Source organism: Melospiza melodia, chromosome 16 (genome assembly GCF_035770615.1).
Source record: "Melospiza melodia melodia isolate bMelMel2 chromosome 16, bMelMel2.pri, whole genome shotgun sequence".
Classification (NCBI taxonomy): Eukaryota; Metazoa; Chordata; class Aves; order Passeriformes; family Passerellidae; genus Melospiza; species Melospiza melodia.
In genome coordinates, this window is record NC_086209.1 from 2757127 (window position 1) to 2870823 (window position 113697).

A 113697-nucleotide genomic window follows, 5' to 3' on the forward strand; every position below is an offset into this window, starting at 1 on the left:
TTCCTTAGAGTACCTGCAGGTCAGGAATTCTGATTTGTACACACACCAGAGCCAACACTTCATAGGAGCTACGCTAATACTAAGAAGGACCAACCCCCCTCATAATATCATTTTTCACTCTTCTATTGCAATTAGAAACACCAATAGTTTTTGGATTATTTTCCATTTGAAGTAGGTGAGTAATTAAGTGTTTATTACCTCAATAATAGCTTACACCTGTGTGCTGATAGGGGCATTCCCCTGAAGTATTCTAAGAGATTTTTTTTCCCCAAGTTCTGCTGTTCCTATGTGGATTTTCTTCTCTCTCACCACCCCATTACTGTGCACATAACTCACTTTCCAAACCTACCAACAAACCCCAAAACTCCGGGAAAACTCCACAACCCCCGCCCTCCCTCATCTTCACCTCAGGCGTCCCGGGGAGCGACACAGCGGGCAAAAACAGGAGGGGAAGAGCGGAAAGCGCTACCTGGCTGTTTTTATTAAAACCGTCACAGAAACACACCTGGAAAAGAGGTTAAAATAAAGGAGGATCAGCAGCTGCCCCCGCCTTCCCTCAGGAGCCGCCCCTCACGCACCTGAGGGGCGGGAAAGGGCGCGAGCGCACCTGAGGGAGGCGCGCGAACGAGTTATAAATGCAGTAATAACAGTACAGATATTCAGGCACCTTGTACGCCGAAGTTCAGGGGTGATTTGAGGGTATTTTGTGGGGTTTTTCGGGGAAAAAATGAAAATCCAGTGAGGTTTTTTCCCGGCTTCCGCATAAGCAGCAAATTAAAACTCCCCTGAGGAGCCGCTCGCGCACCTGAGGGGCGGGAAGGGACGCGCGCGCACCTGAGGCGGGGGCAGCAGGAAGGGAAGGGAGGTCGGGGCAGTTATAAACTCTACTAACGATAGTAGAGGTATTCCGCTTCCGTGTGCGCGAAAGGCTTAGAGCGAGTCTATGAACACAAGTTAAGAGTTCAACGAGGTTATTCCGCCTTCGCTGTAACCACCAACGCTAACTCCTCTCAGCAGCTCCCCGTGCCGGCTCGTTACCCGCCGCCCCGGAGCGGCGAGGGGCGCGCACCTGAGCGGCCACCAACACCGGCCGCAGGCTGCTCCCCACCGCCTCCGGGGAGCCTGGCCCCGACCGCGGCACCGTGCGGCCCGGCACGGTACGCGGCACGCTCCCCTCAGCGCTCCCGCGGGGCCGCGCTGCGCCTGCGCGCCGCCCTCCCGCCGCCGTGGCCGAGCGCGGCCCCGCCCCCCGCGCGCGCTGCGCAGGCGCGGCGGGAGGGCCGGCGATGAGCGTCCTGCTGCCCAATATGGCGGACTTCGACACGATCTACGAGCTGGAGGAGGAGGACGAGGAGGAGCAGGATGAGCCCGAGCCCGTGGTGCGGAGCCAGGAGCTGCCCCGGCCCCGCGACGCGCCCGATCCCGTAGCGGTACGGGGCGCCGGGCACATCACCGTGTAAGGAAGGAGCGGGGGCAGCGTGAGGGGCCGGTGTGGCGGGGCGGTGGAGCCGGGCGGGAGCGCCGGGAGGGGTGAGGGCAGCGGCAGCTCCGTGCCCCGGCCCTGTCGGCCCCAGGCTCCCGCCCTGCGGGGCCGAGAGCCGCAGCCCTGCGCCCCTGTCCCCTGTCTGTGAGGGGAACTTGGTGAACGTGGGCATTTTCCGGTAGCTCGAGGGAACCCCCAGGCAGCCGTGAATGAACAGCCGGAGTTGGCTGTCGGTGCAGAGGCTGCAGCGCAGCCCTGGCAGCCCTCCCTGCTTGCTCCTCTTTATCCAAACAATTTGTTAGATAAAAAGCAAAGTCCAGGCGATGCGAGGACGAACAGCCTGTTCAAACCATCTCACTGTGACCCTTGTGTGCCACAGCTGAGCCAGGGAGCCCCCACACTGCACTGCAGAGGAGGCTCCTGCCCGTGCTCTACTTTATCTGCCCCGAACTTAGTTGAGAGTTTGGTTTAGATTGAGTGTTTTTATCACTGGAACACAGCGTGAGCCAGAATGTTTGCTGCTCATTTAAACAGTTGAACAGAAGACGAGCAAGCTGTGTTTCCTTATATGTAATGTTTACTCGTAGGGATTTTCTTAGTATTCCTGCTCCAGCAAGCTGAAGAATTAAATAGAAGCAAGCGCATCCTTAACAAGTTGTTGGTTGTCATGTTAATTTTCACGGCAGGGAGGGAGGTATTGAAATTTCTGTATTGTGCAGAGACCCACCGAGCTTGTGTTTGGACTGCATAAAATTGCCATTTCTCTCTGTAAGTAGGTGCAGTGTGCCGTAAGGCCCTGCAGCAGAAGCTGTGGCTGGGAAAGGCTCTGCCATGCTGGGGAAGTGGGGCTGGCTCTGTGTCCTCAGGGTTGCCTTGAGCTGGTGCCAGTGGGGAGTTGCTCTGCTGCACCGCAGTGCATTTGCTCGTGCAGATGGAATTTCTTTGTGTCCTCACCCCAAAGAGCTGCTGGCCTGACTGAAGGAGAGGTGGAACACAGGCAAAGATGCTCAGAATACCAAGTACCCATCTTAGGAGCTACCTGATTTGAAGTGCTGAACTGGAAAAAAGCATTACACACTCATCTGCTTTGCTTTCTGTGATGCTTTTTGTGTGTTAGTGATGTTACTTACAGGTCCTGCTTGGCTCCAGCATCTTTTTGGGATGGGCAGGAGCATCTCCAAGAACTAGGGATGTCTACATCACAAAAAGCACTCTTGTCAGTGAAGTGGAAATCCTTAGCTATGTGCCCTTGTTCCCATCCAACTTATTTTCCCTTTCTCCCACCCCTCTCAGTTTTCTTCCTGTAACAGGACCTACCTGCATGGTAGGAGGCAGCTTTTATCAGCTCATGCTGTATTTTAAAATCTCCTTATACTGATAAAAACAGTTCTTGGATGTTACCAATACAATGCAAGTAAACCCTGGGCACTGGAGTTCATAATCCCAACCTCCTGTTAAATGGGAACTGGTTTGCTTCCCAAGGAGTTTGTGTGTTGGAACTCTGTCACTTTTTGATCACACAGAGGCTGCTGCTTTTGAAATCAGCCTGCTCCAGTTACTGAAGGGAGAGACATCATCCAGGAAAACCTGGGGTTGTTTGCTAATGAAAATATCTGTCCTGGCAGGTCAGACTTTATTAAAAAAAAGAAAACCAGTTATATTTATAAAGCCATTGTTTGCCTTGGATTTTTGTTTCAGATGTCTCCTGTTCCTCAGCTGACACTGGCCTTCTTGGATACTTTTGGTGTATAGAGAAGGGATAGTTCTCAAATTCCAGGGTCATCTGCTGCAGCTTTTCATGTCCAGTTCTCTTACAAAACTCCCAAGTTGGTAGATTCAAATACTCAGTTTCCTGCAAGAGACTTTTTATTCTTATGACCTTGTCAGTGAGCTGCTTGCTCTGACAGAGTAACTATTCTGCAGTATCCAACAGTACTAAATATAAATTTCAGGAGTTTCCTGAGGGTATTTGGCAGGATCTTGCTTTTCCCACTTTACTTTTGCTAGCCATTCTACCCCTGTGTGTGGTAAGAATGACCATGTAATGTGTGTTTGTTTTATTTTAGTTAGAGAGGATGTGTGTAAAAATGGTTGGCAAAAATCAATGTTCATCTTGTCCAGGATTCTTTGAAAAAATTCTGTCATATTTATTGTTTTTGAAAGCTTTTGAATTTTAGCACAGATAAATTACTAGGTCCTTTTCTTCTGCAATTCCCTTTTGATGAGTTTTGAACCCCTTGTCTGCTGTTTCTGCCACAGTCAGTGTGGCTGCTTGGTGTATCCAGGGATCTGCACAGACATTTGTAGTGAGGACTGACTCATGCCTAGCAAAGCAAAGGCAATAACTTCCAAAAACAGAGCAGTAAGCAAACTGTAACTTGCCTTTAGGGTTCTATTTATCTGCTATATTTTTTCCATATCATTAAGTCCATTTGGATGGATGGTAATGAGGTAATGAAATAGCAATTAAACATATTTTTGCCATTAGTATCCAGCTTGCTGCTGAAGTCTGCAAACCTCCTAGTCTGGGTGGAAGTTAACTTTTGGTGTTGTATCCTGTTTTCTGTAGGAGTGCCCCAGGGACCCACAGGTGCTGATGAAAAGTTTATTTTCATCAGCTGGGGAAGAGAGGGAAGAGCCAGTTGAGATAACATTTGAGTATTATCTGGTATTGTTCCACCTTCCATGTATTTAAAACAGCAAATGACCTCAGCCTTCCATTCATTACCAAAAAATTCATTTTCCAAAACATCATCCATGGGTAAGGATTCTTGGGTAGTTCTGTTGGCTCCACAGGAGAATGTTCTGAACTGGGGAATGTTAAATGTCCAAGGAGATTTCAGCTCAGGGCTCTTGAGGAATGTCATCTTTACCCTCTAAGGTTGGCCAAGGCTCAGCTGAGACCTCACAAAGAGCAGTGTGTGAGCTCCACTCTGCAGAGAGGTTAAACATGACCTGGATGAGGTGTGGGGAAGGGAGCTCTGCTCACAGGGGGTTGGAGAGCTTCACTGAACAGGTTTAACTTGTGCAGTCTAGTAAGGCTGATTGCTATCTATAAATACAGGAGTGGGAGAGCTGGGAATGAGGTGAGGTTTAAGTCAAATAAAATAAAAAGGCAAAGCACCTTGAAATATTTCTCTTGTAAATGTAAGAAAGTATTTCCAAACTCTTCCTCTTTCAGTTCTGGGGACAGAAAGCCTGAGCTCCTGCTTTGTAAACTGATAAACATTATCTTGTCTACCTGTTGCAGGTGGGGTTTGCAACTGGTGGTTCAAGATGTTCATTTCAGCCTTTACTGAGGGATTGATGCATTTCTCTTATTATAGCTCCCTGGGACAAGTTGTGTTCTCACCTCTCTGCAGATGGGGGAAATGAGGTGATGGGATTTGCCTGGTGCCATCCATGAAAACAGGGAAGGAGGGCCACAAGTGGCAAGTGAGGTCATCCTGGTTCTGCCTCCAGGAAACAGTGCCTGGCTCTGGGAGGTGCTTGTCATGCAGTGAGGAAAGTGCAACAGAGAACGTGGGTGACTGATCTGAATTGCTAAATGTTACACTTTGGGCAGCTTGCACTGAGGAGTCACAGAACTGGCCCAGAAATAAATCACCACCAGCTGCTGCTCTGAATGACTTAAGGGACAGCTACTGGAATTCATTATTGTCATTTTTAAATATACTGAATTTTAGAAGATTTCATAGATTTCAAAGATTTCATTTCCTGCTCATGCTAGAAAACCAGTCTGTTGTAGGAAGTCTAATTAAGTTAACTACCTCTTGATCAATACTTTAGATTTTAACTTCTTTACATGGAAGGTTCTAATAACACTTCAGTACTTTCACAAAGTTGCCTTTCACAACAGTTATACAGTTATACACTTCAGTACTTTCACAACAGTTATACAGGTGTAAAGCTGTATAACTGTATAACATCCTGCTTCAATCTTTTTATTTTATTTGGTTGTTGGGTCACCCCCTTGCTCCATCTAAGAGGAGTTTAATGTTTCTAAGCCCTGTAGTAAATAATCACAGAATAGTCTGTAAAACTTCCAGAGATCTTTCAGTAAAACTGTGCTGAAGGCCATCAGTGATTCTGACTAAATAAAGTGTTTAAAGTATAATTAAAACATAAAGTTATATTCTTTAGGCACTCACAGGTGTCAGTGGGAGTGATGCCATTCTGTAACTCAGGTTTCCTGGATGTGCTGCAGCTGAAGGGAGTGTTTTGGCAACTAATAAAAAATGAGTTATTTGGGGGTTTTAATATATGTGTCCCAACATCAGCTTTGAAATTTAACCCAAAGCACATTGTGATCTTGCATTCCTAATCAGATTAATCAGAAAGCACTAATTTAACTTGTTCTTTATGGAAATTGGGGTGCAATGGGAATTTTCATGAGTATATTTGATCAGTGAGATAAAAGCCACAACCTATGGCTTAGGAAGTGTTTGAACTCTGGATTGTTGAAGGTCAGAGGAGGGTTCTGAGGAGCAGCTGGGACATCTTTGCTCTTTTTTTTTTCATTTCTTTTGCTGTATCCTAAACTCCTCCTGGCCACTGTAAGAATCAGTGTTGAGGACAAGATGGACCCTTGGCTGATTTAGTGGAATTGGTCTGTTAGATGGGTAGAGTAAATAATTCTTCAATTTTCCAGTAGTTCTTTTATTGTGTTGTCTGATTGCTCCTGCTTTGTGGTCATTCCAGGTTGTTCCATTGCTGATGCACAGAAAAGTCTGGGTTCCTCAAAGCAAGCTTGGGAATGTGCTTTATAATTTTAGTCTTTTTTTTTTTTTAAGACTGGGAAGACTACTTCATTGCTCTCCAAGCTTCCTTAAAACTAAATATATAACATTACAAAACCTGGAAGATTTCAGCTTGAAAAGGTACAAAATGTGGAGGCTGACTTACCAAAGTAGAGAGAATGGAAATGTGCTATGTTAGTAACCTTTGTGCTTGCCTAAAATCTTACTGGCTTTACTGTTTGGGGATTTTTGTAACGTTTTGCACAAATATTGCTCTTTGCAAGAGGCTCTAATTTAAATTATTCATCAAAGGACTGGATTGAACTCCACCAGTGTTGTTGGCAAACATTTCAGTTACTGGGTTTCTAGAGCCAGCACAAGTTCTTCTGCTCTGCCTCTCTCTTCATTAGGGTTGATTTGATTTTTTGTTACCTGGGAGCAATTTCAGTTCTCAGTTTTGTGTATCTGGGGTATTACAGAGTGCACAGGAGTGTGTGTGAGATCTGGTGATGGGCACTGATGTCCAGGGAGGTTTGGGACCTTTAAGGTCCTTCCAACCCAAACCATCCCACAAGTCTGTGATATTTCAGCAATTCTGGTATTGTTTGGGACCAGTTTGGAGTATGGCAGGTGTCAGTTTGACTCAAAGCAAAGTTTGTTTCTTCAATAACTCCAAAGTATTTGTGCTCTTCTTTTTGGCAGTGATTCTTTCAGGTATTTTGGTTTTTTTCAACACATATACTCAGGAGATAGTTTAGCAGAGCTGATTTGATGTACAATATATTTAACTTTCATCAGACATGCAGGTTGTAGCTGAGGGCCAGCTATTTTGTTAAATTACTGAATTTTAAAGGTTCAGGAGTTTTGAATAAGTGGTAACAGGTTTACAAGCCAAATCCAGCTCCCTGGAGCTTTCACTGGTTATAAGGAAAACCTTTTGCTCAAACCCCAAAACACTTCAATGAAAAGTAGTCACAGTGGTACCCAAAACTTAATTTTCTTGAATTTCACAGTTGTTGTAAAAGTCTCCTTTGTGTAGGCTCTTATGAGGTACCTTAACTCAGCCCAAAGGAAGTTTTTAAAACCACATAGTTATAAATTTCTAAGATGATGATGAATGGGTTCCTTAAAACAAACTTCATCTGTTGCATGTGGAACAACTGCATGTGTAAGAAAGTAAAAGGGTTGTTGAACCTGGGATCTCATAGCTGGAGGGTTTTTTCTTACAGAAATCAAAGATTGAAACTTGCTGCCATCCAATTGGAACAGGAGTTTTGCATTCTGGAGGTACTGAAGTAAGGAGAGCTGTGTTTGTGTCTGAAATGGCTGAATGCACAGAGACCTTTGTTAACAGAGATCAAAGCCCGTGAAATAATGCAAATGTAAGGGCAAAAAACATTAACAGTGGCTTCTTTTTAAAGTAAAAACTCTTATTACATTTTTTTTATTAAGGGAAACAAAGTAAGTTAGGTGGAATATATTTTGTTTGTCTCTTTTGTTTTCAAGGTTTGGCTTGAGCAACAAGTTTGATACAGAATTTCCTTCTGTTCTGACAGGGAAGGTAAGTGTGAGATTCAACTGTTCTTTTCAATGGGAGGAGCCAGTGCATCCAGTGGTTTCTGTGTTGGATCCCTGAGCATGAACTCAAAACTGTTCCCTGTGGCCTGTGTGACCCAGCTGCTCACTGCCCACCCTCAGTGCAGCTGGAAACAAGAAGGATTTGCAGTGATTGTTATCATTATTGACATTCCAAACACAGCAAAGCTCACCATGGATCCCACTGTTTTCCATGCAGACATGAAAGCAGCACTCACTTCACCTTGCTTTTGAAATACCTGGAGTTTGTGCTCCCTCCTGGCTGAATTAAATCTCTACAAACACTAGACCTCTCTTTTGAATATGCCTGACAAGCCTTGAGTTTGTTTAGACAAAGCTCTGGAAGTGAATCTGTTTTAGCTGAAGCTGTACAGAACAAAACATAGTGTTAAATCTACAACTTAAGGAGGTTTTTAGTACATTTTCACAATTACCATTTAGTTCTGAAAATTAGTGGTGACAAGTCTCTTGCTTTCTCTGGAGTCCTGTCATCTTACTTAATGCAAGTGTGAGAAACAGTAATTTGTAGCTATTAATTCAATCTTAGCTAAATTCTTAGTTAATTTTAAATTATTTTTGTAATTATATTTTTTAATCTTTTAATTGCTTAATTCTTTTTCTCTTGAATTTTTTCCTTCCTGCTGTTTCACTCTCTAGTGCTTTGTTTTTGCTTTGATTTACATCCCCCTCATGTATCTTTTCCAGAATCTGGGAAGAAAAAACTTTATTTGGCTCTTTCTACTTTGTCTCATGTCATCCCATAGAGCTGCACTCCCTCTGCAGCCCCTTGCAGAGGTTGAGTCATCCCAACAATCACCAAATGCAGCTGAGTGGCTGCTCCTGCTCCTGCCAGATCCAGCTGGGCTTTCTCCTCCTGCATTTTCACCCCAGAGCCCAGGGAATCAAACCCTTGTGCTGAGGCTGCCCAGCTGCTCTGCCAGCAGCACCCCTGAACAGCAGCTTCTGCTTGGAGTTTTGGGTGCTGAAAATCAGCCTGGGACTTGTAGGATCTCACTGAGCTCAGAAAGACAAATCCTGCTGATTCCAGTGAGGGCTGCTGACAGCACTTACATTTCACCACCTTGTCTGAGGCTCACTCTTTTCTGATCACTGAACAGCCACAATACATTTTGGAAAAAAACAATTTTGATGTTCTTTTGCTCAAGTTGTAGTTTATTATAAATAAGCCTGTGGAAAATGCCAGGCAAGAAACATTAAAACTAAATTTAATGATATAATTTCATCTCTTTCTGTCTCTCTAAAATATATTGTCTACACTTTTTAATACCAGCATCAGTGGCTGTCACATTTTCCACTTGACTGTCCTCCTGTTAAACAGACAGTGAACAAAAGCTTAATTTAAAGTTCACTTGAGTGCTTGGACTTAATTTAGCAAAGCCAGAAAAGAGGAAATTCTTCTGTTGGCATTTACCCTTCTTGTCCTGGGTGTAATCAGTGCTGCAGGAGTGGCATGGGCAGGGATTTGCTGTATGTGGGGATGCTCCTCTGCTGACAATCTGGATATTCTGTTGTCTTGTGGATTTGAGGGGCTTTCTGAGCAAGGAAATGAATTCCCTTTTGTCAGGGGAGAGCACCAATCTAACAAGATAGTAAACACATTTTTCTTCCTGCCTGCCACCACTGCCATGAAAGACATTAAAAACCACAGTTGTGGGTCTTTCAGTTTGTAATATTGCAAGAAATAAAGAATCTGCTTCTTCCTCTGCTTGAGGCAGTCAATCATCTTAATCTCTATTGGAAATGAAAATTCAGTCATTTTTTCAGTAAGTTTTTCTTCAAATACCCTGTTAAATAATTACAATAATGACAATCAGTGTCATACTGAACTGAGACCCTACATTAACATTCTTTGTGGTTAAATGTAATTTTTTTGCTTTTTATGAAATCAAAATTTATGAATAACAGTGACTGTTAATATTTACAAATTGGGATTAAAATGTTTACTCTGAACTTGCATTGGTCCTCAGCTCCTCTAAGACAATGCTATAGTTTATTCATATTGCCTGTGTAACATTAGATTGAATGGCTTTGTGAATTGATATTAATAATAAATCCCATCTGCTAATGGAGTGTAAGAGATGAAGCCTTTAGATGGGCTTGATGGAGTTCTCAGTGGTGCTGGTTTTCTTTGGAATAAATACAGATGTAAAAGATGAAGGTTGGTAAAGCAGGATGAAAATCCTAATTAGAGAAAACTGCAGCTACACCTTTCTCCCAGAAGCACAAACTTTTGGGGTTTATGCCACATTCTTGTGTCAGTAATTTCCCTAAGCTTCCTGCCCTCAGCCCCTCCACATCATGAAGGCAGCAAACCTTCTGATTTTCTTTTTCTGCAATCTGGAATCCCCTCATTCCCCCATTTTCCCATCTCCCAGTTTTTCCAGAGCCTGCATAGCTGCTGTAGGTTAGCCTGGAGCTACATGCCTGTAATTACATCTTCAGTGTTTAATTGAGACTTCATTTGTTGCTTTCCTTGGTGGATGTGTACATTTGAGGGTAAAGCACAGACAATAAAATAATAAAGGAAAGAAAAATCCCAGGTGCATCAGGTGTTTGGTGTGGCTCATTCAGCTGGATTAATATTTGTCTTGCAGGATGAGACACAAACTCACCTGGTTTGTAAATCCCAAGCCAGGCTGCTTTTCAGAGGAGCATTATAAGAAAAGATTTGACTACATTTAATACAGAGGCAATATTTAACTTCTAATAATGTAATTGGACCTTGGCCTAAATTGGAATGCTGGTTAAATTTAAATTCTGTGTGCTGCGGGTTTGCAGGATTATTAATTCTCTTAAAAAGCTTTTAACAAAATATTCTCTGTGAAATGGAGCACAATAGCACCCACTGCTCCAGGTGACCAGAAAGTGATGGAGGCAGTGATCCTGAAGGGGAAAAGTGGAATTTCCTGCTCTGATTTTGAAACAAAAGGGTCCTGCCCAGAGAGGAGTGTGCAGTGCAGGGCAGGGGGAGCCATAAACTGAGGGCTGGGCATTGTGCTGTGTGATTGATAGGGCTGCTGATGATGATGATTGAAGGAGGAAGATCAGGCCTGCTGGGCCTTGCTGCCTCCCTTCCTGTGTTTGGAGATTCTCTGCATCCTGTTGTAAAATATTATGACACCCCCTCCTTTCCTTTTATGTTTTTTTTTTTGTTTTTTCCCTCCTCAAAGGAGCTGATGTCCCTTCCCAAGGTGTACAGCACAGCCAGGAGCAAAGTGCTTATCTCATTCTTTCAAGAGCCAGACACAAACTCTCCAAGAGATTTCCAGAATTCCTCAAAACTGAGCTTTCTTAGGGAGCTCTTTGTGCAGGAGGAGCTGTTAATTCTGTTTGTTTGAAATACATCAGCCCCTTCACAGACACCTTTCAAAAGCTGTACCTGCAAGAAGGCAGGAGTTCAAATTGTGTCAGAAAATCAACAGTTCTGTGCTGACTTTCATTTGGATTCCATTTCATTATTAGATTAGAACAGTTATTTACAGGTATTTTCTTCTTAATCACTGTGTAACAATGCTTAACTGTCACTGAGCTGTAAACTGAGCAACAGAAATGTGATTTCTTCTGTTTTATCACAACATGAGGCTTATCTTGCTGTCCAGTTCCTTTAGTTTCAGATGTGACATTAGTGACAGAAATATTTGTTGTGATTCCATTTCCTAAAGGCAGAAACAATCCAATAGTTGGGGTTAGTCAAAGGCATCTTAAATAATTTCATTTTATATTGTAGCCAAGTGATTCAGCTTTACATGAAAACATTTGGTGAGTTAGCAGGTAGTGCTGCTTTCATAATGCTATATTAAGGTAAAATCAGACCAAAACTCCTGAAATGGGAATTTTCTGGTGCTTAGTGGCATCCAAAGTTGGTTTCTAGTTTAGCCATTTGCTCTGCAGGAATGAGAGTACTTCAACTTTCATCTGAAAATGTGAACAGTGAGTCCCTAAAAATTATCACAGGAATAGGGAATCTCCCTGGGCTTTCTTCTTAGGTCCCAAATTTTTCTGCCATCTGTGATCTGAGAATCTGGTTGAGTTCTCTTCATGTTGGATGTCATCACTGATAAGGGTTGTTCTTGTTAAACTAAATTCTGGGCTGTGCCATTCCATTGTCTTGGGCAAGTTTGTTCAGCTGCCTTTGGAGGCTGGGCTGTGTTGTTGTCAAAGTCCAGTAAACTTTGTGTCTGAAGGAAAAGGAAACATTCTCTTTCGTTAGGAAGTCTCATTACAAAAGTATGAATGGGTTCAATGGGTTCTAGGAAAAAAAACCTGCTTATTTTTATATTTCACATCAACAGAACATAAAATTCTAAAAGATCTACCAAAGGAAGTGCCATTTGTAGATACCTAAATATGAGGCCCATGGAAACTTCCTTAGGAATAGAGAATGCCAATTAATGGAGGAATCTCAGTTCACTTTGAGGCAGTGACTGCAGCAGCTGCCTGAGGTTACTGAAAACCACCAGCCCAGATGTTCTTTCCCACAAAACACTCTCCCACTATGAAGATGAAATGGTTTTGCTCATGTGCATCTGGTATTTGTTATATCCCAGTACAAGATCTGGCACTGGCAAAGAAATCCATAAAACTTTGTTCCAGAGACATGCAAGTACCAGGATAGTTTGCCACATTACAATGGGATTTTTTTCATTGCAGATGTCTCAGTACAAAGGATCTCAGGGGGTTTCTTTGACCATTTTCTTTTATTTTTTTTCCCCTAAACTGCCTCTTGTAAAACAGACATTTTTTTTAAGTTGCTCCATTTGTAGATGTAAAACAAAACAGTCTATTTAATGTGGGAGGGGGACAAAATAATTACTTTCTATGTATTTATTAATTCCTGCTGTAAAATAATCACAAATGAAGTTCTCATGTTTTTAACTGTAGGCCTGGCTGGTGTGCAAGGCCAGCTGCCCCCTGACTCTGTAGTGCCTGGTGACCTGAATGGCCAGGAAACAGATGTTGTATTTATTTACTCCCTTCCCTGCAATGCTTTAAAGAATTCAGCTCAAAAGGCAGAGCAGCAGCATCAGGTCCTCTCCATTTCCTGCCCCGTGGCTTTGCCCCTGCTGAAAAGGATCTTTGTCATTAAATGAACTTTTGTTGGTGTTGCTGCCCTTGTTTGCAGAGCCAGATGAGCAGAGCTGGGCTGCCCTGGCTGGGGGTTGTGGGGCACAGCTTTGTGTGCAGGCTCACACTGGGGATTTGCATGCACATGGCAGGGAGGTAGGAAAAATGGGGTTTTAATTGTTCTGAGTTGTGCCTGCCTGGTCAGGTCTCATTGGTCCTGGGTTATTCTGCTTTGTGTATTTGATGCTGGACAGCATTAGAGTCAAGGGTGTCATCTTGGAGTCACTGCCTCAAATCCATGTTTGGCTTGTCAGATGGAGTGACTTGGGTTCTGTAGGGAGGTGAGGGATTTGGGGTGAGAAATGTGAGTTATTGGAGAAAAGAGTAGGTGAGAAATGCAGTTATTGGAGAAAAGAGCTTCTTTCTGATACAAAATGTGTGATTCCACTGTGACTCTGCAGTGGCAATACAGGTGTAAAATACTTATTCCTGAATTTCAAAAACTTTTTGAAATTCAGGAATTAGAATTTTATACCTGTATTGGTATAAAATTAGTATTTTATACCTAGTATTAGGTATAAGTGTACCTAGTATTAGGTATTAGTATTTTATACCTAGTTTTCAGTAAGCAGGTTTTATTCCTCACCCTGTACAAGGTGCATTGCTCTGCCAGTACAATCCAGTGGATTCCTTCCCAGGCTTCCCTATTTTAGGAAGCAGCCATGAGGGAAGTTGTGGCTTCATTATGGGCCCCTTCAGGAAGTGATTTGTGGACAGAGCCTTCAGCCAGGCCCAATGTAGGCTTAGGTTGGTGTGACACTAATTTGGACAATCTTCTCCCTTTCTGTGGTACCTGGTTTTGCTCCAATGCTCCCACACTCCCTTGGAAAGCAGACATCTGTCATTGTTCCATGGTTTTGCTCAGTGCAGCCAGTGCATGTACTGCCCAGCTGTGTCCCACTTCTGATTTTGTCTGGGCCCATTGTGTTTTCAGGCCCATTTTTAAATTGCTGGTGCAATAAATACAGATGAGCTGCTCATCTAAAAGATGTTTGGCTTTTGAACTCAGGTCTGTGCAGTGCACACACCAGAAATGAACTTGTGGCAGGAAAATGACTTTTCATGCTCACTGGGTGACCAGTGCTTTAGAAGATTGTGTCATTTCCTTTTCATTTGAACCTGTAGAGGCAATTTGTGAGAAAATTCACCTGTGCTGCTCTCCCTGAAGCTGAGCCCTCTGTTGCAGGTGGCCCCTGAGGAATTCAAGACCAGCATCAGCCGAGTGAACGCCTGCCTGAGGAAGAACCTCCCTGTCAATGTGAAGTGGCTGCTCTGTGGCTGCCTGTGCTGCTGCTGCACCCTGGGCTGCAGCCTCTGGCCTGTGGTCTGTCTTAACAAAAGAGTGAGTCCATCTTTCATCACATCCTATGGATTTTTAAATTATTGGTAGGGTTAAGTAACTTTTCATAATGTCTTCCCCATTTTAAAACCCTGGTTTGATTTCACATTCAAAAGGTTATTCTGGTTTCCATCTTAGAAAATAGAAAAAAAAATTGAAATTACACCAAATTACCAGTTTTAAGAATAGCTGATCTCCTCTCAGTTCAAACAGAATGAAATATGTGATACTCTAAATTTCCAGGATTTTTCAAGGTCTGAGAATTGAGTGTAGAACTGAACTTTCATGACCTTCAAAGAGTGGCAGAATGAGACTGAAAAATCACTTCTCCTCTTCACACCCCCATCCCCACTCCCTCCACCTCCCAAATAAATATTTTTCAAATTTAAAAATCACTTTTTTGTATGCAATAGGCACCATAGCATTTCAGAGTGGTGCTTTATTTGCTGTATTTTACTGTGCTGTTTCTGTTAGGAACAAGAACAAATTTATTTTCTAGACTTCCCCCCTAACAGAGTTGACCACTCCTGTAATCAGTCCTAAAGTAACAATTTTGGAAAGCACTTTAGTCAATTGCCTCTGTGGTTTATGTTTAGAATTGATTTATCACAGCAGTAAATATTGGAAATGCATTAATGTGGTAACTTACTGAAGTGCTCATCACTGAAGCTGCATCACTAAAAAGTTACAGGACTTGTTTCAGTTCATTTTAACTAAATTATTGCAGAGGTTTATGCCTGAGAGATACAAAAGGAGTATTTGCAGTTTTAAAGCCATTTTTAATATCCCTGTACCAGTGAAAATCTAAATAAATGCCCATTAATTATATGAAATTCTCAAGGCTGCAGAGAATATGCACCAGGTAGGGGAAATGATGGCACTTGCATAGGGGTGTGAGGGTGATAACAACCATGCAGTGATTAAAATTAAATGTATACCATGCAGGATCATCCCAGCTGTCTCTGTGTGACCTTCAAAATCACTGGAACTTGAGAAATTATCTCCTCTCCACACTCGTGGAAAGAGCAGGACATGAAGGACACATTTGGTAGCCAAGAGTTGAAAATAATTTGTTGTGAGCTGGAGTTTTGTGGTGAGAGTTTCTTCCAAGATCCAGATCACAATTCCCTTAGCAAAATCTGGAAATCAAATGTATGGAAATGTGTGTTTTCAGCAGAACACCTGCAGTGAGTGCAGGATTTGGCCAGGAGACTTTGTTCTGTTGCCTGTGGGAGGTAAAAACACCAAATTCAAAAGGATTCTTACTAACTAAATGAACTCTGGAAAAGCCACAGGCCTAAGTTGCACTTGATCTTAGGAATTTTTCCAGTGATTCCAAGTTAACAAAAAACCCATGAGTGTTTTCCTTTTTTGAAAAAAGGGGAGTGAAGTGATAAGACTTACATGTATTTCTTCTTTGGCTTGTTCTACTTTTACAAAACTTAACTTACTATAAATTCACCTTAGCCAGAAATGCAGCAGTGAGATCCTGCTGGATGAGAGCAGCTGCTGAACCATTTCTGATCCACTTCTGACTTCCTTTCTAGACTAGAAGATCAATTCAGAAGTTATTAGAATGGGAAAATAACAGACTATATCATAAGGTAAGAAAAGAGTGCTTGGTTTTTTCAGCTTTAAGAGTATGGGCAATGAAGGATGTTACAATCTTGTCCTAATTCCTTACTTTATACTGTAAATATATAAATCCTAATAAATAATAAATAGATAGATAATAGATGCTAATAATTCAGTATTGCTAATGCTTGTTGCATTACCCATCCAAACAAGGCTGTGCTAATCCTTTGTTAATTATTTCCTTAGCTTGGTTTGCACTGGAAGCTGAGTAAAAGGAAATGTGAAACTAGCAATATGATGGAATATGTGAGTATTGCTTGTTATTTATTGCTATTCAACAGAACTATGATTTAATAGAGAAAACCCTTCACTTAGTGGTGACCCTGTGCAAAAAGCTCTCCCAGCCAAATGTGCAGTTTGTCTGTAATTTGGAATGAGGGAGACCCACTGGGACTTTCTGCATTGGGGTGATTCCCACACCAGCACCAGTCCATAGCTCCTTAACACCTATCCTTCTTTTCCAGTGCTGTTCATATCCCCTTTAATTCAAATAATTTTGCAGAAATATTACATCTTTACAGCAATGTGGTTTTTTTGGTTGGACCTTTTCTTTTGTGTTTTTGTTTTTGGTTTGTTTTGGTGGGGTTTTTTTCTGCCAGCTTTAAATTTCACATGGTTTTAAACAAGACAGACCTTGTAGGAAAGCAGAATTTCAAATATTTCTGTGGTTCTACCACTCCCCTATCCCCTTTAACATTGAAGATTGTGTAAGCTTTAGGGAAAGGGATCCACCCCAAAAAAAGCCAAGCACCAGAATCCCTCTATTTCAGAATGACTGCAATCTCTGCTTTGTTACCCTGGGGAACATTCCCTCCTCACTGACTATCTCAGATATATTTAGTCTTATGAATTAGCAAATGTTCATGCAAATTGTGCTGAAGCTTTGAACTTTTTGGTTACTGTCTTCTGTTCTTGTCTTTTTCCCTTCTTCAACAGGTAATATTAATAGAGTTCTTACCAAAATACCCCATATTTCGACCTGACTGAGGAACAACATTGGTCTTTCATGTTACCTGTCATTTTCTACCCTTAGTGCCTTGTAGATGATTTTGGAAAGAAGATGGTCTACTTTGCTGTGACTTAAAAATGTTCTTCAGTAGAAATCTTCCTTGCTGTTACTTTCTTTTGTTAAGAAGAGAACAATTTGCACATTTTTTTATGTTAAACGAGGCTTCTATGTTGCACTCTGAATTTTTAACATTACCAATAACTGATAGAGTTGCCACTAGGGATCTTAACATCAGTGCTGCTTAAACTTGTTCTGAGCATGCTGCCTTATTAATTTCTCTCTTTGCTGTCCTCCAATGTGCATCCTAAAGCTGTGTCATCCTATATTTCATCCTAAGTGTTGCAATCCTAGAAACCCTCAGTAGGAATGTCCAGGTAAACTCCAGTAGTAATGATTTTAGTAGAACCTGCTTGCATAGGACTTGCAATCAACAGCACTGGTTTTGTCCTGCACTTTGCAAAATCATCATTTACATTTAGGGGGTTCTTTAGTTTACCCACTATGGATTTGTAAATATTGACTCTTTGCATAATGTAAAGTGTGGTATGCCAAGGTTTACAGAATGTATTATAGCTCTTATTCTATTGCCAACATCCCCAGCATCTGTTCCATGTGCTCGTTCCCCTGGGATTGTACAGCCCCACCCACACTGGTTTTATGGGAAAGCCATAGTTTGTACATATGTCAGATGTGTAGGGCTCAGTTGCACTTTGTTTAGTAAATGGATGAAAAATGCATAGCATTTCTGTCTTTATTTTGAAAAGTATTTCAGCTGGTGTTTGCAGCACCTGAAATACAAAGCTGAAATCTTCACCTCTGCAGAAGCTGCATTTGTGGGGTAGATGGCAGCTGTTGTTAACAAAATACCCTAAAGTCTCTTTTGAAGTGAGGAATATATGGATGTTAAGTTCTATTTTGTTTTGAAGTCAGGAGAAATTAGCCTCAAATCGGAGATCTTCGTTCCAGAAGAGAAAAATCAGAAACAGCCAAATCCAAGCTGAAGCAGCACCTTTGTTACTGGGGTGGTTGCACTTCAGCATTTTCACAGTTTAGTGACATGAAGTCCCTTCCAGTGGAAAGAGGTTTTATCTCAGTCAAAGTGGAGATTCCAAACATGCCGAGGGGAGCAAGTGCAGCAGTTGAAAGGGCTCCTGAATATGTTTGGGCAGTCAGGCACTGTCTGGGGAGCCAGGAGAGCCTTGTGGAATTCAGTATTATTGTGGATTCTTCCCTGTTTGCCTGATCTCAGGAAGGGAAGTCACTGTAGAAAAACTTCCTCTAATGGCTGATCTAAGCAAGAGCACTTGATAAAAGAAAGCAAATGGAAATTGTTGCAAGTCCCTTGCCTTTCCTAACTAGAAATAACAAAGCCCAGCAGATAACTGAGCATCTGCAAGTTGTGGTGGATTTCATTACCAGTGTCCAGGCATTTCTTTGCAGCATCCTGACTCCCTGCAACATCATCCCAAGTTGCTTTTTAGTTTCAGGGTGACTTGGGGTTTCCTCTGAATGTATTTGCATCTCTCCAGTTTGCAATATGCTATTAAAATACAGTATTTGTCAGACCATTGCATCCTAATACCTGTAGTAGGTCAGATTCCTTGTACACAGTGTTTACAGAAGGCCAGTTTTATGCAAGTTGTTACTCAAAGGGAAGTTTGTGCTGTTTCCTGTCCCAGACTGATGGTTCAGTTTGAAATCTGCACATTTCATGCAGAAACTTTGTTTGACTGGTAGATTGGTGACAACGAAATGTGCAATTGCATTTGTAACATGAATAAAAACCTCCTGTGTTGTTTGAATTATCATTAGCTACACCTTGCAACTGAGATTTCCATTGCAGAACCAAGCAAAGCGTTGTCTCCAATTTATTTCTGTTTTTTGGGGATGAGTGTTAACTGGAAGCAGAGAAAATAATGGCAGAAAAGGCAGAGTAAACCAAAACTGAAATGGCACACTCAGTTCTTTCTTCGGGTTTTACTGACAAATGAGTTTCTGGAGTAATTAACAGAACAATGGAAAGTTCTGTCAGAACTTTGTTGTGCAAAATACTCAAGAAATCTCAGCAGGTTCTGATTTTCTTCTTCATGCAACTCTGTTTTCTCCCTGTACTTGCCCAAAGGGGAGAACAGGCACTTCCCATGGAACCACAGAATGGGTTGGGTGGAAGGGACCCCAAAGCTCCTCTCATTCCACCCCTCCTTCCACCAGCCCAGGTTGCTCAGACCTCCATCCAAACTGGCCTTGAACACTTAAGCACATGATATTAATTTGTAAAGTTTACATTTTAATTACATAAATCCTATACATTTTAATTTGTCCTTAATTATTACTTGTGCAGTCTTCAAACCATGAATGGGTCTTGTCTTTGTGTTTTAATTGACATTTAATTATGTGGCCATAACATAAAGAACCAGAGCCAAACCTGTCATTTACAGTAAGCTCCATGTTTTAATGAGTAGATAAATTTGCATTAAAATGCAAAACCAGCAGCAGTATTATATTTGCATGTGAAAGACACAGGATTCACAGCTCACTGGAAGGTGAGGGCAGCTGGCAGTACTGCTGTGAACTCTACCCAGGTTCTTTTTGCTTGGCCTGGCCTGTAGTACCAAAACATCACAGGTAATTCTGTCTCCCAGGACTGGAAATCTCATTTTTGACAGTAAATGATCAGCATGAGTTGGTGAAGTGTTCATGGAGGGTATCTGTCAGAATTTGTAGCCATGTAACAGATTAAAGTCAGCAGAGCGAGTGGAAGTGGTAAAGAAAGTGCCTTGGCTGGTTCCAACACCATTGTGCAGAGAAGGAGAAAAGGGAATTCACTGGTCCCTCTCAGGAGTGGGAGTTTGCAGTAGATTTCTAAAAGCAGCTACTGTCTACCAAATCAGTGTTTATTTCTTCACATCAACATGTTGACACTAATTTTGTTTCTAGATTTTATCCAGGAAATCTTTGGGTTTGTATCTAGAAAGTTTAGTATCTGGAGAGTACTGAAGGAGTGCAGAACTCTGGCAGAGCATCAAAGCTCCTCCTCAGTGATTCCCCACCTGCCCAAAGGTGTTTTCCCAGAGGTGGAACACACAAGTGTTCAAACATGCACACCCAACTTTAGGGAGTGTGGGTTCAGTTGTAAATGGGTGACTTTTAAACAAAGAAAAAAATTTATTAAATCTGGTGTGGTTTTGATAAATACAAAAAAAAAAGTTCCTATGCTTTTCTTGATAGGTACAAAACTCCATATGCAAAACCATAAATTGATGTTTATTATTGTCCCACTGACAGTTTACTACATTTTCTTGTCAACACACTACCATTGGAGCAATAAAAATGTCCAGCTATTACCATTCACCATCAATTATTTATCACTTTAGTAAGCAATGTTATGTGATTCTTCTGCCATTCTTTTGTTTTCTGCTTTTGGTGTTCTTACAGTGTTGTAACATACTTGTATTGCTTCTGAAAAGTGGTTTTGTTTAAGCTGTATGAAACTGTGTTCTTAACACTTTTATTCTGTTTACAAGTGAACAGCCACTTTTTTAACAGGACCTCACGTCTGGAGAGTTTTCTCTCTATTTTTTATTTTAAATGAAAATAAAATTCTAACTGAGCTTGCTTTCTATAATTTACTGCACTGGCTTGTGCCATTGAAAGAAGCTGGAAGTCAGACATGCTTCATCACTTTGAGACATTTTTCTTTAATTAAATTCAAAGATGAAAACCTTGAGTAGTGCAATGTGTTTATGAAAAAAAAAATCTGAAATTCTCTGTCTTTCTCTGTAGAGGTGTTTTAGTGGGATGGCAGCAGTGCTGGGGTGTGTCTAAATGAGACACACCTGACACAGCCAGGCCAGGACCTTGGCTCATTCAAACAAGGCTTGGAAAGCACAGGAGGGATTTCCAAAGATGAGAAGTGAAGCATGATCATCAATCTGATTTTCCTGGTGCTCCACCTTCCTGCCAGGTCAGTGGTGGAGTTCCCATCCCTGGAAGTGTTGGAAAATGTGGATGTGGCCCTGGAGGACGTGGTTTAGTGGTGATCAGGGTGTTGCACTTGGTGATCTCCAAAGTCTTTGCCAGCTTTAACAATTCCATTATTTTCTGCTGGGCTCACAGACCCTCCCTGGTAAGGGAGGAAGGAATCTCTCCCTGCAGCATTCCCCTCCAAAAGCAGAAAGGTTTTCTCCCACCTGCCAGGGAGCCAGCCTGAGCAGGGACAGGGAGTGAGGGTGAACAGATCCTGGCTCCCAGAGGGGTTTGTGCCCAGCACAGCAGCCCTTTGTGTGTGTGAGCAGCCTGCCTTTGGAGCTGTGACAGCAGGACTGCAAACCAAAGCCTTTGGCTCATCCCTGAGGGGAAAGCACACATTCCTGAAAGGGGCACGTGCAGTGTTTGTGTTGGAAGTGGTTCTGGGCAAAGCCAGGGCTGCTGGAGCATGGAGCTGATCCTGGATGTTGGCTGAGAAAGCAGGGAATGTTTCTGGGGTGTTCAGCCAAAAGGAGGATGAGGGGCTGAGTCAGGAGTTACTCCCCTGGGGGCTTTAGGAGATGGAATTGCCCAGACTGAGCAGCAAAGGCCTGTGCTGAGGATATTTGGGATTTGGCCCTGGCTCTGTGGAAGGCAGTTCTCAGACCTGTTGGTGGAGCAGCTTGCTGTGCTGTCTGTGCCAGTGTATTTATAATGCTGTGTCTGTCATCACTTGAACTGTTCTAGCTGAGTTTATTTTTTTTAGTGAAGCTTGGAGAGACTTCAACCCTTCATTTCTTAGACCAAATTAAATGTTAGCCTCCTCTCAAAAGCAGAGTTCTGTTTCTGTTCATCCTGTTTGCATTTATTTGAATTAATTTTCCTTAAATAGGAGTGACCAGGAACAATATTCCAGTAAGTGGCTCATGGCCAAGAAGGCACCAGGTATTTATTTCAGTGTTGATAGTTCCCTCTCTTGTGTGAAAAGAATGTGATCCATTAAATTTAAAGGGTCACATTTGTCTCCTTAGTGGCTGTATTGCATTTCTGATCCATGGCTGTTCTGTGATAAATCTGGGGCTATTTCTCTTCAGCCACTTGTAGTTTATACAAGTTCCCTGCAGACACTCATCAGTCCAGACTCAGCATCTGACACTTTGTACTGGTGAATCTCTCAATATTTCCATTACTGTGTCCTCCCAGTCCTCCAATTCTCCTTGTATTTGTGCTCCCAGTCTTCCTGTGAGAAGTGTTTGTCACAGGCTGATTCAGTCTGCAAAATTAACACAAATGAATTTACTAAATAGATTAGTTCCCAGATAGATGCCTGAATTTTGCTTATGATTTTCTAAATGCCCTTTTACTTACTTAGTCCCTGACCTGCTTTAAATATTTCTGTTGTTTCTACATCTGACTGAATCAGTAATTTCCTTGTTGTGGTTTATCTGGGAGATGGAATCTACCTGGACTTGGTTGATTTACATCTGGTTATTTTATAAACATGCAAACAGCAGATTTGGGTTTGGGCTAACCTGCTGAATTCTACATTTTCCCTAATCACTGAATGTGTTTAGATAATGATCCTTCCAATATATTCACATTTTATTTCACAGTCTTTATGTAAACCTTATTATCTATAGTAGCCTTTCTTGAGCAGTAAATTAAAATTTCTGCAGGAACTAGGTTTGTATTTTTGTATTCAGTGATAAACATAACCTGAGATTTTGGCTAGAAAAGAAACACTTCTTCAAAACAGCGCTGGTCCCATGGGATAGGTAATAAAATTGGAAAGAGGAATTTCAGTAGCTGTCAGACTAATAAGAATTTAAAATTAAAAGGCAAATATTAATCAAAAGGTGATGACTGATGTGTATTTACTGTAAATTATATGGTGTGCAAGCCTGGAGGGGTAACTGAAAACTACTGGTTCTCCAGAGAGTTTCTACAATGATCTCCTTGGACATTTTTGACCATGAAGTGCCTGAACAGAGCAGCAAAAGGAATTTTGGGTTTTGCTGTAAATGGAAAAGAGTGGAAAATGGAAAGGCACTGCTGAGGCCTGGTGGTGAGCAGCACTTTCCCACCTCTGCAGAGTTAACGTGGCTCCATCGGTATAACCAGGGATCTCACCAGTGTAACCAGAGATCTCACTGGTATAACCAGGGGTTATCATCACTATAACCAGGGGTCTCATCAACCCACGGTGATTTTTGGATGTCCAGTTCCCACGGTGAGTATTCATTCAGCATTCCCACTGTAGGGTCCAGCAGGGCACAAGGAGCAGGAATGCACCTCAGCCCCACCGGAACTGCAGGGGAGCACTTCAATCCGGAATTTCTCTGGAGCTGCTTAGTGCATGGAAAAGGTAACTTGCTTCAGGATTCTCTATGGTTTTTGTGAGAATTACTGCTGAAAATCAGCTTGCTCTAAGTTTCCCTGTGATGCTGATGGAGGTAAGGACTCCGGGAGAGGGGAGGGGGATGCTCAGACAGGAGCTCCCCGGTGGAGCTGCAGAAGGAGCCTCAGGCGCTGCATCTCCAGGCCCTGAAGTTCAGCATTCACCGAGGAGCTGCACAGCCGGACCTGGAAGGTGCAAACCGCACCCAGACAGACCCGAATGTGTCCGCAGCCGCTTGGGAGCAGCGCGGCGCTGACAGCCGTGACACGGGGCGACGTTCTGTGCTTCCCGGCGCCTCCTCGGCAATCCTGCGGGACTCCTCACGGCCTTCCCGGGCAGCTCCGAGCGAGAGGGGCCACAGCGGCCGTTCGGGCTCCGCGTTCCTTTCCGCGCCGCCTCAGCGCGGCGCGACCCGCGGCGAGGGCCGAGAGCCCCCAATCCCCTCAGCGGAGCGTTCCCCGGGCAGGGCCGCGCTCTCCCACCGCGCATGCGCGCGCAGGGTTGGCGGAGCGGGCTTGGCGGGCGAGCGGCGCCGGGGCCCGGCGGGGCTCTGAGGGCGGCGGTAGGGCCCGGCGGGGCCGGCAGCGCGGCTCCGTGCGGCCGGCGGCACTAGGGCCCTGCGGGGCGCTCGGGCGGCTCTAGGGCCCGGCGGAACACCGCGGGCGACTCTAGGGCCCGGCAGCGCGGGGCGGGCGGCTCAGGGGCCCTGCGCGCCCACGCCGGGGGTCTCTTCCCCCCTCCCGCCATAGAAGGAGCAATGGCGGCGCCGTAGCGCGGCCGCCGAACCCCCGCCCGAGCGCCGCGCCCGGGCCCGGCGGGAGCCGAGCGGGGCCGCCGCTCCTCCTCCTCCTCCTCCCGCCGCCGCTCCCCGCAGCCCCGCGGCCGCCATGGCCACCGAGCTGGAGCCGCCGGCCGCCAGCGCCGTGTCGGGCGCGGCGCCGCTGGAGGCGGAGGAGGACGAGGAGCACTGGCTGTACGGGGGTAGGTACCGCGGGCAGCGCGGGGCCCGGCCGGCAGCGGGCCCGGCCCCGCCTCAGGGCCGCCCCCGGCTGCGGGGCCGTGCGGGACCGGGGGCGGCCCCGCGGAGGGAGGGAAGGAGGGAGGGACGGGCATCTCTCCCTGGGCCCCCTCAGACGGACCGGCCTCTGCCCCCGGGCCCGGAGAGGGACCCGCGTCCGCCCCCGGCCTCCCCTCAGGAGCGCTTGAGCGGCTCTTGTGGGCGGGTGGCGGTGTGTTATTGTCCTTTTATCAATAACACTGGTGCAGGGAGGTTAACGAGATGCTTTGTTAAGAGTTTGAGTTTGCTAATCACCCAAACCTTGTGAAACCCGTGGCTAACGGGGCTGGGATGTGGCCGGTATAAACCACAGGACTTTATTGAAACGTCTTTGTCCTCCCCATAGGCTTTGCACATGAATGCTTTTATGTTTCTTGTTCCCTTAACGTTAAAATTCTATATAAAGACCTTGATAGGTGACTTCAGTTCCTCTCTGGTAGTTGTCTCTGTTCTCTGAGAATTAGGATACACATTTTGAATTTGGTTTGGTGTGAGACATCACCTCTGCAGATGGATGGTGTTTGTTGGGTTGGGTTGATTTTTAGTTGTTCCATTTCTGGTTAAACTTTGTTGAAAAGAGAGTGTTGGGGTTACAGTGCCTTGGCACTGCTGGGTATTTCTGTACCTGTGATGCCTTTTGTGCCTGAATTTAGCTTTTTTCCTTTCACTTGAATAATTCCTTTGTTCTTACTGTTGTTTTTGCAGATGACACCACTGGTAAGCAAGAAGATGGACCAATTTCTGGGTGAGTCCTGAGGCTGTTTATTCACTATAACAATACATGGTGTAAAGATTGAGCCTTGTTGAGCAGAGCTTGGTGAGGGCTTTGGAGCAGTGCTGTTGCCAGGATCAACAGCCTGTCCTTTCCCCATCCCATGGGATCATCCCCAGCTGCCCCCATGGGGGTGGCAGGCATTTATTGATGTGGAAGCTGAACTGGATGAGGGGACTGGTTTGATTTAGAACTAACTTTTAGCCCTTTTTTTCTCTCAGCAATTTGTTTCAAACCAGATCTCTTTTCCAGTTCAATTCCCTGGGAAGAATGATGCCCTGAGGACTGGCTTTGTGCTAGGCTGGCCTTGGTAAAACTGGCCTGTTCTTTAGTCTGGGAATGGTCAAAACCTTGAGCTGGGGTTAAAATCTTGAGCTGCTCAAACCAGCACATTCTGTGAGATCTGTCAAGTGGTGTGGGTTGGAGATAAAACCAAGCATCAGTTTGGCTTTCTGTGTCTGTCCTGGGTTGTATTCTCTCTCCATTTGTAGCTGTGTGTTTTGCACCAGCAGAGCTTGGTCTCAGCACAGTTTTACCTGTTTGCCATTTTTAATGTAACATTTTTCAGAAGGTTTGGTTTTCACTGGGTTTGTCTGTGTTCAGCCCCTTCCAAAGTTCAGTTTGGGGTTTGTTGTCATTGTAGGTTGTGTTTGGAGTGCTGAGGTTGTTACAGGTACTGTCCTACTTCTGTGCTTAAGGAATCTGAAAGCTTGTTCAAATAAGCAAGTGGTGAAAGACATGGTAAATTGTTACCTAAAAACATCAAATGAGTTTTGTGAGGAGGAACAACTTTTAGACAGAAATGTACAGCTGCTTTACATAAATCAGCTGTTCCTTGTCACATTCATCTGAATGTAATTTTATTTTACAAGCAGGACTAAAAATCTGAATTTCTAGCAACTGTCCCCAGTAACTGCAAAATGTAGGGAGAAGGAATATTAGTGGCCGTGCTGGCTGTCCTTTTTTCCCCCTCTTTTTACTTTTTTCCCCCATATTTCTTCATTGCACAATGAGAATCTACCTAAAAGAAGAGCTGTGGGGTGTTTTAAGAAAAATGACTCTTTGTTAGCCCTGCTGTCAGCAGCTGCAGCTCCAGGGATGCTCTGCTGATTGTCTGGAGTATTTGTCCCAGCCAGGGAGCAGAAATCTGCAGAGTTTGGGATGCAGCATCACTGACACTCCTCAGCCTAAGGGATGTGGCAGAGGCCAGCAGGATGCTGTGCTGCCAGCAGTGCCCAGCATTCTGTTGGCATTCTGGGCAGGTGAAATCTCTGCCACGTTTTTCTGTGCCCAGCCAATGCTGGGGACCTGTCAGCTGCTTCATTCCTGGGAAGGAGAGAGGTTAGGAAAGGCTCCTGGTTCCCAGGTGTCTCTCTGAACTCCAGTTCATACATTTTAATGCACACCCACAGATGCTTCTTGTGACTTGAAGCTGAAGGTAACACCTGTCACTCCTCCTGAACACAGAATCTCAGAGTTTTAAGGAGATTCAGGCTGGAGGTCAATGCTGAGTTCCTTGGATTGGGCAAAAAGTTTTTGAATCCATCAGAGAGACTTTCTCCAGTCCCTGCTTTGGTCCTCATGTCCCAGCCTGTGTCTGCAGCATGGAAATACCTGGGGGCTGATTTTCCCTCTGACATCCTGGCTGCCCTTCATACCTGCCAGTGTGTGCAGGTGTCACATCAGGAACTTGGCACCCCTGGCACCTGTGCTTGGTCAGCTGCCCAACCTTCAGCCCTCTTTTTGATACCTGATGAATTTCTTTTGTGTGGGACTTCCCCAAAATGGGGCTTCAGTTGTGCTCAGAGTGTTTGTTCTTTGTTTTACACTCAGTAACAGCTGAGTTGTGTCACTTTGCCTTTCTTGTGTGGTGTCTCATGTCACTGAAGTGGCTTTAATGTGACCAGTGTTTGGATTCTGTGAGATGTTGCCTGTTCATTTTTGAAAACAATCCTGTGGATGTTTGTTGTCCAGTGTGGGATTTTAAATTAATAGCAGCTCCACAAAGCACTGGTGGAGAATTGGGTTTCTTTGGCTTGGGCTGATCTGATTGTCTCTCTTGAAAAAAACTCAAAAATTATTTTGAAGTTCTGCTGAGCTCTACCTGTGACATTAGAGACAGATGAGCTCTCTGTATTTCAGTTCTGTAACACCTGGCACACTCTTTTCTAATATGTGTACATCAATTCCACTTTCTTGCTTGGCCAGTGCAATAAACAATGTTTAAACAATTTGTACAAACTCCTAAACTGGAGTTAAATCCAAGCCTGACCATTGTTTCATCAAGTGTAATTTGTAATGAGTGAGAAGAACAGGTGCATAATTTTTCCCATAACTTTTCCTTTTGGAATTTTAACTACTTACTGTAAACTATTTGTAGAAACATTAAAATCACTCTTTCTTTAATTTCTTTGGGACAGATGCCTTTGCTGCTGACTAAATGCATGTGTAATTATTAGCATCCTTAAGGAGGAGGTGAAATTTTGCTTATTATGGTCTTATTCTTACCAGTTGTGGTTGTGCCAAATCCAAACTGAGCCAGCTGCCACTGAGCTGTTGAGTGCTGTCAGGTGCTCTCTGGATGTGTGACACTGATTCTTCCCAGCAAAAGCCAAGCCAAGCCAGGAGGATGCTTTTTTTTTTTTTTTTTTTTTTGTCAGGTAGTTGAGCCAATGCCAGCAGAACAAGCACACAAGGAGAATAAAGCACTGTGTGAAAGTCACCTGGGCAAAGACTTTAGAACTCATTGTAGTGACTCTCTAGGCTGTGCTTGTTCACTTTCTCTGGTGTGTCATGGTCACTTTGTTTCCTCTGTCCCCTCTGCAGGCACCCAGAGTCTGCTCACCCTCTGCAGGACGCTCCCCAGGAGAGCCGGCCCGTCAACAGCGAGGACAGAGACATGGCCCAGCACGTAGGTGTCCCCCTGTGCCTGGGGATGTCTGTGCTTCTCAGCACTCCTGGGGACAAGCAGGGAGTGCAGAGATCCCTGGTGTCTGCACTGCTGGGGTGTGCTGCCAGCCGTGCCCAAAGCCAGCTCCAGAAGCAGCCTTGTCTTGTCATCCTGCCTCCAGTGGTGGGGAGGGAACCCTGGTGCAGGCTCTGCTCAAACCCTCTCAGGAGGCAGATCAGGCTCTCTGATGCTGCAGTCTGGTAGGAAAAGCAGAACACGATGTGTTCCAGCTCTGTATTCAGTGTGACTTCTCAAGGACCTGTAAAATATGGGAAACACTGGGATAGAAAGCCCAAGGTGCCTGGGAATCAGTTTTGGTTCAGGCTCAGACCTCTGACAGCACAATCTGGTGGCTCAGTGCTGAAAGAGGAGGAGGAGGGTTGCTTCTCCCCACCCTCCTCTCCTGGACTCTTTGATGGGTTTGTTTTCTGCCAGAGGGTTCATGCAGGGTTCTGACAGACCCACATGCTGTGGAAAAGGAGGGAGGGTGAGGGATGCCTTCCTCATGTGGGGTGAGGTGCTAATTCACCTTGTGCTTCTCACAAAACTGCACTTGCTGGATATCTGGAAGATTTCTTTTTCTATTCCTTTACTTTTTGCCCAGCACTGGGGTTGCACCGGGGTCAAATCTCTAAAGTGAAGTGTCTTGGGGTCTGATTGTGCTAAATCAGCCAAACCAAACTCCTCAGCAGCTCCCTACCACAGAAGTTGTGGTGAGAGAATATTTGCCTTGAGGTTCTTAGGTGAAACCTGGTGAATGTATTTTGGTGGTTTTCATTTGTGGTGGTGTACTTTGACCATGGCCCTTGTGAAGGAGGTGTGTCAGAAAAGCCCCAACTCTCAAAAAGAACTGAGGGACGTGGTGAAATTCTTAGAACTGAGCTAAACTTTCCTTGGCTTCACAGATATCACCCCAAATTTCATGTAGGGCCAAATCTTCAAAGGACAGGGGAGTTTCTCTGTGGGAGTTGCCCATTGTTGGAGGCTGTTCAGGAAGCTTCCTGAGATTTGGCTGTGCTGGAGAATTCTCAAGTTGTGTGTATTGATGAGCTGCTGTGTGGCTGTGCTGTTGCAGGCCCTCCCCAGTGGTGAGGATGATGAGGATGACAGTGACAGTGACAGCGATGACGATGATGTGAAGGTCACAATCGGCAACATCAAAACGGGAGCGCCGTCCTACATGTGGGTACTGCTGGGGATGGGCTTTGGGGCTGAGGGACCCAGCATGGGGCATGGAAAGGGATGGGCTGAGAGCCACAACACCACAGTGGGCTCAGCAGCTGAGGGACAGCTCTGCCCTGCAATTGCTTGTTGGAGAATCCATCTGTAAAAAGGGAATGATAATCCATGGGGCTGCTGCTGGGAAATTAACTTACTAATTCCTGGGCTCCCTGGGGCAAAATCAAAGGTGGGAAGTTCTGTTTAACTCATCTGTGAAAACTTCCAGAACCAAATCTCTACTGCTAAAAATTTGCATAAACTGTGAATTTACTAATTTCCAGCTGTCTGATTTTTTATGGCTCAGAAATGGCAAGGCTGGATTTGAGAAGCAGGAAATTATACTTTCTACAACTCTGCCTAATGTGCATTGAATAAAAATAATGAGAGCATTTTGCTTGCTGCTAGCAGCCTTCCTCTTACACAAATGACTTACCTGTGCTTTGCTGCATATTCTAATTTTTCCACTTTATGGATAATTTCCTTCTCTTGTTGTAGAGGTGGTTTCACTCTGATGGATGACTCTGAATAGCAAACCCAGGTGAACTCAAGCATCTCCTGAAGGGTGTCAGGGCTTGAATATATTTTGCATGAGAATCTTTAGCCAAGTAATTTGTTCAAATGCCAATGTAGTGATTCTTTTCCAATAGGGGAACTCCTATGAATCTAAACTTAAAAACGGGTAGAGGCTATGGAGCATCAGCTTCAGGTACTGCTGTTATTTTTATCCTTCACTTTTCCAGTATTTCACTTACCTGGCACTGACAGCTGCAGCAGCTGCAAATTTTGCTCTGTTTAAAAGAATATAGAATTAGTGCAAACCAGCAATAGGAAGTGCATTTCCTAAATATCAGTGCCTCTAGCATAGTGTGAGGGGACAGGAGGCAATGGAGTGATTTAATTACCCATCACTGAGCAAGGTGATTATAATTCTATTTAAATTAGGGAAAAATGTATTGATTGATAGTTTTATAGTAAAACCCCAGAGTATTTCTAAAATATATTGTTGCACTGGGGCTGAGCATTGCAGCTGTGGAGAAGGACTGGAACTCAGTGTCTTGAGTCACTTGCAGTGTGAGATGCTAAAAGAAACAAACTCTGACCTTGAGTAACAGCTGTGCTTATTTGGCTGCTGAAATTTTCCACACCAGTTTAGTTCAGTTTCCACAACCAATTCAGTTTATTTTCTCCTGTAAATTGAGTCTGGGATTCTGTCCTTCCACATATGTGAGACTGTCCTTTTATGGGCTTCATCTATCCCTTGGACTAATTGCTTTATCCAAATGAATTCTCTTCTGATTGAGAAAATAAGAACAAATTCCCTTTGTAGGTTCTGTACCTGAAAGATTTTTGCAAACTCCTGTTAGTCTGCTAAAGAGTAATCCTGAAAAAGTCTCTTGTTATGAGAAAATGTGTCTGTCTTGGGAGGGGAAAATAGGTACTTTGCCTGGGGAGAAAAAGAATTTCATTTTATTTTCATTTGGGGTAAATTTCATGCATGTCCTAATGATTTACTCTGTCTGTAGTACCAATCTGGGTTGAATTTGCTTCTCTGCTGTTCAGCTGCAGGTGCTGCACACCCTGTTTGTTTATGGAGTGACTGGAGTCCTTTTTATTAAAAAGCTGATTGTGGTTACCTGCGTGCTGTAAACCCGGTGATTAATTCACTGCAGTGCTTTGTTTTTGCTGCAATAATTTGCTGAGCAAATGAGTGGATTAAAGGCATTGCAATAAAAGTTGTAACAGTCCCTCTCTCCCCAAAGCCAAGTTGCAGCCCAAAGGTATTGACTTGGATGCCGCAGGGAATATAAATGGATTGCCTGTGATAGAAGTGGATTTGGATTCATTTGAAGACAAACCGTGGAGGAAACCAGGTGAGACCTCACAGTTCCTTGTGGTAAATATTTTCTGCAGTTCTGGTTGTGTCTCTTGATTTCCACATGTAATTTCTGTCCATTTGTTGTTGCCAGGGAACAGGGAAGCTGGAACAATGTGTGTTGCTCAGTCTCTGCTGCCTGGCTAGACAGTCAATGGCATTTACTAATTGAACAAGCCATGGCTATGTTAAATTGGGCTGCATTTATTCTAGTAATTGAACTTCCCTAAAGGGAACAGCTATTTTTTTTAATGGTCTATTTTATTAATTCCGTGCTTCCTGAGAACATTGCACTGATACCAATCCAATAATGTTTGGCCTTAAAGGCAGCTGAGTGGGGTCAGGATTTGGCTGTTGATATTTGTTTTCCTTTTCCTGTGCAGGAGCTTGCTCTGTGTCCCCAGGCCAGGCCCAGAGCTGTCCCTATGGTCCCTCCTCATTTGGGGTTGCCCACATTTATTTATATGAAGGAGATTTCTCCTCTTACAGCTGTAGGATGCTATAAATCAGCTGCTGTTTTTCTTCTGATACAGAAGTAATTGAAGGAACTAGACATCCAGATTTTTGCTGTGCTACTCATAAAATGTGCTCTGATTTAAATGTCAACTGAAAGAAAAAGTCCACTTGCCTTTTCTGAGCCATCATTATTCTCCCTTCCAGCCCCTGTATTTTATTTATCTTTCAGCAATATTGCTGTGCTGAGTAAGTAGAGCTTTCCTGAGGTTGCCTGTGCTGTGCTCTGGGTACCTACTGCCCACATAAAGGGCACTCCAGTGCTGAAAGCTCCATGGGCATGGCCAGGTACCAAACCAGCACTGAAACACCCTGCAGATAGTGCAGGCAGACTGGAACTGAAGCTTTTCTTCTGCAGGGATTTCTCCTTGATTCGAAGTGAGACAGAGGGGAATGGGAAGAAAATGAGTTAGAAAGAATGCAGTGAAGTTCAAAGCTAAAGCGTGGACATGGTTGTGGCCATGCTGACATCCCTGGACCAGAGTAGAGCCAGCTGGCCCTAAAACAGTGTTGGAATGCAATAGAGGGAAGATTTCTGCAGAGCTGTGTGGTCTGTAAGTTTATTTTAGATAGCAAGTAGCTCATTACTCAACAGCCTTTCAAGTTTATATCCTTTACAGTTAATTGTTCAGCAGCTTGGTATGTCTTTGAGTGAGGGAGTGGAAGGAGCAATCCTGTGTGGAAGAGCTGATAGAGGTCTGAACTAGAAGCTGATAAAATCCACAAGTAAATGTTGTGTTGCTGAGTCGGTGTGGATGCAGTTTGCATGTTTGGGTGGTACAGCAGGAAGAGTGGCCAGCCCAGGAGATAAGCCTCACTGCTCAAACCTCACACTTAAACCAAGCTCAGCTTGGGCAGAGTTTTGCCTCGCTCTTGTAGCAGCTCTTTGTTTTGGAGTTGCTCTGTGTAGGAATATCTTTGCATGGGGGATGTTTGAGGGACACCTCAGCAGGGCAGGAGGTTCTTTGTAGTGCTGGGAGGTGGGAGGGTGCTCCTGTAATTCCTGCACCTGGGATTGCCCCTCTGCACCTCAGGTCTCTTGGCAAGCAGTTTGTGGTCACCTCTGTTATTCAGAAGTGCTCGTGCTGAATTAGCACATTGCACAGGAGGCTGGCAGTGGGAGATAACACTCTGGGATGGTTAATTAGGGTTGTGACTGAGCTGTAATTACTTGTGTAGTCTGGGATGCATCAATAAAAGCCTTCCACTTTAGCTGCCTCTCACGAAATGGGTGAGCCCCAGAATCTCCTCTCAAAACAGCAAAGGCGGTGATGGTCAGGAGGGGAGTGTGTGGGCTTAGTTCTGCCAGGAACAAGGTTCTGTGGCTCCACCCCATTTTTGTGGTGGGGGCTGGAACTGTCATTCCTGTGCTGTGCCCAGCACTCAGCTCATGTGGACAATTGGAAGAAATGGTGAATAAGTGATTGCAGGGAGCTCCCAATGGCCTGTGGAGGTGCTGTCCTGTGTGTTCCAGGGGATCCCTCTGCTGTTCTGTGTGTTCCAGTGGGTCCCACTGCTGTCCTGGGTATCCCAGGGGGTTCCACTGCTGTCCTGTGCGTCCAAGAGGGTCCCATTGCTGTCCTGTGTGTCCAAGAGGGTCCCGTTGCTTTCCTGTGTGTCCCAGGGGATCCCACAGCTGTCCTGTGTGTCCCAGGGGGTCCCCCTGCTGTCCTGTGTGTCCCACAGCTGTCCTGTGTGTCCCAGGGGATCCCACAGCTGTCCTGTGCGTCCAAGAGGGTCCCACTGCTGTCCTGTGTGTCCCAGGGGGTCCCACAGCTGTCCTGTGTGTCCAAGAGGGTCCCACTGCTGTCCTGTGTGTCCCACTGCTGTCCTGTGTGTCCCAGGGGATCCCACAGCTGTCCTGTGTGTCCAAGAGGGTCCCACTGCTGTCCTGTGTGTCCCACTGCTGTCCTGTGTGTCCCACTGCTGTCCTGATGTCCCAGGGGTCCCCCTGCTGCTCAGGGCACGTTCCCCTCCCACCCAAGGTGCAGCCACTGTCTCCTCCTCTGGGGCACCCACAGCTGACAGGGGAAGGCACAGGGGCTCTCTGGAAAATTTTTGTTGCCTTAACCCTTTATAAAAGCAGTTAAAGGACAGCTTGAGAGTGCAAATGTGCAGAACCTCTGTGCTAACTCCTGCTCCCTCTGCCAGGTGCTGATCTTTCTGATTACTTTAATTATGGATTCAATGAAGAAACATGGAAAGCTTATTGTGAAAAGCAGCGGCGGCTTCAGCTGGGGCTGGACCCTGCTCCTCCCATCAGCACTGAGAACAAGATCACGGTGGGTGATGTGACTCCTGTCCTGACTCCAGGAAAACTAGGATTGTGTTTGTAGTCACAGAGATGAGGGTGTAAGAGCAGGAGATACCTCAGTTCTGAGCTGTTCTGTGAGCTTTCAGCAAGCAGAAATCCAAAAATGAATCTTTAAAGAGTAAATTTCTGTTGGAAATCTTTTCTGTGAGGAAGGAGTAGTTCCTTCAGCTTGGCAAGTTTGAACCACTACAGCAGCAAGACTGGAGTGAATTTTCAGTTGACTTGGAAAGCCCTCTGGATGAGAGAAGTGCAGAGAGGGGAACTGAGCCCCCAGGGTTGTTTTGCTTACTGCTGGAGCCTGCTGCAGTGGTGTGGCTGCATTTTGTGTTTGCAGATTGCCTTGGCCATCAGCCTTGCAGGAGTCCATGGTGGCCATCAGAACTTCAGCCAAATTGTCAGTACAAGTATTGCTCATTCCAGCTTGGACTTAGTGACTCCATGGACAATGATATGAGTTTAATAAACTTACAACAGAGCTTCTGGTGGGAGACAGTGGGCAGCAGGCTGAGGCTGGAATGGCCATTAACTGACACAAATGGCTGTGCCTTGACTGAAGAATAGGTTGCTGTGATTGTTCCTTTTCTTTTAATGAGGGTTAATCTCTGGTGCTCCATTCAGTTGAAAGAAGGCCACAACACCATATGTTATCTATGTCCTTCCATAGGTTCAGCAGGGAAGAACAGGAAATGCTGAAAAAGAAGTGGAAAGCAACATCATCAAAACAGAGTTCAAAACAGACTTCTTGGCTCTGGTGGGAGGACGAATGAAGGCTGGGCCTCCTCCCAACAGGTAAGAGAGGAGCCTGTGTTTCATGGGGGCACCTGAGAACCACCTGGGCCACATCTGAGTCTCCTCAAGCCTCAAAGAGAAGCTTTTAAGCTTGGCAGGAAGCTGCTGTGGTCACTCATTCAGTGTCACCTCCAGCAGTGCAACCCCTGCCTGTCCTTTTCCCCCCTCCTTGGCACTGGATCCCAGCTGATGGGACACATCTCTGGGAGTGGAAGGAGCCAGGCAAACACCTCAGTTTTGAGGGCTCACACTGCTGACATTGCTTGTGCTTGCTTGGCTTATTCCTCCTCCCACGATGTTAATCTTTGCCTCCTCAAGTGGAAGTGGATTACGAGTTTGGCAGAGGATAAGAGGAGCTGTTGGTTCCTGAGCCTGTGTGCGACGCTGCTGGATGTGTGGTAAAACAACTGAGTCATTCTGAGGGGCAGCCTCTGCTGGGGAAACCACTTGGCCCTTAGGAGATCAATGGGGTTTTATCAGAAGCTTCAGAAGAACACACCAGCCGAGCCAGAGCTTTGGGCTCAGGGTGTTTCTGTTGCTTCATTCACAAAACAGCTTTTGCACACCTGCCTTGCAGAAAGCAGCCCTGCATCCCACCTTTAGCCCTTGCCTGGGAACCAGCTCTGTGCTTCAAGGATGAGCATTAAAGCTCTGCTCAGTCTGTTGGATTTGAGCATTTTGGGAGCATTTCTGTCCCGGTGTGTAATCCCTGTTTTTATACCTGTTTGTGGTGGTTCTTTGGGTGACATTTCTGGATGCTCAGAGAGCCCAAACCCACCCCTGCTCAGAGGGAAACTGTTCAGGAATGCAAACGGGCTTCCTTGGCTCCTCATCCCCATTTGAGAGATGTTTCCCTGGTGGGAAAGAAAGCATGAAAGAAGTGTGCTGACAGCAGGGAACATTGCTCCTTGTGGTGCTTCTGAGGCTGACAAGGTGCCTGTGCTTTGTCCCAGGAAGCTGGGGGGGACCATTGATGTGATCGGGGGCCAGGCAGGCACAATCCGCAGGGTGGAGGGGAGACGCCGGGACAAGCACGCCTCCGAGGAGAACCCCATCCAGGTAAAACCCTGCAAGCCTTGGCAAATTGCTGATTGTACTGCACTTCTGGTGAACCCTGGGCAGATGTCTGTGTGCTCCTGACCTCCCAGCTCATACCTGCAGAGTGGCAGGTACTGCATTGACCCTCTTGAGGTGTGTGCATGGATCGTTCCCTCTGCAGGCTCAGTTAATTTCTGGTTTAAAAGCTTGGTCTTGCCAATAGTCAGATTTGTCCTTTAAAGACCAGTCTTCCCTTTGGAATGGTAAGGCCTGAGTTCTTTCATCATCAGCCCTCCCAAAGTATTCCTAGGAATGTGTAGCTGGGAATCTCTTCTGTGGATTATTCCCTTCCAGTGTGGGGTTGGAATCTTCAAATATGCAGTGAAGGGTTTGTACCTGGGAATCTTCTGTGGGTTATTCCCTTCCACTCTGGGGTTGGAATCTTCAAATATGCAGTGAAGGGTTTGTACCTGGGAATCTTCTGTGGGTTATTCCCTTCCACTCTGGGGTTGGAATCTTCAAATAATGCAGTGAAGGATTTGTACCTGGGCCTGGTGTTTCTCTGTACTTTAAAGTAACATTTAGTCTCAAATCAGTTAGTGCAGCCCACACCTCAGACTGAGCCTGGGCCTGTGTTATTGGATCTTGTCCCTTCTAAGAAATGAAGGCCTGGGTTTAAAGCTAATCCCAGTCCTGGGCTTGCCTGCCCAGTGTGTGACCATAATGTTCTGGTTGGTTCCTAGGCAGGAAGCTGCAGGGTCTGAGGACCATCTGCCAAGCCCCTTCTCTTAACCACCTTCCTCCTGCCAACTCTGCTAACTTGCCAGAAAAACCTAAACATGGAACCTTTCCCTTCCTAGGCTCAATTCCTTGGGTTTTTCTATGGTTTTGTGGTCCATTTATTTTTTTAGCAGTCAGTTTCCCTGCTTTTGCCAACAAGAAGAGTTTGCCTAAGAGACAGAATTTGCTGGGAAAGGGTTGTTTGTTGTTCCTCCCCTCACAAGCACTGCCAGCTGCACTTCAGGTCACTGTGGCGCCTCTGTGTTTTGGTCACTGTTCAGGCACAGCCTCAGTCCTGTTGTGGTGATGCTGCCAGCACTGTGAGGGCCCTGCTGCAGGAGCAGAGGGATTAAAACACTCTCTTGTCGTTCCTGTGCCCCCAAGGTGCTGGGAGACCATGGCAGCAAGCCCCAGCCCCCCCAGCAGCCCCAGCAGCCCTCCCAGCCCCAGCAGCCTCCTCAGCAGCAGCCGTTTGCTCCACCAGCAGGGCCTCCGCCTCCCCCGCTGGCCGGGCCTCCTCCTCCTCACTTCCTGCACCCTCCTCCTCCAGTGACCTCTGTTCCACCTCCCCTGCATCCTCCAGGTATGTGCTCACTCATGGAACCTCACTTGGGATGTCCCAGGCTTGGGGCAAAGCAGAGCTTTAGTGGTTCAGTGCCATGGGGTGGGGGAGCACTCAGGGAACAGATCCCTACCCCTGGCCAGCCTTTGTTTAGTCTCCATCAGCCTATTCAATATTTGCCCTGAATACTTTAAAATGGCAGCTGGTCCTTGAAGAAAAAACTGAGCTTTGTTTCCCTGAAGGAACCTTCCAGTGCTACTGATCCATTTGCTTTATTGATAAATGTCAAGGAGCAGGTTCCTGTTTCTCTTTATTCTTGCTTAAATACACCAGGCTGAAGTGAGAGGCCACATTCTGGGCTTTTCCTGCTCCTGGAGCAGCACCAGGAGCGCTCCATGCAGGGACTCCTGCCTGAGGAGGATTTGCTGCAGCACTCAAGGGTTATTTTCCCCAGTAACTTTTCCATGGTAGCTTTTCCTGCTGCCTCAGTTAAAATTGCTTGGCAAAATCAAGTTGGACACACTGGAGTGGGACTTGCAGCAGGTTCTCCTCTCCAGCTCCTTCAGTTGTTCTGAAAACCAAATCAATTGTTTGTGTTCACACTCAGAAAAGGAGTTCCCCAGCAACATTTTAAATTATAAAGGTAAAGAGATTGTTTAGGAAAATTATATCATTTATAGGCTAATTCCTGCTTAGTAGCACCAATTTTTCTCCTCCTCTGTTTGCTCCTGTGTGAGATTTATTCAAAATTGGGCTTTGAGGTTTAGCTTGAGGTACAGAGAGTCCATGAAGTACAGAGTGGCTTTCTTTGTTGTCCTCACTTGTTTTCCCTGCTTATTTCCACAGGCCTGCCTCCTCCAGGTCCAATTCCAGGTAGGTGTTACCTTGTTCTTACCAACAGCAGCAAGTTTGATCACACAGGTTCAGAGCATTTGGACTAAGTAACATGAAATAGGATGGCACCAGTTTAGAGCTCAGCTAATTTAAGATTGATAAACTCCAACTGAGCATTGAACCTGAGCTGCTTATCTTCTATTCTGACACAAATCTGGAGGTCAGAATAACTTGATTGTTATATTCTGATCAGAATGGAACATGTCTGCATCCCAAGGACCACTTTTCCTCCCTAGGGCTGTAAGAGTTAATTGCTACTCCTTGATGAATCTTATGTTCAGTATTTATAAGCCAAAATAGAAGGTAGTTTTTGCTTTATTTTTCTTCCTATATCCCTAGAAAACTAAGAGAGCTTTAAGGTGTGAATTTGGGGAGGAGATCCTATCCTGAAGGAAAATTATTCTATTTAAAATAGGGCCTTGTTTAGGGTAAAAAGATGCTTTAATGGTTTTTAACTGTGAACAGCAGTCATGAAGCTGCAAGATCTTGGTGCTGATTTACCCTTGTGTGTCTAGGGCTGTTCCCACCACCTCTGGCACCACCACCAGCTCTCCTCATCCCAACCTTGGATGGGTAAGACCACACCTGGGTAAGATCACAGCATGGGAGCAGCTGCCCTGGAGGGAGGTGGGGAGGAGAACAGGTCCAAAATCAGTGCTGGGGATGCATGGTCTGGGCTTGAGTTGGGATGGGGGAGAGCAGAGTCTGCCAGGAATCCTCTGTGCATTCACCTGGATTTGGCATATTCAAGGCACAGGAAGGAGCCAGTAAAATCTAGGTAAAGCCTAGAGTAGTTCATGGCATGATTTGTTACTGCAGATGCTTTCTCTGAAGGTGCTTCAGGTAGATTGTGAGCAGTGGTGCTTTCCCAGGGCAAGCAGTGGGATTATGGCAGGTTTGGAAGCTGTGGCAAAACCCCTGAGCATTTCTGGTAGTGGGATTCCCATAAGAATGCTCCACAGATCTCCAGGAAAAACAGGGTGAAGCTGCAGCACAGGCAGAGCTGTGGGGTCCCTGATGTCAGTAACTCACCCCCTTTTCTCTCCCAAAGGCAGCCAGCCAGCTACAACAACAGGCAGCCACCTCCCTTTGGCTACAACTCTGCAGGTGAGCACGGGGCAGGACACACCCACTGCTGCTCTCTCTGCCCTGGCCTTCCTGGGGCTGACCCTCACCATGGCTGCTCCAGCTCCAGGCCTTGCTGTGCCCCAGAGGGTCCCAGCCAGCAGCACAGGCTGGGTGTGTGCTCTGAGTGCTGGGCAGGTGTGGGGATGCACTTTTGTGACCCAGGGCAGATCCCCAGCACAGAGAAGCCTCAGCAGTGTGTTCTCCTGCCTGTTTGCACACACATGTGCTCACCCTCACTCATATTCTCCCTTTTCCCCACCCTCAGGGATTAGCACAACCATCCACAGCTACTGAGCTTGGCATCTCCTCCCTGAGTTTCTGAATCTCTCCCCCACTTCACCCTCTCCTTGCTACAGGCACCATCTCCTGTGCTTCAGCAATGGGAGAGGCAGTGCCAGGATTTCAGCAGATTCCCTTCCCTGCTGCAGCCCCAGGTCTCTCCCAGTCCTGCAGTGCCCAGGAGTGGCTCCTGGCTGTGCTGAGCAGCCCTGCAGAGCCTCCCTGCAGGACAGGGCTGGGGGAGTGGCAGTGCCAGCCCTTCCCAAGGACAGGAGCCTGCAGTGCTGCCGATGTGGCCCTGCTTTGGGATATGACCTCACCAGTCCAGCTGGCCACCTGTGCCTGGGGAATGCTGGTGGCTCTGGTGACATCCTTCACTGCTGGCCCTCCCCAGGTGCCACTCTAGAGCAAAAGGTACCTGGTGGGAGGTGGGACCTTGTACAGGTGCCCAGAGCCCAGGGCTGACAGAGGCTGTGCAGTGTAAATGCCTGCTCTGGTGCCTTCCCCAGGGAGGAGTTCCCTGTTGTTAGCAAACTGCTGGCAGAGGAAGGGGAAGGACAGCAGGGAGCTGGGCAGTGGTCACCTGGGATCCAGCTCTGCTGCCAGGGGGGTCTTTGGGAAGGGAGGGACAGAGGGGGTGCTGGCTGTGCTCTGGGTGATGGAGGGCTCTGCTCTCTGGCTGCAGATTCAGGTTTCATCAGCTACCCCCCCATCTCCACGTCCCACACGCCCTGGGTGACCACGGTGGACAAGGGCACGAGCAGCTCCAGCAGCAGCCACTGGGAGTACTCGGGCTCCAGGCGGGACCGGGAGCGGGAGCGAGACCGGGAACGGGACAGGGAGCGAGAGCGGGACCGGGACCGCACCCCAACGACCAGTGAATACAACAAGTGAGTGATGAGTGAGTGAGTGAGTGAGTGAGTGAGTGAGTGAGTGAGTGAGTGAGTGAGTGAGTGAGTGAGTGAGTGAGTGTTGCCCCACCTCCAGTGAGTGCTGCCCCCCCTGCAGTGAGTGCAACAAGTGAGTGAGTGAGTGAGTGAGTGAGTGAGTGAGTGAGTGAGTGAGTGAGTGAGTGAGTGAGTGAGTGAGTGAGTGAGTGAGTGAGTGAGTGAGTGAGTGCTGCCCCACCTGCAGTGAGTGCTGCCCCACCTGCAGTGAGTGCTGCCCCCACCTGCAGTGAGTGCAACGAGTGAGTGCTGCCCCCACCTCCAGTGAGTACAAGAAGTGAGTGAGTGCTGCCCCCACCTGCAGTGAATACGAGTGAGTGAGTGCTGCCCCCACCTGCAGTGAATACGAGTGAGTGAGTGCTGCCCCCACCTGCAGTGAATACGAGTGAGTGAGTGCTGCCCCCACCTGCAGTGAATACGAGTGAGTGAGTGCTGCCCCCACCTGCAGTGAATACAACAAGTGAGTGAGTGAGTGAGTGAGTGTTGCCCCACCTCCAGTGAGTGCTGCCCCACCTGCAGTGAGTACAACAAGTGAGTGCTGCCCCCACCATCAGTGAATACAAGTGAGTGAGTGCTGCCCCCACCTACAGTGAATGCAGCGAGTTCTGCCCCCACCTCCACTGAGTACAGCAAATGAGTGCTGCCCCCACCTCCAGTGAATACAAGTTAGTGCTGCCCTCCTGTGCTCCTGGCAGCCTTGGGCCATCTCAGGGCAGGTATAGAGGACACCAGCTGAATTCTCTGTAATGCCTGGGGAAGAGCTCCTTTGGATCAATAACTGCAGCACAGACAGGGAGCTGTGCCACTGGCTGATTTCCTGTCTCTGGGTCTGGGTTTTTTGTTTAAATGCAGCAGAACCAGTTCCTCTTGCTCTCCCACGAGGCCAGTCAATGAAATAGCCCCTCTGTGTTTACTCAGTGTTTCACAGCTCAGTGTGAAGCGCTGGCTGCAGGAGCTGCTGCTTCTTGTCTTCTAAATGTCACTGTCAGATCAAAGGACAAACAGCCTGCTCTGCTCTCCTGTGGGGCTGGGAGTGCCATTCCCTGGGAGTCAGCCAGGAAATGGGAGCAGGACTGTAGAGACCACCTTGGTGGGAGCTGCTGTGGCCTCAGCTGACAGCAGTGCTGGGAGCACTTGGGAGAGAGCAGGAGCCTTGGAGCCTCCCTGTGTTCATCTGAGGTGGAGGCTGGGCTGCAGACACTTCCCAAACCCATCCCTTTGGTGTTCAGTCAGCAGCTGTGTCGGTGTTCTGCAGGCTCCAGGCTCAGAAATGCCAATAATCATTCAAAACATGATCAGAATGTGCATTCCTGGCACTGGGTACTTCCTGCTGGGGAGCTTCCCAGCCCAGGGAGGGAGCAAACAGGGCAGTGTGCTTCTATTTTTTTTTTTTTCTTTATAAGCTTTTGGGTGCTGTGGATGGGAGGGGGGAGGAAGAGAACAGAAGACAAACTTGCTAAGATTGGAAAAGCTCAGACTCCCCCAATTCCTGGTCCATGCTGGAGCCAAGGCCTGGGATCAGCACTCCAGAGCACATTGCTGGCATTTCTGGCAGGTTTGTAGCACCCTGGTGCAGGTCAAAGCAGGGCAAGTGGCCCTGCAGTCCTTTGGGGCACTCCCAGCTGATTGATGCTGCACATTTATTTGTCCAGCTTGTTTCCAGGAGTGTCAGAACAATGTCTGTGATGTCCTTTCTCCCAGGCCTTGAGTATTGTTCCTACAGGGGCACTGTTAATCCTTTGGATTTTGGCTTTCAGAAGGTGACCAGGGGGATGTAGAGGGGAGTGTGGGATGTGTCTCAGTTTGGGTTAGATGTGTCTCAGTTTGGGGTACACCCTGCCCACTCCTGGGGACTGAATGAGGTGCTGTGAGCAGGTAGAGGGGTGCAGACAAAGCTGCATTCACAGTTTGATGTTTAGAGCTTGTGGGGAAGTTTGTGAGAAGCTCTAGGTATTACTGTTCTGTGCCTTAAGTGTAAATTGGAAAGTCCTGATCAAGCCAGTTCAGAACCTGAGATCTTAAAGCTTATGTGTAGAAGGTCACATTTGATACCTGCCACCCAGAGATGTGTGTGTGAAGAGGAACTGAGAAAAGACACTGTGAAGCTTAAGTAGAAACAAGATATTATAAAGAGAAAGAAATAATGAGAACTAACCTGAGTAAAGAAGTTCCTGAGCCAGCCCCTTTGGGAGGGGCTCACTGAAAGAAGGTTGCTAGTAAGGGCAGCTCAGAAAATAAAAATATTTTTAATACCTTATTGCAGTTAATGCTGTTTTACAATAAGAAGGTAAATAAGACAAAATCCTGTATGCTGATGTGCTTTTTGCTTTAAAAAAATCACCCAGAATAGCAGAGTAACTGCAGGCTCAGAGCTCCCTCTGACCTACTAGTGCTAGATCTTGAAAAAATCAAAACCAAAGCAAAGAGAAGGCAAATCAAACATGTTGTTCAGCATGCAGCAAAAGATAGCAATGTATGAAGTCAGACAAAGTTTATCATTCTGAAACCTAAAGCGACTACAACTCACAAAATGAGTGCATGTGATTGTTCCACCAAAGGGTGGGAGCTTATGGGGATGTCTGTGCCGAGGGACCCAGCAGCAGGGAGGCAGCGGTGGAGGAGAGCGGCGTGTGCCCGTGTGTGCTCCTGGTGCGGTGGTTCAGGAGCACCCCCGATCCCTGCCCGGTGTCCCTGTGCCCACGTGTCCCTCGTCCGTGTCCCTGTGCCCACGTGTCCCTCGTCCGTGTCCCTGTGCCCACGTGTCCCTTGTCCCCCCAGTGACGACGAGCGGTACCGCTACTACAGCCGCGAGCGCAGCTACGACTTCGAGCGCGATTACCGGCGCAGCCGCGACCGCAGCCGCGAGCGCGAGGAGCGGCACCGCGAGCGCCGCCACCGCGACAAGGACGACGGCAGCAAACACAAATCCTCCCGCAGGTCAGTGGGAATGGCAGCAAACACAAATCCTCCCGCAGGTCAGTGGGAATGGCAGCAAACACAAATCCTCCCGCAGGTCAGGGGGAATGGCAGCAAACACAAATCCTCCTGCAGGTCAGTGAGCAGTCCCTGTTCTGGAGGGGAATGGCACCTGCAGGTCAGTGGGCAGTCCCTGTTCTGGGCTGGAATGGCAACAAACACAAATCCTCCCGCAGGTCAGTGTACAATCCCTGTTCTGGGGGGTAAAATGGCAGCAAACACAAATCCTCCTGCAGGTCAGTGGGCAGTCCCTGTTCTGGGCTGGAATGGCAACAAACACAAATCCTCCCACAGGTCAGTGGGCAGTCCCTGTTCTGGGGGGGAATGGCAGCAAACACAAATCCTCCTGCAGGTCAGTGGGCAGTCCCTGTTCTGGGCTGGAATGGCAGCAATCACAAATCCTCCCGCAGGTCAGTGGGCAATGCCTGTTCTGGGGGGGAATGGCAGCAAACACAACTGAGTGAGTGAGTGCTGCAAACACAAGTGAGTGAGTGAGTTCTGGGGAAAATGGCAGCAAACACAAATCCTCCCACAGGTCAGTGAGCAATCCCTGTTCTGGGCTGGAATGGCAGCAAACACAAACCCTGCTGCAGGTCAGTGGGCAGTCCCTGTTCTGGGGGGGAATGGCAGCAAACACAAATCCTGCTGCAGGTCAGTGGGCAGTCCCTGTTCTGGGCTGGAATGGCAGCCTGGCTCATCCCTGCTCCCTCTGTCTGAGAGCTGTGGGCAGCAGGAAGCTCTGGGACAGGGAAAGGAGAGCTTGGGGCTGAGTTTGTGCTCAGTGGGCTCAGCTTCCCAGCAGAGCTGCCATGTTAATGAAAGCACACACAAAGGAGATGCAAGGCCGTGACAGCAGCATCAGCTTTTGGTCCTCCTGCTCCTGTGCACCAGGGCAGAACTCACAGAATCAATCAGGTTGGAAAAGTAAGATCGAGTCCAGTCTGTGACCCAGCACTGCCTTGTCACCCAGCCCATGGCACTGAGTGCCACATCCAGCCTTTCCTTAAACATCTCCAGTGACTCCACCACCTCCCTGGGCAGCCCATTCCAATGCCCACTCACTCCTTCTGTGAAGAACTTCCTTCTGCCTGCCATCAGAAATTGCTTCTGGAGCAGGAGGAGCAGAGCTCTTGCCCAGAGCCTGGTAGTGAGGGGGTGATGGTCTGCACCAAGGTGAAAGTTCTGGGGCACAGCAGCATGTGCTGAAATCACAGCTTTTCTGCAGAAAATGGATTTGCAACAGATGATCTTCCTGGAAGAGCAGTCCCCAGCAGAGCAGCAGCCTTGCCCTCTGGGCTGAGACAGATCCTGTGCTCAGGTCCTGTGTCACTCCACATCTCATTAATGACTTGTTCTTGCTCCATTTTCTTGATGTGTCAACTCCCTGCTTTTAGGGGAAATTCCTGTCAGCTCTGGAGGTAATTATCCTTATTTTGAAGCTGGTATCAGAAAAACTCCTATGTAGTGACTGGAGGAAAAAGGCTGTTTTTATCCTTAAGGAGATGAGTAAGTTTTCAAGGAAGGACCTATTGCTAAAGGGTTGGAAGCAAAATGATAGGAAGAAGGACTAAGACCATAATAAAAACTTAATACAGAGCAACTGGAAGCTGAGCTGGTATCAGACAAACAAGCCATTGGCTTTAGGGTTATTTCTCAGCTTCCTCTCCTCAGAATTGAAACCTTGCAGTAGATACCTCACTGTAGGAATCCCAGCCCATGGTCCCCTCCAACCCAAACCTTCTGGTATTCCCTGCTTGAGGCACACTGAGGTTTGAGGCTGTTTGAGGCACTGCAGATGAAAGGGTTTCATTCATTTCCAGTTTCCTGCACACTGAGCAGTCTGCAGGAAATCACTGACGCTGCTTTCAAAGGACAGTGCCAGTGTCCCAGCATAAACCACTGACACATCGGCCACGAGGTGGCTGAAGGTGCTTTGTGGAGAGGCAGCAGCCTTTTATTTTTCCCTATTTTTCTTGCCTTTAATGGCTGTGAAACCATTTATTAAACCAGCCAGAAAATAACTTGAAGCCAGGAGCTTTTCAGCCAGGTTGAGCCAGTTCAGTGTCTGCTGCTGAACTGGAATTCCAGCTGTGCTAACAATTGCTCTGCACACCTGATGCTGTCCCTGCTCATGGGGCTGTGCCTGCACAGTCACAGTTTATCCTGGGATAAATTTATCTGCTTGTTCCTGTACTCTGGGCTGTGCTTTAACTCTGCCACCTTCACACCACAGTCAGCTCCTGTGGTTTGAACCTGTGAGAGAAGCAGCAGAAAATCTCCTCCTGGGGGGGGCCAGACCAGCTCTGCCCTTTTCCTGGTGGGAGCAGAGCTGCTCTGGGGCTGTGCTGGCTGCATGGAGCAGCTGGCAGGGCACAGGCTCAGGGCATGCACAGCCTGCTCAGGCCTCTTGTGCCTGGGATTGCTCCCACATCACAGAAACCCTGGGTAAACATCCCCAGCTATCACCTACATCTGGGAAACTGAGAGAGATAAGGGAGTTCCAAAGAGCCAGTGAAGAGCCAGGTCAGCTGTGAGTCAGCAGAAGCAGGATCAGGATCTGCCTCCCATGGGGAACCCACATTTCTCTCCCTCCACTGATCCCTTTGCTGCCTCTACTCCAGGGATTTCCCACACACCTTCAGAGGAGTGAAAGTCTCAAACATATCTTGGGTTTAGGACTTCACCTCTGTGCTGTGTCAGAATTGCTGGGGCTCACTCAGGAGTAGAAGAATAGCAAAGTGCTGCCTGTGGACACTGCCAGGAGTGGCTGTGCAGTGTGACAGTGGCAGTGTGTGTGACAGTGGCAGTGTGACAGTGGCAGTGTGACAGTGTCTGTGACTGGCAGTGTGACAGTGGCAGTGTGTGACAGTGGCAATGTGGCAGTGGCAGTGTGACAGTGTCTGTGACTGGCAGTGTGACAGTGGCAGTGTGTGTGACTGGCAGTGTGTGTGACAGTGGCAGTGTGGCAGTGTGACAGTGGCAGTGTGGCAGTGGCAGTGTGTGTGACAGTGGCAGTGTGTGTGACAGTGGCAGTGTGACAGTGGCAGTGTGACAGTGGCAGTGGCAGTGTCTGTGACTGGCAGTGTGACAGTGGCAGTGTGACAGTGGCAGTGGCAGTGTCTGTGACTGGCAGGGTGGCAGTGGCAGTGTGACAGTGGCAGTGTGTGTGACAGTGGCAGTGTCTGTGACTGGCAGTGTGTGTGACAGTGGCAGTGTGACAGTGGCAGTGTCTGTGACTGGCAGTGTGACAGTGGCAGTGGCAGTGTGACAGTGTGTGTGACAGTGTGACAGTGGCAGTGTCTGTGACTGGCAGTGTGTGTGACAGTGGCAGTGTGACAGTGGCAGTGGCAGTGTGACACTGTCTGTGACTGGCAGTGTGGCAGTGGCAGTGTCTGTGACTGGCAGTGTGTGTGACAGTGGCAGTGTGACAGTGGCAGTGGCAGTGTGACACTGTCTGTGACTGGCAGTGTGGCAGTGGCAGTGTGACAGTGGCAGTGGCAGTGTGACAGTGGCAGTGTGTGTGACAGTGGCAGTGTGACAGTGGCAGTGGCAGTGTCTGTGACTGGCAGTGTGACAGTGGCAGTGGCAGTGTGACACTGTCTGTGACTGGCAGTGTGGCAGTGCTGCTGTATCCCGAAAATCCCCGCCGTGCCCTCGGCACTGCAGAGGTGGCTCCCAGTGGTGGAGATCAAAGCCCCTGTGCCCAGCACTGGTCCCTGCTGTGGCAGGGCTGTGTCTGATGTCACTTTGTCCCCTCTGTTCCCTCTCAGGAAGCAGCACGAGAGCGAGGAGGGCGAGAGCCACCGGCGCCACAAGCACAAAAAGAACAAGCGGAGCAAGGAGGAGAAGGAGGCCAGCGAGGACGGGGCTCAGGAGGGAGAGGAGCAGGACACCAAGGAGTGAGCCAGGCCCCCACAGCCCTCGGCAGCAACTCTCCTGTGGAACCAGCATGGAATTGGTGATGTTTTGTTTGGGGGGTGATTTTTTTTTATTATTATTTTTTACTTTTTTCCAAGGGAAGAGGCTGACTGGGCGAGCCGGGGCACAGCCAGCAGTGCTTCAGGAGCTGAGGCTGCACGTGCCCTTAAACTTCCTTTTTTTGTTTGTTTTTGATACAAGACAATACAGCAGTACTAGTTACAAAGCACTGAGCTACTCTACTCATCCACATCCCTAGGGAGAACTTTGGTGTATCAGATCCTATGGTTTCTGATGGAAGATGGCTTCAGCTGAAACTAATGCAATTAGGTCATAGTTCTTGGTTCTTCTTGGCATCATCATTCCTTTTTCAGAACTAGGACAGTAAGTGCAACTTGAATTTATTGTCCAAAGAACAGCGTGACTTAGATCCAGGAGCCAGCTTAGAGCCTGGTGTCCAGTAGTGAAAAGTCTCATCCCTGAATAAATTTCTTTATAGCTACAAAATCAGCTTCTGATTTCTCCGTGGCCAGCTGGGTGTGCCAGGAGGAGCTGCAGGATCTGCTCCAGGTGGGCACAGGGGCCTGCCTGGATGTGGCAGCTTCCAGAAGCTGCTGAGGGCGTTCACACAGCGTGTGCAGAGACTCCAAAACTGGGTTTTTATCCATTGCAAAGGTAGTTCTGTCATGTTACACCCCTGCGTGGGGAATCAATGAAGATCCACAGCAAGAGCATGAATTTCTCTTTAATTCCTTTTGACTTAACTATTTCCTTTTTTTACTAAGAGTTGACTGAATAACCTAGAGTACAGTAGAGAACACCAAGTCCCAGTTAGCAGTTTGCCCTCGTGGGACTGGTGTTTCTATTTGGGTATCACCAACACTCCTGTCCAATGCATTCCTTTCCCTTAAATCCCAAAATAAATTTAGTCAAATTCCAAAGTTTCTTTGGATTTAGTATTGGTTGGGGAAGGGGCAACAGAAATGTTTCTGGGTGGGAAGAACAGGGGAAATAATTTTCAGGGGTTTTTGTCTGTCTGGTCATTAGGTTCCTGCCCTTCTGTTCATGTGAGTCCACAAATGTCTCATTTTCCTTTGACTTGTTATTTAAACTGTCTGAAATATTTGTCCTAAAATAATATGGTTCTGAATATAATGTTCTGTATTTTTTGGTATTGTAATCTTGGAAATCTTGAATGTGCTGGGAAGTGCCCAACGTGTGCCAGGAGAGCCCTTGGGTTTGGGTTCAGCATTTAACAGTGCAGTGATGGTTTGGAACTGCAGAGCCCAGGGGAGGAGGAGGAGAACTGGGACTTCTGCTGGGTTTGGTTTTCATGGAGTTTTTAATGTGCTTGAGCTCCTGGGAATGTGTGTGCACTGAGGCAGGCTCAGCTGGGGTCAGGCTGCTCCTGCCTCTGCAGCCTCGGTGAGCCCAGATTTGGGAACATCTCTCACTGCCCCTGGGCAGCTCTGCCACTGCAGCACTGCCAGCTCCTGGCACTGGCTGTGCCAGGAACAAGGGAATCCTCCTGGCAGCCTCTGCTCAGGGCTGGGCTGCAGCTGGGAGTGCCCAAGAGCTTTTAGGAGATGAGGAGAAATGCAGGCCAGAGTGGTGAGGAGGATTCAGGAGTGCTGGTTCTGTGTCCCCTGGCACTGCTCAGCACAGAGGGGCCCAGAGCCCTGCCCAGCCTCCCTTGGGAGCTGCATGAGGTGAGGATGGGACCTGCTGCTTTTCCAGCACAGCAGCTCTGAGCCCTGGGCAGTGCCAGGGGAGCCTGGCAGTGCCCCAGCCTGAGATGGGACCTGCTGGATTTTCCAGCCCAGGAGCTCTGAGCCCTGGGCAGTGCCAGGGGAGCCTGGCAGTGCCCCCAGCCTGAGGTGGGACCTGCTGGATTTTCCAGCCCAGGAGCTCTGAGCCCTGGGCAGTGCCAGGGGAGCCTGGCAGTGCCCCCAGCCCCTCTGAGCTGCCTTTCCCTGCCTGGATCAGGAATGCTGCTCCACTGGAATGCTGCCCCCAGGGGAGGGGCTGGCCCCACACAAGGACATTTGTCCCTCTTTGCACACTCAGGTGTCACTGGTGCCTCTCCAGGGCTGTTCACACCCTGTGCCAGAGCTCCTGCAGTTATTGGTGATCAGACTCTGCATCCCTGCCCCGGGTGGAGCTGGGGGCACTGGGATGGGGAATCAGCATGGATTCAGTCAGGGCTGCCCTTCCTCCTGGGTTGTTTGAATTTGCTGGACCCAGGTCACAGAATATTCACAAAGGGGGCAGACTTTGGGGCCAGGAGCAGCTGTGAATTTGAGGTAAGTAGTTTTAAACTGGTTTCTTTTCATTAAATGGAGATAAAATATTTGCCTTTACTATCAGAGAAATGTGAAGGTGGGGTGTTGGAAATAATCTGTACTTGGCTGCAGGTTTAGTGCTGTTGGGATGTGGGCTTTACTGTTTTTTGAGGGATTTTTCCCACCCACAGTGCATTTCAGGATAGTGCAGCTCCTGTCCTGGGAGAAGCAAAGACAATTACAGTTTCCTGACATGGGTCACTTTTTGCAGCAGTCCTGCTGAGTGACCTGTTCTGGGGGCATTAGTTACTACATGGAAAGAAAGGGTAAAAACCACACTTAATGCATATTTTTCAGCAATATTACAATAATTTATTATAAAAGCATCAAAACAAACTCAACATCTATTAACAAGCTGATTTTGGAAACAAAATTTAAATTATGAGGACATTTTGGTGAAGTTGAAGGCACCTTGAAAGGAGATGGAGTAAAAATGGTTCTGCAGCCTCCTCCTCCTCCCTCCACTGCCAGCCCAGCAGCTGCACAGCCCTTCCCTACTGCCCTTTCCCCACAAGTGGGGCAGGCACTGGGAACCACCCTCTGTCTGTCCACATCAGTATTTACTGTTGCAGGCACAGATTCTGCACATTGATTGGAAAGAGATAAAAAATTGCTTCATGTTTCTGTGTTCCAGCGAGGTCAGTGATGAGTTTTCTTTGTGGATTATTTTGCTCTCAGCATTGCCCAGCAGAAAACAGGAAAGCAGCCCTGGAGCCCAGGTAGCCCCAGCTGTGGTGGCAGAGTCCCCAGAGGTGTGCTCAGCCCAGCCAGGGCTCTGGGAGATGGAGCTGAGGCTCCTGCAGGGCCCAGGGCTGCTGGAGATGGAGCTGAGGCTCCTGCAGGGCCCAGGGCTGCTGCAGGATGAGCTGAGGCTCCTGCAGGGCCCAGGGCTGCTGCAGGATGAGCTGAGGCTCCTGCAGGGCCCAGGGCTCTGGGAGATGGAGCTGGGGCTCCTGCAGGGCCCAGGGCTGCTGGCAGGGTGAGCTGAGGCTCCTGCAGTGCCCAGGGCTCTGGGAGATGGAGCTGGGGCTCCTGCAGTGCCCAGGGCTGCTGGAGATGGAGCTGGGGCTCCTGCAGGGCCCAGGGCTCTGGGAGATGGAGCTGAGGCTCCTGCAGGGCCCAGGGCTCTGGGAGATGGAGCTGGGGCTCCTGCAGGGCCCAGGGCTCTGGGAGATGGAGCTGGGGCTCCTGCAGGGCCCAGGGCTCTGGGAGATGGAGCTGAGGCTCCTGCAGGGCCCTGGGCTGCTGGAGATGGAGCTGAGGCTCCTGCAGGGCCCAGGGCTCTGGGAGATGGAGCTGAGGCTCCTGCAGGGTCCTGGGCTGCTGGAGATGGAGCTGAGGCTCCTGCAGGGCCCAGGGCTGCTGGAGATGGAGCTGGGGCTCCTGCAGGGCCCAGGGCTGCTGGAGATGGAGCTGGGGCTCCTGCAGGGCCCAGGGCTGCTGGAGATGGAGCTGGGGCTCCTGCAGGGCCCAGGGCTGCTGGCAGGGTGAGCTGAGGCTCCTGCAGGGCCCAGGGCTGCTGGCAGGGTGAGCTGAGGCTCCTGCAGGGCCCTGGGCTGCTGGCAGGGTGAGCTGAGGCTCCTGCAGGGCCCAGGGCTCTGGGACAGGCCCTGCTGTCCCTGCCTGCAGCTCCCAGCACAGGAGGTGAAGTCACTGTGTGTGAACAAGGCCCAGGGACAGCAAATGACAAAGTGCCAGCCCAGGGCTGCTAGAAGGAATTAAACATTCATTCAGTTGAATTAAACATTCATTCCAGGCAGCATTTGGACAGGGGACAGACTCCTTGGATTCTCACAAAGCTGCTCCTGCAAAAGGTGCAGCAGAGGCAGCACAGGAGCAAAGATCTCTCAGTGCAACCTGGTTTGAGAAGAACCCACCATCTCTGCTGCTCATTAAACTGCTAAAAAAGGGGATTGCTTCAGGTGGAGTTTGCAAGTAGGAACTTTCACAGTGTCAGAGGTCAAAGCACCCTGCCTGGGCTTCAGTTCTTTCATTGTAAATTTTAACTGCACAGTGGGTTTGAACTGAAGCCAGGCTGGGCACAGTCTCCTTCAGGAGGTGACTTTTCCTGCAGCCAAGGATCCTTTGAGCTTCCCCTGATCCCATAAATTGATATTCTGCTCCAGCTGCAAGAGGGACATGAAGGGAACTGCAGGAGAAATCTCACCTGCCAGTACAGGTGCTTCTGCCCCTGCCTGAACTCTGCCCCTCATCACTGGGAACAGAAAAATAAGACAGAGCAGCGTCAGGCTGGGCCAGGGCTGACACCAGCCCATTCCCTGCTGGGGAAAAGCTGCTCTTATCAATCCTAAAACCAGGGAAACCTGTGTGCAATAAGTGAATCTTACCCTTGACCTTTGATAAAGTCACATTTTGCAACATCATATTCCAATGAAACCCCTCTTGCTGCTGCCTTTGAGAGTGGTTCTTGAAGCTGTTGAAATTGTCCCTTTGCAGTAAAACAGTGGAGTTGGCAGGTCCTGAACTGGGATTTGTGCCAGGACCCTCCTGCAGGTACCACAGCTCACCAGCTCTGAGTTACTGTGGGGTTTTCAGGTGTTAAATCATCCCTTGGGTTACTGACACCTAAAAATGCTCCTGGAAATCCTGATAGACAGAAATGCCTCAATTGGGTCCCCATCCTTCCAGATCCAGTAGCTGCTTTTAAAGCCTCTGTTTTAACCTGTTCAAATACTCAGTGGAAAGCAGAGCCCTGGAATCAAGGCAAGCCTCAGCAGCCTCCAGGGCAGGTTGTGGAGAAAGCTGGGAAGAGCTTTCTGTGCTCCACCAATCCTGAGGAGCTTTGATGAGCCTGGGAAGCTCAACAACTGTTGGATTAACCCTTACTTTGAATTCAGCATCCAGATTTGTTGGTAAAATGTTTTCCATAGAAAGGAAGCAAGGAGTCTTCCCTGGCAATGCAGCAGGAGCAGGAGTGGAGCAGTCCCTGTTCCCTGGCAGTGTGGCCTGGGTGGTGCCAGCTGCTGGTGGATACCTGCAGGTGTTGGGGGTGGCCTGGGGCTGTCACACCAGGCTCCCTGGCCAGGACACCACGGTCAGGGTGACTTTGTTCCTCTGCTCCTTCAGCATTGGGATCAGTTCTGAGTTGCTCATTCCTATTGCTGGCACTCCGTTCACTGCCACGATTTCATCTCCACACCTGCCAAAGGCAGATCCAGTCAGGACTGGGGGCATTACCAACCCTGCACCCACCCCACACCATCCACTCCTTGAAAAAGAGCCAGAGGGCAGAGAAAAGGGAACAGTGCTGGTGTTTGGGTGACAGCAGTGAGGGTCAGGCTGTGCTGGTCAAACCCTGCTGGCCCAGGTCAGTCCTGCAGCTCCTGAATGCCACCACCAGAGCTGGGAGAGAGCCCTGCCCCCTCTGAGGGGTGCACGGGGCTGAGCCCCCACACCCTGTCCCCACACTCCAGCAGGAGCCAGCTGAGCCCAGGGCTCCCCCTCAGCTCTGGGGGCAAAGCCCAGCTCCCTGCACCCACCCGTGTCCCCTCCCTGCACCCACCCGTGTCCCCTCCCTTACCCAGCTGTGTCCCCTCCCTTACCCAGCTGTGTCCCCTCCCAGCTGTGTCCCCTCCCTCACCCACCCGTGTCCCTCCCTCACCCAGCTGTGTCCCCTCCCAGCTGTGTCCCCTCCCAGCCGTGTCCCCTCCCTCTGTCCCTGCAGCCCCTGGTGCCTGTGGGTTCCTGCAGCCCCCCCTGCTCCTGCCCTGGGGTCTCTCACCACAACCCCCTCAGCAAAGCCCCAGTTAAGGTTCCTGCACAGGGGAGCTTTTGCTGCTTCTGTTGGGATACTTCTCCTAATCCATGAGGTTTTACAGTCTGGAACCTCCAAGATTCATCTCAAACATCCCCTTTTTTACCTTTACCTAATTACTAAATTAAACCCTTCACAGTTAGGTTTTAAAGGGCTGTAAATTCCTTTTCCTTGCACCTTTGTGGAGAAACCAAAACCCTGTTTAAGGCAGGCCTTAGTTTGTTACAAGCTTAGCACCAATATAAACTTCCAAACTCTGCAAGAGTCCTTAACCTGGAGCTGAGCTCTTCCAAGGAAGGCTCAGAGTGTGGAACCCGCAGCCCTGGGGTGGTGATGTCCCCGGGTACCTCACACCTACTTGAGTTTCCTGTCCCTGAAGGCAGGAGTGCCGGGCACGATGGTTTTGATGAAGAAGGGTTGGTTTCCTTTGCTCTCCTCAAAGCCTCCCACGATGCTGAAGCCCCAACTTTCCAGGTTTCCTTTACTAAGGACAATATCTTGACAGAAGTGAAGGTAGCTGTGTCAAAAACAGAGAGGTTATGAGGAAAATTGCCTGAGCAGGAATTTATGTTTTCCCTATGGAAAGAAAGCCCAGCTATGAACAGCCTCATTTTCCTGGGTTTTAGGATTTAGGACACTCCTTTGCAAGGCGTGTCTGAGGGTTAATTCTCAAATGGGATGATGCCAGGCCTTTAGAAATCTTTGCAGAGGATTGGTTTAAGAGCTAGGAGGGAATCACCCAGCTCTAAAGGGGTTTGGGATCTGCAAGACTCCTGGACAACTTCATGAATTCTGCTAATGAACACACTCAGCACCAGAGACAAACCCTAATTACAGTGAGCAGCAGCTGCACCCATGCAATGATGGGAGTGGAGGGGTTTTATCCCCTGTGTGCCCTGCACTGGCACAGGGAGGGGTTTTATCCCCTGTGTGCCCTGCACTGGCACAGGGAGGGGTCTTATCCCCTGTGTGCCCTGCACTGGCACAGGGAGGGGTTTTATCTCCTGTGTGCCCTGCACTGGCACAAGGGAAGGGTCTTATCCCCTGTGTGCCCTGCACTGGCACAGGGAGGGGTTTTATCCCCCCTGTGCCCTGCACTGGCACAAGGGAAGGGTTTTGTCCCCTGTGTGCCCTGCACTGGCACAGGGAGGGGTTTTATCCCCCCTGTGCCCTGCACTGGCACAAGGGAAGGGTTTTGTCCCCTGTGTGCCCTGCACTGGCACAAGGGAGGGGTTTTATCCCCCCTGTGCCCTGCACTGGCACAAGGGAAGGGTTTTATCCCCTGTGTGCCCTGCACTGGCACAAGGGAAGGGTTTTGGCCCCTGTGTGCCCTGCACTGGCACAAGGGAAGGGTTTTGGCCCCTGTGTGCCCTGCACTGGCACAGGGAGGGGTTTTATCCCCTGTGTGCCCTGCACTGGCACAAGGGAGGGGTTCTATCCCCTGTGTGCCCTGCACTGGCACAGGGAGGCTTTCAGCACCACTGGCAGCAATTGTGAGGTGCAGCAGCTGCCAGGCCAGAGCAGGGAGGGCTTTCCTGCAGATCCAGGATGTCCATTCCGTGCTGGGCTCCTTGGGCAGCCCCTGGTTCTGGATTCCCAGTGAGGTTTGTGTCCTCGGGCAGCCGGGGCTCTGTGAGGTGGCAGTGCTGCCCGGGCTGGTGGCACAGAGCCCCGAGGTGACACTGAGGGTGTGGCAGGAGCTCTCCTGTGTCCTGGCACCGCAGCTGTGAAACTGCTGCTCATCATCACCCGCTGAGCTATTCCAGCAGCTAAACTTTTCCTAATAAAACGTTTTTGCCTCAAGGGCTTTGCTTGAGCAGTTTGCCGAGGAGTTTCAGATTTCAAAAGCCTTCCCAGTTAACTTCTCACCAGGAGAAAGATCCAATTATGTACTTTCAAACTGTAATTTACTTTTGTAGGAGTTTTTCACACATAAACACCAGGAGCCCCAGCTGGAGCTCGCTGATTCCTCCATGCTTTCCTTCCACCGGTACCACACAAGTGCAAAAGCCCAGCTCTGAGCCATGGCTGTGGCAGCTTCTGCAAATGAATAGCCCGAGAGCAGCAGTGGCTGCGTCAGCACAGAACATAAATAAAAACACCAGGCACGTTTCTCCAGGAGCTGGAAAGGGCTGCTTGCTAGGAATCTGTTTTCTATAGTAAAAAGGGGTTCTAGAGGAAAAACTTTAATTTACCACAACCAAAAATGACTGTGGGAAAAGAATGGGGAGTTTAGGGAAGGTTGAGGTGCAGGGTTTCTGGTGCCAAGCACGCTGCTGAGCTGGCAGTTCCTGGGCCCTGCTCAGCTGCAGGGGTGGGACTGGGAGCTCCACATGGTTCTTGTGGGAAGAGGCAGACTGGAGTCACATAAACCCCAGGGAAGAGGGAGGCAGGAAAATGCTTCTCCACGAGCCACACAGTGCACTGTGCTTTCTTTTAGAGAGAAAAGATAATCAATCTAAACTTTTGTTTCTGGTACCTTTGGGATCCAGGGTGTGTTGGATAGATGGGCCCAGTCCAAACCAGCTTTTGAGATGGTATTTTATACTGTCAGTGGTGTGGATTTAACACAATGCTAGGAAGAAACCAAGGTTTCTATTTGACAGAAACAGAAATCACAGGTACAAGAATCAAGGCCTGAATGAAACACTGGGGGCTCAAGTGTTGCAAGGATCAAATTTCACTTCCCTGGCCCTGAGCACTCATTTCAACTCACTCCTTTCAGCAGCAAGTCTGGGTTCAAACTAGAAAGAAATAGGTTCCTCTAAAAGGAAAGGGATATTTCTGCTGGAGCAGAGGAATAACTGAGGAATAAAAAGCTGAACAAACCCAAAATTGCACATGCCATTAGCTTTGAGCTTTCACCCTGCAGGACACACCAACACTGGGGCCAGGGCAGCCACCAGGAGCAGATCCCAGTGGGACAGCTGGTGCTGGCTCCAGTCTGGGCACATTTCTGGGGTTTTCTGTGCCAGTGTGGTGCACACAGGGTCTGTCAGGGCCACAGGGCAATGGCCATTCCCCTGCAGCTCTGGGGGTTTGCTCCTGTGCAAAGGAAAGCAGTTTGGGTGGACAGGGGCTCTGCAATGGAACCACTGGGACCTCACTGCAGCTGCACCTCCCTGAGTGCCAGAGCACCCTGAACATGCCCAGGTGACAAAAACCCTGTGGGTGACCAACCAGAGGCCACCAGATCTCACTGGGAGCAGGTGGGAGAAGCAGGGAGGAAGCACAGGAATTCCAGCCCTTCTTAGTGCTGGAAACAAGAGGAAGGTTCTGTCAGACCCCAAAGTGAAATAACCTTGCTGAGTGCTCCTACCAACCCTCACAGCCAGAACTGCAGACACATTCCAAGGCCAGAATCCAGGCTGGAGTCAAAGGAATCTGGAATAATTTCTTGCTTCAGGAGTCAAAAGAAGGGAGAACATATTTTGTAGGAGTTTTTCACACATAAACACCAGGAGCCCCAGCTGGAGCTCGCTGATTCCTCCATGCTTTCCTTCCACCGGTACCACACAAGTGCAAAAGCCCAGCTCTGAGCCATGGCTGTGGCAGCTTCTGCAAATGAATAGCCCGAGAGCAGCAGTGGCTGCGTCAGCACAGAACATAAATAAAAACACCAGGCACGTTTCTCCAGGAGCTGGAAAGGGCTGCTTGCTAGGAATCCGTTTTCTACCGTCCCACACCGTCCCCAGCAGCAATAAGTCCAAGTGCTGAGTCCTGCACTTTGGCCACAATAACCCCTGCACCGATACAAGCTGGGGATGGAGTGGCTGGACAGTGCTCAGGTGGAAAGGGACCTGGGGGTGCTGGTTGACAGTCGATTGAATGTGAGCCAGCAGTGTGCCCAGGTGGCCAAGAGGGCCAATGGCTCCTGGCCAGTATCAGAAATGGAGTGGCCAGCAGGAACAGAGAGGGCATTCTTCCCCTGTACTCAGCACTGGTGAGGCCTCACCTGGAGTATTGCATCCAGTTCTGGGCCCCTCACTTTAGGAGGGACGTTGAGATGCTTGAGCGTGTCCAGAGGAGAGCAACGAGGCTGGTGAGGGGCTTGGAACACAAGCCATATGAAGAACAACTGAGGGAGCTGGGGTTGTTCAGCCTGGAGAAAAGGAGACTCAGGGGTGACCTCATCACTCTCTGCAGCTTCCTGAAGGGTGCCTGTGGTGAGCTGGGGTCGGGCTCTCCTGAAGGGTGCCTGTGGTGAGCTGGGGGTCGGCCTCTCCTGAAGGGTGCCTGTGCTGAGCTGGGGTCGGGCTCTTTCTCCGGGCGACAACAGACAGAACAAGAGCACACAGTCTCAAGCTGCACCAAGGGAGATACAGGCTAGAATTAAGGAGGAAGTATTTTACAGAAAGAGTGGTCAGATACTGGAATCATCTACCCAGTGAGGTGGTGGAGTCATCATCCCTCGAGGAGTTCAAAAAAAGACTGGATGTGGCACTTGGTGCCATGATCTGGTTGAATAGTTAGAACATGGGTTGGACTTGATGATCTTAAAGGTCTCTTCCAGCCTTGAATTTCTGTGATTCTGTGATTAAATGCAGGGGATGTCAGGACACTCCTGAAGTGAAGGCAGCAGTTCCAGAAGCAGAGAAGATTCCAGTCCCTGCACAGAGCCTGGGGAGCCTGCAAGGCACCTGACAGCCAGAAAAACTGGGCAAGGAAGGAAAGAAGCCCAGACAGGCTCTGCCTTGCTGGAGCTCACTGCAGCAGCAGCTGAGGGTTTGTGCCCTGCTCTGGGCTCTCAGGTGCAGCTCAGGGCCAGCTCACACCAGACCTGCCTGGAGCAGCCAGGAGATGGAGGAGCTGCTGAGCACAGGCCAGCTACAGGAGACACAAAAGCTGCCTTGCCTTGGGCTGGGTTGTTGAGCATTTCTTTCCAGGCTGCTAAGTAACACAACAGAGGCTTTGTGAGTGGGTCTTCTTTAAGTGTCTCAAAGAACAAGGCTGTAAATGATCCAAGCTTCCCACAGCAGGTTTGGCTTTCTGATCCACCTGCAGATGCTGGGATGACAACTGACTCTGCTTTTCACACAGTTTTGATGTAACTGCTAAAGGGAGGCAGCCAGAGGTTCACCCCTCCAGGAAAGAGAGGGAAATTCAAGCTTCTCCTGGAAATTACCAGGTTAAAACCTGTCCTGTGAAGCTTGGCAGCAAGAAAACTCAACTGTGCAGAATCATTTCTGCCTCGTGCTGAAGATGACACAGTTACAACAACCAAGAAGAGTTAGACTGAAAGAATGTCTGCCCCTAAGTGAGATGATCAGATTAGAAACTCCCAGACAGCCCAGGTGTCTCTTGGCTTGTGTTAGGGGATGCAGAAAGAGCCCCAGAGGGATTTCAGTCAGTAATTTAGCAAGGACTGTATCTAACATTGACTATTTCTCTTTTAAAAAGGGGTTTCAGGGCCTCTAAAGCATGGTTACTGTCCAACAGGAGTGTGAGAATGATGTCACTCCAGAAAAACAGTGGAATTTCCTTATGTACTCATTATTCTATGATCTCATTGGCAAATGAGGCTTTCCACTGCCTTTCAGCTAAAAGGGAATACCAGGAATGCTTCCAAGTTCATCAGCAAAGTAATTAATTTCTAGTGTTTGAGTGAAAGTCAACCCTGTAATTAACAGCTCTGCATCCAGTCCCTGACACACATACCTGGGCAATCCCAGCCACGTGATCCAGAGGGGAGACCAGCTGAAGCCCTGCTCCCTGATGTCCAGGGCTGGCTCTGGGCAGCTCAGGGACAGGATTTCCAAGGCTTTCAGTGTGACTGAGTGGGAGGCTGCATTGGATTTCAGAGCTGAGACAGCTTCATAGTAGTTCAGATGAGTCAAATCGATGCCATTTATGCTCAGAAGGACATCCCCTGTTGAGGAAATAAATTGGGATTGTTACAGACCTGGGCTCTGGAGCCCATTTCAGCCTCAAGGGGTCATGGGAGCCCTTTTCCAGCCTCTCTCAGCGTCCAAGTCCAGCTTCCATTGAAAATACCCCACAGGATAAAAGGTGTGAGAGCCTCCCTTACCTCTCTTGATTCTGCCATCCCTGAAGAGGCATCCAATGGGCTGCACACTTGTCACATAGATAGGGAGCTTGTTTTTGTTATCCCTTCCACCTCCAATTGTGATTCCCAAAGATTCCTTTGGCTCCTTTTTTATTGCAACTGTCTTCTCATGACTTACATATCCCTGAGGCAAATCCTACAAAGCAATGACAGCACAAAATGCACTTCATTAATGCATTTAACAGAAGAAGCCCAGCACCATTTGTCTCCTTCATTCAGAGCATTCCAGCAATGTTGCTGGAGGGCAAAGTCAGCTTCCCATGTCCTTGCAGGGTGGGAATACAGAGCAGCATTTCTAAGGTGAAGCCTCAGTGCTGTCCTGATGATCCCAAATCCATTTGCTGCAGGGAGATGCTCCCTCTGAGGAGGGGAATTCTGCACTGAGGAAGAAGCTCTGAGCTCATCTCAGGGCTGCTCATGCCAAGCAGGGAAGCTCCCCCTGATTGAATGTTGAGGCTGCAGTGAAGGCACACATTAGAGCACAGGCTGTACAACAGGGTGTAAATGCTACTCAGGGATTTAAATGCAGAACAACACTCCAGCCCCACAGGACAGGAACTCCCTGAGCTCCAGGGCCACTGAAACACAGCACTCTGAGCAGCTGCAGCAGGTCTGTCACTCAGCTGGAAGGGCTGCACACAGAATTCTCTCTGGGTTCAGCACACTGGGGATTGATTGTCCTCTTGCTCCTGCTGTTTGCTGTGCCCCCAGAGGGGTGGCAAAGCCACTCTGCAGCCTCAGCAGCACCATGGGGGCACCTGGGGATTCTTCTCCTGACCATAAAGGGCTCTGGCCCCACACCAGCTCAGCTGGGTGTCACTGCAACACCCTCAGTGTGCAGAGCTTGAGGGATGTCAAGAAGCCAATCCCAAAATATCTCATGGATGGCAAATTTCTTATTGCCCTTTCCAAATGATTAAACACCAGCTCTGCATCAACACTGAAGAAATTTTGTCACCTTTTTCCCTTCCAATTATGTTTCCCTATAGGTGACAAAGTGGTTTTTCAGTACCAAACCTGCCCAAGCAGAAATGGAGGTGCTGATCAGCCTCCTGTGATAAAACACCATCCCAGAACAGCACAATGCATTGGTTAAACCAGGAACAAGCAGCACCCTGGCCTCATTTCCCAGCCCCACCTTCTGGTAGGTGGATTTCCTCCTGTAGTGGCTCTGCTCTGGTCGCCTCCGGTGGTGCACAGGGCTGCCCCCATTGCTGCTGCTGCTGCTGCTGCTGCTGTTGGAGGTGCTGCCATCCTCCCCTGGCTCCCCCAGCTGCAGCCCAGACTGCCTCAGGATCACAAAGTTCACTCTGGATTCCGTGGTCTGCCCAGAGAAACAAGGAGTGGAAAATAAACAGAGAGAAATGGGTTAGAAATGAGGGACAGCCCTCGTTGCCTTGGGGAGAGAGAAGGGCTGGCATCAGTTCCTACAGAGGTTCTCTGTTCCTCCACCAGCTCCTCAATGTGATGCAAAGTCTTTTGTGATGAGCCAGGGAATGTGATTGGAAAAAGAAAAAGGGAATTAGCAAACATGAGTCAGAAGGAACAGGAGTAGAGGCAGGCTTCACTCGTGCCTCCCTCGCCCACAAATGCCAAAGGTGGATGATTAATTCCTGCACTTTGCTACAAACAACCAAAACAGCATCTTGTGTAGTGCCCCAGAGTGACCAGAGCTGGAACCCTGGCTGCACCACACAAGCACTGGATGCTTTTCTTGCACAGGAAGTTGTTAAAGCTCTTTCCCTCCCAGCTTTGTTCATCTATTGTTCACCATCTCCCATCCATTTTTTCCCCAGGGTACCTCTGGTTAAACACTTCACCAGCTGCTGGTCTGGCCTTGGCAGGGCTGCAGGGGAAGTGCTCCCATTGTTCCTGCTGCCCTCTCTGGGTTTGTCCCTTCAGATCACCTGACAGAACCTCATTGTCAGGGACTCACTGGGGAAGGGCCCAGTGCTCACTCGGCTGTTTCCTGCCCTGCATGGCAGAAATGCAGCTGCTGCTCTCACTCCTTGCCACAGCACCCTGCTCCCCTGGGGCCAGAGTGAATTCCCCGGCCTTGGAAGAGGGATTTTCAAAGTTACATTCAAGCAAGGATTTCAATTAGCCCTCAGAGGAACAGATCATGTTTGGAAAGCTGTCACAGTTTAACACAAATGTCACTTCCAAAGAGATTCAATCCCAAACCTCATGAAGCCAGTTCTGGACTTTGCTTGCTGGTTCCAGTGGGATCAAAAGAGTTCCTCATATGGGAGTTGTGTGTGCACACTGCAACAGGAATGCAGCAGCACTTGTGGGATGCAAACAAATTCTAAGAGGCCTCAGAACAGAAGCAAACATGAAAAAGGAGCTCAGTGCTGGAACTCTGCTCTTTCTCCCATGGCACTGCACTGCTCTGATAACTGTGAGGAGAGCTGCCTCTCCCTCCTGCTGACCTCACATCCTTTCTGGGATATAAACAGAATGGGATGAGGAGCATTGTGTCAGGATCTGGAGATAAAAACAAACTGGAGGCACTCGCCTGGGGAGATAAAGAATTTAAACTGATCTGTGTGATATCTGCTGCAGATGCAGCAGTCCTTAATCCTTTAACTAGAATTCCTTGCCCACTCCTTCCACCAAAACCTCTGGCATGCTGCAACAGGAGCACATTCCACAGGGAAAGACCACCCCTCTTCTACCCATTGGGTACCTGGAATGCTTTTACCCTGAGGTGCCCCATGTTTTCCAGTCTCCCTTCACAAATACAGGTAAAATGGGGAGAATGGTCTGATTTGAAGCCCTAAGGGATCTGTCTGTGCTGCCAGCCCATCCCATCCCCAGCCAGCACCTTCAGTGTGATTGTTGGAAGCACAAGAGGCTGCCCTGATCCCTCCCTGTCTGCTGCATCAATCCACCCAGTGCATGCCAGCATTTCCTGTGCAAGGCTGAGAGGCTGCAAGCAGCACACAGGAGCTGCAATCTCCTCAGGTGAACTCCAGTGCCATGAGCCTCTGCTTCCCCTCAGACCTGTCAGGGCTGACTCACCACGGATTCCCACTCCTGGTGTTTATCTTCATTTGGAAGTGGTGCTTCCCACACATCCAGAGGGGAGTCACTTTCCATGACAGAGATTTGGGGGAATGCAGCTTGCTAGCCCTGGCTCAGAACAGGAGCCCTGCTCCAGCCACTCACAGCCATTTCCATGTCTGAACTCACCTGGATGATCTGGGCAGCAGCCTCAGGAGTTCCTTGCCTCAAATCCTGCCCATTTATTGAAAGGACTCTGTCATTCCGACTCAGCTTCCCATTCTTGGCTGCCAAGCCCCCCTCTAAGAGATCCAGAATGAAGATCCCTGCCTCGTCAGTCTTCCTGATCAGTTTGATTCCCAGGGGCTCCGATCGGTCTCTCTTCACCAGGGTGACGTGGATCACCTCCCTGCTGGTGGCACTGGGATCCTGCTGGGCAGTCCTGCTGGAAAAGCCCTTCTCCTGCAGCACCAGGAGGTGCAGAACAGGCCCTGGGTGGCGCAGGAAGGAGACAGCCTGGCAGTGAGTCACGCTGCTGATGTTGACGCCATTCACCTACAAAGACAAACAAAGCACTCACTAATCAGAGCCCACAATAATTAGGCACTGTCCACAGTGTGGGGCACAGCCAGGCTGGGGCAGGATGGAAAACTCCCTGTGCAATCTCTGACTCTGATTAGGGAGCAAAGTTTTCTAAAAAAGAATGAGGAAAGCTGAGGGAATTAGACTGTAATTGGTGAATGACTGAGGACAGGGACAAGACAGGACAACCCACACAGCTAACAAACCTAAAAATGTTCAGTCATTCCTTCCATGCCATGTAAATGCACATCTGCTTTTCCTTAATTTCCAGCATGGAGCAGACCCAAATCTCCACTTCTGAGTGGTCCATAGTCTACAAGTTTCTGGAATCATCCATTTTTATGCAATTACCAGGGTAACTCTGAGAAGGCAACGTTTTACCTTTCCTGTTTCACATAAGATTCTGTGCAGTCTTTTAGGATGTTAATAGGGCTCCTAAGTGTGGGTCCTGCCCTATTTGCTGAGCCTGAGACATGGACAATCCAACTGGATACAGCAGGAGTCACTCCATTGGTCTGCCTGAGAAACCAACTCAGAGATCTCATCAGCCCCTTGTGTGGGGGCTGCCAGGTCTCCTGGTGCCCAATCCCATGGGACAAGGAGGATTTATGGCTTGGCAGATGACTGGGCAGCCATGGCTGGAGGTGCTAACAGTTGTCACCATGTGTACAAGGTGTCACCTTGGTCACCCAGGGCCACAGAGCCCTGCCAGTGTGGGCAGTGCCCTGGCTGTGGGTCAGGTGGGGCTGGAGCTCTGCATTTACTCATTTTGGAGCTGACACTCACTGCCAGTCAGCAGCTCTCACCCTGGACCTGCCCACGGAGAATATGCAGCTTAAGCAACACAGTGGAGCAGGCAATTATGAGACTTCCTAACTAGAGCAGAGAAATGGGGCTGCTGTGTGAAATTTATCAGGTAGGAATCTTTTACTTTGTCCAAAACGGCCTACATTTCAAAAAGCTGTCAAATATGCAAGAGAAATAAGAGTCTGAGTGGAAGGAATGCCAGCAGTGCTCCTGAGCCCCAGCAGACACACAATGCTGCTGACACAGAGGTCTGAGCAGTGCTCTAAAAGCCTCAGCTGCAGAGATTTCCCAGTTTCTCCAGGCACTCTCCTCCCCCAGCCAAGGGAAGCAATGGGGGTTTCTGTACCTCAAGGATGTGGTCTCCAGGAGCAATTCTTCCATCAGCAGCAATCACAGAGTCCCTCAGCACCTCCTGAACAACGATGTTCCCCAGGGGGGTGTCCTTACCCCCAACTATCCTCATCCCCAGCTCTTCCTCTGGATCCTCCCGGTGGATTTCGATGGTGGTAGTTTCAGCCACAAGACTGGTTCTATGAGGAAGGTCTGGTTGTGGAAATTGAAGAGAAAAAACAACACATTAACAGAACCTTCCTTTTCACAGCACCCCAAGATTCAGGCTGTGCTCAATGTGAGGGAAAGCAGCTATCAGGAGACCTAAGGTCAGATAAAAAGCTTAAAACCCCTCTGTTTCTTTAGAGTTTCTCCAGAATTTTTCCTATTTTCTTCTAGCTTTTCATGAATTCAAACTCTTTATTGTTGTTGCTTGGGGTTTATTAAAAGGCATTCAGTATGGTTTGGCTATATTTAGAGATTTGTTTTTCTCCTGCAATATCTGGCCTGCTAGGAGCACACACATAATAAATTCCAGTTTCCATGATGCCCATGAGGGAAAGGGACTACCCAGCTGTAATTACTGCTCTGCAACTTCCTTCCTCTAATTTCCTTTGCTCCCCTTTTCCCATCCTCCCTGTAGAGCAGGAGGAATGTTTGGTGTTTCACAGCATGGAGATGAAGCAATGCTGCACTCTGAAGATGAAAGTTGCTGTTAGCAAGTGGGCTGAGATCCCCAACACGGGGACACTGAGGCAGGCCCAGCACAGGGTGAAGGGCAGGTGTCACACCAGGGATGCAAAACCTGCTCCAGGTGTGCTTGGGGAGAAAGCCAACAGGGAACTGAACTGACCTGTGAGTTACCTCTGTCCCAGGCACAGGGGCTGAAGCTGAGCCTAACTCTGAGACCAGGCACTGAGGTATCCACGCTGCTGCCTCCTACCAAGCTGAGGCAAGGCTGCTACACTGAAGTGGAGATGCTGATTTGATCTGCAAGGCTTCCAGAGCTGCCTGTTAATCAAAACCTAACTTATGCTACAAAAACACCAGGAGGGAGGTACTGACCACTCCAGGAAACTGACTGTATATTTAACTTTCCTAACAAGATTAACAAGAACCTGGAGCACTTCCTAGTTACTAATTATCTGGCTTCTGCAAGGGCTTTAAGTGCTCCACGTTCACATTGACAGGGACTGCCTTTGTTTCTTCACAGAACACTGCAAGTACTCCCTGCAATCTCACAGAGTTTCTCCAAATGGTTTTGTACAGTTCTGTGCCTGTGAGCAGACTCTGCCACCCCTGATGCACATGAATGAATCTCTCTTCTGGTGAAGACATGACTACTAATGGCTGAGTAGCATTGATGATGTCTGACAGTGCTGGGGGCACTTACAAATTGAATTTCCTGAGATAATTGCCTCATTGGTGTAGCATGAAAGGTAAATACATAGTTCCACTTCTGTACCAAACTCTCACCTTCTTCAGTCTCCTCAAAAGCTGGATTGACCAGTCCAGGCTCTGCAGTCCCCAGTGACACCACAGCAGCTCCAGAGCTTTCTGCCACAAGTGAGGAGCCTCCACTTGGGAGCTCTGGATCCTTGGGTGAGTTTGTGTCCCCCTTGGCAGGGGGCTCTTCCTTCCCTTTGGAAACGGGGTTCCTTTTCCGCTGCAGCTCAGATTTGTATTTCTTAAAGCCAGGACACCTGCAGAGAGATTGGCAGGGACTGTCAGTGACTGTCTCTGCCTGGGCAGGGGACCCAGCACATGAGAGCTCTGACAAACCTGTGGGAAGAAGCTGCTTCCAGATCTCACCAGTGCACTCCTGGTTTCTCAGATGACAAAACTGAGAAACCTTGACCTTCAGTTTCTACTTGTACAAGTATCAGCTTAAGTGCAGTGGCTTGTTATTTCACCACTTTTAAAATTATTAAGCAAATTATTTGAAAAATAAGAATGTAATAGAAACAGGAGTCTCCTTTACTAAATATTTACCTGGCAAACAATCCATAAAGAAAACAATCCCTCTTAAATATAAGCAAATACTGAGCTCTGACGTTGTAGAGATCACTGTGAACTGTACCTTGATGCAAAGCAAGTGGCTCAAGTTTCAAGCTCAGCTTTGAATTAGGCTTTGTTTTAACACACCAGCTACACACAAGAGCAGCAAGGGAGGACTGGGCATTTTCTGTTGTGGAATGAGAAATGAGACCTGACCCAGCACCTGGTGCACTCCCAGGCCATGCAGGGGATGGCTCTACCTGAATGGGAGTAGCTGAATTCCTCATCCCACTGGCTGCTCCCCAGAGGGCAGAGGTCCCACAACTGGGATGTAATTGGATGCAGATACATCAGCAGCCTGTCTCAGCACTAATGGGTGAGGAAAAACAGCTCTTTTGTCACAAATATTTATAAAAAAGGTGAGGAGGTGATAAATGCAAAAACTTTCAGAGGCATGAGTAGTATTGGGTTTTTACCAGAGTCACTTTTCAAATTAAACTGAACTATTTACACTCTGGCTAAAGAAATCTCATGCCAGTATTACTTCCTCTGGTTTATTCCTGCTCATTTATTCTCCAAGCAGTAAAATATCCCTGAACTTAATGACAAAAGCTGAATGATCCTCTTGTGCACATGTCCCTCTCTTAAGATATCAAAACACAAATTCAATTTGCAAAGGCAAGAAAATCCCCCAAGAAAATAAGTTACTATGTGCTTCTTATTTCCTTAAATCTTCTCCTATCAGTTAATCTCACTTAAAACAAGAGAACACCCAAATCCCAGGGCAATTTTCTTACTGGTTTTTTTTTTCAGTCTGATGATCCACTTGCACCCACAGCCCAGGTGAAATAGCCTGGAGTCTTAGAATACTCTGTCCTCAAGAAAGATACAAACAACTGTGGAATATATGGGAGAATGCTACAGTTTCCAGGCAGGTCTCTGATGTAAACATTTGAGGTGCCTCTCTCTCCCCTGTGTGTAACTGCCGTGCCAGAGGGATCACAGAGTGACAGGAGTTTACTGATAGCAGGGCAGATTTGCAGAGCAGAGGGAGGCCCAGCCCTGGTGTGAGCCATGGCCCCAGCCTGAGCAGCCAGGACAAAGGGCTGCTCAAGAAAAAGGAGATTATAAACTTTCACTGAAGGGAAAGGGGCACCCAAGCACCTTCCATCCCTTCCCCTGGCTGGAACATGAGCTCTCAGCTCATGGGGACTGAAGACAATGAAAATCACAAGGGTCCATCCTTGGCTGGAGCTGCAAGGGTATCCTAAGTGTACCTGTTCCCTGGTTGGCTTTTTTTAAATATGTCATTGCCACAACAAACTACAACAGAGCTGAATGAAACAAGCCTGTGGCATTTCCCATTGCTGACAAATGCACCTTGCCAAGGAAGCTCTGTTCCACCTGCAGCAGGGCTTGCCCTTAGCTCCCCTCCCTGCAATCATTAACCAGGTAGGAACAAGGGTTCTCCACGCACCATGGCAAGAGCTCTGTCACCTGCACTCCCTTTAAAGTGACAATGTCCTGCCTGCCAACAGCCCAGCCAGCAGGGAAGCACCAAAAAGTCTCCCTTCCTCTACACAAGAGGAACAGAAAAAAAAACATAGTAATTTTCATTTGCTTCTCTTTCTCAGTAAAAGAATGAGAGAAGATAATGGAATTATAAGTAGGTGTTTCAGCAAGTGCATAATGTGCAGCTTGGAGGGACTTGCACTATTTGAATCAAAGCCTTACGTATTGCACATCTTAATTGGACCAATTAAACTGGCAGCACAGCACAATTCCTTGCTTTCAGAGCCTTGACTTTGTGCCTTTCTTCTCTGCACAAGGGAAACAAGAATAAGCTTGTTTGTTTGTAACAACTCCAGAGCTGGCAGCCCAGTTCAGGACCCACAGATGTCTGGGTGTTTGACAGGTTTAGCATCTGCAGACAGGCTGAAGGTGAGCAGCTCAGAGCACACACACAATTACACTGTCCTCACCCACCCACCTCTGCAGCCTCACCCTGGCTCCTCTGGTGTCCCACCTTGCCCCAGTTTAGGGAGCTGCTCTGGGAACAGAGGGTTCTGCTAAGCAGCACTGCACCCTGGCAATAACAGCATGGAAAGGGGAATGCACCTGTTCTGCAGGTGAGCTTCCAGCTCACAGCGCTGCATGGTCTGCTGGCACTCAGCCTTGAAAGGACACAGCACAAGCAGCTTGTCCAGCAGGTTCCTCACCAGCAGGCTGGACTTGTGGCACTGCTGGAAGGAGAGCTTCTTGCGGTCCATGGGGCAGAAGCTGTACTCCTGCATGAAGTTCTCCAGGCACTTGAAGCAGTAGGTGTGCCCACAGGGCGTGTCCATGGGCTGCAGCAGGGGCTGCAGGCAGATGTGGCAGATGAGCTCGTCGTCCACCTCGTCCTGGAAGTTGTACAGGTGATTGTCCAGCAAGGGGTGGGCCTGGCCACACTCACAGCACAGCTCGGGGACCTGGGACACGCCGTCCTCGGGGACAGGGTCAGCCATGGCAGCAGCAGCAGCAGGAGATTGTCACACAGCAGCTCTGCCACAGACCTGCAGGGAAGGAGAGAGACATTTCCAGCCAACTGCCTGCTTCAAATGCAGCCCATTACAAATTAAACTGTATTCCTGCCTTGAGCTTCCTCCCCCAGAACCTGCACCCCAACCTGACCCCACAGGGCTCTTCCTTCCAGAACCACCCTGTGAATGAACAGCCCAGGGAGCACAGGATGCAAGGACCTCACTCAGCACAAGGTTTAAGCACGTGATAAACAGACTTAAACTTTATACACACACACACACACACACCAGAGGCAGACTAAATAAACACAGAGACTAGAAAAGGTGAGACAAAAACTGCATGTTCTTGATGGAGAACAACCCAGACAGGGAAGGGAAAGGAAGGATACACAAGACAGTGATTTTTAAACTTCCTCTGTCTTTCCAGATTATACCAAATCTTTTAAAGACATGTGTGGTGAAAAGCCAGTTTGGGGATGTCCTGGTTTGAAAAGGAAGTGAGTTTTTGGGATGCTGTGGTCAAACCAATAGGTGCTCAGATTTGAATATTGGCACCTGCTGTGGCCATGAGGACATGGATACACCTCTGAGAACACAGGGGGTTAAAAGCAGGTCTGGTTGTTAGGATTATTGTTCTGTATTTTGGGGGGTGGGGAGGATGAGGCAAAAGAAGAGGAATAAATTTCAAAAGAAACTTAAATCTAAACCACATTTCCTTCCTTTCAAGCCCACTCCCTTAAAAAAAAATTGTTTTAACAAACAATGCATTGTTCCCCACTCATCCATGCCTAAGTTCCCCCATGGAAACAAATTTCCTATAAAAAGACTAAAGCTTCCTAAATGGAAAAAACGTAAAGAAGAGTCCACATCATTTGTTGCAAGGTTAGAGAGAGGATTGAGCTCCTTTCAGCCAGGGAGAGCAGGATAAGGGACAAACTGAGTCCTTGTAGCTGCTGCTCTGATTTTAACAGAAATATCTTCAGTCACATCCATTTTGAATCTTGCCTGTTGTAATTAAATATAAAATTCACTTGAGTTTCCTAGCAGATTACAGGCACAGGGATGACTGCAGGGAGGATTTTTTAAACCTGGCAGTTATTTTAATGAAGTAGGAAGTGTGGTATTAAAGGAAGCAAACTACATTACACGGTGGGGGGTGTTGTGGTGATGTTTTGAGGAGTTTGTGATTGGTGGGGTCTTTTTAAGTAAAGAATCCCAGACTCTGAAAACAAAAAAAATTACAAAACTGTGATGAAATGGAAAATTTCTGAAAGATGATGTGGAAAATACCTGAAAACAATGACTTTATCTGGAACAGGTAAGCAAGAGGGAACACTGGTCTGCACCAGTGCCTGGAGGACACAGCTGGCACAAAGCAGAACTCGGGAGGAGGGGAGACAAGAACAATAAGATAGCAGGAACGGCAAGAAAAAATTAGTCATGGGTTTCTAATAAAAACCATACATCACTCCAATTAATTGTCAAGGTAAGTCAGCTACTTAATTAAAGGAAGAATGTATCACCAACAGAATCAGCCATTTCACAGGCGAATTCTTTACCCAGCCACAGGAACATGTTCACTTCAAAAGATTAAAACATCACTGTCACAGTTCCAGGTGGGTACAACAGGAGTTATTTGCTCCTCTCTCCCCTGCTGCAGTGCCAAGAAAACATCTTCCCCTTGAGGGAAGCACTCAGGCTGGGTGAACATCCCTGACTCCTCTGTTTGCATTCCCTCCTTAACCCCTGCACGGCTGACTCCCAAAAAAGGCACAGCTCAGACAGCACCCATGGAAATGAAAGCTGCTGTGTCCATGGGCTCCTCTCTCACAGCACCATGGAAATGAAAGCTGCTGTGTCCATGGGCTCCTCTCTCACACAGCACCATGGAAATGAAAGCTGCTGTGTCCATGGGATCCTCTCTCACACAGCACCATGGAAATGAAAGCTGCTGTGTCCATGGGCTCCTCTCACACAGCACCATGGAAATGAAAGCTGCTGTGTCCATGGGCTCCTCTCACACAGCACCTATGAAATGAAAGCTGCTGTGTCCATGGGATCCTCTCACAGAGCACCTATGAAATGAAAGCTGCTGTGTCCATGGGCTCCTCTCACACAGCACCATGGAAATGAAAGCTGCTGTGTCCATGGGCTCCTCTCACACAGCACCTATGAAATGAAAGCTGCTGTGTCCATGGGATCCTCTCACAGAGCACCTATGAAATGAAAGCTGCTGTGTCCATGGGCTCCTCTCACACAGCACCGTGGAAATGAAAGCTGCTGTCCATGCTCTCCTCTCTCAGAAATCTGCTTGCTCTTGGTGCTTGACCCCACCTGAAACAGGCAGCCCTTCTGTTTGCCTTCCTGGCCTTTTTGCCAGCCTTCAGCTGATCTTGAATGACCTTACAGGTGCAAAAGGAAGATTTCAACATCAGACCATCACTTAACATCTCCTCAGTTGTAATCAATCAGCTCAGCACCACCAGGTAATGAAACAAGGAGCTTCCAAGGCAAACAGTACCAATCAGAAATACTTGTGCTTTGGGTTGGACTATTTGCATAAAACTTTGGCAGGTGATGAAACAAATCCACTTTCTTAGCAAAAACAAACCTCACAGTAATTTTGCTGATAAACTACTTTTATTATTGGGGGGTTTTTCAGATTATTTATCAAATTAATTCTCTGCTCTGTGTTTAAAGGTTACCCAAGATGAATCCCATTGATGAGTAATTTCTGAGTAATAACTTGTGGAAGATAAAAGTGTCGCCAAAATCTTGCTGCTCCAAGCTGATCTGCTGTCTCACTTCCAGATCCTTGAAACCAAGGGGTGAAGATTTCATTTAAAGGTGCCCAGGTGAATTTTACTTTTCCACCACTGTCCCTTCAATGAGGACACTGCTGCAGACAGCAGGGAACCCAAACCTCTGTGATGAAACCCAGCCCAGAGCCTTGGGCAAGGCAGGGCTGAGTGAGCAGCACGGGGAGGGCACAGGCTCAAACAAGCCTCCCTTGCTCAGGGACTCAGGCACTCAGCACAGCTTCTGCAGGGGGAGAATTGCTAAAATCTCATCCAGCACAGACATTGCTGCAGCCCAACAAGGCAGAGTTGAAGTGTGGAGAAAATCAGTGTTTCATCATGACAGGCCTGGCTCCCCTCAGCTTCAATGAGCCACCCTCAGAAGTCAGCCCAGAGAGCCCACAGGATCCAGCTTTGGAGGGGAGTCTGATATAAATTCAATCCTTTGCAATCCAGTCTTAGCTCCTCATTCTAACCTCCAAAGGCCAGACCAACCCAATCAACCCCTACAACCTCGTTCTGCTTTTTTTGTTCCATCATTCCCCACTCTCAGCAAAGGGTGGCACCTTCCCTGCTGCTGCCTTTCCCAAAGTTCTGCAATCTCCCTGTGGCTTTTCACCCCCATCATGAGGGAGTCACATCAGGATCCAGCTTGGTCCCCAGTTGCTCCACACTGACTGCATGGAATTGTTAAAGCCTGACACAGACATGTGCTGCTCTAAGGGACTCTGCTGCTCTAAAAGGGTAACACAAGAAATGCCTCTGCAGTCAGAATTATTTGGAGAGTAACACACCCCACCTCTATGCCTAACAAAGAACTGAAGGAACAGTCCAGTAGAAATCTCTTTATATTTCCTAGAAATCTCTTTATATTTCCTAATTTCTTATCCCATAAGGACTTCTTTGGGATCACCTTTATCTTTATTGTATTAAAAAAAAAAAAAAAAGAATTGTTTTTCAAGCCAACCAGTGTTGGCTTTTTTTTTAGTAGGATTCCTGGTACTGTAACACTGACTCAAAGACTAGACTTTTTTTTTTTCAAATGATGACTTATCAGGTAGTCTAATCTGTATTCCTGCCAAAGCAAGACTATTCCTGACAATATTAGCACATTGCCTATTCTTGTTTTAGCTCTGCCAGGGCCCAGAGCCTCAGCTCTGCCCCCCTGCACATCTGTTAATAGCTCTGGGAGGGGTCTGCCAAGAACCACACCAGGCACCATTCCTGGTGGGCAAACTGCTCATTCCCTGCCCAGCAGCCCAGACTTGGCAATAGAACTGATGACTCACAGCTTGGAGAAAAAAATTAAAAGCCTTTTTAAAAAAAGGGTGATTATCTAAGAAATCTTCCCAGCCCCGTGCCTCCACTTGTGCTGTGACTGAGTGAGCAGGAGCTGTGCCTGTGGTACCTGGCTCCACAAGAGCAGCATTCCAGCTCCCAGCTTATCACCAGCATTCCCAACACTGCTCTGGCTCTGCTTTCAGGACATTTCACTGTGCCACTCTTGGTGTGGAGCACAAATTAAAGTTCTGTTCAAGCCAAGCCTGTCTGCTGACATAATTCCAGCATTTGGTACAAGTGAATTTTGGCCATAATGTATCCACCTGAATTTCATTTCTTTGAGGGGTAACAGTGCTGCTATTCCCATTTAAAAAGTGAGAAATTCCATCACCAGAGGCTGACAGACCCACAGAGGCAGCAGCTCCTGGGAATTTAACACTTTGTTATAGCTCTGAAGTGGATCTCAAGGGACCTACCTAAGGCCACATGGGAAACTCCAGGGGAAAAAGAACAACCCAAACAAAAGAGAATAAAGTCAAGCCTGTTTCTATTAACTAACTGATTTCTAAAACCACAAATATGGTGAGTAAGCAGATCACATTCCACATTGCAAAACACAGAACCACGCAACCAGTCTGCAGCAAGGACACAAAACAGATATGTAAAATTCTTCCTGAAGAATTGGATTTCCTGAAGAATTCCTGAATAATTCTTCCTGAAGGATATGGGTGACTAGAGAATGTCTCAAACAGCTGAAGTTAAGAAAAAATTTTCAAAAAAAATCATTAAATAATTGGTTCTCAATATTAAAAAGAGAGGTGTGTCATGGGAAATATTTTAGAAATGCCATGGTTTATGCTTTGGGGCAGCTGGAGGTTAGCACTGATATGGTGATAAAGAAATATTGGGCTGAAAACCCAAATAAAAGCTGGTCTGGGGACTGTGGGGCACGTGCCCCACATCTCCTGCTATGTAACACTTCACTGCAATAATTATGCCAGTTATTATATTTATAACAACATTTCCCTGGGAGACTGGAATTGCAACATTCCAACTAAAGGCTAAACAATTAATTAATTTTTTGGGGGCTGGACAAAACAAGCCAGCACAATCTGGATGAAGATGGCTGAGGGCACACACCAGCAGGGCACTGACCAAACCTAAAATCAAGATCCAGGTGGATTCTGATGGAACAAACGCAATCCTCTAGAAATAAAACACGAGAAAAAGGGGCAGAGATTTTCCTCAACTTTCTTTAAACAGTTTTCACTCAGTTAAGAAGTTTTGTGTTTCACAGAATGGCATTTTTTTCCATTCCAGACACAGAAATGTGCATTGAAAATGTGCTCTGTAACAGGGGGGCTTTGGCTGAATTTTATCACTGCTGTGAAGAAGGGTTCATGAAATGAGACAGGTTTATAGGACAGACACTCCATCCTGACTGAACACTTCCAGTGGGTTACCACAGCATTTCACAACCCCTTAGTTTACAACAGTGGCACAGCAAAGTGTTGAAATAGCAGAGGATTTTTATAAACAATATTGGAGGTCAATTTTACAAAAAAAAAAAACCAAAACACCAAACCCAAGAATGGTTTCAGGTGTTGATACCATCTTTATTATTTTCTGATATGGCTGAAGATCAGCCACTGAATGTAAAAATCTTCTGGAAATGCTGCATTTATGCAGCTAAATAAGCAACCCTTTCAGTGACTGAGCTTGCCTTGAAGCCACAGGATTTCTAATGAGTGAGGATTTCACACCCCCAAGAGTGACTGCTCAGCACTTGTGTGAACATTTTGACTCAGGAATTCTAAATCAAATCTGCTTTACTGTAATCAATATCAAGAAAAATGGAAGTTTAAATTTCCATTGACCCCATCATTTTTATACCCATTCTTTAATCATCAATGTGAAAATAAGTTGTATTTAAACTCCCTGGTGTTTCTGTGCTCATTAAACAATTTGGTATTTTATCTGCCCCAGCTTCTGGGCAAGTATCTCTTTTCTCCACCAGAAAACAGAAAGCCAATTGTATTTCCATTAATTATAATCAGAACCCTTATCCTGTTAGACCAGGATAACAACCCATCCCAGGAAACCCTATCCTGAGAGATGACCTGAAAGGCTTGAGGAGAGCAGGACAATCCCAAGGAGTTTTCTGCTGAGCAACTTGTGCAGGATCAGCTCTGCAGCATTGATGGATTTCCATTTTTAACATAACTCACTTCCAGACAGATTTTAAAAATTCTAAATTTTATAAAAATCTTCCAGACTTTTATAAACAACCTGTCTGGTTAGTGTCTCTGAAAGTTTAACACAAGGAAAGATTTGTAATACTCAGTTTAAAAATCTTGTTAGCAATCAACAGTTTAAATTGTGAGCACTTTTAATTTGAGCAGAATAAAAAGCTGACATGAAAACTTAAAAAGTTGGTACTCATAATTTATTTCTCTCACTACCAAATGCTCAGAACATTTGCCTCTCTCTCAGTTAATGATTGCACAGAGCAGTAACTCTCTCACAGGACCCAGAGTGGTAAAGCAGCAGAACTAAACAAATGTAATCTCAAAAATTAATCCCAGTTCTTTCTGCAGAGCAGGAGGTTCTGGAGTTATCATTCTGTTAATATTATCTGGGTAACAAGAGCCAATAAATTTCCTCTCTCCTCCCTTCTTTAGGAATTAAGCTTTCCACCTACACTCTTCTTCCAAAGGGGATCCAACAGTGACTATTTTAATATAGTGCTCAGAAAAAATGGATACATTAAATGCCATCAAATTGAAGACAAGAGCTGCAGAAAAAGCTGGTTTATTGATGTATTTCTCCCTGCTTTCTCACCCTTGCAAGATGCTTCCACTACATCCACCCTCCTTTCTACAGCATATTGCACACAAACATGCATGTTGCTCATTTTGTGCTCACAGGAATCCTTCAGTCACTTAAATCAATTTGTTTCTTGGCAGAATTTGACTCAAATATTCCTATGGAAGTTTTATCGCCACAGGGGTGGATTGCCTTTATTTTTTTTCTATTGTATCTGTAATCTTCTCTCTCCAGGAAATTAAATACTCCCACCTCCACCCTCACCTACATTTTCAATTTGGCAGCTATCTGCAACTCCATCCCTAAAAATCAGTTTGATGTTTGTGGGAGAAGCTTTCTAAAAAGAAAGAAAGAACCCAGTGCTATTATTTAAGAATTTAATCAGTAATTAATAATCAAAGTTTCTCCTGCAACTCAAACAAACAGCTCAAAACCAAACAAAGAGGGATTAGGAGATGTGATGTTAAGATTTGGGTTCATCTGAATATCTGGGAGCACAGTGACTTTCCAAAGAGCTGTGCTTGCTCCTGGGAGCAGGAGGTAAAAATCCAGTGTCTAATGGCTACAAATGAGTATCAGATGCTGTTAGCTCATCCCTGCCTGTGTGTGTACCTCCAAATTCCCTCTTTACAGAGAGATGAAAGCAAACTGCACACCACTGTCCATCTGTGATCTCTATTTCAGCACAGCACTTCCAAAGGACACAGGGGAAGAAGCAGACTGTGCACTGTATTTTATTTAACTGGATGTTTTTAGAGCCCCTGTTTGAATAATCTCACCAGGGTGGTCACATCAGAGATATTTAAATGTAATGTGAGAAGGGAGGAGGCGGGAAGGGAGAGACTCTTGCTTTTGGGAGACAAAAGGTATTTCTGTAGCTCTAAGCCTTGCTGTCTTGTGAGAAACTCCTACAGAGCTTTAATCTTTATCACATTCTATCAAAGTGCTACTTTAAAATTAATTTCAGTTAAAAGAAATTAATCTTGGCTACTCTCAGCCTTAAGCACAAAATAACTCATTTTCTAAGTTGGTTAAAACACAAACAAGGAACTCTTGTTTTCTACAAAACTTTACCACAAGCAATCCAGCAGCATGAAAGCAGTTTTGCACCTGGAGATGAAATATTTCCTATCAACAGTCACAGTTTTTAAACATCACAAGCACCAGATTAGGGCTTTGCTGCAGGATAAAGAAGCACAGAACTCCTCATTACCTGGTCCAAGTCCCAGTTTCAGTAGCACTATTTTTTAAAATGATGTTCTGTTTAAAGAGTTTGGCACTTGGAATCTCAGCTCCACAAAATAAACCCAAGGCAGGATGGTTGAGAGTCATTGCTGAGGGTCCAGCACATTTCCCCTGGCTGGCTCTTCTTTCCCAACAGCTCCTGTGCCCGATGCCATGGGTGACAGCAGGGTGACAGCAGGACACATCACCCTGCTCAGACTTCCTTTCACAGGGTGAGAGGGCTTTTTATGCAAAGCACTTTCCAGCCCAAGCTTGTTCACACTAACTAAAAAAGCTGAATTAAGAGGTAATTAAGTCTGTAATTCCCCTTTACATTCCATCTCACCCTCAGATCGTGGTAAAGGGGAAAGAAAGAAAGAAAGAAAACAAGTTACCTTCATTTAAACAAAACGAAACCTTCTCAAACTGTGGCTCCCCAGGGCAGCTGCAGCTGAGTTTGAAGTGAACTTAAACTCTGCCAGTGCCTCTGGGTAGGCAGAGCTGCTGCAACCAGCAGTGTAATGCCCTTCACCACAGGTGACAGCTCCTAAGTAAACAATGAAACAGCAGAAGTCAAAAAAGTAAAAAATAAAGGTCTCTGGATTATGATTACCTTTCCCTAGAGACAGACAGAACAGTCTTAGATCTCATTTTCAGAAGTCTTGAGACACATTCTGCTGTTTAACACCTCTGTGTCAATGGCTAATGAGCTTACAAAGTCGCACATGGAATTGAAGGTGCCTTTTCATCCAATTTCATGCAGGTTCTCTGGGTGTCTCTTACTGACTTCAAACAACCCTCACAGCTGGGGGAAGCAGAACTGCAAGAGGCATTTTGGGATGTGTTTCTTTCTGTTCAATCTTATCCTGGCCCCAGCAGCAGTACTTTAAAACCCGTTGTTATCTTGCCGTATGGGGCACATATTTGCAATATGCATTAATTGATAATTATATTTTCCCTTGTTCTAAAAATAAATTTCAAATGGGAGTGGCTGCCTCATCAGCTAAGGGAGCTGAAGCAACAAAGCAAAGTCCTTGAGCTGTTCCCAAATCAGCACAGCAGCCACATTCCTGCTGGGCCAGCTGTGAGGGACCTGAGCTGTGGGGAGGGAAGGGGAGGAATCTCCTTTCTCTGCTCGCTTTTCACCCCAGAGATTGGGCTAAAGCAGCCCCAGGTGCTGCTCTCACAGGGAATTAAATTAATTGGGTTTTAGCCTAAGGACTAAAAGGCCCGGGAGAGCCATTATGTTTATTTTTATGTATCCTCCTCGAAATAATCACGCGGCAATTTTTGTTCCCGCTCAGTTGTGACCGTGCTCAAGAGGAAATCCTCAGCTCTCAGTTCCCAGGGCAGGCACTGCTGGCTGTTATTTATTTGCTGTGTAGGGATCTGCAAGAGCATTTATTAGGTGAGAAGAATTTCTCTGTTATCAACCCCCCACTCCTAGATAAGTCTGGGAACTTTACAGATAGGGCTGCTTATGATTTACTGGGCTTTTAGCAACGGCCACAGGGATGTCACAGGTGAGTCCCTGGAGCCCTCAGGGGAACAGGGCAATTTTATCTCAACTCCTTTTTAACTGTCAGAAAATCAGCTTTAAAGAGACTCTGCTGCAGCTGTTTACAAAACTTGCATGATTTAAGGTACATATAAAGAATAGGCAAAGTTAGACAACACTTTTAAAAAACACATGATCCCTTCTAGTGCTACCCTTGGAGAATATTCCAAATAAAGAACACTGCAGACTCCAAACAAAATTTGCACAGGGAACCTCTAAACTTAGGGGATCACATATGTATATAAATATATTTATTAAAAAAAAAAATTTTAAAGCCTTTGCCTGTAAGCTGCTGATTGTCTCTCTAAATTAACCCAGCTTTATTCCATTTCCCTCCTTCCACCCTTAAGTGCTTTTTCCTGGACCAGCACAGTAACTCTTACTGCTCATTCATCTAAATCCCCTCTAACCCTTTAGATGGCTTGTGACATACTGACTCATGGGCAATTTCTTATCTGAAATATCAGAAAAACTGCCAGATATTTCCATATTTTCAAACTCCATTGGTGTCAAGAAATGTCTAAGCCAAGAGCAATGTTTTATGTGCTATAAATCAGGGAGCATAAACTGATGAGGGACTGTCAAATGCAATTCCTAACAACTGTACGAGCAGCACCACTAAAGTAAACTGAGAAGGAAAAGCCAAACAAGAGGGTTTTGTATCAAACCAGCAAAACATATTCAGGCCTGTGAGTAAGGCAACAGCTGCAACTCCTCTGGGGAGATCCACACGAGCGGAATGAAATGATGCAGCTTCATTTTCAAAGTGAAATCAATAGAGCTGTTGCAGCAGGAAGTTTTTATTTTAATGCAGAAAATAAGAGATATATGGCAGTGCAAGGAGAAGAGAAAATACAGCAGGGGTGTTTAGTGAGCTACAGGTAGTTTATTATGCAGTGATATTTATTCTTTTAGGTATGGAAGTCTAAGACTCTACAATCCCATAAATGAGTAAATTCTTTTATTAACCACATTTGGGGAAGTACTGCACTACTGTAGTTTACAAACCCATTAATTAAAATTTCTAAGAGTTACTGGAATTGCCATTCAGGGAGCACTAAGTTTATCCAGAATCAATCTCAAGCTGTTTCATCAGCTATCTTCAAACCTCAGGGGGTTTTTCAGAGGTCACGTAGCTGCCAGGTCCCTTCTGGAGCTGCTCCTTCCACCTCTCTGAGCCCTCATTCCCCAGCCCATATGGTTGGGTTGGTTTCTTAACTCTTTCTTTTCTAATGATTTGGTTAAAAACTTGAAATTTGTCATTCAACAGATGGTGCTTTTTGCTGCACACCCAGCTCCTCCTCTCCTGTTCATCCCATGGGGTTTATGCCAGTGAATCCCCGTTATTTAAATGAATCCCTTGATAACACTCAGGGAGAGTGAAGGTGTGGATTTCCAGCAGGGCTGACTTTTGCAGCTGAGGAGTCCCCAGAGAAGGTTCGCCTCCTGTTTATCATTTCCCTGCTCCATCCCCGGCCATATGACCCCTTTGTTTTGCCCTGCACAAGCACTGGTGCTGCTCTGACTTCACAAGCTGGTCCAGGGAGCAAATCCCTTTGGGGGAGGGAATAAATATTCCCACTGCCTTAGGCCCTTTCAGCTGCAGACACACTACATCTGCTCGGGGAAATGGTGAAAGACGACTTGGAGTGTGCAACTTCAGAGAAAGAAGTCTTGTTTTTGAAGGAGCCATGTGTGCAATCTGCTCTCCCTCGGCTGGAGAGCTGCCAGAAGAGCTCCGGCATCAAGGACAAACGTCAGCGCCGTCCCTCAAAGGCACAGCACACAACTGGCGCGGCTGCGGGAGAGCTCCAGCCCTCCACACCACCCAAACCCCGGGCTGCTTGAGCCCCCAGGGCCTTAAGGATTACACAGGACGACTCTGGGCATCTGTGACAGTGACAGAAACTTCTCTGGGCCGCCAATTATCTTCACTGTGTCCCTGCTGCGACACACTGCACAGCAGAGAGCTGCCCTGCCACTTACATCTGCACTTGAGCTGGAATCGCTTTTCCTACGGAAACTTTATGTTCTGGTCCTTTCGCCTTGGCTAAAAAAATGGAGCAGAAGTTTAAATGTGACACTTTTTCGGCTTGGTAAGCAGCAGGGAAGAACTCATTCTGCATTTCTTACTCTCCGGAGGTAAAGTAGGTCCCAAAAACCGCTCAAGGAGTTGAAAGCGCCGTTTCAAGCGGGGCTTAAAGCAAACTAAGCCTGCAGTGCCACCGAAAGGGGCAGTCCCGCTGTCCCTGCCACCTCCCGCGCTGGCATCAGCTGGCTGCTGCCTGCTCTGCTCCTTCTCCATCAGATCTCTCTCCTTCTGACATTACCCTCGAGATAACAAGTGCACCCAGCCGAGCAGAGCAGAACCAGCCCTTCAGCAGCACACAGCCTCACTCCGCTTTACACCCCTCATAAAAAAACCCTTCTTAAATAAAAATCTTTACAGATAGATGGTTGGTCTTTGGGTTAAACTAAGCTTTATCGTCACCTGTACTTCTCACCTTTAAGGTATTTCCAAAAGGTCCGCATCTCACCTTGTTGTGCTTTGCTTGTTTATCTCAACTCCTATTTATAGGCTTATTTTTCCCTCTGCATTAATTACCAGCAAACTCGCCGACTTTGCCGCTCTCCGTCTCCTAGCAAAGACATTTTTGCCCCGCTGCCTCCCTGCGAGCCCCACGAGCAGAAAACCGCGGGGTTTGGTGTGTCCTGCCCAGGCAGCAGCAGTGAAGAGTTAACCCTGGGGCCGGCAGCCTTCACCTGCGAGCCCGTGTCACTGATAAGGGACATTGGCCGCGGTCACGGCCGAGCCCTCCGCTGGGACAACGGGAGCTTCGGGGCTCCGCGACCCCAACCTCAGCCCGGCGGGACCCTCAGGGAACCCCGCATCCACTCAGCTCCGGTGGGACTTCCCCGAGCCCCTTAAGGGACTCCGTATCCCTTCAGCCCCGGTGGGACCCCCTCAAACCCCTCAAGGGAGTCCAGCGCTCAGCCGGCCGGGACCCCCCGAGTCCCTCAGGGAAGCTCAGCCCGGAGGGAGCCCCGCACCTCCTCAGGGACTCCCACGTCTCTCAGTCCCGGCGGGACCCCCTCACGCCCCCCACACCGTCCCCGCTCACCTGGGGCAGCCGGGGCAGGAAAGGGCTCGCTCAGGCCCGGGATGGGGAGGGAAGAGGCGCTGCAAGCCCAGCGCCGAGCCGGCCTGCGACGGCAGCGAGCGCGGCGCCTCCACCAAGTTTCCGGGCGGGGAAGAAAGTCGAAACCTACGTGAGAGGAGGAGGAGGAGGCAGCGCAGCCGCCCAGGTGTCACTCGCCCGCCCGGCACGGCTCAGCCCAGCCCTGCCCTCCCCTCACCGCCTCCGCCTCCTCCGCCACCGCCTCCCCGGGCCGCGCACACCCGGCGGCCTCGGCCCGCCCCGCCACAGCAGCCGCGGCGGCTGGGGCGAGTCCGGGCCTCGATCGCCGCTGCCCTCAGGGCATCGCCTCTGCCCTCGGGCACGTCCCGGGCCTTGACCGCCCGCTGCCCTCAGGGGATCCCTGCTCCCCTCAGGGCATCCCTGCTGCCCTCGGGGCATGTCCCGGGCTTCGACCGCCGCTGCCCTCAGGGGATCCCCGCTGCCCTCAGGGCACGGCCCGGGCCTCGACCGCCCGTTGCCCTCAGGGCATCCCCGCCGTCCTCAAGGGATCCTCGCAGCCCTCGGGGCACCTCCCGGGCTTGGACCTCCCACTCCCTTCAGGGCATCCCCGCTGCCCTCGGGCACGTCCCGGGCCTTGGCTGCCAGTGCCCTCAAGTTTCCTCTCGAGGTAGTCCTGCTGCCCTTGGGGCAGCTCCCGGGCCTCAACCGCCCGCTGCCCTCAGGGCATCCCCCCCGCTGCCCTCAGCGCAATTCCCCCTCGAGGCATTCCCACTCCCCTCAGAGCATTCCTCCTTCCCTCAGGGCATCCCAGCTCCCTTCGGGACATCTCTGCTGCCCTCAGGGCAATCCCCATCCCCTGGGGGCATCCCTGCTTCCCTCAGGTCAATTTCCCTTCCCTTCCAGCAATTCCCACAGCCCTCGGGACAATTCCCGTTCCCCTCAGGGACAATTCCCGCTCCTCTCAGGGCATTCCTGCTCCCCTCAGAGGAAAATATGGCCCTGGATACCAGGGAGTGCTGATTTACCTGTCATTTCTATAAACTCCAAGCAGTTCCAGTGCTCCTATTAAGGCAACTTCCTGCTTCAAACCAGAAAAATGACAAACCACACACATGGGGTTTAAAAGTTTCCAAGCTGTGTTAACACTACATCCAAGCTTGGAATTCCTCCCAAAGAAAGAGACCAACCCCACAAGACTGAACATATCACAGTCTCTGGGTTGTAATTTCTTTCTCTTGTTCAACACACAGCCTTGGAATTGCTCTTTCTGCAGACAAGAGGGTCATGAAGTAATAAAGTAGATTACGTTTGTGACAATAAAGAGAAGAAAGTAGAACTTTGAACCAGCGGTTTAGAGGAGGATTTATTAGGAAGGGAACTTTTGTACACTGAGGTAATGTAGTCTAGATGGAACTAGCACACGCCTGTCTGCATTTGATCATTTCGGATGTCACAGAGTTGCTGATACAGACCTAAATGGAGGGAGGAGAAAATCCTTTCCATGTCCTGAAAACACCTTTTCTGCTTTAATAGGGCTGGGGATCTGTGTTATTCATTCATTTTCAATAAGTGAGAGACCATCTTTTATTTGGTGACTGGAACTAAATGATATCTAAGGTCCTTTCCAGTCCAAGCCATTCTATAATTTTATATCAGTTTTTAAATTCAATTTGTCCCTTTTGTGTCAAATTTTCTATGGAATCTTTCTGGTTCATTGCTACCTCATTAATTCATTCTGTTCCCTGTTTTTGTCTGTTGAAGTTGACAACGAGGGACTGTGAGCTGTGCTTGGGAGTGAGTGAGGGATCTTTGTACTGCACAGGTGAGGCTGTAGGAGGTACACCATGTTCTGAAAGAGCAGCAAGGTGCTTTCATTATTTTATTTACATTATTCTTGGGAATCTAATGGAATTGAGGAACACCAGCAATCCCTCTTTACCCACGTGAAATCCATGTTTCCACAGGACAAGAAGTGTAAGGTGATTTTGTAGGGCTCAGCTGAGAATTATGATCCCGCTTTGCACATCTATTGATTTTGGTTAGGAGAACTTAAATGTCAGATAGGATTTCCTCTGAAGCACCAAAGCTTCGGAGGCTGGGTAACATCCATCAGATTTCAGGAATAAACCTGGAAGTGCATTGCCAGCTCAGACATGAGCACCAGAACCTGGTGCAGAGACAGGCTGGGTGTGCACCCCAACCTGAGCCTGAACTCATTAATCCAGAGCTCATTTACACTGAGCAGCCTGGCCTGTAAACAGGCAAAGCTTAAGCTGAGCTCTGTAGGGCTGGAGAAGTCCCAAGGGAAGAGGTTTAAACCCAAGCACAGAACCATTCCCTGTTCTGTGCAGGGCTGAGGACAGGAAGTGAGTATTGGGGAGACAAACCCCAGGGAAATCTGAAATGGATGCAAATCTTCAGAAAGAGGAATTCTGTCAAGTTAGCACTCGCTGGAGATTTTTATCAGGTGTTTCTGGGTGGACAGTGTGACCATACATAATTAAGATCTGGTGAAAGTTTATTGTATAAGCGTGCTGGAATTCTGCTTTGGTTTTGTAATAAAGGAATCCCACTGAGTCATGGCTACTAAATGGACTCACAGAGGACACAGGTCTCTTCTGCAGAGCTAACACAAATTAATTTGTTTTTTAGCCCAGGCAAAAGCAGCCACATCTTAAATAAGGCTTGCCTTGATGACACAAAGACTTTGCTGTATTACTGGTTCCTACCTGCTCCTGTTCCTGCCCTGGCAGCAAGGCACACCAGCCCTTAGCTCTGCACTGTGAACTGACCCAGCTGAAAAACAAACCAGGTGAAAATCTCTATAAATATATTTTATGTTAAATATATAAACACATTTAAAACAGATGGATATATTTCTAAAGCCAGATGGAGTTCCCCAATCTACTTTATAATTCAGAGGGGGAATGGATGGATGAGATTCTTCCCTAGAAATGCTAAAGAAGCATTTCAGAAGGGCAAAGTGGCTAAATATGAAGCTGATCCTGGTAAAGAAGGATCCCAAGCCACAGCTGAATATTCAGTTTGCAAAGTGTAAATTAATTGCTCCACTGGATTGTTGTGCTGGCAGTTCATGTGTTGTGTAAACCTGAAGAGGAGGCTCAGATGTGTTCTGCATGGAAACCATCTCAATATCTGGGAGAGAAATAGTTTCTGGGATAACACACAAATGTTGACTTTGGTTAAATTGGTGTTGGTGAGAATCTCAGTCAGCTGTGCCTTCTCTGGCACCTCTCACAAACTCTGGTCTATTGATTTTGAAATGCCAAAGTTCTGCACAACTCCAGGAGTTTTTATTTACTAGCACTTCTGCTGAATTACTTGTGTAGCTTTTGAGAGCTGCAAAGACTCTCTATCACAAAATCCAGCAATCTCAGGTTGAGTTTTATCTGCTTTCACTGCTGATAATTTCCTGTGTGTGATTTGTACAGCAACCTCTGTGTGGGAAAGATTAATGTCCACACTCCTGTGCAGTGCAAGTGTCAGGATTAAAATGCAGCTCTCTGGCAAAGAGAATTTAAATATCAACTGAATAAATTTGTGTGTTTATGGATTATGAATTCTTTTATTTCAGAAGATTCAGACAGCTTTTTTTTTTAATCTGAAAAATGGTGTTCAATAAGGAAAATAAATAGAAAAATAACAGCAGGAAAATTGGATGAGAAAGCAAAAACATATTACACAAAGATTTACAGATTAGTTTAATCCCATTAAATTTGCATAAAACTTAGTAGCTGTGTGTGTGGCTGTCCTCTTGTGGGAAGGTGCAAGAAATGTCCAACTGCACAGCATTAATTTGAGACTCAACTTTGATGTTTCATCACAAACAAAACAAAATTCCCAACCCACACACAAGAATGTAAACACAATTAAAAAACAAATCCCACAAACAAGGAGAGAGAGTCATCCCAGGAATTTATGATCAAATGCCCTGGAATCTCCCTTTTGTGGAAAGCAGAGTGATGGAAGCATGTGTGCATGAGGACCAAGGGCATTCTGGTGAACCCAAGGTCCCAAACATTTTGTTTGGATTCATTCTGCCAGATTCTAGAACTTTTTTTGTTGCTTTCACAGTATTTTGTTGTGTTTGCTGTCAATTAGTGCTACCTGTGCATTGCACACTGTGTTTTACAGGGAGTAGCTGAAGTCCCAGGGTTTGGAATTTATAAATGGCAGCAAACAGATTATTAAAAAATAAAGCACAAGAATCTTGGATGTGTTAGTAATGATTTAGGACTATTTTACATTATCTGTCCTGGTGGTGTTTTATTAACAGTGAGCAGTTATTAACAGTGTTGGAGTAGTTTATTTGATGGATCTGTAGGATGTTTTCATTAGATGTAAACAGACTGATTCCCTGCTTCCAGAAAAGTGCCTGTTGGCAGATATAAAGAGGGCATCTGGCTTTTCTTAGGAGGGGAAAAACCCATCTGGCTTTTTGCAGTGGAACAGATATGATATAAGGACAAAAAAGAAAAACATTAAAATAATCACTTCCTGGGTTTGCTGTTGTGAATAATATTGACACTTGTCCCTTAATTTTGAAATGTTACTGTTGAAATGCTGCAGCTTCTTTGTAACCAACTCAGATTTCTTTTTTGTCACAATGCTTCTGTTGCAGTATTTTCAATGAGAGTTCAGGAATACTTCACCTACCAAAATATGATACTGTAGCAATAAATAAAATAATATTTCATTAGGCCAATTTTAGGTCCCACTGAATTCTCCTTTATTATTTTTCAGGTGTGAACTTATCTTTGTGGTGCTTAGCCCAAAGCCTGCCTCCCCTTCCTTATTAATTTCTTGGAGAAATGAGATAAGGTACTGAGTTTCCAGCAATTATTTCTATATAGCAAGTATGGTGCTCAATTTACTTTATAACCTGTAATTACAATACAAACTGATATCAGATGTTGAGGAGACATGATCCAATTCAGGAATATTATCTATACAGCTTTGTGCCTGGGAGGTACTGCTGCCCTCTGATACAGTCTGTAGTAAATAATGTGTTCCTGCAGGGTTTAGAATTTGACCTCCAGCCACTTTTGTTCTGGTAACTGGTTAAAAGCAAACTTGATTTTCTGTGTTTATGGGCTTCTTGGGCAGCTGGGCCAGAGGAAAGGGCTGTGTGTGTCCAGGGGTGTTATCCTGTCCCTGGCAGGAAACACTTCCCCTCGGGCTCCCCAGTGGGGCTGTGCAGCTCTGATCTTCCTGCAGGGGCAGGAGCCAGGGAATCTGCAGCCCTGCTCCTGGGGGGGCAGCAGCAGTGGCTGTGGAACACTGAGCATGGGGCATTCCTGCAGGGATTGCTCTGTCACTGCTGCAAGGTAATAGAGAAGATTTCTTTCTCCAGCATAAATGCAAAGTGCTCAGTACGTGTGAGTCTGGGGGTTTGATCACCTTTCATCTGGACTTGTCTGCCACAGGATAATGCTTGGCCCAGGCTTCTCCCACTTTTCTGCTTGGCCATACAATGTGTTGAAGACACCTCCATTTGGAAAACTAAACCAGAGATCCCCTTGGTTTATGCCACCACAACATCTTTCAAACCATTTCCAAAAGCAGAATCTCTCAAGGTGTCTCTTTGTTGTGGTATTTCACCCAGCCATACATTTACAGTTCAAGAAATGACTGCAGCAAGTCCTGAGTGTCAAACCAGCCATGAGCAGTGGGACCAGGAGCTGTGACAGCTGTGCAAAGAATGGTAAAGGATAAAGATAATGATCCAAAAAACTCATAAAAACTGACAGGTTCCTCTCATCACTTCTTCATCCACAGCTTGCTGCAAGCCCTTCAGCACAGCAGGTGCCAGAGGAATTTAAATGTGCATGTAGGAAATATCTCCATAGGGATTGCTCCTTTGGTGCTTGATTTTCACTGACTTCTAGAACAGAAGAGAGGCTCAGTGTCCATTTATTTCACTGTTTAACACCATCCTCCAATAGAGTCAAGAAGCATCTCAACATCAGGAAATGTTTAGATGTTTGTTAGAGAGGCAAAATGTATTGAAATAATTTGATATTTCTTTTCTCCCTGGAGTTTCCAGCTACTAACGTTGCCCTGGAATAGCTCAGGTATTTTCAAATCAATTTTTAATAGCAGTAATATACATCCCAAAGGAATGTGGGATGGCTGCAAGTCTCATCAAGCTGTAACACAGATCTGGAGCCATACTAGTTAAACACACTTTTCTTCAAAACTCTGCTCAGGCAAAGTGACATATTTCCAGCAAGACTGTTCAGTCTACACCAAAAAAATAGACATATCCTGAGGAAAAACAAGATCCATCCAAATAATTGCTATGTGCTGCAGCTGGAGCTCTGTTTCCAGAAAATGGCTAAATATAAACATTCCAGACTGGATGGGTGGGAAGCCAAGGCTGCCTTGCAGCACAGATACCACTAAAGAGGATTGTCTATTAACAAGCTGATCCACAGGAATTCACTCTGCACTGAGAGGAGAACAGAGGAAGAAGCAATACAGCTGCTTCAAGTACAGTTATATAATTAATTGAACTTCTCTGAAAATGCCACTGTGGCCTCTGCTAGGAGTTATTTCTCACATTCCTGACCAAGCTGCTTCATTTCCAAATCCAGAGGTTACATTCTGTTAGCTGTCAGTCAGGAACTGCACCATCCCATCCCTGCAGCTCTGGTTTTCCTCTGCTTGCTGCAGTGCCACTGGAGTTGATGTGAGAAGGAGCCACCACTTTGGTGCTGCTGTCCCAGATTCCTTGGAAAAGACACTGCAACCCCAGCTGTAGGACTTTACATAATCTTTGCACTTGTACATCACTTCTGCTTTTCTAGGTGACCTCTAAAATAGAAATCTGAAGAGTCACAGCAATAATACAGCTGTAAAAATAGAATAAACCTTTCATAGGAATACTTCAGCACAGTTCTGTCCCAGCTTGGAGCTGGGTTCTGGCAGACCCAGTCATTAAACCCTATTGCTCCTGTAACCTGTACTTTGGGCTCTTTTCTGGAGAAATGTAATTCTGCAGAGCTGCCACCTGAAATTCTGGACCAGATGCCTCAGGTTTTTTGATGGTTTTCAAGGATGCATTACACGAGTTTGCTGGCCATAATTATGGATGGTTGCAGTAATTAAAGTCTTCTGTGCTTCCCATTAAGCTGAATTGAGATGCAAGGGCCGGTGTTAAGTCCGGTGACAATCAAAGGTGCTGCGTGTGACACAGGACATTCCAGCAATGATTCTCTGCCTGCCCCTTCTCCTCCTGAACCCCCAAGTGACCATCTGCGGGAACCCAGGGTTGTGTGCTTTTGTCCACGAGGCTGTTTGAGGGCATTTTATAGGCCCATCTTGTCAAACGCTGAGAGCAGCCTTCAGAGACTGTTCTGACCAGTTTTAGCGGCCTGCCCTGAATTCAAGCTATGCATGACTTAGGAAGAACGAGCTCGTTAAATACATTCCAGAGGTGACTTAGCATAAGAAAAAAACACACCTCTTCCGTGCAGCCTAGCAAATGTGCTGCTAAGTCAGGTGGGGTTTGCCTGGGAATAATTTGCTTGGCTCAAGTTAAGATTCTGCTGTCTGAACATAATAAAAGAGGTTGGGATGAGGCACATCTGCCTCCAGCCCAGTCATCCACACTTGTAAGATCATCAAAATACTGAAAGAAGTAAAAATAGTTTTACAGGAAAAATGAAGGGATCCGGTATGAAAGAGTTACTTTCAGCAATGGAACATGTCTGTGACTGCAGATATTTTAAATAGATCTTCACCAGGAGAGCCTTCATTTGTGTTTAGACCAAAGTGTTCCTATGATGGGCCTGGAAAGAGCCTGCTCCACACCAATTCTCTCCTCCTCATTATTGCACAGTAAAACGAGAAATGTACTCAAGAAATTAATAATAATTTTAATAAAAACTCAATTGATGTCAGGCGAAACGGAACACAGATCTGTCATATAATAGTCACAAGTACATAAATTAAATCAGCTCTTTTGGTCATTACCCCCTTTAAATTCCCCTTTTGGTTGAAATGTGGAGCCCAGCTCTGAATTCAGAAGAGATGCAACAGCTCCACTGTTTGTCCTCCTCAGAGAAAGGGTGTTAGGAATCAGCTGCTCTGGGAATATCATCTGCTCTATCCCAGTGTGTTTGCTGACAGGAAGTGATTTGTCATTAAATCTATTCAAGGTCAGAAATCACTGCTCACTTCTGGTGTTACCCTTTCTACATTTTTCAGAAGATTCAATAGTCAAAGTAATGTTCATTATACACTAGAAACTGAAAAAAAAAACCAACCTACAAACAAATAAAAAACAACCAACCAAGAAAAAAGGCCAAATCCACAAATTCTACATCCCTGCTTAAGTGAGGGATATCCAAACTATTAATCTGCATACCAGGATTTAGCTGGTTAAGAATTTCTTCAGCTGTGGAACTGAAATATATCCCCAAAAATGCATCACCCAAACAATATTCAATATTATCAACTGCCTACTCCATCTCATAGATCCAGCAATTCCCTCCTGTGGCTGAAGATGCTGGTTTTTTGGTTGTGCAGCTCACAGGACATCTTTTGTCACAGGACATTTTTGATTTCTGGCCCAGCTGCATTCCTCACCAGCCGTGGCAGCTCCCCTCTGCTGAGGAGTCCACTGGCAAATTTGTCTTTACTCATAACCCTTGGTCTTTCTTAATCTCCTTTTCCCAATCATCAAAAAGCACTTTGCAGATATTAATGTGCAGATTTGCCTGCTGGCAGACTCCCAGCTTCCAGTTCAGGTTACTGATTTAGGAACTGTATTTAGACACTACAGGACAACAAAGAAAACGTGTTTAATAGAACTCAAGGAGCTGCTTTTATTCTTACTTACATCTGCTTCTCTTTGCCTTTATTCTTTTGCTAATTGTGGAAATTAGCTCAGCACTTCTCTTGCTTTCTAGAAGAAGGAAGCTTCCTGAGTGGCTTCATTTGCTGCAGGGGGGAGGAAAGCTCATGTGTGGAATTTTGGGAAGAATTTGCCAGATAAGGCCCCAAGTCCAAGCCAGGCATGCTATTTTTATCCCTGATATGACTGAGCTGCAGTAGTGATGTTACAGTAGCAGTTAATTTAGGGTTCAAAGCAAGGTAAAAGGCAACTTGATACTCCATAATTTTGTGTTACTAAACATTGGTTATGAAATGTTACTTCTGAAAAGGCTATTTTGTAAGTACATCACAAGAAAATTCCTTTTTCTTGGCATGGAGATGTTGCTTCTATGGATCTTGGCACAGAGCAGTGTGAATCTATCACATTGTTGCAATCCAAAGCAAAGTTTGGTTCAAATAAGATAATAAAAAAATGAAGTAAGGGGAATAATCTGTGTTCATTAGAGTTAGTTGTCTGTGCACAAACAAAAATGCTGACACCAACAGAGGCTTTTCAGTTCAGCAGAACCTCTGCAAACAGGGGTGTTCTCTGCCTGACTACAACAGCACTGCAGGTGTGGGTGTGAGTAAAGGAGCAGGTCAGAAACCTGTCCCTGGATGACACCAGGGAAAAAGAGTCCTGGAGCCCTTGCCATGTGTGGTCACAGGACAGCAATCAGAGCTTGCTCTGAGCACTGCAGCTAAACTTTGAGCTGCTCTTAAAGGAATAGATCATGCTGTAGCTGAGGCATGAGCTTCCTTGCTGCTCTCTGCTCTCAGGCTGCCTTTATAATCCAAAAATCTCACTGTCTAATTTCCGTTTTCCCCGAGGAATGGTTGGGTTTGGGCTCTCTGCTGGATATCCTGGCTACTCCCAGCTCAACCCTGTGGTGGAAGCAGGATCTGATGGAGAGTGAGCCCTGCTCAAACCACAGGTTTTGTAGTGGTTTCACTGCTTCAGCAAAGAGATTTGTGGATTTATTTTCAAATTAATTAATGCCTGCATTACTTTCATATTTATTTCAAATCAATTAATGCCTACAAGCATAGGAGGCAAAGAGCTTACATTCCATTTTTTCCAATTTGCATTGCTATGAGCACATACACTGATAATATTACTTGCATTTGGACTTTTATTCCTTTGCCTGTAACACTTTAGCTACAAAGCATAAGAATTCTGTGAGGATAATTCCATCAATCCAGCTGTTTTGTAACAGCTGTGACCTTCTGCTTGTCCTGGAAGCCTGCAGGTTAAAGAGCAGCTTTTTGTTAACATCCATTGTGTTTGGCAACAATTTCAAAGTTTGATTTATGTTCTTTCCCTTGCTCCATTACTAACGAAGCTCCTTAGAGACAGGAGAGCCGTGAGCATCCTTTCAGTCGCTTCCTTGTCCCTGAAGGTCCCCTGCTGTCCCCGGGGCTGTCCCTCCCTTGGGAGCACTGCAGAGGTGAGGTAGGAGTACCCTCTGCTGGCACGTTTTGTGCTGGGCTCTGTCCCACAGCTCTCCAGCCTGTTTCTGTCAGTCCAGAGCACATTTCCCAGTTTTTCTTACCTCCATATGCTCATGGACAGATTTCCCTTCAGAGGCATTTTTATACTTTAGTAACTTTTACTATTCTACCCAAATTTTATATTTTTCATCATAGTGTGGTGTTGTCATTGTAAATAATTTCTTTCCCTGCTTGGCTTTCAGGTCCTTGAGTTAAATATTTTTTCCAACAATCAGCACTTGGACAAAACATACTATAATTTGTTTTTAAGTGCTGATACACTTGATACCATATGTTAAACATGGAATGCTGATGGGATTCCAGATCACACTCCAGGGACCACAGATAAACAGTAAGAGTCTTGAGGAAATTTCTACAGCAGAAATGTAAGGGGGAGGAGAGTTTTGGTTTCTTTTCAATCACAAAAGTAAATAGCAGAGAAGAATCACTCTTCTGGGACTGGGAAATAAAAACTGTCTTGGGCTAGAGGTGAATCCAGGCCCTGTTTAGCCACTCTTAGCAGGAATTCAGAGAGGAAATGCTGGGATCTGAGCCCTTTGGTGAGTCTGGATACAATGGACATGGAGCATAGCTGGGAGAGTGGAGTAGCTGCAAACCAAGATTAGAGATCCCCTTGAGGTGAGTAAAAGGGAACAACTTGTGCTGCCGGTGGTTTGCCCCAGGGCTGGTTCTGAGCACTCCCTCTCCCAAAGCCTCAGCAGATTTTTAGGAAAGAAAAGCCCCTGTTCCCTCGGGGCCCTCATTGTCCTGCCTGTTTAACCCTGCTGTCTGCCCATCTCTGGCACAGAGGAACCACCTGCCTGCTCTGGGGCCCCTCACAGATGTTTGTAGGCCGCTTTATAAGGGGGCAGCTGCCATGCACTGATGGAAACCAACAGAACACCACAGCAGTTGTTCTTTCTGCCTCTTCAGGGACAAGTGTCTACAGCAAAACCTGCTGCCTCTGGCTCTGTAACAGCATCAGACCCATCCAGAGCATCAAAGCTGTCACTGAGCAAGCAACACAGAAGACAGGACAAAATCACACAGTAGGCTGCACATAAAATAGTAAATGATTGTATTGATTTTCTATGTTTACCTCAAATAACCCTTTGGAGGTCTGAAACAAAACCAAGGCAGTGCTCGGTAGGTGTCAGTGCTTTGCGACTGATTCCACAGCTCCAGCACCGCACCCATCAATTGGGTAACAGCTGAGCTGGGGAGGAAAACAACGCAGCTGGGTTTCCTTTCCTGCCCTTGACACCTGGGCATCTCTGGTGGCTGGCACGGCCCTGCTTGGATGTGTCACCTTGTGAGACAGCACTACTTGGGACAGCACCTTCCAGAGGCGTTGCATCAAAGAGGAATTCACTTCGGAATGTCGGTGTTTGTGCTGGTTGGTATTGGCTATGAATTATTAATCACAGCTTTGCAGTTCACACTGCAGCCCCAAATCCCATTGTATTCTCAATTCTGACAGAAATAACCATTTCAAAATGCTTTGACATCTGCTTTTCTGGAGAAATGGATCTACTTCCTTTCCCTGATAGCTCTGTCACACTGTGAAAGGTAGCTGGGAAATACCTGGTGATTTACAAATCCAGCACAGCTGTAAGAGTGTGCAAGTCTGAAGCTGTGTGATTACCACAGACTGAGAGTCTGTTAAATGAATAGATTCAGATTTTCTCTTTCCAGGAGGGAAGTTGAGCAGTTGGCTTTGCTTTGCTGCTCTGGTTCATATTTGAAGTCAGACATAAGTAGAGCTCACTTCAGCCCCTTCTTTCTTGGATTCAAAATCTTAGCAAGGCTGCAGATCTTTGACTTGAGATCACTTGGCTTCTTTTCTAGGGTCTTCTGATTTGAATGATTTGTTTTCAGGAGGCTTATCTGTCTTTAACAGTGCTTTGTAAACTGAGGGGCCAGATCCAACTGAGATCAAAAGGTTCCCACCAGATTAAGGGAGGGAGGTAAATGAGACCCCTTTCAGAACTCAGAGACACAGACAGAGCTGTCATTAGCAAAGCAGACAGAGGGATTTCTCTTCTCCAGCCATAACCATTGGCCCTCTCATGCTCCTATGAGGTTATCAAACCTTGTACCACCTTAGGATATTAATAGCTTATCCAGTATCCTACTCTGAGTTATGTTGGATAATTGTGTTCATCTGCAGGACATAAAACAGAAATGGGAAATACCTGTTAAGGTATTGTCCAATAATACATTCATTAGGGGCTTGTCAGATGACACTGGGAAAAGGTTTAGTGTTTCTTGGCTTGACACTTCCTAAATATTTCTTTAATCTCCCCTTTCCTCCTCATCCTCTCAAAAACAACCCTCACATCAAAGTGCTTTGCCTTCAAAACCTCAATCTTGAAATACAGTTCCATGATTTTCACATCTCCATCCCCAGAAGTCTCACCCAGATCACCTAAGCTATTTCCTGAGTATATGCATTGAAAATGATACAATTTTTAAAATTTTTTGAAGTGACTTGAGTCATGGGTTTGTTCTCAGTTTCTGTGACCTCTGCAGACCCCTTTAAAGTAAATGAATCTGGCAAACTTGCAGCAAATTTAGAGATTTGGGTCCTGTCCTTGCCCACAATGTAGTGTCAACAGCACACCCAATATTTATCATTTTCAGCTATCAGAAAACAGTCACAACATTTGCCAAACTTCTTGAAAAGACCAGAAATCCTTCAACGAATTAAGTCTACATATGAGATACCTCCTGTAGCTGGGTAAGTGATAATTGAAATAGGTGCAAGTGCTCGGCACGGTGTCCAAGACCGCCCTGCCATTCCGAGTATTCAGCCGAGAGACAGCGAGCGTGTGTGTGTCTGCGAGAGGGTGGGGTGGAATATTCATGCCATGGAAAAGACTCACGTTGTTACTTAACAACTACATTAACCTCCTGTCACAAGTCATGACCTTGTGCTGACCCTGGCCAGCAGAACAGCCGAGCTCTGAACTACAAAACATGAAAGCGGGAGAAGGAAGGAGCAGAGCAGGAGGAAAGCTCGGCTCTCCATGGAAGAGGCTCCCAAAGGCGTTCAGACAAACGCGGAACAAAAGCCATCCCCACCCAGGCTGGGAAGGGTTGTCCTCGGGAGCCTTTCAGAGCCAGCTGCAGCCTCACACCACCTTTCCAAGAGCACACAGACAGCACCTTTCAATCTCTTGATTCTGTCCTGCTTTGCTTTGCAGCACAGCCCTGTTTGCACAAGCGCTGCTGGATGCTCATCCCACCTGAATTTCAATAATTTGGGGAAGGGAAAATCTTCACTATCCAAAGATGCTTCTTCTGTAGCTTTTTGGCCCCTGGAGTAGTTTTGATAGCAGTGGTGGGAATTAAAAGCCTAACTCTGCAATGTCAGCATCAGGAAATGGGCACAGTGACCTCAGTTTTAAGCAAGAAGGAAGAAGGTGGGCTCTGATGGGCAAAGGTGGAAGGACAGCAGGAATTTGTTTTGTAAAGAACAGTTGGAAAAATTCTGTGGAAATGGTACTTTGTAGGCAGGTTGGGAATCTCAGTGAGGGCTGTGGAAAGAGCTGATGAGAAATTCCTCTGGGTGAAGGGCTCTGAGGGGAAATACCATCTCACAGAAGCTCAGGCAAAGTGGGTTTTTTCCCTCCTATTTTCTAACAGAGTAGCAACAAAAGTGGTGAGGTCTCAGGGTGGCTTCAGTGAGCCTTGAGGAATTATTCACATTTTGCTGAGCACAGCTTTTGGTCAGCAGGCACCTCACTGCTTGGGGAAGTGCTGACCCATCTGACCAGTGGCTCATTTATTCATTTGCTCTCTCCAGCAGACGTCAGGACAGGATGTTTTAGAGGAATTTCCATAAAGAGCCTTTCTAAAATAACCTGCTTCAAAAAGAGGCTCTTGGTGCAAGCAGAGATTGGCTTCTGTTCTGAAGCTTGAGGTTTATGAAAATTGCTATTTCTCTTTGATTTTCCAGTAGTAAATAATTATAGGTTTGACATCCTCAAGCTTTTAAGTATCATGAGTCAGACATCCAGCTATGAGATGCTTCATAAAATTCTCAGTAGCCTAAAAATAATAAACACTGGGTTATTTTTGCTTTCTTCCTGGATTTGCATCCTTTAGGGTTACAGGTTTTTGGTTTTCTCCTGTGGCTGTTTAAAGTGTCCTCCTTGTTCCAAAGGCTGAGGACTCCATGTGCACAGCAAGTTCCAGGAGTGAGGTCACCCAGAGAAGCTGGACAGCTCTCAGGAATTGCAACAAAACCCTGACAGCAAGCAAAGGAGAGCTGGCACAGAACCCTCCAGGGTAAGCACGTGCCAGGCCAGGAAGCTCCCAGAGGTACAAAGCCATATATTCTGCTGGGCTGTATCTGCTGTTTGATCTCCAGAGGCAGCAGCACAGAGCCCTTCCCGTCTGACAGCAGCCAGGCCAGGCCAGCTGGGCCCTGCTCCCCTCCCACTTCCCTCTGCAGCTCAAAGCTGCTGGCCCAGCTCTCCCTGTTTACATGTTTCCAAATTCAGGGAGGAAAAGGGAATATCAAACAGACCTGGGCTCTTTTGAAGTGGCTGGAGGATGCTATCAGGTCCGGGGGGTGTGTTGTGCCTTTGAGGCTTGTTTGTCTTTCCCTGCCCCTTGTGTGCAGGCCTTTAACCATTCCAGTCTCCATCCCAATCCCAAAGGAGCTTTAACCATTCCAACTTCCAGAGCCATCCCAATCCCAGTGCAGCAGCCCTGCCTCCATGGCTGGGGTGGGCTGTGTTGAAACACTTCTCTGTGTGGTTTTCAGACATGGAAGTTTCTTTATTCTTTTGAAATAAATGCTTGGACTGAAATAAATTATTTTCTGCCAGGAAGAAGGTCAGGGATTAGATCTGTTTTTAAGGAGGAGGTTTTGTCCCTTAGCAGAGCACTTCCTCCTTTAATGTCAGCTGCAGTATTTGCCATTTGGAGACCTTCAATCATACACACACACCATTAAATAATGGCCTTAAAATCACCCTACTCCTTTTCTCAGCTTCAGCATTTAAACCAAGAGATCGCCGCGACTTTGGGCTGCATCCTCAAACCTTTGTCTGTGCCTGCTCTCTCCTGGTCGGTGGCTGGAATTGCTGCTTGAGCACTCAAATCGTGTTGAAAGTGAAACTCAGAGCACCTGGGGTTTACTGGGGCTTATTTCAGTCCCGCCCCACTTTGCCAAATCTCCTTTCCTGTGAGAAATAGGTGGAAAAGGGTGCTTTTATCAATTAGAAAGTAGCGAGGGAGGTAAAATTTTGAAACTCCAAATTCTTGAAGTGAGTTACAGTTTTGAATATCAATACTAAAAAAAAAACCAAACAATGAAAATTTTTTCAATTCATTACTAAGAGCTTTTTTTAAATGCAGGCTCTGATTCATCGAGTCTTTTTATAGATTTTTTTCCAGGAACTGGACTAAAAGCAGCTCAGATGTAGAATCTCAGAATAATTGAGGTTGGAAAAGACCCTTAAGACCATCGAGTCCAGCAGTGCCAAGGCCACCACTAACTTGTGTCTCCAAGTGCCACATTTACACATCTTTTAAATCCCTCTAGGGATGGGGACTTCCCTATCCAGCCTGTTCCCTCCTTCTGGCACAAATTTGTGCCAGAATATGCAGCCAGCAACAGGTTGAAATATCCTTTCTTTGATCCCATGTACTCCTGTGTTGTGCTAGTTGCATTAAAAAAGAGTTTAAATTCATTTTAGACATTTTTTGAAAACCAAATTTATCAACAATGTCTCTGAAAAAAAGCCAAAAACATGAAAATCTTTCTTGACTCTTTTTCAAGTTTAATTTTTCCATTTGTTTTCACTTTAAAAATATGAGAAGTATCAATTCTATTTATATGAATAATTTTAGGTATTTTGGGTTTTAGGCAGCTGCTTAACTGCTATTTCTATTTATAGATAATTAGTTGTGTCCTAAATGGAAAGCAGCAGGAATTTTTAATTCTTTAGTATTCTAAGTGAGTCCAGGTAACCAGGAAAGGGAGCAGGGTTGAAGTTTTAGCACAAGCTGGATTCTTTATTCACTGGGCTATAATCTTTTTGTGATCAGCCTTTTTTTCTCACCTCTCTAGGCCTGGTGATGGCAAAGTTGGGTTTTACAGGATCCTCCCTCTTTGCTTCCCAGATTCCTGGACAACTTTGCAGAGCTTAGAGTGCAGCAACAGTGGTAAAGTATATTTTCTCTTCTGCTAAAATTGTTTTTCACATCCCTTTCCTTACCTGGGAAGAGTTCCCTCTGCTGTTGAAAATCACTGTTGGGTGATTTTTATGTAGGAGCAATTTGCAAAGGTTTGGAGACCTGGTGATTGCACAGGGTGTCTATAGCAGAAAAAGTCTGCAAGATTCAGATTAAAATTATCAGAAATCTTCCTGAGAGCCTTATGTTCTGGTGTGGTTTGTTCTTAGATTTTGGGGTGTGCTGTTTAGGAAAAAAGGTTGGAAGCAGCCTGAGATGTCCTGGCCAATCTTCCCTGGATGATACAGAGGGTTTGCATTGAATCATGTGAAAAATACCTCCTGCAGATTGGTAGACTTTGTACTTGAGTGGTTATAAAGCATGGGCAGAGATTAAAGAGTCATCTTTAATTGGATGCCTTTTTAGGGTCCAAAAACATTGTGTGATTTCTTTTCCTTCTAAGTATTGTCTTATGCCAAAATCTTCTCTTTCTCTATCTCCTGTAATTTGTCATAAAATTGCTCTCCCAGTCTTAGGGACGTGATGATAATTTCCATGACAACACAGAAAGCTTCCAGAAACAGAGATTTCTGACTAAATATATGAAGGTTGTTGAAAAGCACAACTGTGAGAGTTCTGCCTACCCACTGTAAATAACAGACAGAAAAGTTAAGGTTGCATGATCTCATCTTTTGAAACTGAAATGTTCTTCACATCATGTTGATTTACTGAATGTCAGATTTTTTTTTAATTGGGTGAACAAGCATCTCTCCAAACAATAGCAATAAGCCCTTAATAGGCTGATCCACAAAGCCTTGCTCTGTGTCATGGTTTTAAATAAAAATGCACAGAACAAATACCCAGAACTGAGGCTGTCTGACAAGATGGCTGGAAACCATTGAAACACTTCTAATCCAGCATTTGGTCTGAATGCAAAACTCTGTGAAAGTGCAAATGTAATTGAAAAATGTGCTCAGATCTCAGCCTGCAGTTTAAACCCATGATAAACTAAATCCTAAAGCCTCATGTTTGGAAATGTTCAAAAAGAGACTCCAGCCCTGAGCTGTGATTTCTCCTGTTGGCTGATCTACCTTTGATGGAGTATCCAGTTTCTGGATGTCAAATGGGTTTTTTATGGCAGTTTTGCAGGATTTAACCACCATTCCTTCTTACATGAGCAGCACCCCTGTGTTTGATGCTTTCTGAGGCAGGACCAAGCCAATCCTTCAGCACATTAAAAAGAGAAGCACTGGGCCTTGCCCAGGGGTGCAGCAGGATCAATTCCATGGAGTTCCATGCTGGGGAAGGAGTCAACTTTTTAATAAATGTCTTTATAGATTTAGAAAAGCTCTCCCTGAAAGTGATGTTCATCATGGCCTGTGTGCTGCAACCACACTCTGCAGTGACTGATGGTTCCTAATTCATGGAAAAGGCAATGCTTGGCCTTTCACCCTGCCTTGCTCTTTTATTCTGGTTCCTCTTTACACATCTCAAACCCTGCAATTTAACCTGGTGAGAGAACTGGCCATTCCTACTTTCTTGATAAATGCTCCATTTGCATGGAAAGTCATGCAAATCAGCTGTTGAATTTTTGTCTTAATTGCAAAGCTCTGTGTAAACAAGCTGATGGTGTTTTGTTTGCTGACAGGAAAAAAAAAAAAACCCAAAATTGGGACAGTTTATATTTGGCACTGCTTGGGTTTTGTGGGTGGCTTATGGCCTAATCCTGATGGAGACATTTGGTTTCTATTGTATGCTAGAACATAATAAGATTTTAGAAAAGAAATCCTGACTCTTCTTGATGTGAAGTATTTGATTCAACCCTGATCCATTATTTTCCCTTCTGTAATATTAATAAAATCTGAAGTAGCAAATGAAAAGGGATTAATTGCATACTGGCATCCAGCAGCTTTGATTCTGTTTTTCCAAATTTTATGTTGCTACTTTCATTGCTAGAAGGCTGTAAAATGTTACAATGCTCTGTGGGTGAAATTGCATTTGCAGAGGTAGACATAATTCCAAAAGGAGAGGAAAAGAGATTTTTGCATGTTAGCTTTTCTGTGTCAAGCCTTGTACCCTGGAGAGTCCAGGAACTATATTTTTGTATATGGCAGCATGCAGGGACAGCACCCCTCTGCCCACAGCACGAGGATAATGCTCAGGATTGGGGCTTGAGGGGGGAAAATCCCTCACTATGTGAGGCACTGGCCTTTGCCAAGCAGCCTCAGGTTCTCCAGAACCCATTCCCACCTTTCCTGGTTTGCTGTCACAGCGTGGCTCAGGATGCTCTGAGTGCTGCCTCTGAGCAGACTTGTCAGAGAGCTCCTTTGGAGGTGTCTGCCACATTCCAGGGAATTATGCAATGAAAACCTCCCTCATTTCCCCTGCAGATTTTGTGACAGACTCATGAGATAAATTCAGGAGATTCCCACCTTCTGTTTATCCAGACTTCCACAAAATGGGAGCTGGCACCTCCACTTGTGTGCTCCAGGAGCTGATCCACAGAGAAACACCTGGCTGGACAAGTATTAATGATGATGTGATTTGGAGGGAAAAAGGAAATCCATCTTTTCATACAACACAATCTTAAATAGGATCAGCCTCTTGGATTTCCAATGATCCAAAGGACATTGGCTCAGCCCCATGACTCCTTTTCATCCCACAAGAGCCTGTGGTATTTTAGTGATAGGGAACTGTGGGGAGCTACATAAGCCTTGTTGTTCTGGGCCAAAAATAGTTTCACAAGAAGTGACTCCTGCCAAAGAATTGGTTCTCTTAAGTCGCAGACTTTGGCCTCAAAGTGTTGTGGAATGCCATGAGCTCTAAATGCAGGAGCAAAAACATATTTGCAGGCAGAGTTTCACTTGATTCTATCAGTGGGGACGCTGAGTAGTATAAATAAATGAATTTCAGGAACAGACTGTATCTAGCTCTAATTAAAGGAAGATTTCAAAAATTGCCAGATTAAGTAAATACTGTATTAGCTCTGTCTGTTACAGCCATGGCAAACCAGCCCATTTGGAAACTGAATTGTTTCCTGGAGGCACATAAGAAGAGAGTGTGTTCTACATGTTATTTTAGCACAGAAAGTTTGGGATGAGCAAAACACTCCTTATGCCCAAATTAAGAGCTCAAACACTGCTGTGCAGGCTGTGGTGGTTTTCTGTGCTGGGCAGGAATTGCCCCTCAGTTTCTGTAGTAACAGAGCTCCCAGAAACCTTTAATGTGAGGCAAAACTCCTGGGAACTGCTCTAGGAAATTTCACCTCAGGCTCATTTTGCTTCTGGTGTCTCAAACAAGAGAGACTCTGAACCATGGGGAGATTTGATAGAAAAACAAGAGAAATCTGATGCAGTTGTACCCTCATGTGTGACAGCTCCTTGGTCCAGCCTTTGCTCAGAGGTTTTGTGCCACAGGGAGAGCCCAGTCCTTGTGGGTGTCATTTGTCCCACTTGAATTTTTCAAAGATGTAATGGTAAGTATAAATGGTAAAATAAATAGTAAAATATGTGGGCTAATGAGATTGTATCAAACCTATTTCTGATGAAAATTTAATTTAAAAATTTGTAATGTCTTCATAAAAGGAACTAGCAGGGCCTCTCTTTGGGTCTTTGCAGTAGAAGTTCATGCAATGTACAGCAAAGGCTGAGGCAAGAAAATCTCTCTTGCAGCATGAGGGCAGAGCTCATCTCTCCACACTAAATATTTGCCACACCAGAGAGTTGTCCAGACTCTCCTTATAGGATCTTTTAGACAAGGTTTTATATCTATTGTGTAAGGTTGATATATATGATGTGCCCAAATAAGGGAAAAATAGGTTCCTCTGTGAGGGACAATTCATCTCACCCTGGCAGAGATATTTCCAGATGTCCAGGGTAAGACAAAGTGTGTCCTTCAAGTGCTTACTTCTCCCAGTTGTAGAGAGAAGTTGGGAAACTGGCCCTCAGATATATTTATGTGTGCTCTGGAGAGATCCAGAGGTACTGCCATTAATCTGGGCTGCGTGCTCTCCAGGGGTGCCAGCAGATGATCCCTCTGGCCAGCTCTTTACCTATTAGCAAATACAGAACATTCTCACCCTGGATTTTCTTTAATGCAAATGAATAATTTCAAGTGTTGCAGTCTTAGAAATAATTTAGGGAACCTTCATTATTTGTGATGGTGTAGTGTCACCCAGAAATATGTTAGAAATATACAAGGGAGATAATTTAAAATATGGGACAAATCTGAGGAATCCAGTAAGGAACACTCAGCTGGGATTCCTGAGTGTAATTACTCTGCTTGGATTTCTCCTGTAATTTATGGCAGCCTGTCCAAGCAGAAACCATTCTGGCAGTGTTCCAGCAGACTGACAGGATACAGGTTAAAACCCATCCAGCTTCCAAAGAGATGGTTCCTCCCTTCCCACTCCCTTTCTTTCCACAATATGTCTTCAAAATGAGCAAGTCCAGTGCAAATCTTTGCACAGTCTGGCCCCATCTCCTGCCTTCTCCTGCCTGCTGAAGTGCTCAGTGCACCAGCAGTCCTCCAGAGATCTGGTCAAAATCTTCATCTTAAGGTGGGAAAAAAAGATTTTTGAGGGAAACATTATCACTGGCTCTGAGACTTTTCCAGTGTAAGATCAGCACCCTTGTTTCCCACTGCTCTCTGCATTAGGACTGTTTTACTGGAAGTGCTGCTTGCTTCATGTCAGCAGTTCAGGGGTGCTCTGGGTGTTATCTGTGGCAGCTGCAGATAAAGGAGTCACCTTCCAAGGCTTTCAGAAGTAGGTGTGCTGAGGAGGAAGTTTGTGGGTAACTCCTGTTCTGTAGGATAACAGAACCATTGGTGGAGACTCAGGAGTGGTGCAGGAGATGTCCATGCACCCACACCTGGCTGGGCTGATGGGGAGGAGCACTGGGCTCCCAGTGCCCACACTGGGCACTCACTGATGATGCCAACATGGATTTTTCAGCTCAGACCAGGAGACAGAAATTGAAAATGAGTGGTTTGAAAGTGTGGCTTAGCAGAGTGCAGCTTCCTGTGGCAGGATGTACAACAGCGCTGTGGGGAACCTCAGGGATGTGGAATCAGTCCCTTGGGTTTGGGAGGAAGGCTCGGGTTGCACGCAGGAACATCTTTGGTTACCAGTAGGTGTCATTGCAGGTTTGCAGTCACTGGGGCCCAGCATTGTGACAAGCACCCAAACCACGACCCTGCTTCTTGGAACTTCACCTGCTGCCATGGATGGAGCCAGTTTATAATTCCCACACCACGGGGAATCCATGGCCACTTTCCTCAGGATTTCCTGCTCAGTCTTGTTCCTTAGCTAACAAATCTGTCCCCAGCACTCCAAGGGTGTGGAGCAGGCAGCTTTGTTTCTTCTGGGCATACATTCCACACAGAGGGCACCTTTGGGACCCTCTCTCTACAATGGAAATGTGACTTGGCCAAGAGTCCCAAATCACCATCGACTGAGCCATCTCAGATTTCAAAGGAGCCCAGGCTGCTTGACTGTCTGGAGACTGGATCTAGAAAAAGAACCTTTGCATTACTGCTGTATTGTTCTTTGGATGGATCATTTTCTGCCTCCCTTGCCAGGTGGCTGCAGCACATTTGTGTCAGCAGGAGGGAGGTGAGCAGCCTGTGAGGCACAACAAGCAGGTGCAGGTCCCTAAATCCCACCTGAGCTCCTACCTCCATGTGCTATCTCACATGGACATAAACCCACATCTGTACCCACTCCAGGCTCTTTGGATAAAAAATATAATCACAGTTTTAGCCTCCTGTGTTGGGACAGCATTCCTGCCCCAGTAACTCCTGTCCTACACCAAGCATGGGTGGCCAGGGCTGGGGCAGGAGCAGGGAAGGTCTCTGGCACTCTCTGAGTGCCACTCCCAGCCCCAGCTCTGCTGCAATTATTTCACCCTCAGATTCCATTTCCTTTTTCAGAGCTGTAGCACAATGACATCTATACATGTGTATAATATACTCTGGCCTTTCTCTTCCTGTGTTGCTCCTGACTGATTAGAGGAGAAATTCTTGTTCTCAGTCCCAAGGCATTTGTTCTTGCTTCCCATTACCATGATCCAGCTCTCCAGAGGAATGCCATTCTTCCTGTAGGGCACTGCATGGTAATGGCTTTACAGCATCAGCAAGTTTCCCTCACCTGTTCTGACAATCCCTGCCAGGGTCCTGCAGAAAAATATTTTACAAGATTGGTTGTAAGTCTGTAAGTCTGACCCTTCAGCAATTTGAATAATTGGCCAACACCAGTCCAGTCCTTTTTGGTCCACTCTGTTACCATTAATTTTTTAATAGTTTTCTATCTACAGCAAAATTCTTACAGCAAGGCTTGCTTTCTGTGGTTTAACTCTGATATCCCAGCTGATATTTTGCCAAATTCTGCCCTGATGTCCCCATGGATCAATTACACACCCATGGACATCTGGTGAACTGCCATTCCCTCCCATCCCATCCCCAGATGCTTGTGTGGATGCCTGAGTGGGAGCAGTCAAAGCACATCCTTTGGGACTTTGCTAGTGGAAAATGTTGGCCCTACAGTCTGGTTTAAAGAATTATCCTTCACACAGCCCTTCTGTCCCTCACAAGTGGCACAACAAAAACCTGAAAAGTGACACAGAAAATCCTCCATGGAAAATGTAGAGAGGATGTCACAGAAATGAGGGACAAATGAAGAACCAAGAATAACAACTTATAACTGACTTAATATAATGCAAAACTAACTTGCTGTTACCCTTCCTTTAAAGCCTAATTATCCTAGACTCCCAATTCTCAGATTTGTGGGGTCTATAGAGTGCTTTTAGCCAGGAAGAAAGGACTGCCATGCATCTGCCTAGCATTTTCAGCTGAAAGATTGAAAATGAATGTGGTTCTGCAGGGCAGCTGCAGGTCTTTTCTCGTGGCCTTGTAAGATATCAGTGATCTGGGAGGCATAGCTGTAGCACCAGACAATGTTCAAGCTCCTTTTTTCTATTTAGAATTCAGGTTAAATTATTTTTATTAAAAGAGGCTGGAATTTCAAGGCAAACATTTATTCAAGAAATCTCATGCACACAGAAGTACTAATAGAAAAACAGGTTGACAATGGCAAGTTCCTTTCCTTTCCTTTCCTTTCCTTTCCTTTCCTTTCCTTTCCTTTCCTTTCCTTTCCTTTCCTTTCCTTTCCTTTCCTTTCCTTTCCTTTCCTTTCCTTTCCTTTCCTTTCCTTTCCTTTCCTTTCCTTTCCTTTCCTTTCCTTTCCTTTCCTTTCCTTTCCTTTCCTTTCCTTTCCTTTCCTTTCCTTTCCTTTCCTTTCCTTTCCTTTCCTTTCCTTTCCTTTCCTTTCCTTTCCTTTCCTTTCCTTTCCTTTCCTTTCCTTTCCTTTCCTTTCCTTTCCTTTCCTTTCCTTTCCTTTCCTTTCCTCTCCTCTCCTCTCCTCTCCTCTCCTCTCCTCTCCTCTCCTCTCCTCTCCTCTCCTCTCCTCTCCTCTCCTCTCCTCTCCTCTCCTCTCCTCTCCTCTCCTCTCCTCTCCTCTCCTCTCCTCTCCTCTCCTCTCCTCTCCTCTCCTCTCCTCTCCTCTCCTCTCCTTTTTTCCTGTATTATTGCTTGAAAAATGATGGTACTGAATTTATGTTTTTAAAATTTTGGCTGCCATGAAACTCACATAATGAACTGGGCCAAGAGGCTCCTTATAGTTAATTTTATTTCCTGCTCTTTTCTTCACAGGTAGGGATGATCTCTTTTTGGAGTACCTGGACTCCCTGCAACACTGAGAGGTAAATTTGGTGTGAAGAGTCAGAAGAGCACTCAGAGATCCTGGTGCTCATGTAGCTGCCTTCAGCATCAGAAACAGCAGAGGGAGGGAGACACACCAAAGAAGGAACATAACCAGAAAACTGAATTTAAATAGTATGACCCAAATTTTCCATGACCATTTTAATCAGTACCTCCTCAGTTGCTTTTATGCCCTGCTAAGTAACAGCCCAAGAGAGTCCTGTTTATTTTTATGTGAGAGCTCTTCTGAGACCTGGATTTCTGGGCAGGCACAGCTCCTGCCATCACTGATGTTGTAATAAATGAAGATGTTTGGTGAGCTGGGATGTCCCCAGGCCACTGCCACATCCCCAGCTCGTGGCACAGCAAGTGTGCAGCACTTGGAGAGCTGCTCATGGCAGAGAGCATCTTTTAAACACTGCTTGGGCTTTAAAGGCAGGGAGATGCTGCTGCTGCTGGGTTCAGGCTTTGTTTTGCTCCCTGAATTCTTGTGGTCAGATTATTTACTTTATTGTGCCATTCAAAAGCAGTGGGGAGGTAATTCTTTGTCTGTGTATTTTTCCATTGATGTTGAGCAGGGCTGGATGATTACATGGGTTGTGCTTTGTTAATTAGGAGCACTTAGAGAAAAATCCCCTTGCATTGTTGCTGCTGGGTGGGTGAGTGTGCAGCCTTTCCAGAACCAATTCCCAGCTGTGCAGCTCCAAGGGCATGGCCACATCACACAATGGAGTGTGGGGCAGCCAGTCCCAGGGAATTCTGACCAAACCAGCTCCCAGACTAGGAGCAGCAGGGCTGTGTTAGCACAGGGCTGCATTTTGCAGCCAGAATTGTTAATCAGAATGCAGCTGGCAGGGCTGGGCCTGGCGTGGCTGCACTCCCTGGATGTACCAGCAGGACCCCACGACCTTCTGTACCATATAGAAGCTATATGCACCTATAAATAATCCATTTGGCTGTTGCTGCAGGATCACATTTGTTATGTGATAGTCCCGTGGCCCACAGGTGGATCAGGGCTCCCACAGCCCTTGGAGCCATCTGGCACTGCACAAAAGGGAATTGGATATCCCAAAGACACCAATCCAGGAATTCTTGGGCCAGGGTGAATCTCACTGGGCTATTCCTGGAAAGTGAATGCAAAATATGCACGAGGAGTTTAAAGCAAATCAGCAAGGCCACTGAACAGGCAGAGTTTTGTTTATACAGCTCTGAAACTTTTTCCATGTGATTTCATGGAGACACAGAAGATTCCAAGGCTGCCCTGCACAGCTCTCCCTGCAACTGCAGCTGTACCCTGGCCTTGGGGAGATGAGTGCCCTGCTTCACCTGCAGGGTGGAACTGCCTCCCCAGCCTCAGAGATGCCTTTTGCTAGGCATGATTTTCAGATTTTCAGTCTGGGTTAAACCCTCAGCTAACAAAAGCCAGGATTTCTTTTGATCCCCAAAACTCTCGTGGTGCTATGGCAATTTACAGCACTCAAAAACGTGGCTCAGGCACATATTAGCAAAAATCCCAGGCTGCAGAGAGCATTTGCAACAGGAAACCCTGCATCAGAGCAGTTCTGTTCCAGATCCCTCCCTTGGAGAATATGCACAAGGTGAAGAGGAGGCAGCCTGCCAACCCGACCTTGTTTTAATTCAGCTCCCTGTGAGACATCAATCTGGGTTTCTACTTCTGGGATTCACTTGCCTTAGAAACAGTTGCTCATTCCTAGGTTTATCCAGAAGCTACAGAGCTCTTACAGCTTTTGTTTGTAATTAGAGAGCAAAGTTTAATCCCCACTTCCTGCCCTATTAATAACAAACCATCAGCTCTTCTCCTGCACAAGGGAGCAGCAATTGAATATTAAAAACACTCTGACACCTGGCTTGCACACAGGGGTTTTGATCAATAGATCTCAAAACACTTTGCAAAGGAAGTAAAAAATCATTTTAATTTCACTGGAACTGCAGGACAGGGCTGGGACAAGCACTCTGCAGTGCTCCTGGCCCCTTGGAAAACATGCCCAACACACGGAATGTGAAGACATGGGATCAGAGAAACTCCTAGTGTCCCATAAAGGACATTCCAAAATACACAGAGAAGCACTAAAAAAGAGATTTAAATTAGGATCTTCCAGTTCTGTTTGAAGGCTGAAGCTGGATGCTGAAAACTGGCAGGTCTGGCCTAGGGAATTTTTATGTGGCCCGTTTTAGAAATAGAATGTTTGGAGCTGTGGGCAGGAGTTTGACCTTTTCCTAAATCACTCCTAAAAAGAGTTCTAGAATCCTACTGCATCTTTATCCTGAAAGCATTAGAACCTGTGTGTATCTTAAAAATAGGATTTGTACCTCTCAGCCCACAGAAATGCTTGCTGTCCAGCTTTTCTGGCTGTATCATTCACCACTCAAAATCCACTGTTAGCAGGTCTGTTATTTAAATCTGTCTGAATCCTGGTGACAAACTGGCCTGAGGATTTCCTGCCATGAAAGGAGTTTGTTTTTTTCATGCAGCTTAGGGAGGAGTGGTGTTGAGCAAGAGGATTTGTCAGCTGATTCCCTTCAGACATTTGTTATCATTTGGTGGGAAGATGCAGAATTTACTATTCTCAGCAGCAGGCTGATCTACTGAATGTCCCTGTGCTCCTGCCATGGGCTGGGGAGGGAGGGAGGGAGGGGATGTCCTTACCTCTGCTCCTTGGGGGGAGTGAATTGGGCATCAGTTGTGGGGTCACTGCACTGATGTGCAAGCTGGGGCTGCAGAGGTGACCTCTGTGGAGACCACGTTCCTGTCACACCCCATCACATGCCAAAGCATCAGCCCCACAAAGGAGCACGTGGTGCCCTTGCTCAGATTGTTTAAGGAAGAAAAACAAGGATTTGGGGTGGGCTGAGTAACTCAGGGTGGAAACAGGGAGGTCGAGACTGTTGTGCTTGGCTTAAGAGGGAGGGCATGTAATGCATTTAATTAAGTGTTTGTGGAATTGTTTATGTTTTCTTTTACTTTCAATCCTTGTATCAATGATTAGAAGTTTATGTTGATGGGCAAGAAATGCAATAATTCTCCAAATGAAAACTTCTTCCCCTGGCAGAGTAGGTGAGAATTACAAGGAGAAAGACAAACGTGGTGCACTGATCAGTAGAAATGTATTTTGACATGGAGACAGCCATGACTGAGTGTTTTGTCCTCGTAGGAGGGCCTGCAAAGGAAATCAAACCAGGTCACTTTTGGTGTAAGAAGTGATGGTTGGTCCAAAAAATCAAATTAATTTGAAATCTGCTTTAAATGGAAGTTTTCTGCACTGGGTAGAGCACTTTGGTGCACAGAAGGGACCTGGTTGCATAGGAAAGGTCCACACAGGAAGGGAAAATAAATAACAGCCAGCAGTTTCCCCAGAGGAATCCCATCTCCTGCATGTGCAGGGTGCAGGAAGGACTGGAGCTGCACTTTGTGTCCAGGCAGAGCCACTGTGAGAAACTCGAGGCACATTTTGCAACGCGGCGTGGGAACGGTGCCCGGAGCCGAGCAGGAGCACAGGGGACAAGCAGAGGGAGCCTGGAGCAGGAAGTCCCCAAAGTCCCACACATTTACCCATGGCTCCACCACAGCCATCCCAGATGGGCTGAGGCTGCTGCAGAATCCATCTTTTTTATTTCTCCGCATGTGTCTCTCTGGATTTAGCAGCTCACCACTCCATGCTCCCCCTCTCCTCTCCCCACTCTCCCCCACTTTGACCTCACACCATGAAACTGTCAGAGTGAGGAAACAGTTTGAGCTGAAACATTCATTCCACATTACGTGATTCTAGATTAAAGGCAGGAAGCATTTAACCCTTTGAGAGCCTTTCCCCTCATCCTGGGATGCCTTGGCTTTCAAACTCCTTGCAAACCATGTGTAAGTGGGTGATGACAATTGATGTTTTTAGATGTCTGTTCTTGTCTTACCAGTGGCTCTTCCCAGAAGCCACAGCACTGGAATTCAGGAGTGTCTGGACTTTGCAAACTGAACATATTCTCCCAGCCCTACTCAAGATTTTTGATTTTTCTAGTGCTGAGATGTATTTGCAGTGTGGTGAAAATGTGCATTTCCAAATGTACAAAGAGATGAACCTCTGGCTCCATGTGCTTCACTTCATGCCACAGTTTGAGGTTCAGGTTCATTCCATTTCCTTCATTCATTCCAGTTTGAGGTTCAGAAGTGCAAATGGCTAAAACTAAAGCAACAAAAACAGATAAAATGAGGACTTTCAATGATTAGCACTCAGGATTTAGAAACAAAACTTCTTGCTTTCTTTAAAGCTGCCTAATAAATAACTCCCACAGAACAGCACTTCCATGTAAAATGTATCATTTCACAGGCCTGACACAAATATGTATTCTGGGCTTTAAAAGCTGCTCTTTTGGCAGATTAGGGCTCTCCTGAGAGCCAGCTCCTGCTCTCCAGCACAGGCTGATGAACACTTGTCAGATATATTTGGTATCTGGTGCTAACTCATGGGTTCTGCACTCCATAGGTGGTCTTGGCAGCTAAAAGGGTGGGGGAGAAGGGCAAGTCCAACCCTCCATCCCCAGTGTTTGCACTGGGAACAGCAGCACCATGGCAGCCCTTCAGGAGAGAAGTGACCTTGACATTGTCCTGATGGAACCACTTGGGCTGGAAGGTGATGAAGATGTGGGGGTTTCACCACTGCTCCCAAGGATGTGGATGGGAAACACTCATGGCTCTCCAGCCTGGACTCTGGGTTTCCTTTTCAGCAGAGCATCCACAGAAAGAACATTTTGGTTCAGTTTCAGAGAGCTGATAGTTTCCAGTAACCTTCCTTTGGACATTTGGGAGGTTCCTACAGATGTTGGCCTCTGCCACCATTCCCAGATGGAGGGATTGGAGCACAGACTGTCAAGGCAGAATTGCCACCATCACCTCCTCCATATCCAGCAGCACCCCCAGCCTGTCACCTTTCCCAGAGCTGAGGGAGGGTCAGTCTCCCTTAAGGGAAATCAAAGGCAGAGAGGAGAGTAATTCAAAGATTGGATTCCTCTTCTACTCCCTGATCCCACTGCTCTTTGCTGACAGTCACAGAACTGCTGGGCTGTGCCTTGTACTATTGGGTAAAGAATGAAGAGTCTTGTTCATTCAAAACCACAATCATGGAATGGTTTGGGTTGGAAGGGACCTTAAATCCCATCCAGTCCCTCCTGTCCTTGGCAGGGACAGCTCCCACTGTCCAAGCCCTGTCCAGCCTGGCCTGGGACACTCCCAGGGATCCAGGGGCAGCCACAGCTGCTCTGGGACATCTGGTCAAACACCTTTGCTGAAGAGCCGGAGTTTGAGTTCAGGTCCTCAATAAATGCAAAGCCATGACCTTCATCAAAAACAGGGAATCAAGGGAACAGGCTGTTACATTATTAATGTGAGGTTCCAAATTAGCTTTTTCATCATGGCATAGGAAAATATTGAGTTTTGAAGTGAAATACAATGCAGAACACAAAGAGTGGTGACCTCTGCAAGAATCTGGAAACCTGGATCACAATCAAAAGTGAAATAATTCAGCTCTCTCTGTGAGAGTTCAAAGGCAGCCTCAGAAAAAACCCAACCTCAGCTTATCTGGTGAGCTTTCTAACCATCAGAGAAGGTACAGAGTGTCTCCAGATTCAGCACAAACCCCCCTCGTATCTTTTCCAAATGACCGGTTACTGATTGTCAGTGTTCTGCATTACTGGCCAGAGAGAAGAAAAACATCCTTAGGAACAGTCTCCACAATCATCCCTCACAACAGCACAGACATGCAGAGTTCCACCCATCAGCCCTGGAAAATGTGCAGCTTCCCCTGACCTGCTGGAGGGGATGGAAGTGTCTGTGTGATGAGATGCAGAGGCTCCGTCCTGAAACCCTTTTGGATAAGAGGGAAAATGTAAAAAATGTATCTTCTAAAGAAGAGAGGATTGGTGTGACAGCTCCTGAATGAATTGGATCCCAGAGTTTACAGTCTATCAGCTCAGCTCTGTGCTTCATATTTGGTGTTTTTCCATCTGTAGGAAAAAGCATTATCATTTAGGATGAACTTTGTCCACTTTATGACAGATAGAATTATTGCACCAGCTACAGATGAAGGGAGACGAGAAGTGGCCTTGGTGCATCATTTTCCATGCCCCTGTTTATTCCAAAATCTTCAATAATGGGCTAAAATCTGACAGAGCAGAAAACCACCAGCTGTTGTGAGCTGCTTTCCCAGTTGCACAGCTGCTTAGAGAAGAGAATCTGTCTGATTAAACGGAAGGGATTTCAGAGAGAGCAGCAAAATGTAAGAACTGAACAGGTTTAAGTAAGCAATGATTCTGTAACATTAATAAGCCCAACACTGTAAGCACAAAACAAGGGGAGGAAATATTGGGCTAAGCCAGTGAGAGCTCTTGGGGAGAAGTGGCAGAAATTCAAAGCACAGAGCTGTAGCTGGGCTTTAAAATGCTTTAGGTAAAAAAGGTCAAAAGACTAAGTAGACACTCTTCTTTTGTTATAAACTGTGCTTGGAGTTCAAATATTTGGAAATAAATTTTAAACTAGCCTGCAAAAGTATGTTTCTAAGGCAAAGGAAGAAGAATTGCAGAAGGTTTTGCTTGCTAAGTGAAATGAGAACAAAGGCATGAATGGAAAGGGGCAAGGAGGGCAGAGCCAGTGAGAAATTATCAAAGGAAGAGTCTTGCTTTGTCTCCATTAGTGATAGATTGGATCATCTGCTCTAGCCCATTGTCCCTGCTTTGGAGCTTTTAAAGTGAAGCTGGAGAACTTTTTTAACTTTAATTCTGTGGTTTTCCTGTGTGAGCCCCAGAGGAGACAGGCACAGCTCAGCAGAGCTCTGGGAACCCATGAACATGAAAAATTAGCAAGAATTTCATTGTGTTCTGCTGCCTCAGGGCTGTGTGCAGGCTCTGCTAACACAGCACTGGGATTCTGACCCCAAATCTGCTTTGCCAGTGGGCAGAGGGAAATCCAGCAGTAACAATCAGCTGTCAACCCCCCAGCTTGCCTTGGAAAACAATTAGACAAGATTGTTTTCTGGTACAGAGCAAGTTTCTTTTGATGTCTCAGAAAATGATTCCTTCTTCATTTGTACACCTGACACAAATCCTGGGAGCAGCCAGGTACCCTGGATACAAATATTTCTGTCTGAGCAGTTCCCTGAAATCAGGACCTGAATTTTCTGGTTTCCAGGTGTAAATGTGGATCTAAACAACAAAGGAGTTTTAAAGGATTGCAGAAGCAAGATGTGAGTTCAGATGTAAATATTTCAGCATCCCTGTGCTAATGGGGGCAATTCCTTCATTTCTCCTCGGTGATTCTACCCCAGGGATGCTGAAGTGGGTGCCAGCTTTCTGTGACCTGTGGGCAGAGTAACTCAGAGGAAGGGATGTGGCCAAGAACACAGAAATAACCATTGACAAATATCTCCAGTGGCTCCAAGCCTGTCTGGGGTCTCTGTGAGCTGCCAGCCTGCCACTGAGACTTTGCTCAGCACCCAACACAGGTGAGAGTGAAGAGACTTTGCTCAACTTTTAATTACAATCCTGTGCAACACAACTCTCTGTGCTTTGTGCATACCTTGAGGGAGGTGTAAGGTCTGAGAGTTGTTGTAGAGAGTTGGGAATTAATTACAAAGGACACAGGGTTGGAGTTCCTCTCAAGTACTTGCTCAGCTGTGTAACCTTGGGGCAAATCACTCAACTGCTTTGTGCCCAAGTAAACCCAGCTGTAAAACCATCTTGAAAACCAGATGGTGCACAAAGATTTAAAATGCTCAGGAGAATGA

The 113697-nt window shown here is 46.8% G+C and overlaps 3 protein-coding genes and 1 long non-coding RNA gene across 9 annotated transcripts; 3 read left to right on the forward strand and 1 right to left on the reverse strand.

The window, feature by feature from the left end:
- The first annotated feature begins 1278 nt into the window (after positions 1-1278).
- Positions 1279-20667, forward strand: CHIC1 (cysteine rich hydrophobic domain 1). Its single transcript, XM_063170308.1, has 6 exons — positions 1279-1456; positions 7729-7783; positions 14150-14305; positions 15850-15906; positions 16124-16183; positions 16874-20667. Exons 1-6 carry the CDS (start codon positions 1287-1289, stop codon positions 16922-16924), a joined length of 549 nt encoding a protein of 182 aa, XP_063026378.1. The 5' UTR covers positions 1279-1286; the 3' UTR covers positions 16925-20667.
- Positions 20668-23174: 2507 nt separating this feature from the next.
- On the forward strand, positions 23175-48262 carry LOC134425579 (pre-mRNA 3'-end-processing factor FIP1-like). Of its 5 annotated transcripts, XR_010029722.1 has the most exons (18): positions 23175-23277; positions 25073-25112; positions 27966-28050; positions 29165-29271; positions 29958-30016; positions 31071-31181; positions 33848-33978; positions 34675-34799; positions 35753-35858; positions 37002-37200; positions 38026-38052; positions 38589-38646; positions 39125-39180; positions 40166-40370; positions 43206-43364; positions 47174-47361; positions 47581-47705; positions 47821-48262. XR_010029722.1 is itself a non-coding variant. In XM_063170309.1 (16 exons), exons 1-16 carry the CDS (start codon positions 23199-23201, stop codon positions 47304-47306), a joined length of 1680 nt encoding a protein of 559 aa, XP_063026379.1. In that variant the 5' UTR covers positions 23182-23198; the 3' UTR covers positions 47307-48262. The 5 variants fall into 5 exon arrangements, 2 of the variants coding, with proteins under 2 accessions (XP_063026379.1, XP_063026380.1); XR_010029721.1 differs by having other exon boundaries at positions 47581-48262; XR_010029720.1 differs by having other exon boundaries at positions 23182-23277; positions 47174-47705.
- Positions 48263-50628: 2366 nt separating this feature from the next.
- LOC134425580 (ligand of Numb protein X 2-like) lies at positions 50629-81650 on the reverse strand. 2 transcript variants are annotated; one of them, XM_063170312.1, is made up of 10 exons: positions 81560-81650; positions 68347-68783; positions 65707-65933; positions 64247-64443; positions 62701-63066; positions 60644-60829; positions 59467-59641; positions 59097-59307; positions 53797-53955; positions 50629-52823 (listed from the first exon to the last, which is right to left on the reverse strand). In XM_063170312.1, the coding sequence occupies exons 2-10, from the start codon at positions 68733-68735 to the stop codon at positions 52688-52690; spliced, it is 2046 nt and encodes a 681-aa protein (XP_063026382.1). In that variant the 5' UTR covers positions 68736-68783; positions 81560-81650; the 3' UTR covers positions 50629-52687. The 2 variants fall into 2 exon arrangements, with proteins under 2 accessions (XP_063026382.1, XP_063026381.1); XM_063170311.1 differs by lacking the exon at positions 81560-81650 and adding an exon at positions 77275-77405.
- On the forward strand, positions 70074-75215 carry LOC134425582 (uncharacterized). The gene is made up of 3 exons (XR_010029724.1): positions 70074-70236; positions 71160-71236; positions 71451-75215. It is a non-coding gene; the product is annotated as an uncharacterized LOC134425582 (long non-coding RNA).
- Positions 81651-113697: the final 32047 nt, after the last annotated feature.

Excerpts from the sequence above, each read along its gene's own strand:
- CHIC1 (XM_063170308.1), top strand. The coding sequence starts at position 1,287 with ATGAGCGTCCTGCTGCCCAATATGGCGGACTTCGACACGATCTACGAG. Across the intron at positions 15,907-16,123 it reads ATAACAGACTATATCATAAG|CTTGGTTTGCACTGGAAGCT; the intron begins GTAAGAAAAGAG and ends TTATTTCCTTAG. Across the intron at positions 16,184-16,873 it reads CTAGCAATATGATGGAATAT|GTAATATTAATAGAGTTCTT; the intron begins GTGAGTATTGCT and ends CTTCTTCAACAG.
- LOC134425579 (XM_063170310.1), top strand. The coding sequence starts at position 24,198 with ATGGCCACCGAGCTGGAGCCGCCGGCCGCCAGCGCCGTGTCGGGCGCG. Across the intron at positions 25,113-27,965 it reads GAAGATGGACCAATTTCTGG|GCACCCAGAGTCTGCTCACC; the intron begins GTGAGTCCTGAG and ends TCCCCTCTGCAG. Across the intron at positions 40,371-43,205 it reads ACGACCAGTGAATACAACAA|TGACGACGAGCGGTACCGCT; the intron begins GTGAGTGATGAG and ends TTGTCCCCCCAG.
- LOC134425580 (XM_063170312.1), bottom strand. The coding sequence starts at position 68,735 with ATGGCTGACCCTGTCCCCGAGGACGGCGTGTCCCAGGTCCCCGAGCTG. Across the intron at positions 59,642-60,643 it reads GGAAATCCACCTACCAGAAG|GATTTGCCTCAGGGATATGT; the intron begins GTGGGGCTGGGA and ends ATTGCTTTGTAG. Across the intron at positions 53,956-59,096 it reads ACGTGGCTGGGATTGCCCAG|CTACCTTCACTTCTGTCAAG; the intron begins GTATGTGTGTCA and ends TTTTTGACACAG.